Raw genomic sequence first — 131108 nt, 5'->3', positions numbered from 1 at the left:
TAGCTGGATCCGTAGATATACCATTTTTATCAATAAAGTGACCCAGATACTCTACCCGTGATGCTGCAAAAGAACATTTACTCTTCTTAGCGTACAGTTTCTGACTCCTCATTGTTTCCAGAACACATTTCAGATGTTGGAGGTGGGCTTCTTCAGAGTCACTATAGACGAGAATATCATAAAAAAAAATCAACACAAACTTCCTCAAGAATTCCCTTAATGTTTCATTCATTAGCCCCTGAAAAGTAGCTGGTGAGTTTGTTAAACCAAAGGGCTTCACCTGATACTCATAATGACCACTATGAGTTTAGAAAGCGGTTTTATGAATATCCTCCACTGCCATCCTCACTTGATGATATACCCTGCTCTTAAGTCCAATTTCGAAAAAATCACTGCGCCACCCAACTCATCCATTAAATCCTCTATCAGGGGAATAGGAAAACCGTCTTTAATAGTGATATTGTTTAACCCTCTGTAGTCGACACAGAGACGCCAAGTACCATCCTTCTTCTTAACCAATATCACTGGAGAAGCAAAGGGACTAGAACTTGGCTGCACAAGACCTTCAGCTAGCATATCCTTTACCAACTTTTTGATGGCATCTTTCTATTCAACTGCGTATCTATAAGGTCTCATGTTTACTGGGTTTGCTCCCTCCATCAGTTGAATTTTATGGTCATGATGTTTGCGGAAAGGAGGCAGTCCCTGTGGTTCTGCAAACACATCAACAAACTCCTCCAATAACATAGAGGTTGATGTTAACTTTGTTGTTTGTGTCTCTTCTGTTGTTATAGCAGATAATAAGCACTCCTCTTCTTCTTCTATTTTCTGAGTAACACACAACATAGACAACTGAATATCTTCCCATTTTAGTTTATTCAGCTTTTCCATTTTAACAGAACGGACTGACTCTGGCTGCACCCCATGAATTTTCACCTTCTTCTTTTCCCAGAGAAACTTCATTGTTAACAGTGTAAAATCCCATGTGATAGGTCCCAGCGGTTTAAGCCATTGTATCCCTAATACTGCATCAATGCCCTTCAGTGGTATGACCATGAAATCTGCAACAAACTTAGTACCATGAATCTCCCATCCAAACCTTGCAATCTTAGCCAACACCTGAAGGTTGTAACCATCTGCTACTCTCACTTTAGCATTATTGCTTGGCAACAAGGAACAACCCAATCTTTTGCAGTGTGAGGATCCATAAAGTTATGCATGGAACCCGAATCCACTAACATAAAGAATGATTTCTTATTGTGAGTTCCCTTAACCCGCATTGTGTTATAAGTAGAAATCCCCTCTATTGCATGAGCTGAGAAGTGAGCAACTTCTCCCTCAGGCTCCTCTTAACCCTCTTCTGCATCCAAGAAAACCTCTTCCATCCCTTCATCCACGTCCTGAATAAACAACTGAGCTTTCTTGTGGGTTTTGTAGTGCTCAGGGGTATACTTCTCATCATAGAAGTAGCATAAGCCCTTAGCCCTCCTTGAACTCATCTCCTCTGTCGACAAGAAACGTCGTGGCTGAACTTGGTCACGAGTCTTCTCTTGGAAGGCGGTTTTAGTAACCTGTTGCTCTGTGTTCTTCTTGAAGGGCACATGACCTTTATTTGTTGACCTGTTTGCCACCCAAGAATTGCCAGAACTTTTGTGTGGGTGTGCTGTTTCATAGAGCTTCCCCAACATCAAGCATTGCCTTATAGATTGTGGTTCAAACATCCTTATATGCATCTGAGTGTCAAGGCGCAAACCAACCAAATAAGCGCTTACTAAATAAGTTTCTGGAAGCCTTACTCGAGTTCTGATTGCTTCAAACTTTGCATGATACTCCACAATGCCCTCCGTCTCCTGTAACTTCTTTAACTCTGAGATCGGATCCTCACAAACCTCTTCAAACCTCTCCTTCACTCGCGATCTGTATGTAGGCCAATCTAACACGTTCTCTTCATCTGCTAACATGTTTTGATGCCATTGAGCAGCCAACCCATCTAAGTGAATAGACACCGTTGAACTTTTTGAATCATCGGGTGTGTGATCCACTTTAAAGAACTGCTCCACCTTGAATAACCAGTCCTGCACTCTATCACCACAAAACCTAGAGAAATCCAACTTACCCAGTCTCCTCACCGTATTATAATGAGAAGCGTTACCAGATCGACGTCCGGTTTCAAAATCTGACGCTGAAGCAGAAGAGAAACGCGGTGTCTGCTGATGCTCCGGTGGGTATGACTGTTTCGATGCAGAGAGCATATTGATCTCTTCAAACATCTCGGATATGCCTCTCAATCTTCGCGTTCTGAGCATCGAGCTTATTTTCAATCTTCTCAAAGCGCGATTCCGTCGTTTCCTCCGTTACGGGTGCTTTCTCATCCCTCGCCGCGGCGATCTCCTGAGCGTGAGTTGCTACCACCATTTCCGAGGATTGTCTTAGCTCTGATACCTTTGATAATGATAAATTACGATCTGTTCATCAACCACTATAATCACAAAACAATCGATCAAATACTCAAAACTTCTGATTAATGAGCAAGATAACAACGAGATCCAATGTTCATAAAACAGGGGAATCTCCAGATTCACCTTGCAAGAACAACGTCCTTCACAGAGGGTGAATCAAAGGTTCTAGAGAGTTCTAGAGAATTCTGGAAAGAGGAAAAAATAAGACTTCAACAATTATTCGATAACAGAAAAGTATGAGAGTCGTCATCTTCTTTTAAACGCCAGCATTCTCGTGTTTTAATCTTGACCGTTCCTTTAACTTTGCATCACAACCGTCCACGCGTCACTTCTTCTTCTTATCCTCTTTCTATATCAGGTTTCATCTTTCAACCCTAGTTTTTTTTTTAATTCTTCTCCTCCGCTGTAAAAGTGTAAATCCTACAGTGAGAACAAGCTTGCTTACAACACAAGCCAACCATGTCCCAAGGCAATAAACGATGTTCAAGACTACGATGAAGTTGGTGATGATGATGATTGTAATGATGATATAATGATAGTGTAGATGATATCAAGACTACGCACTACAAGAAAACACAGCAACTCCTGACAGTATTTCCGACAGACAACAATCCGTCGGGAAATACCGACGGATTACCGACGAATTATTGACAGAATTCAAGCCATCGATACTCGTCTTTAATCCGTCAGTAATTTCTGACGGCATTACATCGGTCGGTAATTTGTAACGAGAACCCGACGGAGTCTTGACGGAATATATCCGTTAGTAATATCTGTCGGAAATCTGTCAGTTTATTGTTACCGTTGACAAAACCGTTTGAATTTTTTAATTTCTAACAGAATACCAACGGCGTTTTGACGGAATATATCCGTTACCTATATCCGTCGGGAAGCCGTCGATTATTTGTTACCATTAAAGTAGCCGTTAAAGTAGCCGTTTGAATTTTTTGTTTGTGACGGATATCCGACGGATGTCGTTAGAATTGTTTTATAAATATGCGTACCCACTCATTCTCAACAACACACTCATTCTAACACCTTTCTTCCATTCTCTAAAAGAAAATAACGGAAAAAAAAGATATGTCTTATTTTAGATCGTGGATGGATGAACCAATGATGGATCCAGAGTCAAACTTATTAAGAGACGAATACGCTCAAGGGATATGTGAGTTCATGGAATTAGCTTGTCAACAACCAGAAGCAAAGAAAACCCGTAAGTTGAAATGCCCATGTTCTCTTTGCGGGAATGCCCATAATATTAGGATTGATTTAGTTTGGAATCACTTGTATTGCAATGGGTTTATGACGAGTTATAAGATTTGGTTTCTTCATGGGGAACGACCGGATTATGCTAGTACTAGCGAACCATATATTGTGGATAGCGTAGAAGAACGTAGAACGGAAGTAGATTTTGGTGTAGGTACTGTTCAGATGGTTAATGATGCCTATAGAGAAAATATGCAGTCGACTGGTGCAGATGAAGATAGAATAGAGGAAACTAACTTAGAAGCCCAAAGGTTTTTCGGAATGTTAGACGCAGCTAAACAACCTCTATACAAAGGCTGTAGAGATGGTCATTCGCCTTTATCATCTGCAAGTAGATTAATGACGATAAAGACAGACTACAATTTGGCTAAGGATTGTGTGGATGCGATAGCAGATTTTGTGAAAGACATTTTGCCTGAAGATAATTTTTCACCAGCTTCATACTACGAGGTTCAGAAACTGGTAGCTGGTCTTGGTTTACCGTATCAGATTATAGATGTGTGTGTCGACAATTGTATGATATACTGGAGAGAAGACGAAAACCGGAGAAGATTTAAATGGTGTCGCAAACCACGATTTCAAGAAACATCTGGCAGAGTTCCAATCCCATATAAGCGAATGTGGTATCTACCAATAACTGATAGGTTGAAGAGATTATACCAATCAGAACGTACGGCTGAGGCAATGAGATGGCATGCAGAGCATAGAAGAGATGGAGAGATCACGCATCCTTCAGATGCAGAAGCATGGAGACATTTTCAGTCAGTGTATCCGGATTTTGCGTACGAGCGACGTAACGTATACTTGGGATTATGTACAGACGGTTTCAACCCATTTGGGAAGCACGGAAGGCAATATTCGTTGTGGCCGGTAATCCTAACACCTTACAATCTGCCACCATCGTTGTGCATGCGCCGAGAGTTTCTATTCCTCTTAATTCTCGTTCCGGGTCCAGAGCATCCAAAGAGATCACTTGATGTCTTCTTACAGCCATTGATCTATGAGTTGAAAATGTTGTGGGAGCACGGTGTTGAAGCATATGATGTATCATATCAACAGAATTTTCAGATGAGTGCCGTACTAATGTGGACCATAAGCGATTTTCCAGCATATGGTATGTTATCTGGGTGGACAACGCATGGAAGATTATCGTGTCCGTATTGTCAAGATAACACAGATGCCTTCCAATTGAAGCACGGACGGAAGACATGTTGGTTTGATTGTCATAGAAGATTCCTACCTCCCGATCACCCTTATCGTCGCACAAGAAATTTGTTCAAGAAGAATAGCTACGTGTTTGATGATCCACCTCCAGATGTAGATAGTGCGAGTATATTGACTCAATTCAGAGATTTTGGAGCAGCGAGGACTCCTGATGTTGGTGGTAATGGGCATGATCCTGTTGATGGTGCTGGTGTAAATCACAATTGGCACAAACAGAGCATTTTTTGGGATTTGCCGTATTGGAAAGATCTTTTGTTGAGACACAATATAGATTTCATGCACACTGAGAAGAACTTCTTTGACAACATTATGAACACCGCTCTAAACGTCCCAGGGAAGACAAAAGACAATTTGAAGTCTAGATTAGACTTGCCAGATATTTGTTCTCGGCGTGAGCTTGAGGTAATGGCGAACGGGAGATGTCCAATTCCTGTCTATCGGTTAAATGCGGCTTCAAAGATGGCATTCTTCGATTGGATTACCCATGAGGTAAAGTTTCCCGATGGTTACGCATCGAATTTGCGTAATTGCGTAGATATTCGAGAAGGGAAGTTTACAGGAATGAAGAGCCATGATTGTCATGTTGTTATGCAGCGACTTCTTCCATTTGCCTTTTATAACTTCTATAAACTAATAATATTTTAATCTACATAAAACTAATATTTTAAAAATTCGATATTTTAAAACTAATATTTTTAAAATTATATATTTTAAAACATCTATAAATTAATAATATTGGGATTAAAATATTTTATTAATTTAGAATGATATTAATTTACTGAAAGTTTTGTTTTGATATTGTAAGAATATTTTTATAAAATTATGATTTAAAACATTTGATCTATATAAAACTAATATTTTTAAAATTATATATAGGTTTAATTGTATCTACTATTTTTAATATATATTAAATTTGCTTAAACATGCAGGAATTGGTGCTTTCTTTCGCGACTTATCAAAAAGACCACTTACGGTTGACGGTATCCGAAATTTGGAACAAAATATACCCATTCTTCTTTGCAATCTTGAGAAGATATTTCCACCGTCTTTTTTTGATGTTATGGAACATCTACCTATTCCTAATTTCATCACCTTAACAACTCAACGATGTAAGCTTTTCATCCATTGAACTATCTATTTCATGTTTACATCAGAATTTTGGATTTGGAATATACAAATTAGGGTTTTCTTAAGCCAGTCGTTGCATATAAATAGTCTTTACTTCGCCACTTGAAACAAATAAGTCTTTCTTCGTCTCTCTGGTCTTGTTTTATAGTTTTAGGTTTTAGCTTGTTTTCCTGAATTCAATTCGTATTTCATCGAGTTCTTAGGTTAGATGGTTAGATACTTAGAATTTTGCGTTGAAATTTGTTAGATTAGTTGTTTGTTATGTTAGATTTCGTGATTGTTAGGTTAGATTAGGTGATTTTTAGATTTTATCAATTTTTGATAATTGGGTTAAAATTAAGAAAATTTCGGACTGAGATGGGAAAAGTGTCTGCAAGTAGATGAAGTGCTAATAGATTGTGTACAGGAGTGACGAAGATCGTGTAAGTTTTCACAGTTTCACTTTATCCAAGTTAGATGAATCATTGTCATTAAGTTTTCAGTGTAAGTTTTCACGGTTTCACTTTATTTTTTAATAAATTGCCTAGATAAAACCAAATTCATACTCATTTTATCAATTTTTGATTCTCCAGTAATAATAGCTGCCACAACTCTAATTTAGATTTGTTTTTGTTTATATTGATTTGTTGAATTTCTGTATATAAAGACTTTTCTATGTCTTTTATCTCGTTTTTGAATTTTAACGAGTTTTTTGTTAAAGGATACGTTTAGGAGATTGTTGTTTAGTTTTTGATTGTATAATTGTTAATTAGAGATTTTTGGAATTATGATTTGTTACTTATATCAACTATTTTGAAGGAACTACGGAGAATTTCAACGTCATACTAACCGTTCCACTCAAAACCGAGTAGAACAAAATAATTCTCGGGCTTCGTCGCACACCCCCTCAACACATGTCTCGGAGTCTCCCACATCTGCTGCATCTCCTATAATGTCCATTGAGGATTTTGTCTCTCAACCCGGACGAGAACGACTCCGCCGTCTCCATCCTCTCTACATCGACAATTCTACATGGTAAGTATAACACATATATTTCATTAGCAATTTTAACTTTTCTTCTCAATTTTTAATGTTGGCTAAAACTTTTGTAGGTTCGAGGAATCGGGAAACGGTATTAGCAAATCTATGTTAAGGATGATGTATGTGTGGATGTCGGATTCACACACTCAAGTATTCTATTAGGTGGGAAAGATTATTCTTGAGGGACAAAAGATGAATATGTTAAAACTTATAAATTGATACGAAAATTGCTATAGTATTTCTCTCTTGAGAGGAAGATCCCCTTTACATGGCCATTGGCCTCTATATTTATACATAAATAAACGACATTAAAATGAGTAATTAAGCACAATTATTTCTTCTTAAATGTGTCCGTTTTGATTCTTCGGCTTTAATGCTCAACGTTTAAATTTGAGTTGACTCTGATCTTCATGGGCCTCGCCTTTTTGGCCCAAGTGTCCCTGAACCGACTTACCCGTGTCTTCTACACCGAACTCGTATCACAGTGCAGTCACTTCGGATTCTCGAAGTGGTGACAACCACTTCGACCGTCCCCTCGGTTCACGGGTCCAATGGGCATCATCCTTTATGGGCCACCCGCTTGACTACGTGGCAATCTTTGGTTGGTCTCGTACTTCTGGTGCGGGATCCGACACCAACAATTAGCCCCCCAAGTTCTTCGAAGTGCTATTCCAATTCGGAGGACTTTAAATGCTCAAGTGGCCAAAGATTGCGCTCGAGAATCTTTCTGATTTCCCGCCGAAAATCTCATCACTCCTTTAATTTCGGCACTAGCCATTTTTAACCGAGTGACATCTGTCATCATTATGACCGTATATTGATTAATTACTATTAAAACGGGAAAAACCTTCCCACTTCCCACATGACTTCCGAGGCGGTTTCATCATTAGCTTGAGGTAACTTCTTTTCACCATTACTCTCTTCTTTTACTTTTGTACTCTAATCAAAACCTCTCTCCTCGTTCTTTCGCCAAAACCCTTCTTCGCCGGATCTTGAATTTTTCTTTCTTCTCAATGACTTCAGATTCCGATAGACCCGAGTCTCCGTCTTTCGATGAGAGGCGTTCTAGCAATGACGAGTGCACCCGCTCTGATGATATTGCCGGTCCGCACTATAGGTCCACTTGTACTCTTCAATCCCTCGAGCGGTTGAAAGAGCTTTGCCGGATTCCGCCGGAAATTATGGCGGAAGCACAAATAGCTTCCCCCACAGAATCCCCAGAGAACCATCGTGATGGTTACTTCTGTGTGTATGAAATTTATTTCAAAGGTTGCGGGCTGACCTTTCCTCTTCCCGAAGCCCTAGTTCTATACCTAGCGGCTCTTGAAATCGCTCTTCCCCAATTAACCCCAAATCTTCTCCGTACTATTCTTGGAATTATAACAATCGCGGCGGAGGCCGGTTACGTTATCGGAGTTGCTGAACTAAATGAGCTTCTGAGCGTGAGAAGTTCATCGAAGAGAACGGGGTATTTCTCAGCGTATCCCAATGCCAACAGGAACATCATTTCACATCTTCCGAACAAGGATGAAAATTGGCATCATCCTTGGTTTCTAATTAAGAAAACTCCCGCTTCGATTGGAAATCTCGCAGATTTCCTCCCTTCGAAGTGGTCTGCGAAACCTGGTAGTGATTAGGTTGCCCGTATCTTTCCCGGTTGTTTCTTTATCTTTATTGACTAACACCGTTGTTTCATTTCGCAGCTTTCATCGCTTCCAACCTCCCATCTGAAGAGTTCATCGAATTCTTCAAAATAATTCTTGAAGGGGAAACCCTTTGGAATTCCTTCACTCTCGAACGATTCCTAGAAGCTAACCACAGACTCAGGATGAGTCCGCCTGGTCATCTTCACCAAATTCCTCCCCCTCCCTCAACTCAGGGAATGTCATCTCGGGCCCTTGTGGCCAAACGTAAGTTGCTTTCCAAGCCGATGGCTGAGGCCTGCGAGGAGAAGAAAAAGTTTCTCGCAACTTCTATAGACAAGAAGGACTACAGCAGGACCTTGCTGGTTGATGATGGCAGCACCGAGGGAGCCCGATCTGTCGCTTCCTTCAGATTAACTCCTCGTCGCGATCGTCGCGACTCACGTTCTCCTCGGAGGGATCGATCTCCTCGCCGTGATTCACCTCGTCCTCCCCGAGATGATTTTAGTAACGAACCAATTAAAAACTTGGTTCGCCGGAAGAGAGACAAGTCCTCTCGCAGCGATTCTTCTCCGCGGAGGGAAAAGTCGAGGGCCCGGACTGACCACTCACCTCGATCATCCCCTCCTCCTGAACCAATGGGTCCTCCACGACCGGTTGATGTGTCTTCCTCCTCCCAACCTGATAGTGGAAAGACTGCCCGGAATGCGTCTCCGAAAAAGGGAAATTCCGAATCTCGAGATACTTCCTCGAGGTTAAAACCTGCTCTTGTCCCTCAAGTCAAATCGCTTTCAGGTTTGGTGATTCATACAGTATTCAACGTTTTGTTTTTATATTTCCATTAGGATTCCGATTTTTACAACTCTTCTTTCTTCGCAGCTATGGAGAAAGAGGGTAGCGTCTTCCGATGCTTCAAGACCCGATCAGGTTCGATCTTGCCAGATTTCGACAAATGGCGCCTTGCGATTCGTGAACGCTATTTGCTTCACGCGCATCACTCATCTCGGGTTAGTTCCGTTTCTCTTTTTTTTTTTTTTGCATTGCCATTCTGCGAATTGACTCACCATCCCTGGTTCATGTATAACGCCAGGCTACTAGCGAATTTAACGACATGATCGAACATTACGAAGGGTTGGTCATTGGTCGGGAGAAGGACATTGACATGTGGAAGAAGAAATTCTCAGCTCTTGAGGCTGACCTCAACTCTTCTGCTGGCTCTAAGCACGATTTGGAGGATAAGGTCGATAGGTTGACGTCGGAGCTGGCGCAGGTAAAGGGGGAACTGCAAGACTATTATGACCGGAATTACAAACTCCAGGACGAACTGTCTGGTGTTCAGGGTAGACTTCATGAATCCGAATCAACCGCCGACACCCTGAACAATCAACTTATCGAGCTTGACGCGAAGTACAAGGCGCTAGCCAAGTTGCGTGATTCTGAGTTGGCAAGGTCGGCATCGAAGGCTAGAAAGGAGGTTAAGGGACGCGGGATGGAATTGATCCAAGGGGCCATTCGCTTCATGCAAACCGAGAAAGCTAGGTCGGACTTAGAGTCTGACATCAAGGAGCACGAAAGCAACCTGATTCTGCTGGATCAAATCCATGAAGCAGATTTCTCCGAGGAGCAAGAAAGGATCGAGCTGTCGACTAACCTTTCTGAAAAACGGAGTCGTTTGGCAGCTCTTCCCACTTCGGCCTTCAACCCGCTTGACTTCGAGGCATTCTTTACTGAATCACCTCCTATAAGTGAATCGGGTTTGGACTGGGCAGGTAACGCTTGGCTCATGTGGCTTACCTTTTTCTTACCTTGTACCCTTGATTGACTGGAATTATTATTTCCAGGCTTAAGTGAGACGGAAGACGTTGTCCCGCCCGCAGCTCCTATGGTACCAGAGGTCACTCCGGAAGTTGGTTGTTCCGCGGAGGGTGGTCAGGGAGCTTCATCCGATCAAGCACCAGTCAAGGAGGTGAATGAAACTTTGGTTGCTGAGCCGGAGTCTAGGGTGGAGATCACTTCGTAGTGGCTGCGTCCACTTTAAATTGGGGATTGTCCCTTTAAGACTTAATTTATTTTTGGCCTAAGGAGGCTTTATTGTTTCTTTTGAACAAGATATTTGCCTGAGGAGGCTTTTAAACCTTTCTAGGTTGTGACCCAAGGGGGTTTGGTTAAAACTATATGCAGGTTTGCAAAGTCCGCTTTTAACCTTTTGTGGCCTTGTGGCAATGCTTTCGAGATTTTTAGGCTGATCAGACCTTTCTCTTTAAAATGCGAGAGCTGAGCTCGGCTTAAAGCGAGTTCCCCACTTCGGGTTTAGTCAACTCGGTAAACTTGTTGGGCCTGGGCCTTAGAAACTTTTGCAGTTAATGCGACGGTTGCTCTTTCCCTTCTTAAAGAAAACGGCTCGTCTTTTAATGCAATAATTGCCTTTTCTCGATTTTCCAAAAATGGTTTAACCCACTCGGAAACGCTACCATTAATGGATTTATGGTTTCAAGACAAACCCTAAATCATTATAAATAAAGGCTTACCTACCTCTAGGCTTTATTAAACATGACTATAGAATCTCACTTGAGAAATATTTTAAGAATGGAAAACAAAGAAGTAGCCCCCATCGATCCCGGCAGCCCACTTTTCTTGTCCGGCGACGGCTTTGAACCGGCCGGCGTTCTCTTCCCTCACGCCGTCTTTCACTTTCCTCCGAAGGAGAAGAAAGAGGCTTGCGATTTTATCGACAAGGTAAATATTAAAGTTTTTGACTTAAAACTTCTTGTTTTGCCTTATTCACTCACTTTTATGCTAGGTCGCCGACAAGCACCGTCGCCTGTGTGAAGAGAGGCAGCGGCTGGGACTCAAAAGGCAGACCCTCGAGGCTCGTATCGCTCGGGTGGAAAGGAAGATACGGGCTTTGGAGAGTGATCCCTTTCAATGGGAGTGGCGGAACTTCGATTCCGTTGCTGAGATCCCGAAGATGCTTCGGATGTATCTCCGTGCTAGAGGAGTCCCGGGTCCCGTGAATGCTCCTGTCTTCGCCGTTCCATCCGACAGTGAAGAGGAAGAGGACTTGGAGGAGGAGGCCAGCAACTGCCGGAAACGCGTTCACGATCGTTCCGAAGTGGATGCCAAAAACAAGGCTTCCACTTCGAAGACTAAACCGGCGATGAAGGAGCCTGTTCCTGAGCCTCTCCCATAAATGTTCTTTTAATTTCTTCACTTTTTTTTTTAAAACTCGTAATGGGCTTCGGCCCTTTTTAATTTTATGGAAATATTTGCTACTTTCCTTTCTTTCCAAATATTCTTGGAGATGCGTCTTTTAATGCAGGATCCATTCGAGGGCATAAATCTCTCCGCGAATCATTCCATTCTTTGGATAGAGTCCGCAGCTTGTTAGGGATATGACTTTTCTATAAATTGTTGTTTCAATTTCCCTTTACTCCTCACCATTCTTTTCATTTTAGCAGGTATGGAGTTCAATCTTCGCTGTTCGGAGTCTATGCCCGACTTCTCCAGAATCGGGATGATGAATGAAGATGTTCCAAATGAGCCAAACAGGCAGCCTCCTCCACTTCGCGGCTTCTTGAGATCTCAGATCCGAGCCCCCTGTGCTTTGATCAGGGATCTCCCAATCAGAGATCAAGGAACGGCGACGGCGTTCATAGAGGCGCTCGAGCTTCAACACCGGAAGCTAACGTCGGAAAAAAGGAGACTTCGGAAGAGGATTAACCGGATGCAACGCAGGCTTACTACAGTGTCAAGAAGTCTTCACATCCTTGAATCTCACCCCGGAGAGTGGATTGAGCTTGGGATTTCTGACTTTGCTCGAATTCCGGACTGCATGATGCCGATCCTCGATCTTGCTGGTCAAGGAGTTGAAGTGTTCTGCTCATCAACAAGATTTCCATAATCTGAAGTGTACGATGAAGGACATTCCGTCTTTTAGATAACGCTCTATTTCCAATCTTTTGTATGTTCGCATAGCCGAACCTTTATTTGCTTCACTTGTTCGCACAATCGAACCTTTTTCCTTTAATAAAGAAATAAAACAAATTTTTATTAATAGCTGAACTCATTTCCGAGCTGCCTACGTACCCATCTCGGGATCAAGCCACACCGTAGTTCATGTACAAAAATAATGCATATAGCTTTAAACATAAAACTTCTTTAAGTTGATCACATTCCAAGGTCGCTTCACTGGATTGTCTTCTAGGTCTTTCAACCTATAAACACCGTTTCGAACCACTTCGGTAATAATGTAAGGTCCTTCCCAATCCAAGTTTTCCGGCACCTTCTTCTTTTTTGTTGTCAAAGACGCGCCGTAACACATAATCTCCCACGAAGAACGGCCTACTTTTAACCTTAGAATTGTAGTACCGGGCTGCTGCCTGTTGGTAATTCTGGATCCGAATTAGAGCTTGATCACGCCTTTCATTTATGGTATCCAGTGAATCATTAAGCATTGCTGAATTTTCTTTCTCATTTAACGGTGCTTCTGTTCGACGAAGTCCGGGCACATTGAGTTCAGCTGGTACTACCGCCTCCATACCATAAACCAAAGAGAATGGAGTTTCTCCTGTAGGTCGCCTAGGGGTTGTACGATAGGCCCACAGGACGGGTTGGAGTTCTTCATACCATCCTCCCTTTAGATGATTTAGGCGCTTCTTGAGGTTGCTTAATATTGTCTTGTTCGCGGCTTCAGCTTGACCGTTTCCTTGCGGATATCGTGGAGTAGAATAACTAACTTTAATTCCCCAGTCCGCACAAAAGGCATCAAACTCGTGTGAAATGAATTGCGGTCCATTATCAGTGACTATTTCGTACGGAACTCCATGTCGACATATAATGTTTTTCCAAATAAAGGTCTTCACCGCCGAATCCTTGATACCAACATACGCTTCAGCTTCAATCCATTTCGAAAAGTAGTCCGTAAGGACTAAAAGGTACTGTACACCTCGAGTTGATTTGTGCAATGGTCCAATGATGTCCATTGACCACCTCATAAACGGGTATGGGGCGGAAATGGAGGAGAATAACTCCGACGGTTGATGGATTAATGGCGCATGGAGTTGGCAGCGCTTGCATCTTTGGGCAAACTTAACACAATCTGTGATCATAGTGGGCCAAAAGTACCCCATTCTTTTAACTTTAAAAGCCATAGCTCTTCCTGATGAATGACTCCCGCATAATCCTTCATGCACCTCGCTCATGACGATTTCGACTTCGGGCCCAAAAATGCATAATAGGTAAGGGTCACTGACACCTCGTCTATATAACGTATCCTTCGACAGACAAAATTTCGCGCTAACGACTTTCATTTTCCTGGCCTGCCATTTATTCTTTGGGAGCTCACCTGTCATGATGTAGTGCTTTATTGGCTCCCTCCAGTCAGCCCCCCAGTCTTTAGCCGGAATTTGGTCAACCCTGTGAAATACTCGTGGCTCTGGCTCGGGATGTTCGTTTGGTTCAAGAACATCCTCCTCAATTAACGGTTCGGTTTCTAATATTGTTTCTGGAATTACACCTTCAACTGAGGCAACGGGTTCCTTGTTAGATGTATTTGATCCCCTTGACTTCCTCCGTTTGTTGGAAGGCGGTTCGATATCTGGTTCGCCGCGGTCGCGTGCCGCTGCTCGAGATCTTGTAATGACGAGAGTTTCTTTGTTGTCTTGAATACTTCGCTCCGAAATGCATTCTACTGGAATAACTCTCTTTAACCCGGGATCTGATGTTGACGCCAATGCGGCAAGTACATCCGCAGTTGTATTCTCTCCCCGAGGTATGCGGATTAATTCGAATTTCGAAAAATTCTTAGATAAATCCTTTACCACTTCGAGGTACGCTTCCATTCTTGAATCTTTGGCTTCATAATCTCCATTAAATTGGTTAACTACTAATTGTGAATCGCAATAAGCCAATATTTCTTTAGCTCCAACTCCTTGTGCTAGTCGAAGTCCGGCAATAAGGGCTTCGTATTCTGCCTCGTTGTTGGAAGCATCGAATAACAATCGGAATGATTGTTCTAGAATTTCTGATGTTGGAGATTCCAACTTGATTCCCACTCCGGATCCTTGCTTTGTTGAAGACCCATCTACGTGTAATTTCCAAGTTTGGTTCTCTGGTTGATCTATCGTTCCAGGTATTGGTAGTTCGGTCAGGAAGTTTGCTAAGACCTGAGCCTTCATACTGATCCGGCTTTTAAACTCTACGTGGTACTCGCTTAATTCCACCGCCCATTTCGCCAAACGTCCGGATTGACTTGGACTATGAATTATTGTTCTGAGTGGTTGGTTAGTTAATACTTCAACCGGATGGGATTGAAAATATGGACGCAGCTTCCGAGCCGAAGTTACCACTGCGAGTGCGAGTTTTTCCATTATTGTGTACCTGGTTTCCGGATCCGTCATTGACTTGCTCACGTAGTAAATTGGCTTCTGCTCTCCACGATCTTCCCGAACCAAGACTCCACTAACCGCGTGGTTTGAAACTGATACGTACAAATAAAGTATTTCGTCCACTTCCGGTTTGGACAGTATAGGCGGAGTGGTTAAGTATGCCTTAAGCTGCCCAAAAGCTTCTTCACACTTCTCATCCCAAAGGAATCCTTTGTTCCCTTTTAGAATTTGGTAGAAAGGCAACGACTTATCTGTTGACCTCGAGATAAAACGATTCAAAGCCGCAATCCGCCCAGTCAATCGTTGTACTTCTTTGAAGTTTCTTGGAGATGGCATGTTTAGAAAGGCGTTAATTTGATTTGGATTAGCTTCAATCCCTCTTTCTGTCACGATATAGCCGAGAAATTCTCCGGATGGGACTCCAAATGTGCACTTCGCCGGGTTCAGCTTCATTTGATATTTATTGAGAATACCAAAACATTCCTCCAAATGTTTAACATGACCTTCTTTCTTCAATGATTTAACCAACATATCATCTATGTAGACTTCCATAGTCTTCCCGAGGTGATTGTGAAACATTTTGTTCACCAATCGTTGGTAAGTTGCTCCTGCATTTTTCAAACCAAAAGGCATTACCTTGTAACAGTAGATACCTCTATCTGTGATAAATGATGTCTTTTCTTGATCTTCAGGGTTCATCGTTATCTGATTATAACCCGAGAAGGCATCCATAAACGTTAACAGCTCATTTCCAGCGGTGGACTCCACAAGTCGATCTATATGCGGCAGCGGGAAACTATCTTTGAGACATGCTTTATTCAGGTCTGTAAAGTCGATGCAAACCCTATCTTTCCCATTCTTTTTCTTGACAACGACAGTGTTTGCTACCCACTCCGGATATTGCACTTCTCTTATGGACCCTATCTTCAAGAGTTTATCCACTTCGTCGTTTACTATTTTTGCCCGCTCCACTCCAAGCTTTCTTCTTTTTTATTTCACCGGTTTGAAGCTTGGATCTACGTTTAGTTCATGACAAATTATACTCGGATTTATGCCCGGCATGTCCGCTGCTGACCATGCAAATGATGCTTTGTTTTTCCTTAAAAGTTTGATCAAAGCTTCTTTTATTTGGCCAGTCAAAGTTGCTCCACTTCTAATTTTCCAGTCCGGCTTGTCTTCTTCCAGTACCACTTCGACTACTACATCCTCTTTCTTCTGCCCACTAGGAAATTTTGTTTTTAGTCCTTCTTTTGCGGGCTTCGTTAATTGCTATTGAATCTTCATACGGTGGCTAGCTAAGTAACAAGTCCGTGAAGCTTCTTGATCTCCCCGAATTGTTTCCACCCCATTTGATGTTGGAAATTTGATACATTGATGGTATGTAGAGGGGACTGCTTTCATCCGATAAATCCAGGGAGTCCCGAGGATGATGTTGTAAGCAGCGGGCTTATCGAAGACAACGAAGTCCACGATCTTCGATACCTTCTTGGCAAGGACCGGTAGCTTGATTGTTCCGAGAGACATGGCTGACTCGCTTATGAATGCAACTAACGGAGATGGGGGTCCTACTATGTCTCCTCGGCTGATTCCCATTTTTTCTAGAGTACTTAAAAAGATTAAGTCGACCGAACTGCCTGTATCTATAAGGATCCTCGATACTTCGAAGTTGGCGACATCAAGGGTAATGACTAGAGCATCGTCATGAGGCCTTTCGAGGTACCGCGTTTCTTCTTCATCGAATGATATTGATGCACCTTGAAAATCGACTTCTTCGCTTAAGCTTGCTTTGAGTAAGACATTTCGTCTATGCTTTTTGATGGAACTTATTGAATCTCCGCAAAATCTGGATCCTCCTAGAATTACATTGATCTTACCCTTCGAACTCCTTGGTTCTTCCTCGTTGGATAACCTTGGTCTTTTGGAATCTTGATCTTTGGAGTTTTCCTTTGCTTCGTGGTATTCCTTCACAAACTCTTTTATATTGAATTTAGGAAGATCGCCACTAGCCCAAAGCTCTGCGAGGTGCTTTTTAAGAACGCTGCAATCCTTGGTTAAATGTCCGGTTACTTTATGAATGTCGCAATATAGACTTTCATCACGGACCCAAGTGTTTGATCTTCCTTTCCCTTGGAATTGCTTTCCGACGGTATTGTTGAAGGGTTGCGACCCAAATTTTCTTGGTCCTTTGCTCTCCCTAGGCTCGAACTTCTTGGTAGGGACGGTGATTGCCGGCTTTTCTTGTTTATTCCGTTTGGCAAAACTTTCTTTTTCGTCTTCTACCTCCATCCAGTTGTTTGCGCGGAAGAGTGCATCCTGAATTGTGTCTGGTTTATGAAGTATTAAGTCTTCTTTAAACCTTGAATCATGTCGCAATCCTTTTCGTAGGGCAGATAAAGCTGATTGCTGTGAGATTCTTGGGAGCTTTGACAGCACTCCTTTGAATTTGGTGATGAAGACTCGAAGTGACTCATTAGATCCTTGCGTTAAGTTCCAAAGATCGGCATCCGAAACGCTTTTATCCATAAGGATAGAGTATTGCTTTAAGAACACGGCTGATAGTTCGTCGAAATTGCTGATCGAACCCGGCTCTAATTGGGTGAACCACATTAGAGCTTGGCCACATAGATTTTCCGAAAACAGCTTGCAATAGCCTGCGTCTTCATCAGCTTCATCCAATTCGACTCTTCCTGCAGCGATCAGAAAGGCTGCGAGATAGCTTTTTGGATCCTCCAATCCGCTGTAAGGGTCCAGTTTGAGTTTCCGGGAATCTTTGATCCTTAAACTCGCGATTCGCGGGATGAAAGGTGTTCGCCTAGTTTCTTCAATGACTCGATTGATGTCCGGCTCTGAACTTGTAGCTTGATGAAATTTTGATTTCATTTCTTTTAATTCCTGGCTAACTTTCCTCATGGTCTCGAACTGGTCGAGGTTCTCCTGCTCGTATTGAGCTGCGAGTTGTTCTTCATCCCCGAGCTGCGTCTCTTCTTCCGACGTCTGAGCTACATTATTAGTAGCACCGGGAGTTGTTTGTCCGCTGGTTTCATTTCGTGCAGCGGAACTTGGCGAGTTGAATATCCCTCTTCGGATTCCCACCGGGTTTCCTGCACTTAAAGAGCGAACACGAGTTTGTATATTATTGACGTTTTGACTAAGAGATACCTGGGATGTTTGCAACGTATCGACGGCCTTTTCCACATCCGAGAACTTTTGTGATATGTCCGACATGGTTTGCTGCATAGCTTTGAGGGTTTCGGCCAATGATGTCTCAGCGGCGTCTCCTCCGGACATTGTTGCTTATCTCGGAAATGTAGAAAAGAAAAAATCTGACCACTCAAGAATCTCTCTGTCCCCACAGACGGCGCCAAAATGTGGATGTCGGATTCACACACTCAAGTATTCTATTAGGTGGGAAAGATTATTCTTGAGGGACAAAAGATGAATATGTAAAAACTTATAAATTGATACGAAAATTGCTATAGTATTTCTCTCTTGAGAGGAAGATCCCCTTTACATGGCCATTGGCCTCTATATTTATACATAAATAAACGACATTAAAATGAGTAATTAAGCACAATTATTTCTTCTTAAATGTGTCCGTTTTGATTCTTCGGCTTTAATGCTCAACGTTTAAATTTGAGTTGACTCTGATCTTCATGGGCCTCGCCTTTTTGGCCCAAGTGTCCCTGAACCGACTTACCCGTGTCTTCTACACCGAACTCGTATCACAGTGCAGTCACTTCGGATTCTCGAAGTGGTGACAACCACTTCGACCGTCCCCTCGGTTCACAGGTCCAATGGGCTTCATCCTTTATGGGCCACCCGCTTGACTACGTGGCAATCTTTGGTTGGTCTCGTACTTCTGGTGCGGGATCCGACACCAACAGTATGGACTCCTCAAAGAACCATATCCAAGATATACGTCGATGCCGCGAGAGGACCGAGACTTGTGGTTCAAACAGTTTGCGGTATATTTTACTTGTTTATTAAAGTTATATTTCCAGAATTTAGTTTCTTTAATTACATATTAATTCATTGAATTTTTTAATCTTGTAGCAAGACTTCAATTGGGAACGAGATTTGACAACGGAGGTCCGTCGAATGTTTGACGTGGAGATGGCAAGGGAATTTTCCCACACGGTAAACCAATGGAAGCAAAAGTGGGTCCTCGGAGAGACTCCGAAGTGTATAAACGAGAAGGTGTATGAAGGGTTGAAAGATCATTGGATACAACCCGTGACAAAAAAGACTTCATCTACCAATTCCAACAATCGGAATAGTAGACGAGGTGGAAAAGGGATCTCAACGCACAACGCCGGGTCAACAAGCTTCTTTACTCGTGGAAAACAACTTGTAAGTTATCACGTTTGGTTTTTGCTTTGTTATCTTTTTAAGAAAATTAAAATTAAACTTTTCTTCTAAAGACTACTAGAGATGGTGTGGCTCCGGATCACTTAACGCTTATGGAGGACACCCACACCAACAAAAAAACCAAAAAAATTTAAGACCAAGTAGCTAAGCAAGTAATCGAAGTTTGCCGGAAAAGGAAAGATGAGTATATCTTATCTCAACCTCCTCTCGATGATGACGGGCAACCCCCAAAAGTCCCTTTGGAATTGATGAACCAAATTGTTCTTGAGGTAATTATGTATTTGATTTACATTATTACATTATTTTTATATTTTCAAAATATTTATTACTAACTAATTGTTCATAATTTTTAGGAAACTCCAAAGACCAAGGGACGTATCTTTGGGTTAGGAAAACTCGGAAAAAGAACTCGTTCACATCCAACATCATCCTATATGTATAATCGCGATCCCGAACTCGAGCGAGCCCTTCAAGAGAAAGACGATCGTATCGAAGTTCTCGAGAAGTTGATGGAAGAAGAGAAACAAGCGAACAAGAAGAGAGACGAGGAGATTGCGAAGAAAGACGCGGAGATGGCAAAGTTCATGCAAGACGTGTTGTCTAGGTTACCACCAAATTCAAGTTCTTAAATCTACCCTTTTATTATTTATGTAATTTTTAGGTTTTATGAACATGTCTTTTATTTGTTTTTAGAAATATTTTGTTTTATTGTGTTTTCGATTTTCAGGTTTAGGAAATCAAAAGTATTTAGCAGCATTTATAATTATGTTTAATTAAACAAAAAAATAAAAATAAATAAAAATAAATTTAAATGTAAAATATTCTACGTCTGTCGGGAATCCGTCAGAAATAACGAAATTTTTAATAGCCATACTTCACGTCAATTCGTCGGAGACTCCGTCGGTAATAGATCCGTCGGAAAAGCCCTCAGGAATAATTCATCGGTTTCATGTCGGAATTCTGTCGGTTATTTGCCGACGACTTTGTGACGGGATTTGCCGACGGGTTACGACCCTTAAAAAGCCGTCGGGAATAAGTCCGTCAGGAAGCCGTCAGAAAATACCGACGAAATACCGACGGATATGTGTTCCCGACGCTTTGAAACCGACGAACTCCACCTCTCTGTAATCCGTCGGGAAGACCTCTTCCCGATGGTTCCCTGACGGATATGGCCGTCAGTTTACGGCTGTTTTCTTGTAGTGTACGATGAAGTTATAAAATTATTTCATTTTTTTAAATAACTAAAAATGCCTGTTATGAAAACTAATCTGTAAAAATCTAATTGAAAAGTTCTGTTTATTGACTACTCTTCTTTACGCTAAGAACTATTCTTATCCAATTGGGGACAGAAGAAACCAAACGGACGACAACTCAAATGACCAAATTGCAGATTCTAGTGATTTTGATATTATAGCAAACAGAACATATATATTATATTCGCAATTAATTAAAAATAACAAAATTAAATTAAAAAATCCTTTTCTGTTTTGTTTATTTAGTTATTTTTTTGTTATAAGATTTTTTTTTAGTTTTGTTGTTTTAATAATTAGATATATATATATATATATATATATATAATAAAAATAATTTTTTGTTATACGTTCTGTTTCCGATAATAATAAAAATGTTATCATAGCTCACCAGTTGAGACTTGAGAGTTTGCTATGAGTACAAAAGGCCAACAAACTTTCGTTGGGCTTAGTGTTTATTTTTTGTTTATTTTTATTTTTTATGAAACATCGTTGTTTTCAAAACGATATCATTTTGGGTCAACGGATATTGCTATCGGAAATTAACCTTGTGATTGTCATGTTAAAGAAAACTTAACGACATGCATGAAATGACCAACTCAACAAAATTTGACCATTTTATCAAAAAGTAAAACAAAACTTTGGGATTAAAATATTTTGAAAGCTCGTCCCAAATTCGCAAGTTCATGGTTTTCTCGATATTTTTCCCATTAATTTATCAATAATTAAGCTGACTAATTTCGTAATATAAGATTTTTAGGTATAATTAATAATATTTCTAAAATAAGTTACAAGTAAGAAATCAACTATCATGTTTAAAACAACCAAAGTAACGAAATGGTAGATTGGTCTAACTTACCGGAGGAGCTCCTCCACTTGATCGTTGCCCGATTTTTCTCCGTTTGTGAAACTCAAATGATTCAGTAGTATCTGCACATCTTGGCGCTCCTCTGTTTCCGGTGTGAACAAGAACAATCCGTTCCCGAGCCGCCCTCTCATCCACTTTAATCCCATCGCCCCTAGCGAGACCATACTACATGACCATGTCTACCGTTGCAACCCCCGCTTGTTCCTCTCACCACGCGCCGCCTTCTTTTGAGTCACTCTTTCCTCCCCTACGAGCAAGGCCTGGCTGATCAAATCCGACATGCACATGTAGACATCGTCATGTAGTAGGGTCTCGGTAGGGGTTATGGGATTGAAGTGGATGAGAAGACGGCTCGGGAAAGGAATGTTCTTGTTCGTTGGAAACAGAGGAACGCCAAGATGGGCAGATGCTACTGAAACGTTTAAGTTCGACGGCGGACGGTGATCAATTGGAGGAGCTCCTCCAGTAAATTAGACCAATCTTCCATTTCTCTCTTTTATCATGTTTTGCTACTTTGGTTGTTTGTGAGTCACATATAATATATATACGACGTTTGTACTTTCAAAAGAAACCTAATAATTTCAAATGGTTGTGTTTGTAACTTTTTAAGAAATAAAAAATATATATAAACAAAATCCACCCATTCCATAAATGAAAATGAATACATTGAATCTAATTGAAATATATCAGTGCTAAATTGCTAAAGAATATTAATTCATATTGTATGCGATTATATACCATAAATGGTTTCATGGTTTATATCATTTGTCGTATAAATGAATTATTTGCATGGACTTGAAATTTGTAGGATTACTACATACTCTCTCCATTTTTAGAAAAAAAAGATTTTGGGTTGACTTCCCTAAACTACACCAAAACTGGACCCCATATAGTGTTTGTACTTACAAATTTAGAGGTTTTAGTCAAATTTTATTTAATTATGTTTCATGGTTCGTTATATTTTCTAAATAAACAAAAACAAAAGCCCAAAATCAACTTTCAAAAAATATTTGTAAACTTTATCAAAGTATTACAAACTTATAAAATATTATCAAAATTAATCAAATCCGATAGTAATTAGGCACAAATTCTGTTTTAACAAATCATGTACATTTTTTGATGTAGGAGTATCAAAATGGGTCAAGATTCATGCATAAACTCAACTCAACTCAACCAATGAAGCATAATGAGTTGAAATTTTTGACTCAAATTAGTTGATGGATCAAATGAGTTATTGGGTCAAATGGGTCGATGGATGAAATGAATTGGTAGTAATGTGTCAATCATTTCAATGGTTTACCCATTTAATCAATCATTTAAAAAAAAAAATTGAATCAAACCAATTCAAATCTCTAAACCAATATTAATTTGAGTCTAACCAAATAACGAAATCGATTGAATATAATCCTTAATTTTCCCGGCAAAAATGTGAATACACAATTTTTCCGCCAAATATATAAATTCATGATTTTTCCACTAAAAACGTAAATCCGCAATTTTTCCGCCAAAAAAAGATTCATAATTTTTAACCAACAACGAGAATGTGAAATTTTCCCGCCAAAAACGTAAATCCGCATTTTTTCTGCCAAAAACGTAAATCCGCATTTTTTCTGCCAAAAACATAAATCCGCAATTTTTCTACCAAAAACGTAAATCCGTAATTTTTATGCGATAAGAGATCCCAAGTTTGACTAAGAAAATAAATGAATTGTAATATGATTGGTTTAATTAGAGTTCTAGAAAATGTTTAGTACCAAAACTGATATATTCATAATTAAATATTAAAATTTCTTCTTAATATTGGTGAAAACTGATATATTCATAATCTATTCTATTAAAATAGCAACACAAAAGTGAAAATGTCCAAAATAAATTTTATATTTACAATGAAATGCCATTACTACAGAGAGGGTATCCAAACAACTAAACACATTTAAAATATTTTAAACATGTTGAGAACTAGCGAGGTAACGACTTCGAATTATGAGAGTGAACAGAGGAGAAAAGAGAGTAAAGAGAAGAGAGCAACTTTATAGAATTCTTATTGTTCTTATTTTTTTCACATACCAATTTCTCTTCTTCATGGGTTCTATTTATAGGCATAGCACCCTTACATGCACGCGAACAAGTGGCGAGTCGTTCTCGACAAATGGCGCACCACACGACACATTGCAAACGGTACTCCGACACATGTTGCGACGGAGACGACACTTGTTGCGACTCGGACGACACTTGTTGCGACTCAGATGACAAGTGTGGAGGAGTTCAACTAGTGGAGAAAGTGTAGAAACAAGTGTTACACATGAAGGATTAGTGTCCATTTTGTAGACTAGTGTTGATGGAGAATCAAACTTGGTTCACAACAAAACATTACTTTTAAAAATAAAAAAAAATTCATATAATATGAGATTGAGTTAAATCCGTAACAGAAAATCTTTATAGAATATTCTGATATTTGATCAGAAAAAGAAACCTAACTAATTTTATTCAACAGAAAATACTACAATGATCTTTTATTTTATAGAGTGGTCTTTAGGCAATTTGACCCAAGTCATTCCACATTATATAATAAGTTGTTGCAACAAAAGCTAGTCAATATCATTACCCCAGTGAGCCAGAACTTTCCAAGTTATTGTATAGGATGTATAGTGACAATAAACAAAGCGAAAAATACACTACGAATAAGAAAGTTTCATGAATCAAATCGAAGACTATTGAAGAAATCCTAAAGTCGAAAATGGGTCTAGATCATAGTATTTCCCATCTTGCTAGACTCATATGGCTTTAGTGAATGGAAAAAAAAAAAAGAAGCTACTATTGCACATAATACTCCAAACCTTCTTTAAATTTAAATTAAATAACTGAAAAGATTTTTTAAAAAACAAAAAGAACCTAATAAATCTCAGATATATCCTAAAAATCACCTAAATCACACAAAATCTTTAAATCCCTAATCCAATACAAAATTAAGTATTGGATTATAAATAAAAACTTTAAAACTACATAATAATGCACCACTTTTTTCATATTGATTGTGTAAATCAAATCAATACTGATAATTAATTATTGGGAAAATTGGAAAAAAAGGATATCTACTTAAAAAATTGTCCATATATCTCATTTTCTTGTAGATTCGTCAAATAGGTTTTTTAAAAATCAAAACCCAACTTTACCCTCATATTCTCTCAAAATTAATTCAAAATTAATTTAAAAAATAAAATTTCCTAATCTATTTACAAAAATTAAATAGAAATCTAAAAGGGATTATGTTGTTCAAATGTTCAATCTTCTTAGATATCAATTTGAGCTTCCGATTTTTTAATTGACCTCTCTCAGGTGCAAGATTAATCTCTTCGACAATGTAAGCTTTCTCATTCTCGTTTTGACATAATAAACAATCAATTATTTTCATCGCTAGTATCTCTAAAGAACATTGGTTTGTGTTGAATCATATAGGTTGACTTGAACATGATAGTATTCCTCATACTCTATGTGAACAACACGTTGCCACATTGAAACCAAAGGGCTACTAAAGAGCTAAGGAGACTAGTAAGTAGGATTAAGCAAGTGTCCCTCTTCTTGTTAAAGTGGTCTCTACTAAATAGAAAAACTCCTTTCACTTTTGTTTTTTTTTTTTTGATTATGATGATGCCTTTTTATTTGATTGATGCTTTGGAACTATTTGTCTTATCAAAAATATATAAAAAAATGTGGTGGTGTCTTCCATGTGCACACACTTGTTTATCCTTTTTTTTTAGTTGAAAGTTAGATGATGATAAGGCACAAAACGTTGAAGAAAAAAGAGAGAATTCGAATGAAAACGCATGGAGTAGCAAAAAATCGAAAGTGGTGGCTTAGCTTAGGGTTTAGAAACGTTTTTGGTTTTAACTTTTTTCTAAAAACGTAGAAAACGATTTCTAAATTATGTAGATCGTAATCTAAACAATTAATATCCATTTAAAACGTAATCTACATTAAATATTTAGTTTCTTTTTCTGAAGATTTACTTTCTATATTTAGAGAATTCTAAAAATTTCAGAAAACAAAATCTATAGTATCGTAGAATTTACATTCTAAAAGAAGATTACAATTTCTGATGATGGTAGAAGATGTAGTAATTAGTAGAACGGCTATTCAAAAAGATTTAGAACATAGAGCAAAGCGTAGAGTACATGTTCTAAATATTTTAGATATATGATTTTTTGACTTCTAAAATTTTTAGAACAGAAAATTAGTCTAAAATATGTAGAACATGTACAAAAATGTAGAATACACACTCTAACTTTCACAGAACTCTAGAAAACGAGTTCTAACAAAATTAGACGAAACTTTATCTATCAAAATATCAACTTTTTTTTTAACCAAATCTCAAAAAGTTGACTTCAGATCACCTCTACTCTTGTATATCTACCTGTTTTTATGATTATTTTTTTTAAAAAAATATTTAAATTAGGGTGTAGGGGTAAAATCGTCCAAACTGACAATCTCACAAAAAAGTGTATATGGACAAATTTTTAAGTAGATATCCTTTATTAATGCTTCAAAAATATTCATACCACAAAGAAAAAAAAGTTTATAAGTACAAACACTACTAGATTTTAACTCGCGGTATACCGCGGGACGATTTGGTTAATTTTAAAATTTAATGATTATATATTATATAAAAGTTTGCAAATTGTATCATTTAATACGATATTTCTATTTTATAATTTATAATTATTAAATAATGGTATACCAAGGAAATTTTTTTATTTTAATCACGATCATTCAATATGTCTAATATTGGAGGTGTTAAAAATAATTAAATAAATATTTAATCTGTATTTAAGAAACGGATTAATGATGTTTAATATTTTTTTGATTCAAACCCGTCCCGTCATATAGCAATATCCTATAATATAATCATCCCGTGTTATTTTAACTATTTATATATGTTCAAATGTTCTTAAAATTTTATACTTTTTATTGATTTTAAATATATAAATTATAATATTTAAAACTTCTTAAAAACTCGTCACGGCATATAACCCCGTCTCACAACATAACCCCTCTCGTGTTATTGTAACTCTTTATATACGTTCAAATGTTAATAATATTATAAAAATTTTATTGATTTTAAATATATGAATTATATTATTTAAAACTTTTTAAATGTCTAAATTAAATATTTAAGGTAAACAATTAAGCAGTTAAACTAAAAACCAAACTAAGCGGTATACAAACTTTTAAATTTAGATGTTTGTTAAGTTAAGCTTCCTATTAATTCAGATTTGAATTTATTTTGATTTTATTTATTATATGATTCTGAATCATTGTCTAAAAATTTTAGCTAATATGGGGTTCATCAATTGGGTAATATATATCCGTTTTTAAAATTTTGAATCATAATACATGCAGGAAAAATAATTGAATTTTTTTTTATACTTTATGTATTATATGATAATTCAAAATATTTAAAATAAAGTTTAAACAAAGATGATAGGAAAATGGTAATTTTAAATCTTAACCAAATCTTCTAAATATCTATACTTTGAAACATGGAATATCCGGTTCATAATTTCTGATATCTTTTGACCCGATCAAAAGAAAATATAGAATATTCGGTGTAAGATTTTGAAGTAAATTTTGTATCGAATCTGGTACCCAAAATTTCGAATAAAATTTAATCCATCCGGTATAAATATACTTCAAAAATACTAGTATAGATATGTGGTTCCTGTTTTGTTTAATTAAAACAGGAATGGAGAGTATTTTGTAATGCTACAAATAGCAAAAACATGCATATATCCCACAGATGATTAACCATAAAACCGTTAATGGTATAAAATCCCATAGAATCTGAATTAATTATTCTTTAGCAATTTAGCACTAATTTTTTTCATTTAGATTCAATGTATTTTTCATTTATGGGAATGAGTAGATTTTGTTTATATATTTTCTTATATTTTTTTAAAAAATTATTAGGTTTCTTTAGAAAGTATATATAATAATATTATGTGACTCACAATTACAAACAACCAAAAGTATCGAAACAGATAGAGAAATGGTTGATTGCGCTTGGTCTAACTTACCGGAGGAGCTCCTCCACTTCATCGCCGACCGATTGTTCTCCGTCGTCGAGCTCAAACGTTTCAGTAGCATCTGCAAATCTTGGCGCTCTTCTGTTTCCGACGTCAGCAGGAGCAATCCTTTCCCGAGCCGCCCTCTAATCCACTTCAATCCCATCCCCCCTAGCGAAACCCTACAAGACGACGATGATTCCGACAACTTCGAGCCCGGCGCATTCCTCTCACGCGCAGCTTTCTTCAGAGTCACTCTCTCCTCCTCCTCCAGCAAGGGCTGGATGATCAAATCCGATGTGGACATCAACTCCGGGAGATTCCGTCTCCTCAACCCTCTCTCACGTTTTCCGTTACGCAACTCTACCGAGAGTATCAATCTTTTGGAGTTCACTGTCTCCGAGATTCGAGAAGCGTACGCGGTTCTTGCAACTCCGGAATTCGAAATTCGAAAACATAACTCCGGAATTCGAAATTCGAAAACATAACTCTTGGAAGATTTGCAACTCCGGAATTCGAAAAAAGTGCTCTTGTCAAAGTTAAGGAAGGAGAAGATCATCATCATGGAGTTCTTGGAATTGGTTGTGAAGGAAATATCAACTATTGGGATGGAAATGTCTTGAAGGAACTCGAACAAATGGGTGATCACTTCTCCGACATTATAGTTCACAAAGGAGTGACTTACGTCTTGGATTCAAGGGGCATTATTTGGTGTATTAATTCCGATCTTGAAATCTCTAGGTACGAAACATCACTCGATGAAAACATAACTAATGGTTGTTGGGGAGACTTGAGATTTGTGGAATGCTGTGAAGAGCTTTACATTGTCGACCGCCTTTCCGAAGAGAGTCCCCGAAAGAGAGGAGCTGTGGACTTATTTCACTACTCAAGAACGGTTGGTTTCAAAGTTTACAAGATGGATGAGGAATTAGCAAAATGGATAGAAGTTACGACGTTGAGAGACAATGCATTTGTGATGGCTACCGATACTTGTTTCTCGGTTTTGGCTCATGAGTTTTACGGATGCCTCCCAAACTCTATTTACTTCACCGAGAATAGATGGCCTATGGTGTTCAGCTCAAAAATGGTAATGGAAGTATTATCACAAGAAAGTCGGAATCTTCGAAGAGTTCTTTCGAAATGTTTTTTCCTAGCTTTCTTTGAATCTTGTTTAGGTCAAAGCTACTTTATTTATAATTAAGAGTACCAATCATCTCTCATAAAAAGCTTACTTTTCACCTCTAATAAAAAGCATATATAGTTTTCATCTTTATTTGTATGTTTATTGTAAGAATAATGAAGCATTTGGTAGTTTATAATAAAGTTTCTGTTTTATGTTATACTAGTATTCCCACCCGTAGTACGGGATAAATAAATTGATTAACACAATATATAATTTATTATGTAGAATAATTTTCCCACACAATTTTTTAAAGCAAAAAATATAACCATCAAAAAATATTTGTTTCCTGAGCAATATTGAAAGTTAATCTGATAAATAAGTTTATATTCTCAAAAGTAAATTTGATAAATAAATACTATACAAAAACACCATTAACCATTTATTTTCTCTCTTCACATAAAGATATCCAAGGAACAAAGTCTGTTACCATTTGAGTATGAGTGTCTTTGAATAGTTCCTGCTTCTACGACCGAAATGTGCATGGCTTTTTATAGATTTCCAGATTTCATGACATAAACAACTTGCAGAGGAAGCATCATCATGGAAGAACTTCTTTCACACTCATGAAATTTTTCGATGGAAATGATTTTTTTTTTTTGGAATGAATGTTAAATTTATTTAACCAAAAACTTTGTTACAATAAATGCATTCTTAAATTGAACGTTGTGCTTTGTCCCAAAAAAAAAAAAAAAAAAAAAATTGAACGTTGTTTTGAAAATTTAGAAAAAATAAGAAAATCTTGCACATTAATTAACTTCTTGAGTTAAACTATATCCTTAATCCATCTTCATATTTGCGGGGATCAAGGAGACGAATGGAGGAGACTTTGTTACATATCCAGAGATCCAGAAATTTGATTAATTGATCTGCAGCACTTGGGGGATCTCCATGTCGGCCCTTGTTCCGTTCCAACCAAATTGAATGGACAGTTGCTTCGAACAAAACAACACTCATTTCATGATTTTCCATTAATTGAAATAAATACAGCAACACATATTCCAATTCTAGAGAGCTTATTTCTCATGCTCGTAACTCTCTCTACCCGAACCAACTAAAACCCTATTGATCAACAATCCATCTTATGATCGACTTCAGCATGACTTCCCGTTGGATATGAAAACAAGTTTGCTTCAACGACGAGTTCAAGAAATGTGTGGGAGAAATCAAGAAACCAGAGATTTACATGAAAATAAGGAGTTACTTAGGGTTTTGTTTTTTGTTTAACATTTACTTAGAGGGTTGGCTTTATGAACAAGGAAATCGGGGTTGTTTCTGATAATCAAAGCAAGATCGATGACGTTCTATAGCTGATTTGAGCTGTAGACATTTTTAAGGAAGACTTTCAAGATGTTGAACATCATCTAGTTGCTCTTTAAGCATGTAAAAAAACGTCTAGACTTAAACCATATGATTTTTAACGTTAACTAACTTAAACATTAAAGAGAGACCCCCAATAGATAGAGATAAAAGTTAAAAGCTAAATCTTAGCCTTAGTTAATTTAGATATATAAAAAGCTATATTTGATACTCACACAACTCGGAAACATTTTATAGTTTTGAATAATTTGATTTTCTTTCCTCTTCCAAATCACATGTTTTGAACTAATGATTCTTAAATGTACATATAGCTAAATTTTATGTTAATGAACATGGAATTTATTCAAAGTATTTTAAATAATTTTACATCACTAATGAAAAATAATAATATCAAATATGATGTATTCAAAGGTTAACCATTATTTAGGCAAACAAAACTCTTTAAAAGATTTTAAGAGACTTTTAGATACAACCACTTTTTAGTTTTACTCAGTTTGGAAAAGTACCGTATATGTATAATTTTTAGACAATGTACCGTACATTGTTTACGGTACATTATGTATGTATGTTGTCATACATTCTTTCGTTTGCTACAATAAAACCATAGTTTTTGGTTTTTATAGCTTCGGCTTTTGCTACAAACATATATAGTTTGTAGCAATTGTTTATAACAATTAACTGTGCAAGTAGATACAAACTAGTCACGGAGAAATTAAAAAAAAAATAAGACATCGTACAAACTTATAGTAAATAATGACTACGTAAATATAAATATTTCTTCTAGCACATTACTACTCCCTCTTTTCCTTATTAATGTATTTTCTAGAAAACCAATTTGTTGCAAAAAAAATACATTTTAAGGTTCTATTCATTTTTTATTAGTTACTAATGATTAAATGTAGATTTCAAGATAAATAGTTGAGTACTATTGGTTAAAAGTTCTGAAAAACTTTTAATCACAAAAAATGATGTATTTATTATCAATTTTTTTTTGAACAAACTATCAATTTTTATTATGTTTTCTTAACATGAGGGAAAAACCTAGAAAAGATGTTCATAAGGAATAGCGGAAGTACTAGATAGTAAAAAGTTATTTGTATCAAAATTTTCCTCAAAACATATCTCGTAACAAATATGTTATAATGAGTTGCTTATATTTCTCACAAATTAGGCTATAGGAACAATATTCATTTTAATGATTTTTTTTCTTTTTGTTACTAGTTTTTATTGTAGCAAAAGATAAAAAGTGTGACAAATGTTGTTGTAACAAAAAATGGTTACAAAATATTTTTCGCAACATTAAACTTTTGACTCTAAACATTGTGAAATGTCAAGTCTGCAGTTTGTACTAGTTTCCAATCAAACTTATTGATACAGAATTTTGTTGGCAAACTTAGATTTTAATAAACAATTTATGTGTCAATGTTTGTAGCAAGATATTTCAATCAAGTAAGAGACCTCAAGGAAAATGTTCATTTAATTCCTCAAGTATTTTAATTGACAGATTATTCTTCAACTATCGTGTGCGCATATTAATTCCCCAAGTTTACGTTGATTACGCAATTTGAACTTTACAAAAGTTAGCGTTAAAATTTTTAAAAAGTATAAGTTAACGTTGACTAACTTTTTTAAACTCAATTTTGCGTAATCGACGCAATTTTGACGAATCAATTTGCAAACGTGAAAGTTGAGAAATTAAATGAGTATTTTCTGAGAGACCTCATAGTTAGTTAATCCTAACCATATGTGTGCACTTTAAAATCAGCATATGTGATTTAAGTTATCCTTATTTTAGTACTAAATGTTTTTTATTTATTTTGTGGAGACATAGAGATGGAATTGAGCATTACATGCTATGTGTATTGAGAGAGATCCGACGTAGACGTGACAGGACTTATGTAGATGGATAGGCATAGTCAATTGATGAAGAAATTCAAAGACAGGCCGAAGCCATCTCTCAAGACTCTGATGGCAAAACCAATGAATGCTCAAGGTTACACGGCTTGATGAGGACTAAAGATACTTAAAGGTATCAGTTTCTTTTCTTCCTTAGACTTTATGTTATATGGTTTGTATAAACTGTAACGTTCCAACCGCCACTTTTAATAGGTGCTACGTTCTCTCTCTGCATGTGGGTCCGCCCGAGTCCGACGGCTGGTCCGCTACGTCAGGGAGGATTTAAAGACTTGTTTACGAACCCTACAAATCACCACATAATACTTTCACGTGTTGTGACCTCACTTACACTGTTTCGACAATCACTTTCCGAAACGTCATCTATCCTGAAATTACTCCAGCACAAGCACGCTTAACCGTGGACTTCTCTCTGGATGTTTGATTGAAAATATAAGTGCACTTTAGTTATCTCCGTAACCAAATCATTTCTTTTAAAATTCTCTATATGCACCACCATATTTCTTGAAACTAGGGTATTACATAATTGTTCAAGGGTTCTGTTTTTTTGTGTACTTTGGAATGAATTTAGGTAGATACTTATACTTATAATGGAATGAACTTAGGTAGATAATTAGTATGAGAATCGTTTCTTTTTAAAATTTGAAACTTTTTGGCCCTAGATTATATTTCAATAAGTTAAGTTTATGAATACATATTGTAATTAAATAAAAATTTATGAAAATGTATTATAACTTGTCTTTTTTTTTGCAGTACGTATCAGCTAAGAAAGAAAAGCTCTGCTGGTGAAATAGCCAGAATTTCCTTAGAACGACAAGTCTTTACCTTATAGCAGCAAGTGACTACTTTAGTCGGGTACATGAAACAGTATATGCCGGAAGGAACAACTGCCAACTTCCGCTCTGCTTAGTCCAGACAAAGCACATGAGTTTATGTAACTACGCTGACAATTCAACCAAAGCTGAAGCTGGTACATGGTAATCCATCAGAACCGGTGACTGAAATCACGTCCATCATTCTAAAACCAAACCAAGTATCCAATGAGAACAACTAGCTAGGAAGATTACAACGATGATAAGGACCATACAAACAAACTTGCAGGAAAATGATATTTGTGACAAATATAAGTATATAGCTACAAATATGTTTTATAACTATGCAAACAGAAAAACTTAGTACCTTATCGATTTGGCAAAGTAGGTTCTGAAATGACATAATACCTCTAATGAGTTATACGATTTTCATGTACATACATGGTATATATATTATGTAGACGTACACCATATAACCTAAACATAGAAATATATTTTAATACATGTGGTGACATGGTGTACTAGTGCACGTACATACATGTGGACGTTACTTTGACATATGGTGCATGTACATACATGTTAAATTTAAACATAAACTATGACTAAGTTTGTGTAAGACTACATTAGTATGACATGTACGTATATGGAAGATATTGGTTTTAAAAATTAGTTTCGGATTTTTTCAATGTTTTTGACGAAATGGGGAAAACAGCTTAAGCTTGTTCGCCAAACTGAGTAACTAAAACTACAAAATGCTCTTCTCTTTCAAATGAGGAAAAATGTTTCTCCATGCAGTTATGCTATTTCCTATGTCAGCACAAAATTTCTCAGACCCTAGATTTTTGTTTCTAAATAACCCTTTGCTTTATCTTTCGGTTTGCGCACGGTAGAGCAGAGGAAAATGGAGGGAGCTGCTGCAACTCAAGTTAGATTTTACGATTGACAATGAGTCAATGACAATGGTTGTTCCACATTCTATATATGTTACTCCAGTGAGCAAGAACTTTGCAAGTTATTGTATAGTGACAATAAGCAAAGAGATATATACACATCATGAATAAGAAAGTTTCATGAATCAGATGAGTCTAAGATGAGTCTAGATCATATTATTTTCCATCTTCCTGGACTCAGATGGCTCTTATGAATGGAGAACAAAAAGCTGCTATGACATATAATACTCCAAAACTTTCTTAAATTTTAACCAAACCACTAATGAGATTTAAAATAAAAAATTACAAAAAACCTAAGAAATCTCTGAAATGTCCTAATAATCACCTAAATGGCTAAATCACACAAAAATCTTTAAATCCTAATCCAATATAACCCATAAATCAAGTCAATACTGCTAATAAATTATTTATTAATAATTCAAAATATTCATACTACAACAAAGTTTGTAAGTACATACACTGTTTTGGTGTAGTTTAGGGAAGTCAACCCAAAATCTTATATATATAAATGGAGAGAGTATTTAGTCATGCTACAAATTTCAGGTCAATGAACCATAAAAACCATTAATAGTATAGAATCGAATAGAATATGACTGAATATTCTTTAGCAATTTAGCACCAATAATTTGCATTTAGTTTCATTGTATTCATTTTCATTTATGGGAATGATTGAATTTTGTTTTATATTTTATTATTTCTTTAAAAGTTAAAAACACAACCATTTGGAGCCTAAAATGTTAGGAGTTTTAGGTTTCTGTTGAACGTACAAACGTAGTATATATATATTATGTGACTCACAAGTCATAAACAACCAAAGTAGCGAAACAGATAAAGAGAGAAATGGTAGATTGGTCTAACTTACCGGAGGAGCTCCTCCCCTTGATCGCCGCCCGATTGTTCTCGGTGGTCGAACTCAAACGATTCAGTAGTATCTGTAAATCTTGGCAATACTCTGTTTCGGGCGTGAACAAGAACTATCCTTTCCCGCGCCGGCCTATCATCCACTTTAATCCCATCGCCCCTAGCGAGACCATACTGCACAACCATGTCTACCGCTGCGACCCCGGCGCATTCCTCTCACGCGCCGCCTTCTTCCGAGTCACTCTTTCCTCCTCTCCGAGTAAGGGCTGGATGATCAAATCCGATGTGGACATCAACTCCGGCAGATTCCGTCTCCTCAACCCTCTCTCACGTTTTCCATTGCGCCATTCTTCCGAGGGCCTCGATCTTTTGGAGTTCACTGTCTCCGAGATTCGAGAAGCCTACGCGGTTCTTCAAGATGCTAAGGGAAGAATAACAACTCCCGGATTCCAAAAAAGTGTTCTTGTCAAAGTCAAGGAAGGAGAAGATCATCATCATGGAGTTCTCGGAATCGGTAGGGAAGGACATATCAACTACTGGGATGGAAATGTCTTGAAGGAACTCAAAGCAATGGGTGATCACTTCTCCGACATTATAGTTCACAAAGGAGTAACTTACGTCTTGGATTCAAAGGGCATTGTTTGGTGTATTAATTCAGATCTTGAAATCTCTAGGTACGTAGCTTCACTTAATGAAAACATAACTATTAATGGCTGTTGGGTACACTTGAGATTTGTGGAATGTTGTGGAGAGCTTTACGCTGTCGAACGCATCCCCAAAGAGAATCCCCGGAAGAGAAAATGGAATTTATTTCACTATTCTAAAACGGCCGGTTTCAAGGTTTACAAGATGGATGAGGAATTAGGAAAATGGATAGAAGTGAAGACCCTGAGAGACAATGCATTTGTGATGGCTACCGATACTTGTTTCTCGGTTTTGGCTCATGAGTTTTACGGATGCCTCCCAAACTCTATTTACTTCATTGAGGATTTACGGCCTAAGGTGTTCCAGCTAGACAATGGTAATGGAAGTAGTATCACCAGCAAGTCGGAATCTTCCGAGATTTCTTTCCAAATGTTTTTTCCTAGCTTTCTTTGAATCTTGTTTAGGTAAAAGCTACTTTCTTTATAATTAAGAGTACCAATCATCTCTAATAAAAAGCTTACTTTTCATCTTTATAAACAAAGCAATGCAACATGTTTATCTTAAGCACATACTTCTGCCATAGCTTCACATATAATACTTCACCATTCGAGTCTGAGTGTCCTTGAAAGAGTGCCTGGTTACACAACGGAAATGTGGAAGAACTTCTTTCACACACACGATATTTTTCGATGGAAATCAATAAACAAAACAAATTCATTTCATGATTTTCCATTAATCGAAATAAATAAAGCAACACATACTTCCAATTCTAGAGAGCTTGTAACTCTCTATACCCAAACCAACTAAACCCCTACAGATCAACATTAATACATCTTTATTGACTTCTTTGAGACTTCCCTTTGGATGTGATCATGTGAACAAGTTTGCTTCAGGGACGATTTTAAAAAACCAAGAAACCAGAGATTTACATGAAAAATAATTTGGTTGCTTCCTCTCAGCTGATAAAACAAAGCAAGGTCAACGACGTTTTATATAGCTGATTTGGGCTGTGCCATACATCTAATGCTCTTGAAGCGGTAAAACGTCTAGAGTCTAGACTTAAACCATAGATATAATTCTTAACATTAACTAACTTAATCATTAACGAGAGATCCCCAATTAATCGATATAAAAGCTCAAAGCTAATTAAATGTTTTAACTTAATTAACTAAGATATAAAAAGCTAAAGTCAATATTTAACAACATACTAAACATCACACTTTTTTTATACTCACAACTCGGAACATTTTGGAGTTTAAAAGAGTTTGATTTTTTTTTTTCCAAATCACATGTTATGAACTAGTGATTTCCAAATTTTTATTATTGAACATCGAATTTACTCAAAGTAATATACAATAATTTAAATCACCAATAATTTATAAGATAAATATCATAGAAGTTAAAAATTATGGATCACAAAACTCACAATTAAGACATACAACTAATACAGGGGTGAAAGTTTCATGGGAAGATATTTGTCGACTTAAAACAGAGGGAGGGTTGGGATTGCGACGGTTGAAAGATGTCTCGCGGGTCTTTGCTTATCGGTTGATCTGGAAATTATTCACGCTTTCGGGCTTCTTATGGGTTGCTTGGACAAAGCATAATCTGATGCGGAAAGCTTTCTTTTGGACGGCTCCTTCCACTACTTTGGGTTCTTGGATTTGGCGTAAGCTTTTACAACTAAGAGAAGAAATCAAGCCATTCATTCGGGTTTCAATCCGCAGTGGCAGCTCCACATCGTTTTGGTATGACAGTTGGTTACCCGCAGGACGGATACTAGATATAACAGGTCCATCGGGGCCGAGAAGTCTTGGAATACCATTACAAGCATCAGTTCGAGAGGCTTTTGGTCCGTGCGGCTGGAGACTACGTCGGACAAGGCTCTCACATTTGGCACCATTATTAGACCAGATCAGAGCTCATCCCCCGCCTACTTCCACTGGCCAAGATGAGTTTCTCTGGCGACATGGTCCCGATGACTATCAAATGCATTTTCGACAACCAGCACTTGGGAACAGATTCGAGCAGTCTCTCCTCCGTTAGCTTGGAGTAACGTGGTTTGGTTTGGACAGGGTATCCCTCGTTGCAGCTTCATCACATGGCTAGCGGTTCGCAACCATCTCTCCACAGGTGTCCGCATGCGGAGTTGGGGAGCAATCCAGCCATGTGTTTTATGTGGTGAACCGGATGAATCTCGTGATCATCTATTCTTTGCCTGTCTGTTTTCGTTCAACGTATGGTCAGCTCTAACGGGTCCCCTTTTACATCACCGAGAGGATCCAGATTGGGAGGTGACGTTGACACAAGTGGTGAGAGGAACAAGAAATCATTTACATGATAATGATATTCTCCTCCGTCTATGTTTTCAGACTACAGTCTACCTAATCTGGAAAGAAAGAAATATGCGGATACATCAAAGCGGGTTCTCCTCCATACTTCAGATTACTAAGCGAGCGGAGAAGTTAATCCGGAACCGGATCACCTCTCTGGACTACATGACCCGACCAAAGCTCCGAGTTCTCCTTCAACACTGGTTTGCTGTCACGGCTCAAGCAACGAGTACATGAAGCGGAAGCCACGGTTGCTCTTTTATTATTACGTATTTGTCATGGAAGTCTAATCTTCTGTTTGTTATCTCTTAAAACTCATTGTACATAGTTCCTCATTTGATTAATTAATTACACATTCAATCAAAATAATAATAATAATAATAATATATAATTGTTTCTCATTAAAAATGTGATAAAAAAAAAAATTGATATTTTTGGATCGACAAGGTTCAATCCATAAACAATTCTTACTACGCGGGGTAACGCGACTTAGTAAAATGGAACTCCAGTAGAAAAAATAGAGTCAAATGGATTTAACCACTTGACTAAAGACACATCCCGAAAAGAAAAGAAAAAAACCGCTTTTGAGTGTTTATTACTCAATTTGGCAAAGTCATAACAAGTGCCTACTCCGATCCATTTGGCAAAGTAGGTTATGAAATTACCAAATACCTTTGATGAAATATAGGATTTACATGTACGTACATGGTACTACATAGTCTCACATACGTGTTAAATTATAACGTTAACATAGCGCGTCTTTGCCAAACTGACTAACTAAAACTCAAAATAGCTATTCTAAATCAATATCTCTAAAAAAAATAACACCTCGCTATTGGGGATCTTTTTCTCTATCTGCATTTCCATCACAAGGATCTTCTCATCCCAATGAAGACAAATATTTCTCCATGCTACGTCTTATTTCATCACAAGGATCTTCTCATCCCAATTGGTTTTTGCTATTGACAATGGCAATGGCTATTCCACAATATATATTAAGTTGTCAATATCGTTACTCCAACCATCCAGAACTTTCCAAGTTACTGTAAAGAGATATATACACCAATGAGTAAGAAAGTTTCATGAATCAAATAAAAAATATTGAAGACATCCTTTAGTCGAAGATGGACCTAGATCCTGTTATTTCCATTCTCCCATCTCTCTGGTCTCATGCGGCTTGAGTGATTTGAGAACAAAAAGCTATGTTAACTTATCGCAAATAATACTCCAAAAGAAATTTTTTTCTTTTTATAAAGAAAACCTAATAAATTAATCTCTTAAATATCTTAATAATTTCACCTAAGGCCTAAGCCCATAAAATCTTAATTAAAATCCCTTATCAATAGTAAATCAAGTCAATTCTGGTAAGAAATTATTTATACTGCAAATGATATGGAATCCATTAATGGTATAAAATCGAATACAATATGGAATGAATGGAACGTAATCCTTACTATTCTCCATCAATTTAGCAGTAATATTTGGCATTTATAGTTTCCATTCATTCATTTTCATTTTAGGGAATGAATGAAATTTGTTTATATATTTTTCATTTCTTTAAAAATTAAAACGTTTAAACACAACCATTTGGAGCCATAAGTCTTGTGATTCGAAATCTTATTAGGGTTTTTTTTTGAAACTCCAAACGTTTCCAATATATATTATGTGACTCACACAAACAACCAAAGAAGCCAAAACAGAGATAAATGGTTGATTGTGAATGGTCTAACTTACCGGAGGAGCTCCTCCGCTTGATCGCCATCCGGTTATTCTCCGTCGTCGAACTCAAACGTTTCCGAAGCATCTGCACATCTTGGCGCTCATCCATTTCCGGCGCCGACAAAAATAATCCTTTCCCTAGCCGCGGTTACATCCACTTCGATCCTTGCTTGAACACTGAAGGTAGTAGCAATCAATTCTACAACAGTTTCTGCCTCGTGATCCTCTCACGCGCCGCGTTCTTCCGCGTCACTCCCTCCTCCTCCTCAAACAAGGGATGGCTGATAAAATCCGACACAATAATTAACTCCGGGAAATTCCGTTTCCTCGACCCTTTCTCACACCTCTCTTTGCCACATTCTTGCGAGAGCCTCGATCTATTGGAGTTCACTGTCTCGGAAATTCAAGAACCTTATGCGGTTCTTGAAAAATCCAGGGGAAGGACAGCTCGCGAATTCAAGAAAGTTGTTCTTGTCAAAGTCAAGGAAAGAGAGCATAAGATTCTTGGAATCAGCTGCGACAAGAATATCAAGTTCTGGACTGGAAAAGATTGGAGTAGACTCAAAGAGGCTGATCATCAATTCTCTGATATTAGAATCCACCACGGAAGAACTTACGCCTTGGATTTAAAAGGCGTTGTTTGTTTGATTAATTCCGCTCTTAAAATTGTCGAATTCGGACCTTTATTCGATGAAACCATCACAAATGGCTGTTTATAGAGAAGAGCTTAGTGGAATGTTGTGGAGAGCTTTACATTATTGAGCGCCTCTTTGAAGAGAATTCCCGAAAGCGAAAAGCTGATTCCTCGAATGATAATGGAAAGAGGAATACGGTCGGTTTCAAGGTTTACAAGATGGATGAAGAATTAGCGAAATGGAAAGATGTTAAGTCATTGGGAGACAATGCGTTTGTGATGGCTACCGATACTTGTTTCCCGGTTTTGGCTCATGAGTTTTACGGATGCCTTCAAAACTCTATTTACTTCACCGACAATGAGGAAAAAGTGGAAAAAGTGATTAAGGTTTTCAAGCTAGACAATGGTAATGGTAGTATTGAGACAATGTCAGAACCTTGCCAGAGTTGTTTCCAAATGTTTGTTCCTCGGTTTCTCTGAATCTTGTTTAGGTCAAAGCTACTTTATATTTTTTTCTATTAAGAGTACCAATCAGTCATTCTTTAATAACAACCTTAATTTTCATCTTTATTTTCAATATAGACAGTGATTTCTTTTGTTTTTACCTTCGAACTTAATCTATGACATGTTTAAATTTTGAAGAAACTTACCTTTTGTCCATTTAGGATTTTTTTAAGTACATTTGAGCAGGCTATATGTAAGTCTCGTTGATTCTTTTGTATGATAACATCATAAATGGGTGTGTAGCGACTCTCGCGAACCTCGCGAGGATGAAAAAGAAGAGCCAACATATTATTGCCTCTGAACTTGATCTATGACATGTTTTCATTTCCTCCATTGAGGACTAAATTTCTTTTAATGACAGGGCCGGCTCGACACTTTTATGGGCCCTAGGGCAAAAATAAATTTAGGTCTTAAATTTTTTTTATTAATGCTTTTTTGCTATAAAAATTTTTTGTATGATATTTTTATTAAAAAATTAATTATTAAAACAAAAAAAATAAATAACAAAAGTTATGGACCCTTCTAAATTTTATTTTTATCTTGTAATCTAAATTTTTAATACTTTTATTTAACTATTTTTAAAAATAGGACTTTTAGTTATTGAAAAAACGGGATTGGGCCTTTGGCCGTCGCACCGCCCGCCCCCTACTTGAGCCGGCACTCTGTCTTTGTCATGTACGTTTTCTAGATTTCATCTGTGCAAGTTCCTGCTATGAGGTCCTAACAGAGACTTACTCAGAAAGTGGTATATAGAATGCAAATTATGTATCAGTTTTGAATCAAATTAGTATGTGTTTATATGGCTACATTAGTGTCAGATTAAGTTCAAGTTGTTGGGCTCGTTCTTCAAGTTTGGTTCTCTTTCAAAACATGGTTCGGACACTGAAGAATATAAAGAGTATGAAGAAAAGAAAAGAGCAAGCATAAAACCAAATACTTCATTCAATCTTCTTTTTACATATTTGAGTAGAAAGAAATAACCACCAATTTAAGACAGAGGAGGACCTAAAAAGCAAATTAAAACTAGACACAAACGTAAAAAATTAAAAACCAAACTCTAAAAAAAATGAGAACTAAGAAGCGTTTAAGAGGGAATCAACCTTCAAGTTGGCCGCGGTGGACAAGAACTTCATGCAAATAGGAGGCTTAACACCAGCCAAGGCAAGTATAGAGCTTGGTAACGTCCAAATACCTTCACCGCAGATCAAACCTGAAGCAACGGCCGAAGAGTATGCATCAGCCTTTGGTTTATTCAGCTTCCTCCAGATGAACAATATGAGACTTCCCACACACATATCTATTGTGAAGTAACCTCCGATATAGAAAGGTATAGCCATAGCCATCGGGAGGGGGATAAACCGAGCCCACCTTGGCCCCACGGCATCCCTTACACCGTTTACAATCACTGCTGCTGCGAAGAATATATAGCAGAGCATGAGGCAGTGTTTGGGCAAAGCAGAGAATCCTTCTACTCCGAGTATGGACATGTTTCTGTAGACTAAGGCGTATGGAGCGGGATAGGCGGTCCCGGTTTGGCCAAAGTCGGGGAAGGCCTTGTAGAATAGCCAGAAGACGCAAGGAGAGATCACACAGCCCATGGCAGTTCCAATTGCTTGGCTTAGGAACATTGATCTCGGTGAGGCTAATGTCATGTAACCTGTTTTGAAATCTTGCATAAGATCAGAAGCTGTTGAGACAATGTTCATCATGACACCACAAGCTGCAAGTCCAGCTAAGACGCCTCCGTTAGCTGCACCAGCCCAGGCTCCGATGGTGAAAATAGCGAGTTTTCCATAAGTGGAAGCTAAGGACCAGTCAGTTAGTCCGCAACCGTAGGCATTGCAAAAGGCTAAGACAGGGGCGATTATGTACATGGTCAAAATGTGGTACCATTTGAGCTGATGGAAGATGTGTGGAACTGTGATGATTGAGACTATAGCCATGACTACGTAACCGGTTACAGCGAACCATGATGGGATTCTGTCTTTGAGGAAAAGCTCTGTTCTTCTTTTGTCGTCGTAAGAAATGGTTACAGTGGCTGGTGATGAACGGTCGTTGACAGGAAGAACATCTTTGTTCTTGAATTGCTTGTATAGACCGAAGACAGTGCGGCCTAAGACTTTGATGAAGTTGTAAAGACCATCACCGAGGATCATAGCTATGGCTATAAACACCTGAGAGCATCAAAAACAATTCAAGATTGTAAATCTCTTATCAAATGAAATAAAGGAAGGAAGAGATGCATAGAGATAGAGAGACAGTACCTTATAGCCTTGAAGACCATGGAGACTGCTTGATTCAAGATCAGCAGAATACCATTTGCCTTTTTGGGCACCAATGAGAGGCCACATAATACCCCATGAGAGAATTGATCCAATGAGAAGAGATACATTGATAAGATACGGGCAAATCATTCCAACACCAACATATGTAGCAGAGAAATCAAAGTAGAACTTGTTTTCATAGGCTTTGAGACCAAATGTAGGGAAGTTAGCGAAACCACAATCGTCACCAGAAGTAAAGAACCATTGAAAGAAACCCCACAAGAAACTGAATGAAAAGAACTTCCCCAATGCTCTGACTTGCTTCCTGTGAAATTATTGAGAAGAAAAGGGATCAGTAATCCGAAAAGACACAAGAAAGATTCAGGGCATGATGAAAGATTCTTACTTTGCGAGTTTGGCACCTTGAGGTGTGTGGAAGCTGTTAATGAGATGGGCAGTAGCAGTACCACTAGGATATGTCAATTTGAAGTCCACAATCATGATCTTTCGAAGAGGAACGACAGAGAAAAGACCAAGAAAGCTAACAACAAAGAGAAATCCAATCATCCAACCCAAATGAGGATTCTTTATGTTCATCGGAGTATTGGCTTCCGCAGATTGTTTAGCAACAATATCACTCATTCCAAACAGATAACTACCAAACCCACCTGTTCAAATTCAAACACAATCATTAAGCCAACCAAACTGGATCTTCATCAAATTTACACATATCATTAACATATTGGAAACAAATTGAATTCATATACTAAAACTAGTTATGGTTATGCAACACAAAACATTATTAAGCTAGGTATTGAATATTGGGAACATGTTAGATATGAATTGATTCCTTTAATTTAAATTAAAAACAAAACCAAAAATCTAATCATAACAAAAAAAAAAAAAAAAAATTAGGTCATGTGCCAGTTCTAGGTTCCCATTTGACACACATGGTGGGCATAACAAGTCAACTCTTATTAAATAATTTAAAGTCAGATCTCTAAGTGAACGAATCACGTGAGAGAGTCAAAAATAGTGGTTTCCTTGATAATGTAATCTCCATGCATTAAGTATTTTGTGTTCACATGAGTGGTGGGTGACGTCTGTATCAGTTTCGAAAACAGGTCAAATATTAATTTCCAAGCAAGACAATAAGTTTATTTAAAGTTACGAAAAATAGCCATTATTCTCTAAAAATATTGTGATTTCTCACTTTATTTATTATCAAAAGAATTACCAAACCCTATCCATGCAAGTTGAAAGTCAAAAGATAGTGGAATTAATTATTTATTTTATATATATGTAAATCTCTAAACTTATAAACTAATTTTAGTTTACTATAAATAAAAAAATTAAACTTCCTAGTTAAGTGCCGTAATCCTATGCTAAAACATCATTGACTTGACCTAAATACGAATCTCACGCGTCATTGACTTGCCGTGAAAATATGAGTTCTTATGATATATCACAAAAAAAGTCATACACATTGCTCTCGGAGAATCTCACGTCACTAATCAACTTGATTTTGATATTTTTTATTCATATCATCTATTCAAAAATACTAGGAAAATATAAAGCCCATACGCTTATTTTTTTAATTAAAATATAAAAAAATATCATATGATTTTTGTTTCAGGTTTTAATGTTTAACTATTACCTATATATCCTTTGTTTTACATTTACTTTTGTCTAATATAAATTTAGTTTCTTAGTCTAATTAAAATGTTTGCAAGATCTAAAGTTAAAATTTAGTTTCTTAGTCTAATTAATATATATATATATATATTATGTTAATTCTATGCATAATTCAACCTAATAATTTTTTTTAACATCTGTTACCTATATACCCTTTTTTTGTTTTTACATTTTTTCGTCTAATTAAAATTTAGTTTTATTTGCCGAGGATAAAAAGCTGGAAAAACAAAACAAAATGCATAAAATTAAGTAAAATAAAAAAAAAGTTAGCAAAATTAGATAATTTTATGCAATTTCTAGTATTGGATAATTATGTTATTATATCATTAATTATATGCATATATCAACCTAATATTTAATTATATGAATCTTATACAGGATAATTACATGAATATTATAAATATAACAACGTAATAACTTATAAGATAGTTCTGTTAATTCTCTGCATATAACCAATCTAACGATAGCAACAACCAACCTAATCTGACCCGTGATAATCATTAGATTAAATCTATTAATTTTGTTTAATCACAAACCGTTAAAAAGAATATACTAGTACTAGATTACAAAATATATTTTATTTATTTGTTATAAAGCGATAAACTCAAAATATATACTCTGTCCTTTTCCATAGAAAGCTCCCAGCAAAAAGTTTTAGCCGTAAATGGAAACAAAATTAAAGACGGCGTCTAATTCCATCTACGCTTTCACATCAATTAAAAAAACTTCAAAATTATTTTTTTTTTGTTAAAGGTATTAAAAAAAAAAATATTCACTGATTCATCAATACACAAAAAAAAATCAATTTCACTGATTCATCAATGGATTTGAGAAAAAAAAAAACGTACCGCTAAAAGCGATGCCGGAGGAAGCGACGACACAAGTCTGAATAACGGTGTTTTCTTGACGAGTAAACGGTTGTTTAAGAAAACCAGCTTTATTAAGAATCTTAGTCCAAGTTTTAACGAAGAAGAAACCAAGTAAACCGGCGGAGATATTAAGCGACGGAATAATCCCAGTCGTTAGATTCAGTTTCATCACCACAAACGTGAACAGAATCGCGAGTATAAAACTCACGATTAGAGCTCTAAACGTGAGCTGTTTTTGCCACGGCGGTGGGATTTCGTGACTCGCTTCGAAGATTCTCTCGACGGAGATTTCTTCTTCTTCTTCGTTGGATTTAGATCCATTGTTGTTGTTGTTGAGATCGTCGTCTTTTTTGGATCGTTGTTCCACTTCCATGGCTTGGTGATTGAATGAATCAGATCTGAATTGTGTGACGAGAGAGAGAGATTTTATAGAGGAGAGAATCTGAAGAGAAGAAATCGGCGAGAGAAGAGGAATAAAAAGCTGGCGATTTTCTTATAACTGAATGATTCTATTCTTGTTACTATATTTATAAGTGGAAAAATGTCATTTAATCCCCCAACTTTCAAAAAGTGGCCATTTGAGACATCAACTTCATATGTGGCCATTTAAAACATGAATTAAACGTTGACTAACGTTTGATACATGAAAATTCGTTGACCAGGCCAAAATAAACATGCCGTTATCAGTCGCTAACGGAACCTCTAACGGCCGTTATCACCCCTAACGACTCTGTTAGTCAACTTTCAAATTGTGGCCATTTTAAATATCAACTTCATATGTGGCCATTTAAAACATGAACTAAAAGTTGACTAACGTTTGACACATGAAAATTCGTTGACCAGGCCAAAATAGACATGCTGTCATCAGTCGCTAAAAGAACCTATAACATCCGTTAACGGCTCTGTTAGTATGCCCGAAACGATTTTGTTTTGTGGATAATCGAGAAGGAAATCGGGATTTTTTCCAAATGAAAACCCCAAATCCTCAAATCTATTTCTACAATAGTCCAAGCAAGACGAACAATCCTATTATCTCCATCTCTTTCAACTGCAGCTAGAAAGTGACCTTTTATTTCCTAATTCGGAAAAGCTTCATTTAGCCCTATGATGGGTCTACAAGTTTGCTTCCATGATTTTTTTAAGATTAAAAACAGATATATAAACGAAAAACCTATGTTTGCTTTCAATTACTGGCTCTGTGATTGTCTCTATATCAAACTATGTTCTTGGATTCAGCTTTAAAACAAACTTTTTGATTTGGAGATTTCATTTGGGAAAAATCATGATTTCTTCTCGAGTATCCTCAAAACGACGTCGTTTTGGGTATGCTAACAGAGTCGTTAACTAGTAATAACGGATGTTATAGGTTATTTTAACGACTAATGACGTTATGTCTATTTTGGCCTGGTCAACGAATTCTCATGTCTCAAATGTTAGTCAACGTTTAGTTTATGTTTTAAATGGCCACGTATGAAGTTGATGTTTAAAATGACCACAATTTGAAAGTTGACTAACAGAGTCGTTAGGGGTGATAACGGCCGTTAGAGGTTCCGTTAGCGACTGATAACGACATGTCTATTTTGGCCTGGTCAACGAATTTTCATGTCTCAAACGTTAGTCAACGTTTAGTTCATGTTTTAAATGGCCACATATGAAGTTGATGTCTCAAATGGCCACTTTTTGAAAGTTGGGGGATTAAATGACATTTTTCCCTATTTATAAGTCAAATGTGTGTGTGTGTGTTTTTTTTTTGTTTATTAATTAATCTACGTGAAGATTCCCAAGGGTGGGCTTAGGAACCTCTTTCTCATTTAGAGGGTTTCAAACCTTCGGAGAAAGATTAAGATTACCGGAAAATTTCCTTTTTTTGCCGGATTTGAGAAGATTTGTTGCTGTTTTTGCTGAGATTTCTGGCAATTCCTTAAGAATTATAGAAAGTTCTTAACCTAATTCTACAATCACCAAGGCGCCGCCGGTTGTTTCGTCCTCAGTTTCATCAAGTTTGAAGGTTCTGGTCTTGAAATCGTTTGTTTCGAAGTGAAGGTGATGGAATACGCACTGGACAAAGCTTTGCAGGAGATGTCGCTTGAAGATGATAAACCTATTGTGCTTAAAGACCTACCTAAGTACAGTTCTGTTGAGAGGAATGCTTGTAGTATCATAGGCAAACTTCTGTGCCCGGAAAACCAGAAGATGACGGGTATGATTCATGAGATGCCTCGTTTATGGAGAGTCTACAACAGAGCACGAGGAATAGCTCTACCAGAGGATAAATTTCAATTTATTTTTGACTCGGAATCGGATTTGTTAACAGTACTAGATGCTGGAGCCTGGACTTTCAATGATTGGAGCATGACTCTAGAACGCTGGATGGAGAATCCTCCTGAAGATTATCTGAAAGTTCTCCCGATTTGGATACGACTTCGTCATATCCCGATTAACTACAATACCGCTGACACGATTCGTGAGATTGCAGATCACTTTGGACAAGTAACTCATGTTGCTTTTGATCCCTTGAAACCGCAGAGTCGGGGTTTTGTGCGAGTTCGTGTGCTTTTTGATGTTAACAAGCCTTTAAAAAACTCAAGGGAAGTGGAATTACCAACAGGTGAAGTGGTAACTATAGGAATTGAATATGAGAGGATACGTAAAAGATGTTACCAATGTCTCCGCCTAACTCATGATAAGGAACGATACCCTTTTAATCCTTCAAACCGGCAAGCAATTGCTACGGGAAGGATTAAACCAGCTGGCGTCATTCCAACTCGGCTGATTCCCAAAATAAGTAAAGATGATCCTCTGTTTGGTGTACTTACAGATGATGATGTTGGCATTGATACAATCTCTGGTAAACCGAAGATCGCAAAGGCTGTTCTCGATGAAATGCGACAATATTTGTCTGTTGAGGATCCTCAAGAAAGAAAAGTAAGAGTAGTTCGAGTTCGCAAATCAGTGTGGGATTTGGAAAAGGATTTGCAGGGACAAAAAACTTTGCTGCGGCTTGAAGCTCCTCCACTCTTTACAACAGATGTGGATAAAGGGCGAGGATTGGTTTTTGATTTTGAAAAAGTACCAATGGTTCCAACTACCAAGGAGAATATGACAACATCGGAGCCCATTGCAAGACAAGGAAGTGTGGATGTCGGATTCATACACTCAAGTATTTTTATTAATAGGAAAGATGATTCTTGAGGGACAAAAAATAAGAACGTAAAAGGCTTATGAATTGCTACAAAAATTGCTATTGTATTTCTTCCTCAAGAGGGAGATCCCTTTACATGGCCATTGGCCTTTATATTTATACATAGAGAAACGACATTAAAATGAATAATTAAGTACAATTATTCCTTCTTAAATGTGTCCGTTTTGATTCTTCGACTTTAATGCTCAACGTTTGAATTTGAGTTGACTCTGATCTTCATGGGCCTCGCCTTTTTGGCCCAAGTGTCCTTGAACCGACTTACCCGTGTCTTCTACACTGAACTCGTGTCACAGTGCAGTCACTTCGGATTCTCGAAGTGGTGACAACCACTTCGACCGTTCCTTCGGCTCATGGGTTCAATGGGCTTTATCCTTTATGGGCCATTATCTTGACTACGTGGCAATCTTTGGTTGGTCTCGGACTTCTGGTGCGGGATCCGACACCAACAATTAGCCCCCCAAGTTCTTCGAAGTGTCATTCCAATTCGGAGGACTTTAAATGCTTTAAATGACCAAAGATTGCGCTCGAGAATCTTTCTGATTTCCCGCCGAAAATCACATCACTCCTTTAATTTCGGCACTAGCCATTTTTACCCGATTGACATCTGTCATCATTATGACCGTATATTAATTAATTACTATTAAAACGGGAAAAAACCTTCCCACTTCCCACACAACTTCCAAGGCGGTTTCATCATTAGTTTGTGTGAGGTAACTTCTTTTCACCATTACTTCCTTCTTTTACTTTTGTGCTTTAATCAAAACTTCTCTCTACTTTTCTTCACCGAACCTCTCTTCGCCGGATCTTGAATTTTTCATTTTTATCCGATGACTTCTGATTCTGAAAGACCTGAATCTCCGTCTTACGACGAGAGGCGTTCTAGTAATGACGAATGCACTCGTCCTAACGATATCGCCGGTCCTCATTACAAATCCACTTGTACTCTTCAATCCCTTGAGCGATTAAAGGGGCTTTGTCAAATTCCTCCTGGAATTATAGCGGAGGCGCAAATAGCCGATCCTACGGAATCCCCGGAGAACCACCGTGTCGGCTACTTTTGTGTTTACGAAATTTACTTCAAGGGCTGCGGATTGACCTTCCCCCTTCCCGAAGCCCTAGTTCGATTCTTGGCGGCTCTCGAGATTGCTTTACCTCAATTAACCCCCAATCTCCTCCGAACCATCCTCGGGATTATAACCGTTGCGGCGGAGGCTGGCTACGTCATTGGAGTCCCTGAGCTGAATGAACTTCTAAGTGTGAGAAGTTCGTCAAAGAAAACAGGATACTTCTCGGCATACCCAAATGCCAATAGAAACGTCATCTCGCACCTCCCGAACAAGGATGAAAACTGGCACCATCCTTGGTTTCTGATTAAGAAAACTCCTGCTTCGATTGGGAATCTTTCCGATGTACTCCCATCGAAGTGGTCTACGAAACCTGGTAGAGACTAGGTCGTATATTCCTTTCCTGTTCATTATTATTTCTTTACTGACCAAATTCGTTGTTTCATTTCGCAGCTCTCATCGCTTCAACTCTCCCGACCGAAGAATTTGTCAAGTTCTTCAAAACAATCCTTGAAGGGGAAACCCTTTGGAATTCTTTCACCCTCGATCGGTTTGTTGAGGCCAACCGAAAACTCAGGATGAGTCCTCCCAATCTACTTCATCGTCTTCCGCCTCCTCCCTCAACTCAGGGAATGTCAGCTCGGGCCCTTACTGCCCAGCGTAAGAAACTCTCCAAGCCGATAGCAGAGGCTTGTGATGAAAACAAGGCGTTCCTTGCGGCCGCCATTGACAAAAAAGATTACAGCAGGACCCTGCTGGTTGATGATAACAGCTCCGAGGGAGCCAGATCCGTTGCTGCTTATAGGTTAACACCTTGTCGCGAACGCCGTGACGAACGTTCTCCTCGGAGAGAGCGGTCTCCTCGTCGTGATTCTCCTCGTCCTTCCCGAGACGATTTCAGCAGTGAACCACTTAAGAATTTGGTTCGTAGGAAGAGGGACAAGTCATCCCGTAGTGACTCGTCTCCGCGAAGGGAGAAATCAAGGGCCCGGACTGACCGTTCACCTCGATCATCTCCTCCTACTGAACCAATGGGTCCTCCCCGTCCTGTTGACATGTCTTCTTCTTCTCAGCCCGACAGCGAAAAGACTGCTCGGAGCGCATCTCCTAAAAAGGGAGATTCTGAATCTCGAGATGCTTCCTCGAGGTTAAAGCCCGTTCTTGTCCCTCAAGTCAAATCGCTTTCAGGTTTGGTGATTTACACATACTCTAGAGTTTTTGTTTCTATTAAGATTCCGATTTTTACAACTCTTCCTTCTTCGCAGCTATGGGGAAAGAAGGCAGCGTCTTCCGATGCTTCAAGACCCGATCGGGTTCGATCTTGCCAGACTTCGACAAATGGCGCCCTGCGATTCGTGAACGCTATTTGCTTCACGCGCATCACTCATCTCGGGTTAGTTCCGTTTTTTGTTTTTTTTTTATTGCGTTGCCATTCTGCGAACTAACTCGCCATCCCGGGTTTATGTATAATGCCAGGCTCATAGCGAACTTAACGACATGATCGAACATTACGAAGGGCTGGTCATTGGACGGGAGAAGGAGATTGACATGTGGAAGAAGAAACTCTCTGCCCTTGAGGCTGAACTCAGTTCTTCTGCCGGCTCCAAGCACGATCTGGAGGACAAGGTCGACAGTTTAACATCCGAGCTTGCGCATATAAAGGGGGAGCTGCAAGACCAGTACGATCGGAACTACAAACTCCAGGATGAACTTTTTGGTGTTCAGGGTAGACTTCATGAATCCGAATCAACCGCCGATACCCTGAACAACCAACTTATCGAGCTTGACACGAAGTACAAGGCGCTGGCCAAGTTGCGTGATTTCGAGTTGGCAAGGTCGGCATCGAAGGCAAGAAAGGAGGTTAAGGGACGCGGGATGGAGTTGATCCAAGGGGCCATCCGCTTCATACAAACCGAGAAGGCTAGGTCAGACTTGGAATCAGACATCAAGGAGCATGAGAGCAACCTGATTCTGTTAGATCAAATCCATGAAGCAGATTTCTCCGAGGAGCAAGAAAGGACCGAACTGTCAACTAATCTTTCTGAAAAACGGAGTCGCTTGGCAGCTCTTCCCACTTCGACCTTCAACCCGCTTGACTTTGAGGAATTCTTTACTGAATCACCTCCTATAAGTGAATCGGGTTTAGACTGGGCAGGTAACGCTTGGCTCCTGACGCTTACCTTTTCTTACCTTGTACCTTTGATTGACTGGAATTATTATTTCTAGGCTCAAGTGAGACGGAAGACGTTGTCCCGCCCGTAGATCCTATGGTACCGGAGGTCACTCCGGAGGTTGGTTGTACCGCGGAGGGTGGTCAGGGAGCTTCATCTGATCAAGCGCCAATTAAAGAGGCAGTCGAAACTTTGACAGCTGAGCCGGAGTCCGAGGTGGAGGTCAATCCGTAGTGGCTGTGTCCACTTTAAACTGGGGATTGTCCCATTTAGTTTAAACTTAATTTCAAACTTATTTTTTGGCCTAAGGAGGCTTTATCATTTTTTTTGAACAAGATTTTTGCCTGAGGAGGCTTTTAAACCTTTCTAGGTTACGACCCAAGGGGGTTTGGTTAAAATTATATGCGGGTTTGCAAAGTCCGCTTTTAACCTTTTGTGGCCTTGTGGTTATGCTTTCGAGATTTTTAGGCTGATCAGACCTTTCTCTTTAGAATGCGAGAGCTGAGCTCGGCTTAAAGCGAGTTCCCCACTTCGGGTTTAGTCAACTCGATAAATTTATTGAGCTTGGGCCTTAGAAACTTTTGTAGTTAATGCGATGGTTGCTCTTTCCCTTCTTATAAGTAAGGAAAACGGCTCGTCTTTAATGCAATAACTGCCTTTTCTCGATTTTCCAAAAATGGTTTAAACCACTCGGACACTCTACCATTATTGGATTTATGGTTCCAAGACAAACTCTAAATCATTATAAATAAAGGCTTACCTACCTCCAAGCTTTATTTAACTACGTTTTTTTTTAGAGTCTTACTTGAGTAATATTGCGAGAATGGAAAACGAAAAAGTAGCCCCCGTTGATCCCGGCAGCCCACTCTTCTTGTCTGGCGACGGCTTTGAACCGGCCGGCGTTCTTTTCCCTCACGCCGTCTTTCACTTTCCTTCAAAGGAGAAGAAAGAGGCTTGCGATTTTATTGACAAGGTAAATATTTAAAGTTTTTGATTTAAAACCTTTTTGTTTCATCTTATTCACTCATCTTTATGCTAGGTCGCCGACAAGCACCGTCGCTTGTGTGAAGAGAGGCAGCGTCTGGGCCTCAAAAGGCAAACACTCGAGGCTCGCATTGCTCGGGTGGAGAGGAAGATACGAGCCTTGGAAAGTGATCCCTTTCAATGGGAATGGCGGAACTTTGACTCTGTCGCTGAGATCCCGAAGATGCTTCGGATGTATCTCCGCGCTAAAGGAGTCCCGGGTCCCGTGAACGCCCCCGTCTGCGCCGTTCCATCTGACAGCGAAGAAGAAGACGAAGAGGAGGCCAGCACCTGTCGGAAACGCGTTCGGGATCATCCCGAAGTGGATGCCAAGAACAAGGCGTCCACTTCGAAGACTAAACCGGCGATGAAGGAGCCTGTTCCTGAGCCTCTTCCATAAATGTTCTTTATCTTCTTCCCTTATTTTAAACTCGTAATGGGCTTCAGCCCCTTTTTATTTATGGAAACATTTGCAACTTTCCTTTCTTTTCAAATATTCTCGGAGATGCGTCTTTTAATGCAGGATCTGTTCGAGGGCATAAATCTCTCCGCGAATCACTCCATTCTTAGGATAGAATCCGTAGCTTGCTAGGGATATGACGAACCTATAAATTATAGTCTCAATTTCCCTTTACTCCTCACCATTCTTTTCATTTTAGTAGGTATGGAGTTCAATCTTCGCTGTTCAGAATCTATGCCCGACTTCTCCAGAATCGGAATGATAAACGAAAATGTTCCAAATGAGCCAAGCAGGCGGCCTCCTCCACTTCGCGACTTCTTGAGATCTCAAATCCGAGCCCCATGTGCTTTGATCAGGGATCTCCCAATCAGAGACCAAGGAACAGCGACGGCGTTCATAGAGGCACTCGAGCTTCAACATCGGAAGCTTATGTTGGAAAAGAGGAGACTCCGGAAGAGGATTAACCGGATGCAACGCAGGCTTACTACGGTGTCAAGAGATCTTCACATCCTTGAATCTCACCCCGGAGAGTGGATTGAGCTTGGAATCTCTGACTTTGCTCGAATTCCGGACTGCATGATGCCAATCCTCGATCTTGCTGGTCAAGGAGTTGAAGTGTTCTGCTCGTCAACAAGATTTTCATAGTCCAAAGTGTACGATGAGGGACATTCCGTCTTTTGAATAAACGTTCTATTTCCAATTTCTTGTATGTTCGCTTAGCCGAACCTTCTATTTGCTTCACTTGTTCGCACAGTCGAACCTTTTTCCTTTAATAAAGAAATAAAACAAATTTTTATTAATAGCTGAACTCGTTTCCGAGCTGCCTACGTACCCATTTCGGGATCAAGCCACACCGTAGTTCATGTACAAAAACAATGCATGTAGCTTTAAACATAAAATTTCTTTAGGTTGATCACATTCCAAGGTCGCTTGACCGGATTGTCTTCTAAGTCTTTCAACCTATAAACACCGTTCCGAACCACTTCGGTAATAATGTAAGGTCCTTCCCAATTAATACCGAGTTTACCGGCACCTTCTTCTTTTTTGTTGTCAAAGACGCGCCTTAATATATAATCTCCCACGAAGAAAGGCCTACTTTTAACCTTAGAATTGTAATACCGGGCTGCTGCCTGCTGGTAATTCTGGATCCGAATTAGAGCTTGATCACGCCTTTCATTTATGGTATCGAGTGAATCATTAAGCATTGCTGAATTTTCCTCCTTATTTAACGGTGCTTCTGTTCGGCGAAGTCCGGGCACATTGAGTTCAGCTGGTACTACCGCCTCCATGCCATAAACCAAAGAGAATGGAGTTTCTCCTGTAGATCGCCTAGGGGTTGTACGATAGGCCCACAGGACGGGTTGGAGTTCTTCATACCATCCTCCCTTTAGATGACTTAAGCGTTTCTTGAGATTGCTTAATATTGTCTTGTTCGCGGCTTCAGCTTGACCGTTTCCTTGCGGATATCGTGGAGTAGAATAACTAACTTTGATTCCCCAGTCCGCATAAAAGGCATCAAACTCGTGTGAAATGAATTGTGGTCCATTATCAGTGACTATTTCGTATGGAACTCCATGTCGACATATAATGTTTTTCCAAATAAAGGTCTTCACCGCCGAATCCTTGATACCAACATACGCCTCAGCTTCAATCCATTTTGAAAAGTAGTCCGTAAGGACTAAAAGGTACTGTACACCTCGAGTTGATTTGTGCAATGGTCCAATGATGTCCATTGACCACCTCATAAACGGGTATGGGGCGGAAATGGAGGAGAATAATTCCGACGGTTGATGGATCAATGGTGCATGGAGTTGGCAGCGCTTGCATCTTTGGGCGAACTTAACACAATCTGTGATCATAGTGGGCCAATAATACCCCATTCTTTTAACTTTAAAAGCCATAGCTCTTCCTGATGAATGACTCCCACATAATCCTTCATGCACTTCGCTCATGACGATTTCGACTTCGGGCCCAAAAATGCATAATAGGTAAGGGTCACTGACACCTCGTCTATATAACGCATCCTTTGACAGACAAAATTTCGCGCTAACGATTTTCATTTTCCTGGCCTGCCATTTATTCTTTGGGAGCTCACCTGTCATGATGTAGTGCTTTATTGGCTCCCTCCAGTCAGCCCCCCAGTCTTTAGCCGGAATTTGGTCAACTTTGTGAAATATTCGTGGCTCTGGCTCGGGATGCTCGTTTGGTTCAAGAACATCCTCCTCGATTAACGGCTCGGTTTCTAACATTGTTTCTGGAATCACCTCTTCAGCTAAGACAACGGGTTCCTTGTTAGATGTATTCGATCCCTTTGACTTCCTTCGTTTGTTGGGTGGCGTTTCAATATCTGGTTCGCCACGGTCGCGTGCCGCTGCTCGAGACCTTGTAACGACGAGGGTTTCTTTGCTGTCTTGAATGCTTCGCTCCGAAATGCATTCCACTGGAATAACTCTCTTTAACTCAGGATCTGATGTTGACGCCAATGCGGCAAGTGCATCCGCAGTTGTATTCTCTCCCCGAGGTATGCGGATTAATTTGAATTTCGAGAAATTTTTAGATAAATCCTTCACCACTTCGAGGTATGCTTCCATTCTTGAATCTTTGGCTTCATAGTCTCCATTAAATTGGTTAACTACTAATTGCGAATCGCAATAAGCCAATATTTCCTTAGCTCCAACTCCTTGTGCTAATCGAAGTCCGGCAATCAGGGCTTCGTATTCTGCCTCGTTGTTGGAGGCATTGAATAACAACCGGAATGATTGTTCTAGAATTTCTGATGTTGGAGATTCCAACTTGATTCCCACTCCGGATCCTTGCTTTGTTGAAGACCCGTCTACGTGTAATTTCCAAGTTTGGTTCTCCGGTTGCTCTATCGTTCCAGGTACTGGTAACTCGGTTAAGAAATCTGCTAAAACCTGAGCTTTCATACTGATCCGGCTTTTGAATTCTATATCGTACTCGCTTAACTCCACCGCCCATTTCGCCAAACGTCCGGACAGACTTGGACTATGAAGTATTGTTCGGAGTGGTTGGTTGGTTAATACTTCTACCGGATGGGATTGAAAATATGGGCGCAGCTTCCGAGCCAAAGTTACCACCGCGAGTGCAAGTTTTTCCATCATTGTGTATCTTGTTTCCGGATCCGTCATTGACTTGCTTACGTAGTAAATTGGTTTCTGCTCCCCACGGTCTTCCCGAACCAAGACTCCACTAACCGCGTGACTTGAAACCGACACGTACAAATAAAGTTTTTCATCCACTTCTGGTTTGGACAGTATAGGTGGAGTGGATAAGTATGCCTTAAGCTGCCCAAAAGCTTCTTCGCACTTCTCCTCCCAAAGGAATCCTTTGTTCCCTTTTAGAATTTGGTAGAAAGGTAACGATTTATCTGTTGATCTCGAGATAAAACGATTCAAAGCTGCAATCCGCCCAGTCAACCGTTGTACTTCTTTGAAGTTTCTTGGAGATGGCATGTTTAGAAAGGCGTTAATTTGATTTGGATTGGCTTCAATCCCTCTTTCTGTCACGATATAGCCAAGAAATTCCCCGGATGGGACTCCAAATGTGCATTTCGCCGGGTTCAGCTTCATTTGATACTTATTGAGAATATCAAAGCATTCCTCTAAATGCTTAACGTGATCCTCTTTTTTTAACGATTTAACCAACATATCATCTATGTAGACTTCCATTGTTTTCCCGAGATGATTATGGAACATCTTGTTAACCAACCGATGATATGTTGCTCCTGCATTTTTCAAACCAAAAGGCATTACCTTGTAACAATAGATACCTCTATCAGTGATAAACGACGTTTTTTCTTGGTCTTCGGGGTTCATCATTATTTGATTATAACCCGAGAAGGCATCCATGAATGTTAACAGCTCGTTCCCAGCGGTGGACTCTACAAGTCGATCTATATGTGGGAGCGGGAAACTATCTTTGGGACATGCTTTATTGAGGTCTGTGAAGTCGATGCAAACCCTATCCTTCCCATTCTTTTTCTTGACAACGACAGTGTTTGCTACCCATTCCGGATATTGCACTTCTCTTATGGACCCTATCTTCAAAAGTTTATCCACTTCGTCATTTACTATTTTCGCTCGCTCCACTCCAAGCTTTCTTCTTTTTTGTTTCACCGGTTTGAAGCTTGGATCCACGTTTAGTTCATGACAAATTATACTTGGATTTATGCCAGTCATGTCCGCTGCTGACCATGCAAACGATGTTTTGTTTTTCCTTAAGAGTTCGATCAAAGCTTCTTTTATTTGGCCAGTCAAAGTTGCCCCAATTCGAATTTTCCGGTCCGGCTTGTCTTCTTCCAACACCACTTCGATTACTATATCATCTTTCTTTTGCCCGCTAGGAAATTTTGTTCTTAGTCCTTCTTTTGCGGGCTTCGTTAATTGCTATTGAATCTTCATACGGTGGCTAGCTAGATAACACGTCCGTGAAGCTTCTTGGTCTCCCCGAATTGTTTCTACTCCTCTTGACGTTGGAAATTTGATACATTGATGATATGTAGAGGGGACTGCTTTCATTTGATAAATCCAGGGAGTACCGAGGATGATGTTGTAAGCTGCGGGCTTATCGAAGACAACGAAGTCCACGATCTTCGATACTTTTTTGGCAAGGACCGGTAGCTTGATTGTCCCGAGAGACATGGCTGATTCACTTGTGAATGCAACTAATGGAGACGGAGGCCCCACTATATCCGCCCGACTAATTCCCATTCTTTCTAGAGTACTTAAAAAGTTCAAATCGACCGAACTGCCTGTATCTATAAGGATCCTTGATACTTCGAAGTTGGCAACGTCAAGGGTAATGACTAGAGCATCATCATGAGGTCTTTCGAGGTATCGCGTTTCTTCCTCATTAAATGATATTGATGCACCTTGAAAATCGACTTCTTCGCTTAAGCTTGCTTTGAGCAGGATATTTCGTCTATGTTTCTTGATGGAACTTATCGAATCTCCGCAAAATTTGGAACCTCCTAGAATAACATTGATCTTACCCTTAGAATTCCTTGGTTCTTCTTCGTTGGTTAACCTTGGTCTTTTAGAATTTTGATCTTCGGAACTTCCCTTTGCTTCGTGGTATTCCTTCACAAAATCTTTTATATCGAATTTGGAAAGATCTCCACTAGCCAAAGCTCTGCGAGGTGCCTTTTAAGAACGCTGCAATCCTTGGTTAAATGTCCGGTTACTTTATGAATGTCGCAATATAGACTTTCATCACGGACCTAAGTGTTTGATCTTCCTTTCCCTTGGAATTGCTTTCCGACGGTACTGTTGAAGGGTTGCGACCCAAATTTCCTTGGTCCTTTGCTCTCCCTAGGCTCGAACTTCTTGGTAGGGACGGTGATTGCTGGCTTTTCTTGTTTATTTCTTTTGGCAAAACTTTCTTTTTCGTCCTCTACCTCCATCCAGTTGTTCGCGCGAAAGAGTGCATCCTGAATTATGTCTGGTTTATGAAGTATTAAGTCTTCTTTAAACCTTGAATCATGTCGCAATCCTTTTCGTAGGGCAGATAAAGCTGATTGCTGCGAGATTCTTGGGAGCTTTGACAGCACTCCTTTGAATTTGGTGATGAAAACTCGAAGTGACTCATTAGATCCTTGCGATAAGTTCCAAAGATCGGCATCCGAAACGCTTTTATCCATAAGGATGGAGTATTGCTTTAAGAATACGGCTGATAGTTCGTCGAAATTGCTGATCGAACCCGGCTCTAATTGGGTGAATCACATTAGAGCTTGGCCACATAGATTCTCCGAAAAAAGCTTGCAGTAGCCTGCGTCCTCATCAGCTTCATCCAATTCGACTCTTCCAGCAGCGATCAGAAAAGCTGCGAGATAGCTTTTTGGATCCTCCAATCCGCTGTAAGGGTCCAACTTGAGTTTCCTGGAATCTTTGATCCTCAAACTTGCAATTCGCGAGATGAAAGGTGTTCGCCTAGCTTCTTCAATGACTCGATTGATGTTTGGCTCCGAACTTGTAGCTTGATGAAATTTTGATTTCATTTCTTTTAATTCCTGGCTAACCTTCCTCATGGTCTCGAACTGGTCGAGGTTCTCCTGCTCGTATTGAGCTGCAAGTTGTTCTTCATCTCCGAGCTGTGTCTCTTCTTCCAACGTCTGAACTACATTATTAGTAGCACCGGGAGTTGTTTGTCCGCTGGTTTCATTTCGTGCAGCGGAACTTGGCGAGTTGAATATCCCTCTTCGGATTCCCACAAGGTTTCCTGCACTTAAAGAGCGAACACGAGTTTGTATAGTATTGACGTTTTGACTAAGAGATACCTGGGATGTTTGCAACGTATCGACGGCCTTTTCCACATCCGAGAACTTTTGTGATATGTCCGACATGGTTTGCTGCATAGCTTTGAGGGTTTCAGCCAATGATGTCTCAACGGTGTCTCCTCCGGACATTGTTGCTTATCTCGGAAGTGTAATAAAGAAAAATCTGACCACTCAAGAATCCTATTTCCCCACAGACGGCGCCAAAATGTGGATGTCGGATTCACACACTCAAGTATTTTTATTAATAGGAAAGATGATTCTTGAGGGACAAAAAATAAGAACGTAAAAGGCTTATGAATTGCTACAAAAATTGCTATTGTATTTCTTCCTCAAGAGGGAGATCCCTTTACATGGCCATTGGCCTTTATATTTATACATAGAGAAACGACATTAAAATGAATAATTAAGTACAATTATTCCTTCTTAAATGTGTCCGTTTTGATTCTTCGACTTTAATGCTCAACGTTTGAATTTGAGTTGACTCTTGTCTTCATGGGCCTCGCCTTTTTGGCCCAAGTGTCCTTGAACCGACTTACCCGTGTCTTCTACACCCAACTCGTGTCACAGTGCAGTCACTTTGGATTCTCGAAGTGGTGACAACCACATCGACCGTTCCTTCGGCTCATGGGTTCAATGGGCTTTATCCTTTATGGGCCATTATCTTGACTACGTGGCAATCTTTGGTTGGTCTCGGACTTCTGGTGCGGGATCTGACACCAACAGGAAGGAAGTGGCAGGTCAAGTCTGTTACAACATCATCGGCTTCTTATGTACTGCAACAGAGCAAACAAGTATTTCTACGGGGTCTAAGGCGGTTTTTGTAACTGGTCCATCCGGAAATACACTGGAAGCTCGAAAGAAACGTAATAGGCCTAATCAGTGGAGAAGGAAGAAACAGACCATGTTGAAAGAAGTTTCAGCTACTAGCTCACCAATGATTGAAAAAACAGGAGAAGAAGGGATCTTAATGAAGCGCAAGGCTCCTGAGGCAGTGATAGTTGAGGATGAAGTAGTATCTAAAGTTGCTAAACGCGATGAAGGAAAGGCGGTTCCGAATGAGGAACTGCCGAATCAATTATGAGCTTTATGAGCTAGAACTGTCAAGGATTGGGGGGCACTTTGACAGTTCCTACTTTGAGGGAAATGAGGCGTGAGCATTTCCCGGATTTTTTGTTCCTCATGGAGACGAAAAACTCCAGTAATCACGTGTCGAAAGTTCAGAGATGGATGGGATATGATCACTCACATATCATCGATCCAGTTGGCCTAAGTGGAGGTTTAGCATTATTTTGGAAGAATTCTTATGAAGTAGAGGTGATCAATTCGGATCATAGGGTTATAGATGTGAAGGTGAAACTTGGATCTTTATCATTCTTTATTTCATGTGTGTATGGAGATCCAGCGTCTCATCTACGACAGGCAGTATGGGACAAACTCACTGATATTGGTACTATTCGCAATGAACCATGGTTAGTCTTGGGAGATCTTAATGAGATCATGGATAATACAGAGAAGCTTGGTGGACCGGCACGGGCAGAATACACTTTCTTTCCTTTTAGGAATATGATAAGTCATTGTCGTCTACGGGAGGTCCCAAGCATTGGAAACAGTTTCTCCTGGGCTGGTGATCGTCATAATCAATGGTTTCAAATTTTTCCACGAGTCCAAGCAGAGTATCTTGAACGTATAGGTTCTGACCACGGACCACTGTTCTTACGGTTTGTGAATGAAAACATGACTAGATCTGGGCGTTTTATGTTTGATAAACGTTGGATTTCAAAGCCAGAAGTCGCTGGAATCATCAAAGAAAGCTGTTGTAAAGGAGAAGCGGAAGGTTACAAAGCAATTCTCCAAAGAATTTCTGACTGTCGTAAATCAATTTCCCTTTGGAAAAGAATTTCTAATCAGAATTCTAAAGAGAAAATTAATCAGCTACGCCAGAGACTTGAAGATGAGGGCGTTAAGACACAGCCAAACCGTAACCTACTGAAATCTTTAAAGTGGGAACTGGCTGGAGCGTATCGTGCAGAAGAATTGTATTGGAAACAAAAGAGTCGCGAACGATGGTTAAAGGAAGGAGACAGAAATACGAAATTCTTTCATGGAAGTGTGCAAAGGAGACGAGCACAAAATCGTATATTGTCTCTCTTTGATAAGAATGAAGTGGAGCAATTTTCTGAGGGTTCCAAAGGAGAGATAGCTGTTGAATATTTCCGGAAACTATTCTCCAGTTCCAAGCCGGATAACATAACAGAAGCTCTTGAAGGTATGTCACCACGAGTTTCAACAAACATGAATGTAGAGCTTACTCGACCAGTTACAGCTGAGGAAGTCAAGATTGCAGCCTTTAGTATACGTGGAGATAGCACTCCGGGAGCGGACGGGATGTCTGGTCTTTTTTTATCAAGCTTATTGGGATATTGTTGGACCACAGGTTGTTACAGAGGTTCAACAGTTTTTTCAGTCTGGTTCTCTTCCACATGAATGGAATTTTACACAGCTTTGTTTAATCCCGAAAAAGCCAAATCCATCAAGAATGACAGACTTACGCCCTATTAGTCTCTGCTCAGTCATCTACAAGATTGTTTCTAAGATTATGTGTAATCGTTTGAAGACTTTTCTTCCAGCAATAGTTTCAGACACGCAAGGTGCTTTTGTGTCGGGTAGACTAATTTCTGATAATATTCTCTTGGCACATGAAATGGTACATGCATTATGCACAAATTCCAATTGTGATGAAGATTTCATGGCCATTAAAACCGACATGTCTAAAGCGTATGATCGAGTTGAATGGAACTTCCTAGAAGAATTACTAATCCGCTTGGGTTTCGACATTCGTTGGGTTCAATGGATTATGAGTTGTGTAAGATCGGTCTCTTATTCTGTACTTATCAATGAATCATCTTATGGATATATTAAACCTGAGAGAGGACTTCGATAGGGTGATCCACTTTCGCCCTTTCTCTTTATTCTTTGTGCTGAAGCTCTAGTTCACATAATGAATAAAGCTGAACAAGAAGGCCGATTGACGGGACTGAGGTTAACTCCATCGTGTCCATCGATCCAGCACTTATTATTCGCTGATGATAGTTTGTTTATTTGTCAAGCTACTTTCAAAGAATGCACGGAATTCTTGACATGCCTGCGTGTATATGGGAGGGCTTCGGGACAAGAAATCAACTTTCAAAAATCGGCGATCACTTTTGGCAAGAAGTTAGACCCGTACATGAAGCGCTTGTTGGGTTTATTTACAGGGATTGAACAAGAAGGTGGGTTAGGCAAGTACCTTGGGCTTCCAGAATTTTTTAGCGGATCCAAGAGAGAGCTTTTGGGTTTTATTACAGACCGACTAAAATCAAGACTTAGTGGTTGGTATGAGAAGACTCTATCCTTAGGCGGCAAAGAGGTCCTCATTAAATCTGTGGCGTTAGCTCTACCGGTTTATGCAATGTCGTGCTTCCGTTTGACAAAGTATCAATGCCAAAAGATTACAAGCGAAATGGCAAATTTTGGGTGGAATGAACGCGAAGAGAAGCAGAAGATGCACTGGGTTTCATGGGAAAAGATTTGTAAATCTAAGGCGCAAGGAGGACTTGGTTTTCGAGACATAGGACGGTTTAATCAAGCCCTACTCGCCAAACAAGCTTGGCGATTATTAGATGTACCTAACTCCTTGCTGGCCCGTGTCTTTAAAGCGAGGTATTATCCTAAGAAAACTCTTCTTGAGGCTACAGCGGGCTATAGGCCTTCATATGCATGGAAAAGCATCATTTTTGGGAAAGATTTACTTGAACGAGGGCTCATGAAAGCTATAGGAAATGGACAGACTACACACATTTGGATTGACAAATGGATCTTTGATGGCATCCCGAGACGTCCAATGAATAAAGAATCTCTAATGGATATAAGTCTAAAGGTAAGCTCATTGATAACAGTAGATGGTGAATGGAATTCTCAACTCTTAAATGAGTTTTTTCCACCCTGTGATGTTATTAAAATTCGGTCCTTTCCTCCGGAACCAAGCTTGGAGGATCGATATATATGGGCTTATACGAAAGATGGCCAATATTCAGTTAAAAGTGGTAATTGGCTTTTAAATAAGGCTGGAAGTATACAGGAGATTATCACCGACGATACACGTGCTTTAAACAAGATTAAGGAACATATTTGGACTCTAAAGACAGCCCCCAAAATACAAATGTTCATTTGGCGAGTTCTGTCTGGAGCAATTGCAGTTGCTGATTGTATGAGACGTCATGGTCTACTGATCAACCCGATGTGCCAAATTTGTCAAAGTCAGGAGGAAACGATCTCGCATGTCTTGTTTGGGTGTACCCTTGCAGCTTCGGTGTGGCATATTTCAGCCTTGCCACTTCCGGCTAATGGATTTACAGCCTCGATTGATGAGAATATCAATTATGTGATCAATTTAATGGCAAACACATCCTTACCTGCCAATATGCGGGATGCAATCCCTTGGCTCTTATGGGGTCTATGGAAAGTACGAAACTCGACTATTTTTGCAGGACAGGCTAGTAACCCGAACATTCTCATTGCGTCGGCTTTAGAGGAGGCAGAGGAATGGATTCAACAAAGTTTGATTATTTCCCAAGAGACGAAAGTGTGGAACAGACAGACGATACGGGTAGAAAATTTTTGGTTCAAACCAGCTTGGGGAGGCCTTAAGTGTAATGTACATGCGTCTTGGGTAAAGGAATCTCTACATTGTGGCGGGGCTTGGTTGCTACGGAATCATATGGGATATGCTGTACTACATGCCCGAGACGCATTCCTGCCCATGATCAATCGCGTGGCTGCAGAGTTGTTTTGTATATTGTGGTGTCTTCAAAGTCTCCATAGTGTGCGGATTCATTCTTGTGAAATATGGTCGGATTGCAGCGTAGCGGTACGAGCTTTGGAACAGCCAGCAAACTGGCCAAAATATCGATCTCTTCTTAACAAAATTGCTCAAGTGATACAGGTGATGCGGGATGTGAAATTTAAAATCTCTTCACCGACAGCCAATACTTTGGCTAGGGATATTGCTTGTAGTGTTACACGAGAAGGTCGGTTCAATTCTTACTTAGCTTCCGGAGGACCAGTTTGGTTACAGTCGCGCATAGAGGCAGAACGCAGACATGGTTGAAGTGGTTGAAGTCGGAGGCGAGTCTTTTTCACGTTGTTGGTGTTGATCTTTATGGCTCTGTTTTTTTGTTTATTGCTCTGTTTTCTCTGTTTATTTGAACTGCTTTGACTTTTTTCTTCATTTTATTATCCTAATACAAGACGTTAAAAAAAAAAAAAATTAATCTACGTGTACGTGGACTATGGTGTGGTGTGTGTACACACAGTGTAAATCCGATTTTTTTTTTTAGAGTTAATTAAATTGATACATAAATGGATTTTGGAGTTTAATTTATGACATGTTTACGTGTTAAACGGGCCAATTATGATGGATCGCTAGAAATCATTAAATTTTCTTATAAATTTTTTTTTTTTTAAGAAATTACAAATATTAAAATGAAAATACACGTAAATATATAGGTTATGTTTAAGGTTGAGGTTCGAATGTTTGTTTGAAAATTTGATTTCAAAACAATATCGTTTTAAGTTTTAAAGGCATATCAAAAACATATAGTCGTTTATATAGTGAGTTGTTCTGCAAATTACTTTTAATTTCGGAGGACTAACCAACATTTTTTACTCCCTCTGTTTCACAAAGAGTGTCGTTTTGAGATTTTAATCTCGTTTCACAAAGAGTATCGTTTTGTGTTTTCAATGCAGTTTTAAAGACTAACGTAGCCTCGAGTGCAATACATCGGGTATGCCATTGCCCTTGATAGAGGACCTCCAACCAACTCTTCAAACCATGTTGGATAGTGTTCCTGCCTACTTGCGGCTGATTTGATCTGCAAAACATACAAGCAAATGTACGATTTTAATAAATAGTAACCATGTCAATTCTTTTTTTTATCCTTACTATTTCAGCTTATTAATTAGAGAGAGGGTATTATTTGTGTGAAATTTGTATTAATAAGGGGTAAAAATGAAATTTGTTTACTTTTCTTAATTTGTGTGAAAAAAGCTAGAATGACACTCTTTTTGAAACAAAGGGAGTATAAGTTAAGGATAAAATTACAAAAATATCACTTTTGCATAAAATAATATATTATGTGTTTTTCTTTTTAGAATATTATATGAGTGTGAAAATATATATTATCATTACTAATTCAGTAATTTTTTTAAGTATGAAAAATGTAAGATATTATTGAGCATAATGGTTACATACTACATAAACTAATACGAAATCATATGCACATTTACTCAAAGATACATTTGTTATCTAAGTTTTGCATTTTTTTTTGGGAGACTCACAAAAATGCTCATTTTTCAATACCCCTTTTCAAAAATGCCCTCTTTGGCTGTCTATTTTTAAAAATACCCCTTTTATGTACAAAATGACTAAATTACTTTTTTTTTTAATAAAAGATATCACAAATAGATAAGGAAATATAACAAAATTAGGTCCACAAAATACAAAATATTTTTTGGCGGGAAAAGTGATCCTGCAATTTTTCTCGCCAAAACACTTGTAAAAACTTGTAAAACCTTTAAAATACCTTGTAAAATTTACCGTAAAATTTTTTCCCGCCAAAATTTTTTTTTGCGGGAAAAGTGATTCCGCAATTTTTTTGGCGGGAAAAATTTACAAGGTATTTTAAAGGTTTTTTTACAGGGTATTTATAAGGTTTTACAATGTATTTTAAAAGGTTTTACAACGTATTTATAAGGTATTTATAAGATATTATAAGATTTTACAAGCTATTTTATAAGGTTTTACAAGTTATAAGGTTTTACAAGTTATAAATACCTTATAAAACCTTATAAGTACCTTGTAAAACCTTTTAAAATACATTGTAAAACCTTACAAAACACTTGTAAATACTCCGTAAAACCTTTAAAATACCTTGTAAATTTTTACCGCCAAAAATTTTCCCGCCAAAAAAATTTCGCCAAAAAAAATTGCGAAATCACTTTTCCCGCAAAAAAAATTTTTTGGCGGGAAAATTTTTTGTCGGGTAAAATTTTTACGGGAAAATTTTACAAGGTATTTTAAAGGTTTTTACAAGTGTTTTGGCGGGAAAATTGCGGGATCACTTTTCCCGCCAAAAAATATTTTGTATTTTGGGGACCTAATTTTGTTTCAAATAAGGGTAAAATGGTCATTAAAAATTAAAAGAGGGCAAACTTAAAAATAGACTCTCAAATGAGGCATTTTTGAAAAGGGGTATTGAAAAAGGGGCATTTTTAACAATTTCTTTTTATTTTTTTTTTTGGTGAGATCTAAGTTTTGCATTTACTCATTCCAAGATATTAAAATTATCAGATTTATTTTCTTTCTTTTGAATAGATTATACAATATAGAATCACCAAATACTATATGGAAAACAAAGAAGAAAATAGCAAAACAATTTAAAGTAGTGGAAATAGAAAACATGTCTGAATAAATCCGGTGATTATATTGCATGTTATGAAAGATCCATTGTTCTTGATGCATGACCATATACGAAATATATCTATGATCTCACTTGAACTCTAGCTTCTCTCTTATTCTTTTTTCATTTCTCTTTCCATATCTTCAAAACCATATCGCCTTCTTTTCCCTTTTTTTTTTTTTTGTCAACAGCTTAAATAAAATGGATGCTCAAAAGAGCCATTCATGTGGAATGTTGTTTACATAAGTGATATGATGCGGTTCGGTACGAATTTTTCGTGCCAAATTATCCGCTTTTACATTTGCGCTACGCGGAATTAAAGATAAAGAAAAATTAGAGAATTCTTCCTTGTCACTCTTCAAATCTTCCAAATACACTGAGAAGGCCGGCCATTCGGTTGGGGAAGACACCATCTTCACCAAATCTGAACAGTCTGTAAAGAAAGCTACATCTTGGTTGTCAGCACCAATCATACACTTCATCGCCCTAAATTTCAGGATGGGAATACAAAATCTTTAAGTTTAATGTTAATTATCATTGAAAGAGAGAGAGAGAGAGAAACTCAATAAGTTATCAAGAAAAAATGAATCCTTTATATACTCCCATTTAAAAAAACAGTTGTCTTATTGTTTACATTTTTTGTTTAATAAGAAAAGAAAAGAATACACTATATGTGTATAACATTTTTAGATTATTTTTCTATTTATAATTAGTAAATTGTTAACAGAATATGTTGCGTGTTAATTTTTTTTGTAAATCAATAAAGATTGAAGTATTTGATTTATTATCTTCTAACCAAATCCATTCTTTTCCCTCAAGAACTTATTGATTTTCTCTCTTTCTATAGAAATTGACAATAAATTTATTGTATCTCCCACATACATATTATAGATTGAACGGAGAAGAAGAAATCATATGGTATTGAAGAAAGGGAAAGAAGAGTGAGAAATAAATACGAGGAAAAACTAAAGTTCGAGTGAATCAAGAGATACATTTGGTACCTGGTCTGCCACAAGAACAATTTTGATATTTTATAAAATACAGTATGATCACCAACCTGATTCAGATAGGTTTTGTTGCTCCATGTTTTAAATGCGTTTTGCTGTTTTCTTTATGTTTGTTTAGTTAAAATAATACTCTGGAAAAAAAATAGAAATAATTTTAATAGCGGAGATTTTAAAAGATAGGGTGATTCCCATCTTGAAATTTTAGTTTTATCACGATAAATTTAAAATAGACTGAGAGAATTGAAGTTCACGATCAAGGAATAAACATGAGCTGGTTTTTGCCACGATGAATGAACCTCATGGCTCGCCTCGAAGATCCATCCCTTGTCGTGGCATTGAGATCATCGTCTTTTTCCTACATCGCTCCATAACCACTGCTAAATTGGATCTAAGCTAGCTCTTTGTTTCCTAGAGAAGAGAAATTTATTTTAAATAAAGAAAAAATCTGAACAAAATCAATAAAAATTGAAATATTCAAAAGTATCATGTTGTGATTCTATTATATGGGAGAGAGAGAACGAATCTGTTTCACATTATATACTACATAGATTTTTCATTTAGATTCTCTAACAATAGTAATCTACACGTAATAGGTAAAAAATCTTGGCTAATAATATTGACTAATAATATAAAATGTGAAAGTTTCACCAAAAAACATATAATAAAGTATAATTGGAAACATATTTACACTCTCTCACTCACAAAATAAATATGTTTCATATAATATATTTATTATATGTAATTTAGTCAAACTTTCACATTTTATATTTATTAGTCAATATTATTAGCCAAAATTTTTTACCTATTACGTGTAGATTATTTTAGTATACAATGTGAAACAGATTCTCTCTCTCACATACAATAGAATCACAACAAAAAACTTTTAAATATTCCGATTTTTATTGATTTTGTTCAGATTTTCTTTTTATTTAAAATAAACATCTCTTCTCGCGAAAATAGATCTAGATTTATGGATCAATCCATTTTGTTAACTTTATGGATTTCGAAATCGGGTCAATTCTGACGGATCGTAGATTGCATTGAATGTTTCATATATATATATATTTTGCTCAAAAATTGTATTTCAGCTAAAAAAATTGTGAATATTTGATGGCACATACACAATTCTTTTTGTTCAAAAATTGTAGCTGAAATGAGAATAAAATAAAAGTTTATGAAATTTAATCGAACATTTGAAAACTATGAAATCGAATGAACATACATATTGTGAATATTTGATCGAGTTTGAGATCTCCTCGTCCATATAATCATTATCTCTCACAACATTTAATGAAACATAAACATCTGGTTTGAGATATTTTTTTTTTAAATATGTGTTTGCAATGAAAATTGAAATAAGAAATGTTGAGATTTATTCAAATATTTGGGTAACTCTCATGCAGTCTAATGAACATACCTTTTGTAAATTCTTAGCAGGATTTTTGATCTCATATTTGAAGTAGTCAAATCTCACAGAATATAATCTGCACATGAATGTTTGTTCTAAATTTCTGTGAGCAAGTGAAAAGGAACAGAACATGGGATTTATTCTTTTTTTTTTTTTGTCATCCGAAATTAATTAATGCTCAAAAGAGCTATTCCTGAGAAATTAATTTTCAAATGTTTTCACATATTTGAAAACATTGACATGAAAATGAATGAGCATACCTTTTTGCTAAATGTTTAAGAGAATTCGATATCTTATGTGATACAATCCAAATCTCACACAAAATGTTTTATAGAAATTTATCGCCTTATTACAAGAAGAAAATTTGTTCAAAGGCGGCGGCTGAAATGAAAATGAAATAAGAGACTTTAGATTTCGAAAAATTTATATAGAGTTAAGTTTAACCTAGATGACTAACAAATTAAAACGCACTGAATAACGTCGTATAGACTATTCGATGTATTGAAGCTAATAACAGGCTCAACCGTTATTAAAACACTAGGCTTTGTAATGTTCTATAAAAGCTCAAATTTTATAGGAATATTATATTAATTCTACGATTTTATTAAAATTTGGGCTCTTAAGTACGGTAATTTTGCAAACAAATTATGGACCATATGTATTTGTACGTTAGGCACATTCGATGGTTAAAAGGCCCATAAACATATTATGTTCTATTTTGTAATAAAAACAAATTGGGTTTTTTTTATACATGTGATGGGATAAAACCTTTTGAGCATCCTAAACCCAAATTTCACATTGCTCAATTAGTATTTAACCTTGAACTAGGATTTAACCCGTGGTACACCACGGGGCAAATGTTTTATTCATATATATAATAAATATTAAATTTTATGGTTTTTAATTTAGTATTAAAGTTATATAATTTTATATTAATGTTGTAACTAAAAAAAATTAGTGATGATAAAATAATAAAGTATAGATATAACCCATGTTATATTAATCGAAACCCGTCCCGCTATATAACTCGTCTCATGATATTTTAATTAATAATGTTTTATAAATTTAAAATATATCAATAATAATATTTCAAAAATAATAATTGTTTTTTGACTTTAATGTGATGACATTCTTTGTAAATTCTTACTTTACTAACACAAAAGTACTTTAAAAAAGGTACTTCAAATTTTTTAGTATATATAAATTTATTGTTTTGGGTAAAAAATATTATAAATAAATATTTAGTTTAATCATAACTTGGGATTGATATACTTGTGTTTTTGACTAACTGTTTTTTCTTTTAATATAGCCTATATTTGGGCATTTTTGTTAACATTATTTGAATTAGCAATATCAACGTAATACATGTACAATTTATTCTTACCAGAAAAAGAACAAAATTTAATAAAAAACAGAAAAGAAAGTTTTAGGGAGTGATAATTATTTTGTACAATTGCAAATTGGAAAAAAGTATATAGAAAAACAAAATTAGAACGCCGGAATAAAAAAATCAGAAAAGAAAGTTTTAGGGAGTGATAATTATTTTGTACAATTGCAAATTAGAAAAAAGTATATAGAAAAACAAAATTAGAACGCCGGAATTAAAAAATCAGAAAAGAAAGTTTTAGGGAGTGTTTTTTTTTTTTTTAAATTGTGATGGATGGCTTGTACATATGAACTACTACTATAAGAGGAAGATCATACTCTCCAAAAAGTGATTCAAAATAAAATAAAATCAATTTCGATCTTCTCAAGAAGAGTGATATTATATTGAACAAACATGATTGGCAAAAAACATAATCAAACATATGAAAAAATAAAAAATAAAACATAAAACTAAAACAAATTTTTTTTTTAATGAAGAATTAGGAAAAATTTAAATGATTTTTGTAATTTTTTTCTTTTAGTTTCCTAAATTTTAGTAACAAAATCGATTAATATTTAGATTTGAGAAATTTTTTGTTAAAACATTAAATGCCAATGGCATTGTATTGTAAATAAGTTCCAAGTCCAGGATTTATTTGTTAAAAGTGATTCAAAAATGTATATATATATAGATGCATCATTAACTTGCTTAGAATAACTAAAATCTTATGAATTGTAACTTCTAAAAATTTGATTATATGTGAGGTGGGTTCCGACTATTCACATAATACAAAAAATATTTGTGGTATTAGAACTTGTATAACTTCGACAAAATCCATATCAATTAACAATTAACCACACCAAAAAATTAGGTAAATAGAGAAATAAATCTATTGTTTGCTAATGTGAGGAATAATGAAATCTGGACTTAATGCATTTTAGATAATCCTTTGTAATGCCTGTAGTTGAGGATTTAAATTTCTAATAAACTAGTAAAGGATTTAAATTGGCAAAATAAAATAGTTGAGGATTTAAATCAAATAAATTTTTCTATCCCTTTTATAACAAAAAGATACAAAAGGACCTATATGATCAAATACAAAAATAAAGGGGTTATTTCATAATAACATGAAACTTAAAAAAATCTTCTTAATCTTCTTCGTTCACCGAATCTTCTTGGGTTAGGTTTGTCTTCAAAATCAGCAGAAGAAGAAGAAGTCAAAGACGATAACAATGGCGTCATCATCATCACCATCCTCTTACCTCCGATTTGCGATCGCCGTCATAACTTTTCTCTCAATCACCACCATCTCCGTCGCACGTCCTTGCAAAACCTTCCTCATCTCCTCATATTCCCTCTCAATAACCCCAGAAAACCCTAACCTCGAATCCGATTTCACCTCCACTCGATTCGTCACCGTTTTCACAATCCGTCGTCTCAATCCTCACCACATCGTTCCTTTCTTCGTCAATCGTCGTCACGAGAAGCCACAGATCCAATCGGATCGTTCCCTCCCTTTGATCTCTGAGAATATCAATTCGTTTAGAGATCGAACGAGAGATATTCTCAGCGTCGTCGTCGCTCTGTTGTTCGGTGTTGGTTGTGGTGCTTTAACAGCTGCTACTATGTATCTTGTTTGGGCTCTTGTTGTGAATCGTCAGAGCTTTGATTTTGATGAAGAAGATGATTATGAGAATGATGAATCTGATGCTGCTAGCTTGAAGAAATTGGGTTATGTTAAGATTCCAGCTCCAGCTCCAGCTCCGGTGAAGGAATCTGCTTGATTTGAGGTTGTGAATTCAGATTCTGCTTAATCATCTCATCATGATTTACGTTGTTATATGTTGTCTATGTTGCATCTATCTGATGGATTTATCTAAACCTAATATACTTAAGTATCATTGCTTTATGAGTTGTAGTGGATGTTTGTTATATAAGTGTGATTATGAATGTTCGTTTATATATGTTTATGGATGTATTCACTATTGTTGACACCAATGTGACTAGTTTAGGAGCTTAATGGTTTCATCGTAGATGGGCTGACATCGAGAAGCTGTCTTTTTTGGCTTGGGATGTGTGTGTATGGTTCTCATTGGCCCATATTGTGGTTTAATAGCTTTCAAGGATTGTAAACTCTAGGCAGTGTCTAGTTTCTGTTTCATTAATAGAATACTAGCTAGTGTGGCTAGACCCTTTAAGTAGGTCGCAGAATATACTCGTTGACTCCCAATCTGTGGTTTGAACAGCTAAATGGTTTTCATCATAGACGGAATCAAGGTCGATAAGCGGTCTTTCTGATTTGCGAGAAGCTAAACTTGGTTGCAGGATTGTGTGGTTTAATAGCTTTCAAGCATTGTAAACTCCAGGCAGTGTCTAGTTTTTGTTCCGTTTCTTGTTATCTTTCGAACTAGCTAGTAGCGAGACCGTTAAAGTAGGTCGCAGGTTATGTGGATGATTCTCGTTGATCATGATCTCTGGTATGCATAGCTTTCAAGCATGGGAGTGTCTAGTTTCTATTGCTTATGGTCATCTTTGTGTATGAATATAGCTTAAAGCTTGATGTTTAAAAATGCAGAGGAACAATGAGGTTCCTTATTTTTCTTTCTGGATCGATCTTTTGAACTTTTGGTTCTTCGTTTTGCTATAGTCTAGCAGTGATTTACCTAGTATCAATCATTTTTTATCTTCTGTTTGTTTCTTCTAGTCTCTTTCTGTATATAAATTTAATTTGAGGTTGTTTCATGTAGGCCTGGGCAAAATACCCGGAACCGAATACCCGAACCGAAAAACCCGAACAATACCCGAACCGAACCCGAACCCGATTTTTAAAAATACCCGAATGGGTCCTAACCTCCTACCCGAAAAAAACCCGAACCGAACCCGAACCGAATCCAATACCCGAATGTACCCGAATACAAATATACACCTAAAAATATTAGTTATATTTATATTTATAATACCCGAAATACCTAAAATTACAATCATAAATCCGAATATATTAGGTATTTTAGATATTTTTGGTTATATTTGGGTAAAGAGTAACCAATGTATTTTCGAGAAATCGGGTATTTCGGTTAGATTTGGGTATATATGAGTTAAAAACCCGGACCCGACCCGAACCCGAAAATATTTCGGGTATTTTTGGTTATTTTCGGATATTTTGCTTTTTTTATTAAAATACCCAAACCGACCCGAACCCGAACCTAACCCGAACCGAATTTTTAGAATACCCGAATGGGTCTTGACCCCCTACCCGAATAGATCCGATACCCGAAAAAAAAGAATCGAACCCGAACGGGTACCCGAATGCCCAGGCCTAGTTTCATGTATCCAGTCCCTAATTATTGTCTTGTTATAGAATCTTTAGATGTCTCAAAGCCGGTCTTGTTTTTCTCTATGTCAACACAAAAGGTTCAAGATTTTGCTTTCAACATATACTCTTTTCTTATGTTTTCATAAAAGCTATTGACATCATTTGATTATGTGAACAAAGTTAGATTCACTTATTAGTCCCCTATCAATTCGTCAGAATGTGTTGTGTGGAACCATAGCTTAATCTATAAACTAATGGGCATTATCACATACTAAAAGAAGAGTAATGATGACAATATGAGTTAAACATTAGCTAAACAAGGATGTTATGTTTAAGACAGTGCTCAGTACAGGGCCTGGAAGATTCTAACACCCAACTTGCGAAATGATACATTCATACAAATCGTCCAACTTTGAGAGAAGTAGACGAAACATGAGGAAGAGATAATTTGCAGTGCCTAGAAATGGGACAGGTTCTGTGGGAAGAATCCGTTGCTGCCTTCGCCAGGCTCACCCTTTTTCTGCACATCTTCCGGCGATAGTATCTTTATGTACGAAACGCTATTAACAAATGACCTGCAAATTTCACCAAATCAGTCAGTTTTTTTTTTGGAAATTCCAAGACTGGAGCCGGGTGAAAAGAGAAGAGTGTAGAGGGGACCTATTGACCACAATTATGGTGTCAGAGTCAGTACTTTACCAAGTCACCTCCTTATCTTCTTCACCTCCCTCTAATATTATTGTTTCCTTATTACATCTATTCACTACGATTTAACCCGCAGTACATCGCGGGCGAAATTGTATTTTATGTATTTTAAATTCATAAATTAAAAAAAATTATTTCTCATTAATTTATTTTATATTATAATTAATATAGTTAAAACCCTTGTTCAAAAAATCGCTAGGCGTTAGTCGGGCGCTCGAGCCGGGCCTAGCGATTAATCGGTTAATCGGGGATTACACGGAAATTAATCGGGGATTAGTTTTAGGGCATTTATCTGAATGTGTGTATATATAAAATTTATTTGTTTAGATATCATTGAAAGTTGGTTTGGTGTAGTGGTTACGGCATATATTCTGTACTTATATTCCCGAGTTTGAGTCCCCATATCTCATTTTAATTCCCGTTTTGACTTATTCTTTAATGAAGGGTAAAATAGACATTAGACAATCATCTTCTTCACATAAGGTTGACGAGTTTCAAACCCTAATAATGGTGGCTGCTCGTTTTTCATATATTAAACATCATTTTTAACTTGTTTTTGTTCAATTTTTTTGTACAAATATGATAGATCTGACATATATAATAAAATCTTTAACCATAAACTACAAAAATTTTGATTTTTCCGATTAACTACCCGATTTAGACAAATCCCGGCGGCCACCGTTCGCCGACCGCTTAATCGCCGCTTAGGCGGCCGCGGAGGCCGCGTTTTCGAACGGGGGTTAAAACATATACATATTGTTTTTGAGTTGTTGTATTTGTTACCTAAATGTGTTAATTTGTATTGATGTACTTAGAAGATTTGTAGGTGTAGAAGTGATATAATGTTGCATTGACAAGCATTTATAATCATAGACTATTATAATAATTTAATATTATTTTGTATCTAAAAAATTTACTCCGGTATATTGCGGGTCAATTTTTTAAACTAAAAACTTGAAATTTTAGGTTATATTTGTTTTGTTAATATTGTTTGGTTTGTTTACTGTTTAAGATTATACAACTATATTTTTATTTTTAATTCTAGGATTTTACCCGAGCTAAATTGTCATGTATTAATATCGATCCAAACTCGTCCCACTATATAACTTCGTCCCTTGAAATTAAACAGTATTTTGTTAATTTTCTTTTTAATAATATTATTATTTAAAAGACATATAATTCGCGTCAATTTAAAAGTTTGATTTAAATGGTTCCGATAATATATGTATATTAATTCTTATAGAGTTCAAATATTATTAATATTATAAACTTTTTATAGAACTTAAATATTATAAATACTTTAAACTTTTTATAAAGTATAAATATTTATAATGTTTAAACTTCTTAAAAAGTTTTATAAAGTACAAATATTTAAAATGTTTGAAACTTCATAGAATTTTTAGTTTTATAAATATGTAAAACATTTTATAAAGTTTAACTTTAGAAAAAGTTTAAATAATTCTAATATTTAACTTTTAATAAAGTTTAAATATTTATAATATTTTGAAATTTTTTAAAAGTTTCAGTTCTTTCAAATAAAGAACCAGAGTAAACCGGATAACAATTTTGATTGGGGACGCCTTATAAATCAAGCTTCCCGCTCATCCATATTCAGAATCATTTTGGTCCTTTTTATAGTATGACTATGAACCATTGCCCAATTTTTTAAGCAATGTGGGACATTGTACACTTATGTTTTGTTTATCGATTGAGTGATATATGTCCGTTTTAAAAAATTTGAATCACATCATATGCAGAAAAATCTATTATTTTATTAATTATATGTATTTTATAAATTAAATATAAGATCATGTAAAAGTGAGACGACAAAAAAAAAAAAAAAATCATGTAAAAATGAAAGAAGAAACATGTATTAATGTTTAAATTAGGTAGAGAGGTTTTAGGAAATTTGTAATTATTCAACTTTAGAAACAAAATCAATTTGTTACCATCTTTGGAAGCCACAGTTTCTAAAAAATAATTTCGAAAACAATTTGTAATATTAATTAATAGATAAACATTTATGGCAATGAGATTCTCTTGTAAATAAGTGTCAATTCCAGGATTTATCTCATATTTGTACTTCAAAAATGTATATATAGATAATTTGTTAGTTGTTTGGCCCATTAAACCCATTTACATATCTTGTTTGCATGTAGAGTCAAAACATGTGGTTCTATTAGTTTGCGTAAAAAAACAGAAAGAAGTTTATGTTGATTTTGATGAAAGCAAATTGTTTAACACTAGAGAAAACTTGTATTGATTAATAGAGAGACGAAAGGAGACGTAGAAGTAGTGTTTTCCCTATATTAGTGGGATTGTATCCCCAATCACACAATTTTTTTTAGTGTTGATGTAGTTTATTTTTTTGTGTAAATAAGTCTCAAATGTCTCTGTATCCTAGTCACACGAAGAACTAAATTTAGGGGTCATCTAACTCCACTTGAATTTATCTTGTTAGTAATCTGAATTAGGTTCGATTCGTTTGCAATTCGCCTTAGTTTGATATTTGATATGTGTTAAGTGATTATTTTAACATATTTCATAGGTCTTTCTAATGTATACTAGGTAAGAGTCCCCGGTGCCACCGCGGGGAAGGTATTTAGGATTTGATTATTAATATTGTGTGTGTTTTATTGTGTATATGAAAATGTGTATGTGAAGTGTTGAATTCGATATTGTTATGAATAAGGCCCAATCTGAAACCCAACTGTTGACATATTATTTATGGAATTGGGCTTAGAGCCGTGAAATTCATAGCACCGCCATTTAATATGTGTCGGTTCAACAACAGGAAAAAAAAAAAGAAAACGAAAAAGAAAAAATCTTCAATCTTCTTCTGCAGTGAAATCAAAATTACCCAGAGACCCATCAATTGAGAGATTGCATCTCCGATTTCTGTCTTAGCAAGCAAATTTAATAGAATTAAAATCGAAGAGGTAAGAAAAAATTATGTTTTTCATCTATAAGATCTATATAACTTGCAATCGATTCGAATTCAGAACTTACAAATTAATAATACATCTTCGAAATTAAGTTGTTATAGTAGGTGAAATAGGTTTTATTATACAGGAAGCTTGGGTTGTAGTTTGTGCTGATTGTTGTACTGTCAAATAGTGAACTTATAAATGGCGATAAGGTCAAACGAAATTCGTATATAATTCCTCAATCTATCGGTTTAGTTAGTTTTCATTGATGAGTATCAGTGCCTTGATATTAAGTTTAACAGGTGATGTATCTGAATATGAGATAGACGAATTTTATGCATTTATTTGAATCTCTGTTGGGAAAGTATTGTTAGCAAATTTGGTTTAGTTTGGATGGTATTGTAATATGAACAGGTAAATACATGCTTTAAAGAAATTTATTTGATTAAAGGAAGAGCATAAGGTAAGACTTAGTAGTAAAGTTGAATTGAATTGAATTATTACATAGTAGTAATAAGAATTTTATGTTTAGAAAACATGCTGACTAAGCAATTGAAGATAGAAATAAGCAAAGGAGGAGAACTAAATTTTTAAGTAAACGACAATGGCAGTAATAGCATATTAGTGAATCATGTGTTATTATTCTAACAAACCACGTGCTTCACAAACTTCTTTGTAGGTTGGATAGACGACACCGTTAAACGTCCGGAGATCTTCATCGCATTTGGGACCTCGTATAAAACGAAAAAGTAGTTTCAAATCTGCGTTTGCATCCATTGAAGGGGAAAGATACCTGGTGCGCCCATTTTGAAATGATCTTCTCCTGTGTTGAAACTTTTTCTCCTGTTTATTCCAAGTGAAAAAGTAGGAATTTCATCAAATGTTAAGCATCTTGCCTGAGAGTTGTAAAGATTAAGATTAAACCAAGCTAATAACATAGGATATCCACTTTTTTTTCGAGTCTGTGGTAGGAGCCATAGGTTTCAATATATGTTTGAAATTTTGTTTATGAGTGTGTTATGTTGCTGTGTGTGTATATATAGAGACGGAAGACTAAACAATTAGGTTTTTGATAATTAGCACAATTGTTCAGCAAGTTGACTAATATTAATAGATTTGTTCGTTGTTATTTTTGAAAAGATAATATCTTAGATATTACAATAATTAGGAAAACTAAATCTTTCATTATAGTATAGGAATGTTAATATTATATATCAGGAAACAGTAATATGTTTGATCTTGACAATATATTTTACTAACTATATATAAAGTATTCTTGTTATTTGATTCTTGGAATATCTGTTTCGGTTTGGGAGAATAAAATATATGGAAGTTTAAATTTATTCGTATATTGATTAGTGTTTTTTAAAATCAATCAATGATTTAATAAAAGTGATTTATTAAATAGTTTTGCAAGAAATATATAAACAGTAGTCATTTAAATTGGTTTGTGAACTTATAGAAGTTGTTAAGCTGTTTACAGAAATTTGTAAAAGGCAAAATGCAACTTGCTGAACTTTGCTAGATGTTGTTTCTTGATAGTGGCATGAATCAAAGTACCCTACAAAAGTTGAATATTATAATATGGTTAAAGTATGAAATCGTAGATGCAAACATAATATTATAATAACGCAAGAGTTTAAGAAAAAGGATGTCTTACTTCTAGATCTGCCAAAATCATCTCAACAGTCTCGCCAGTGTAACTTGTATACTGGATCCAACAGTAAACGATTTTGACTTGAATTCGCCAGGTTGTTTTGAAAGATCTGATACCATTGAGATTTGTGAAAACGTTATTAAGAGCCATTTGGGAGAAAGAGTTTGTTTGATGGAAGTAAAGTAAAATGGTAATGATTTGTGTTTATACGGATGGTTGGATCATATATTTATACTGGTAACACATTTATTAACAAAAGTAGGGTTTATGCAAAGTTTATTCGGCAAAGTATATTCAACAGCGAGAATCGAGGATTTTTTTTTATTAGAGAACAATTAAAAAAAAGAAGTAAGATCTCAACAAAATATATGATAAAGGTTTGATATATACTCCAATTTTATATTATAGAGATTTTTTTCGATTCTAATTCAAAATAAAGTAAGTAAGATCGTTTGGGCGATAAATTAGGTATTCTTGCACAAAAGAAAGGTAATTAAGATCTCAACGATGTTTTTTGCATAATCTTATTTCCAAAGCCGTTTGTATATTGTTGATGGGAACTAAACTAAGATTTAAACTTGACCTAGAAGAATATACCAAGGGAGTGATTTAAGCTTAAGATATTTGCCACATAAGCCGATTTATAATATGAACGCAATTCTCGTTTTTGTTAGGTAATTAATGCTCCTTTTTCGTAATTAATGCTTAATGGTCATTAATTTCAGAGTTTAATATTTTGTAATTATGTCTCAAAGATCAAAATAATATCTTTCCGGGTCAATTGCTCTATTTTTTTTGTTATTAATCCGATCCAAGTACTTTTGTACTTCTCTTTTAATAGTATAGAGATTATTGAGTCTTTTTTTCTCTATGTGTTTTAGTGTTTTTAGGTTCTAGACCTGCTGGAATCAAAGTAAGTATTTTGGGAGAGAAATAATGCAAAATGCATCAATCGGAGAAAAGAGGAGTTTCTGGATGATTATAGATGCAGAGCTGTAGAGAAGCGTCAGAAGTTTGGCTTCCGATGAAGGACTTCCCATCGATAGATCTTCCTCATTTTTGGACACAAGATAGATACGGATGTTAGCTTTCATCTTCTAGTGGAAAGAAGGAAATCCAACAGTGCGATCAGGCGTTGTAAACGACCCCAATTACAAACCCTATGACGCTTTGGCAGGTACGGTTCCTTGTTAATGAATGAATAGATATTGCTTTTAGTGCTTTTCTTGGGCGAAAAGACTCTAAGACATTATGAACTTTTCTTAGGTTTTTAAGAGAATGGCCAAATTGAAGGTTTAGGGTTTGATAAGTTTGATACAAGACTAATTTTTTTGATTAAAAAACTATCTCAAAAGAAATTTTAAACTTCTGAAAAGAAATTTTTTTAATACATATATATATAGAAGACTAATATATATATATATATATATATATATATATATATATATCATTTCTTTTTTAGTATTTTAGTTAATTCTGATAATTAAAAAAAAAAACAAAATTGGATCCTCCACCGAACATATGATGATACTAGAAATTAACCCGCAGGGTAAAATTGTATTTTATGTATTTTATATAATAATTTATAATTTATTGAATTTTGAAATTCACAATTTAAAAAAATTATTACTCATTTGTTTATTTTATATTATAATTAATATAGTTGAAATATATAAGTATTGATTTTGAGTTGTTGTATTTGTTACCTAAATGTGTTAAGTTGTATTGATGTACTTAGAAGATTTGTAGGTGTAGAAATGTAATGTTAATATTGTCAAGCATTTATAATCATGAACTATTATAATAATTTGATATTATTTTGTATCTAAAAAATTTACTCCGGTACATTGCGGGTCTATTTTTTAAAACTAAAAACTTTTAATTTTGTGTTATATTTGTTTTGTTAATATTGTTTGGTTTGTTTAGTGTTTAAAATTATATAATTATATTTTTATTTTAATTCTAAGATTTCAGCCGTAGTATACCATCCCGTATTTATATCGACTCAAACCCGTCCCGCCATATAACCATGTCCCGTGAAATTAAACAGCATTTTGTTATTTTTTTTCGTCGATTGAGTAATTTGAATCACATCATATGTAGAAAAAAATATATATTATTTTATCAATTATATGTATTTTATATAAATTCAAAATAAATTAAATATAAGATCATATAAAAATGAAAGAAGAATCATATATTAATGTTTAAATTAGGTAGAGAAGTTTTAAGAAATTAGCAATTAATCAAATTTAGAAACAAAATCAGTTTGTTACCATCTTTGGAAACCATGTTTTTTAAAATATTTTTAAAAATAATTTATAATATTAATTAATAGATAAACATTTATGACAATGATATTCTCTTGTAAATAATTGGCAACTTCAGGAATTATTTCATATTTATAATTCAAAAATGTATATATAGATGAAGAATTTGCATATCACCATAAGTTTGTTCATTAGTTAATGTTTGTTGAAAACAGTCGATTAGCAACAAATATCACTAAACTAAAACTCAGTAAAATATTTGTACATAAAGAAAATTTGTATCAAATAGATTCAATAGAAACCACTACTGTTTATTTAGTTTAGTCATATCCTAATTTATAACATCATAGTTGTTTGAAGAGATTCTTTTGGTAACCTAACAAAACCATCAAACATGCAAATAGCCGTTGAAACTCTAAAACCTTATTAAAAGAATTTTGCTTTGAAAAAGGGAAAAAGGTTCATATATAAGTACGACATTGACTGCAGTGTATAACGGCTCCAATTTCAAAATTACTATCTTTAGTAAAATAAATTAATTTCAATTTGAACTCAATCTTCTTCAAAGCTTACAATCTCACCCCACGTTTCATAATTTCAGAAAGTAAAGGGCCCATTTCGAATATTTTCTGATAAGGACTTATGTCTGTCACAAATCGCATTACCAAACAAAAAAGTAATATTCTCAAAAAATTTGAAGTTTTGAATCTTTTTGTCTTTTTACACAAAAACATTCCCCTAAAATCTCTCTTGTTCTTGACTCACTTCTACTTCAAATTCTCTCTGTTCTTCAAAATTCCCTAGCACAAAATGGGTTGCTGTCTCAGCAAGAAACCTTCTCCTTCTCCTCTTCCCTCTAATGGTACCTCTTGTACTGTTAAACCCTCAGATCCCATTAAACCAGTGATTAAGCTTTTGGAGGAAGAAACAGAACCAAAATCTGAGAAACTGATTCAAGAAGAAGAAGTCTTGGTGATAAAACACAGAATAAGCCATGAAGAGAGTTCCAAGAAGACTGAATCAGATAAAGATTCTCCGGTGGCTGAGAAACCGAATTCTACACCGGTCGTGAGAATCTCGAGCTGTACTAAAGAAGAAGTTGATGCTATATTGATACAATGTGGGAAGCTAAGTAGAAGCAACTCTGCTGCTAAAACAAGAAGATACTCTGGTTCAAAGAGAAGTTTTGATTTTGACCAGAACGAGAGAATTCGCGGCGGCGATACGGAGGAGGAGAGAGACGGAATGGAGCGGAATCGTCACCGTGGAGTAGAGAGAGTGAATGGTTCGCCTCGTGAACGGAGAAGACGAACTCCGAGCAGAGAAAGAGAACGATCGGGAAGCAAAGAAAGAGGAAATGGCGGTGGCGGTGGTGGTGGTAGTAGGCGAGTGAGTAGATCTCCGGCGAAACGATCAGAGGTTCCAAACGCTAATTCGTGTGGTAGTTCGGTAAATTCTAGTAATAGTAGACCGGGAAAGTTTGTTACGATTCCGGCGAGGGATAAGAGTAACAAAGTAGAGCCGTTGGTAAAACGAATTACGGTTAAGAGAAACATCGGAGACGCTTGTAGAATTGCAGCGTCTCCGAGATCGAAGTCTCCGGCAAGAGCGGGGAATAATGTTCCGTCGCTAAGCCGGAGTAATTCAAGAAAGGCGGAGCAATCACCGTATAGAAGGAATCCATTAGGAGAGATTGATCAAAACTCGTCGAAAGCTGGATCTTGTAACACCAAGAAGATGATAGAATCTGTGAAACCTAATTCAAGAACAAGTAGAGCTCCAAGCCCAAGTCGTGCCGCGGTTGTAGAACTTACAAAACCTCCTCAAGTTGTATTAAGCAGAAGCAGATCGTTAAGGAAATCGCGAGATTTCGATTTGGTATCAAACGAAGATAACAATTACACTGCATTGTTGTTGAAAGACATTCAGAATTTTCATGGGAAGAGTATCGATGATAACGCGATTTCGCTGCCTTTATGTGTTACTAAAGCTTGTTCCATTGTTGAAGCAGTAGCTGATCTCAACTCTATGACCAACAACACTTGTTTGAGCTCTGATTCGAGCCGGTTTAGATTCACATCGACCGCAAAGAAAGCGGATCTTATGGAACCGAGTTTTGAGAAGTATGTGACTGTGAAGAGAGGTGGTTCGTTGGATGAATCATCTGGTAGCAACAATCTTACGTGACTAGAGTTTCACTTTTAGCAATAACACAAACTCGTGTTGTTGCGGTTTAATAAGGAGTAACTGTTGTTTTGTTTGTCTATTATAGACATTTATAGTTGTTTCGTATGTTTGGTTTATTTTGTAATCAATTTCAATGAATCTTCTTCTCTTCTTCACTTGGGCATAAAACCTGAAATCTAAAAACTGAACCGGAATTGGAACGAAACATCCGGTTATGAAACCAAATCGAGTAGGTATAAAACCTGAACGGATTCTAAATATTTTTACCCGAATTATCGGCAGCGCCCAATATATTTGGGAGACTTAGGGCAACAAATTTTTTTGGCCTTATTATTCTATATAAAAAGAAAATTTAGTTATTTTTTCAAAAATTTGTAGATTTTTTATAGTGAAAATTGTTATTTTAAAAATTTTGGGCGTTTTTATATTTTTCTTATAAAAATTAGGCCTTTTGAAATATAATTCTCATATTAATGATATTTTTTAAAAATATTTGGCCCTTTTTATATGTAAATTTTAAAAAAAAAAACCTTCGGGCCGTCGCACCTCCGCCCCACCCCTTTGAGCCGGGGCTGATTATTGGAACCAAAACGAAAACCGAATAGTATACATGAAAATCAGAAATAAAAGTATAGATCTGAAAATATTAGTTGTATTTAGTTATTATTTTATACCTAAAAGTTTCAAATAACAAAATAATGAACTGTAGTTATATTTGTCAAAATTATACCATCTATATATACATTTTTGAAGTACAAATATGAAATAAATCCTGGAGTTTCACCTTATTTACGAGTCCATGTCATTGGCATTTATCATTTAGTTTTACAAAATTTAAATAAAAGATATTAACCAAATGATATCTTGCCTAATTTGTTTCTAAAAATCTCTACACAATCTTTCTATATATCTTAAAAAAAAATTATGTGAATTTTACTCCACAAAATATGCATAAAACCGATTTATAGCAAATATTTATATTAACATTTTGCATAACAATAAAACTACTAATTTATAATAATCAAAATATTCACATAGAAAAATCATATAATTTATATGATAAATTTAAAATATATATTAGTAGTATAAATTTAAAATCATTCAAGGAACGGTATACCACGGTGAGATCCTAAAATTATTGGATTTTATAACAATAATAATTTATTTTTTTGGATTTTATAACACTAATAATTTAGCTAACGGGATAATATAGACGGGTTTATATGGGATGACGGGTTTGGGTCGATATTAATAAAGAACGGTATATCACGGATGAAATCCTAAAATTAACAATCAAAATAAAGTTATACAACCTTAAACACAAAACAAAACATACAATATTAACAAAACAAATACAACTTAAAATTTAAAAAATTTAGTTATAAAAAAATCGACCCACGGTATACCGCGGAGTAAAATATTCAAAATTTTAAAATTGACCATACATCGTTACTTAAAAAATGTATGTTTTCGTATCTATACTTCAAAAATTGAAACCTAAACAATAGTAATCATACACTAAATAATACATAGATAGATATCTACATTTATCTACATTTAAAAATACAAACTAATATGATATATCTTCAGTTAATCTTTTAAAAAATAACATTACATTTTTTAAAAAAATATAGCTCCACGGTGTACTGCGGATTAAATTCTAGTTTTTTTCAAAATTAAACATATTTTTAGTTTTTCTTTTCCCCAAAAAACCGAACCGAATCCAAACCGAATAGTCATAAAACATCTATGAATACTAAACTTTCTTATCCGAATCCGAAAACCCCGAACGGAATCCGATCCGAAACTCGAACGCACAAGCCTACTTGGTGGGTTAAACGGTTCGGTTCGGTTCGGTTCAGGTCAAATATTTCATAATTTTCGGTTTGGGGAAAAATTGATGAATTAAACCGGAAAATGTCGGTTTGGGTTTGAGTATTTCTTTTAGCAATTTCTTTCAACCTACACATCTAAGCAAAACGACACGCCGGAGAGTTTTCGGAGGACAGTGAGGAAAAGGTTTTTAGGGTTTTTACCAATCAGAATCTCCGTCAAGGAACGAGTTTTAGATTCGAAAGCAACAAAGGTTTGAGCTTTTTCTCTCTTTCGTCTTCCTCATACGTTTCTTCTGAATACCCTTGAAACCCTCCGATGTGAAATTCATAGAAACCAGAATCAATTTTACATTTGGTTCTTTTCTGATGTGAAATTATGTTTTGTTTCTTCTAATTCTGGGTTTATGTAAGGTTTGGTGAAATCTCTCGTCGAGAGAGATACAAAATCTGTTGATTTTTTGTTGTCATCAATAATGCCCACCAAGTGTTCGATGAAATTCCTAGTCTAATATTTTTTTAGTAATTTCAGGTCATATAGTTCTCTGGACTGTTTACATGGCAACAAATACTGGACTTGAGGATCTTGTCAATCGTAAGTTAGTCTTTTTTGTCATTAAGCAAGATTCAGAATTGATTTGTTAATGTTCTGGCACATGAATTGTCTAAAAATCTTATCTTTTGATTGGGGTTACAGAGATTATTTCGGTGATTACAAATGATGGACGCAACATTGTGGTATGTTATACTCTCTATTTGGTTGAGAACTCCTTATGTTAAAGAATGTATATTAGTAAACATTGTCGATTTGTTTATATTTTTTCAGGGAGTTCTAAAAGGTTTTGACCAAGCTACAAATATAATCCTTGATGAATCTCATGAACGCGTGTTTTCCACTAAGGTTAGCTTCTGATTTTTGTTTTTAAGTAATTTATCTGAACTTTTCGATGTTACCAAATTGAATGGGTGCAAAGACATTTTTGTTCAAGTAAATTAGCCAGTGTATGACCTGAAAACCTTGTTAGTTTGTATCCATGAATGGCTATGATGTAGTAGAGTTCTCAATGTCTCCATATTTTGTGTGTAGTGATCGCTTAAAACGAGAAAAATAGATGTACTAGCTCAGTAGGATGCTATTTTAACTTTGGTTTATTGTCAAAGCTTCTTTCATCGTCTGGTGTTGGCCATTTAATTGGTAGTACATTCTTGCTAGTAATGTACATTGCTTGATTTAGTTGTGTAGTGCCATCTTTTCAATAGAACATTGAGGAACAAACATATTCAGATATTTAAGATAGGCCTTGTCTCTACTTTGTTTGGTGAGAGAATAGTGAATAAAGAAATAATTGGCCTCTGAATGGAAGTATCTAAATCAGATAGTGTGGATACCATTACATATATGACGATGGAGCTTACACAGTAACAGATTTAGTGTTGGTATTCTTCAAATGTTATAACTGAATGAAAAATATTGTGAGTTCACTTGTCAAAAGCTTTAGCTAGTGCTAGGTGAGTCAAATGTATATTGGCAGTGTGTATACATGATCACCTTTTGTTTTCACAAGAAGCTTAAAGGTTTGATTCATGTCTGTTTTCTTGTTTGCGCTAAGAGTATGTCAGGTCATGTTGATACTTCATTAGACCAATGTTATTGGAGGTTTTTGGTGTGAAGGCAGCAGAATTCTGTTAAAATGATGGATATTGGAATTAAGATTGAGACCTCTTACTGTCTTCATCTTTTCAGGAAGGAGTACAACAACATGTGTTGGGTTTGTACATTATCAGAGGCGACAACATGTAAATCTTATCCTCCAGCATCAGTGATTTTCTAACACTGCAATTGTTTTGTTTTTTTTTTGTTTTATTAAAAGTTTTGTGTCATCTTTCATCAGAGGTGTTATCGGGGAGCTGGACGAGGAGCTTGATGCTGGTCTGGATTTGTCAAAGCTGAGAGCTCATCCGTTGAAACCTGTCGTTCATTGATTGAAAATAGTTATGGTGAGAAAGCCTAATTCTCATTCAAAGCCTTAAAAACAAAGAAAAATTTCATTGTAAACAATTTGGATAGTTTGTTTTGATGTCTGGAGTTGTCTTGTTTGTGTATCCTAAGGACAAAAGCTATATGATATTTTTGTCTTAACGTTTTTGGTCTGAAAGATTCCGTAGGCCGTAGACTAGAACGATTAAATTAAGCCCCGCTCCAAGATGTCGAACTACGGGAACTTAAATCATATAATCTTTTGGATGGACCTAGGTATACCACTAGACCACAAGTTCTTTGATTAGAAAACATATACCAAAATTTTATATAATTCAAATTGCAAAAGAAAAAAAATACGAGGAATTAGTTTCTGGTATCTTACAGATTACAATGTTGTTGCAATTTCATCTAGAAGGATAATATACATCATCCAATCTATCAACATCAACAAGTGGCCGTATTTTAAACTTGGAAGCATCATACATGTTCTACAAACAACATTATAGATATTAACTTAAGATTTCTATAAATGTGTTTCTTTTTATTTAATCTAATAATATTAACAATCTTAACCCTTGTTAAAAAAAACGCTAGACGCTAATCGAACGATGAAGGCGAGCCTAGCGCCTATCAAGAAAATCAAAAGTTATACGGAATTAATCGGAGACTAGTTTTATGACTATTTAATGTTTTAAAAACAACAATCCTTTATAATTAAGAAATTTATATAATATTGTTTTTAAAATTACATTAAACACATGAAAACATAAGTTATTGTCGCAATACACTTTAAAACACACACATCGCATTAAGAACATCAAATCCAAACGCACAAAACAACTTGGTCAAACATTAATAGTTATTACACCGCATAAAAGGAAAGCAACTTAATCCGATCCACCATAAATCGTCGCCTAAACGGTGAGTAAGCGGTCCCGATATTGGATACAGCGTTCTACCACACTCATAGGAGTCAATTCTTCTTCTCCCCTGCACAAGTTACCCTTGAGATACAAGAATCCTGTATGCTCACCGATGCCACTTTTAATGATAGCTTTGCGTTCAACATGCTCGCCAATACCACCAGTGGCCAATCCTTTAAAAGCTATGTAGAGGATTGAATTTTTGGCCTTTAGAGGCTCCTCCTCAGTAGTTTCTATTGCCACTTTCACAATCTTCAACTTGGAGAGATCCTTCTGCAACAGCAACAGCAACAGTTTTGAAACAAAAACCACATGTAACACTCAGTGGTATGTGCATTGATATGCAAAAAAAAACAAAATCCAGTAGACCTACATCTGAAATCGACATATGAGTTTTACAAACCGCAAGCTCCAGGTACAAATGAATCCAGTGTGTGTACAGCAACTCTGATCCCTCCGCCTGCATGTAAAAAAATAACTACATATATCAAATTTCTTTCGCTAAAAAAAAACTGATGATGTGTGGAAACAGTTCTTACCAAGTAAAACCGTTGGCTACCATCGAAAGCATCTACGGGCCAATCAGGCAATCTACCATCCACCACACAATCGTTGTGAGATGAGAAGGGCGCCGTGGTGGTGGTCTCTCCTATGCAACATTATTCAATCAGTACTCTACTCAACTTGAATATAAAACAATTCAGCCACTCTTAATTAGTTACCTTTAACTCTAGCAATAGAACACGTCAAATCCAAAAGACGAGCGCGCTTTTCATCAACTTGAACCTGAAAGGTTTGCATCGGACTGCGGGCAACTGTATCGCGTGCAGCCAAAGTTATCCAGTAAGAAGAAGCACCAATGCACCGCTTGTTGAATTTGATTAGACAATCGAGCTCGAAGTTTGTCCCCTGCAAAAAACAAATTTGACTGTGGTATGGTAACAAATATATATACAGACCCAGGAGACTAGTTTATACCTCCTTCATATTGTAACGATGAAGACCCAATCTAGCATAACGGTTGACCAAGGGACGATCAGGATACCCAAAGGATAGACAGTTGAAGGTTATCAATCCATTCATTTCCATACATGGTGGTGCTCTGACACCCTCGATGTCGAAACACTATCAACCAAAAATTCACAAACATCGATCATACTTTACATAGATCCAAGTAATCTCCACCAAATTGACAATCATCGATCAAAGTCTAAACACAAAAATAATTAAGGAGATTAAAGGATTTACATACATCGGATTCATAGACTTGGCGCCAGTAACTTTCAACCCGACGGGCATACTCCTCGTCGTTAGGTTCTTCAAACCTAGACGTCGACATATTATCTTCCTCTTCGGTGTAGTGTGGATGCTTCTTTTTCTTCTCTGTATAACCTAGGCACGTGCCCTATACACAATTTGATAATTTTAAACTTTGTTATATACTTTGTAGTAGAGATGGAATAATTGGTGTATCCACATATATCTATTTATACTAAATCAACAGTTTTTTTAATAAAAACTGCAATATTTTCTATCTGACACGTGACAAAACTCTCAAATTTTGCTCTTTCACTTTCGTAATCTAATTCTTTTACTTTTGAGAAAAATTAACAAAAAACAAAATCTTACCACTTTCTTAGCAACCACTCCTCCCCACGATTTCAAAATTATCACCTTTCCAAACTCTCTCCCACTTTAATTGAAGAAACCACCGTAATGAAAACAAAAATAAAAACAATAAAACCATACAGTATTTTTAATAACATTCTGTTTTAAATCTAATTGAAAAAAAAAATTACGATATGATTTTCTTCGTAATCCACTATCTCTAACACAACTTTCTACTTTCATCTACTCACTTTCTTCAAATCTATACTATATAAAAGTCGAAGCCATAAGCTCCTTAGGCCGTCCACCTAGGATTTTAAACGACCAATCGCAGTTAGACACTTCATCGGTTAACATTTTTACACAGCACGTTAGTTAACATTTTTAAATTCTAATATTTTCTATACATAAATTAATAAAAAGGAAAATAAAAACAAAATATAGAAAGAAGAAAAATGTGCATTTTTGAAATAACAAACTATAGAAATAAGAAAAATGTAAAGTATATATTCCAATATTATTATGCAGCGAATATATTTTTATTTGAAAAATTTTTAATTAAAAAATATAAAATTACATAAGGTAACTATGACGGTTCACCCTAGACATTAAACTATAAATATTGAACCTTGACAACACAATTAGTATTCAGTTTCAAAAGAATTTACTATTATGCGGCTTTGATTTTTTTTTCGTGCTACATACTTTTTGATTTATTTCTCTATTCTATACTATATAAATGTCGAGGCCATAAGCTCTTTAGGCCGTCCATCTAGGATTTTAAACGACCAATCGCAGTTAGACACTTCATCGGTTAACATTTTTACACAGCACGTTAATTAACATTTTTAAATTCTAATATTTTCTATTCTTAAATTAATAAAAAGGAAAAGAAAAACAATATATAGAAAGAAAAAAATGTGCATTTTTGAAATAACAAAATATAGAAATAAGAAAAATGTAAAGTATATATTTCAATATTGTTATGCAGCGAATATATTTTTATTTGAAAAATTTCTAATTAAAAATTATAAAATTAGATAAGGTAACTATGACGGTTCACCCTAGACATTAAACTATAAATATTGAACCTCGACAACACAATTAGTATTCAGTTTCAAAAGAATTTACTACTTTGATTTTTTTTTTGTGCTACATACTTTTTGATTTATTTCTCTATTCTATACTATATAAATGTCGAGGCCATAAGCTCCGTAGGCCGTCCACCTAGGATTTTAAACGACCAATCGCAATTAGACACTCCATCAGTTAACATTTTTACACAGCACGTTAATTAACATTTTTAAATTCTAATATTTTCTATACTTAAATATTAATAAAAAGGAAAAGAAAAATAATATATTGAAAGAAGAAAAATGTGCATTTTTGAAATAACAAAATATAGAAAAAAGAAAAATGTAAGTATATATTTTAATATTATTATGCAGCGAATATATTTTTATTTTATAATTTTCTAATTAAAAAATATAAAATCACATAAGGTAATTATGACGTTTATCCTAGACATTAAACATAAATATTGAACTTCGACAACACAATTAGGATTCAGTTTCAAAAGAATTTATTATTATGCGGCTTTGATTTTTTTTCGTGCTACATACTTTTTCATTTATTTCTCTATGAACTATAAACAAATATTGTTTAGTTTTGGTGATTTTAGACTGTTTGATTTGTATTTCTGGTTACAAGGTATTATTGATCCTAAAATTTATGTAGCTTTCAAATTATTTCCTTGTTTGGATAATGTTAATTTTTTAATGTTAAATATATGCATGAAAAGTGGTTCGCATGTAGAAAGCAAAGAAATCAAATTAAAAAAAGGGAAAAGAATTATAAATTGAAGAAGAAGAACAAGAGAAGTAATAATCGTATTTAAAAAAAAAATTATTATATATCGGGTTCTATATATTATAATCGTTTGATTAATTTGACTTCTATGTTTTTGAATTATCTTTTTAACCATGCAAGGCTTCTTCAGAAACCAAAGTTTGGCGTGTTTGTTTGCCAACTCTAACCGATTACGATGACAGTTATATTAAAGATAGCACGTGACTGTATCTTTTTTTTTGGTAATTGTCCGTATTATTTTTGAGTATCTTTTTATCATCAATAAGAGGACAAGTATGAAAGAGAAGATTTAAATATTATGAATTTTATAATGTGCATTTTTGAAACAACAAAATATAGAAATAAGAAAAATGTAAAGTATATATTTCAATATTATTATGCAGCGAATATATTTTTATTCGAAAATTTTTTAATTAAAAAATATAAAATTACATAAGGTAACTATGACGATTCACCCTAGACATTAAACTATAAATATTGAACCTTGACAACACAATTAGTATTCAGTTTCAAAAGAATTTACTATTATGCGGTTTTGATTTTTTTTTTGTGCTACATACTTTTTGATTTATTTCTCTATTCTATACTATATAAATGTCGAGGCCATAAGCTCTTTAGGCCGTCCATCTAGGATTTTAAATGACCAATCGCAGTTAGACACTTCATCGGTTAACATTTTTACACAGCACGTTAATTATCATCAATAAGAGGACAAGTATGAAAGAGAAGATTTAAATATTATTATTTTATATTGTTATTCAATTTAAGATTTATCAAAACTCTATCAAAGCTTGATGTTATTTGTGTTATGTATTTGTAAATACTAAATAGTAATCTAAAAGCTTCATAAATTTGGAGTTTTTAGAGACCATGATTTTATAAATTTGAAGCTCTAAAAGCTATGAAGATTTCATAGCTTAAGTCGAAACCACTAGCTTCTATACTACATAAAAGTCGAAGTTATAAGCTTCTCAAACTGTCCACAAAATTTTAAAAGACTAATCACGATTAGTCATCTCGGTAATTAGCAATTTTAGATTCTAATAATTTTCTATATTAAGATACTTATAAAAAGTAAAAAACAATATATATATATATATATGAAACAAGAAAAATGTAAACTTAACAAAAAACATATGGGCAAACAAAAAATGTATAAGTTTGTTATTAGAATATATAAAATAATATCAATAGAAAATTAAGATACTTCTAAAAAAGTAAAAAAAAAAAAAAAAAAAAACTATCTATGGAAACGAGAAAAATATAAGCTTAAAAAATATATGCAAAAAAGATAAATGTAAAATTTTGTTATTAGAATATATAAAATAATATCATTTTTAGTCTCACCAAATTTGCCAATATCCCTTCTTAATCACAATTAAGGGTCGGCATTTTAGTTTGATGTCGAGTTAAATTTGATTCGGTTATTTCGATTTTAATAAAACATCAAGTCTCTAATCAAACTCATTTTGGTACATTTTAATTCGGATTGGATTAATTTGGTTTGGCTTGATTCGGTTTTTTATTTAAAATAAATTATTTATAAAATTGAAAGTATGGCAATAAATTGAAGCAAGAAAAATAGAAAATATATAGTTGGGATAAATAAATAAAAATTTTGAATAGAATAATCAATCAAGAGGTATGTGAAAAAAAGGTATACAATATATATATATATATATATATATATATATATATATATATATATATATATATATATATATGTAACATGTGTAAGTTTATTCATTTGTTTATTTTTATTTAAATTTTGATTGGTAATTTTTCATGTTCAAGTTTGATGTTCGGATATTAGATAATTTTTATCACGAAAATTTTGAAGTTTTTTTATATACTTGAGTAAAATTTGACACATCATATTTGTAATATGTTTAATACCAACTTTGATCCTATAGGCTTTTCTTTTATTAAAATTTTTTTTAACCAACATAATGATACTAAAAATATAAATAAAGCAACATTTATGCTATAAAGAGTTTTAAAAATGAAACATTGTTGTAATTAATTGATTACTAAGCCCAAAAATATATTAAAACAATCAATAAAAGTAAACCCCGCGTAGCGGGGGTTATAACCTAGTATTAAAGTAAAAAATATTTAGATATATGATGGAAATTGGCATATGCCTTGTACCTGCATAGCAGGGCCATAATACTAGTATCCTCTACTAATTTTTTAGTCAATTGGCTATTATTTTCTTTCATTTTACTGATTTCAAGTAATAAATGTTTTCTATTTATATTAATCTATTTTCTTCTTTTACTTTTTTTGATTATTTAAAGGAATTATGTTTATATAGAGTACTATAGTCAATGGTTGATTAACACATCAAATGAATTTGCTTCATTTACATGTCTTTTAATAAATGAATATAATATTTTAGATTAAAAACTTATACGTTAAATATATTGTGTCCCATATTAAGGGGGTGTTATTGGTTTTTGATTTAAATAGAGTTTTAGTGACTTTAAATGTTCTGTAGAATCTATTGTTATTCAATCAAGATTTTCTAAAAGTTTGTTAAAGCTTGGTGTTATTAATTTAAGATTTGTATAAAATAATCTAAAATCTTCATAAATTTAGAGTTATTAGATTCATACTTTTATAAAGTCATTAAAAGTTTTGTGTTATACAATTAAAACAAAAGAATCTATGATTGTTAATGAATTAAATTATTATATTATTTATATATAATTTTTTACACTTTTCTTCACAAAATAAAGTAATGAAAAATATCATCAAAATAAAGAGATTGTTTGGGAAACTTTACAAGATTATGAAAAAACTAATCAACAAGATTATAAAAAACTCTCTAACAAAATAGTATTGAATCTTTAATATATTTACTTCCATTTATTTTATTAAAGTCATCAAAATTCTTTGTAAATTATGAACCAATAACATCCCTTAAATATGTTTCTAGATCAGCATATGTATATAATGTATGTGTCCTTATATTCATTTTAAGGGCTTATGGGCCTTAGACCATCACCAATAGTAAGAATCCATTTTTTTTTTTTAGTTAAATTTTTGATTTTCCATTGTTAAAGAAGCCATGAGGAGGAATTTTGTTTTTTGAAAAGAGTCGAGCTAAACCATTTGACCACATGAAGACCGCTTCTCAAAAGTGTTTGGCTCCAAATAAATTTATTGTTATAAGAGAAAGCATATGAGTTGGGGATAGATGTAACACATAAAAGTGATCATACCAGTTTGACACGATCCATGTCGTTTATCACACCTTCAAGATGCGCAATGGAAAAAAAAAAAAAAGTCAAAGATCAAAATAACACGCATTTGCACAAGTCTTAGTTTCAGTTTACATACATTGGCAATCTGCTGCAGAAGAAATTACCAGATTTAGAGTTACTTCTAAAAGCACCAGAGTATCGATATCAGAAAGAGATGGGAAGAACATACATTGTTGATCTTATTGCTCTAACTCCGGCAATCAAATCAATACCTTAAAAAAACACGACCAGTCAATTCGGAATCAACCTTGTAAGCAAATTCAACCTCAAAATATTAAGGGAGATGGATCATTCAAATTCTAACCCGAGGCTCAAATGTCACAAAAATACCCAATCCACTATCAATCATAGGTTGAACATGCTTATCATATTGTTTAACAGCTATCGATTAAGATTTGAAATCTTTAACGAACCAACTCTGATAGCGATTCCACAAAGAAACAAGCGCAAAGAAAGATCCACAACATATGAGGAGTATATATACCATACGCAAAATGTGCATAAACGGAATTTTCAACGCGGCCGCTAAGCATATCAGCTTCTTTGAATGGACCTTCTTGAGTCAATAACCTCAATGATTCCACGTATCTTGCAGTCGGATTTCCTTCCTCGACGCACTTTAATAAAAACGACTTATAACTCGAATCAACATTTTCAAGCCCACCATTGAGAATGAATTCATCAATATCGACATTGTACAAAACCTCACCTTGTAATATACATCAGTGAAAAACCAATCCTTGTCGGTGTCAAATTTCTTATAATCTTCATACCACTTTTTCACAAACCACGGATCAATAAATGTTAAATCCTATCACTCAGATAAGGAGATGGGGTTTGCATGGACCTTCTCCTAAGAAAATGCATGATTGGCCACATATGCTGAAAAAACCAATAATTTATGATTTAAATCACGCTGCAAAGAGGAACAGAGCATAGACTAAATATACAGTAAAACCTCTATAAATTAATACTCTATAAATTAATAACCTCTCTAAATTAATAAATTCTTCCGGTCCCGAGTTGGGACCAGTGTAAAATATGACATAAATCGATAAATTAATAAGATAATATTTTTTTTGAAAATCTCATATAAACATATGGTCACATCGATATCATAAATTAATAATTGTATAAACTTATCAATATATATATGATATAAATTTATATATGTCATATTTGAATTACTATGATATATATTTAAAATATTCTATGTAAAAAATTTAATAAAATATGACTCTATTATTCGAAAAAAGTTTGTGTTGTTTTTTTAAACTTAATAATTGCTTCTCTACTTGTAATTAGTTTTTAAAAGATATTACTTATAAAGAAAAAAATTATTTTTAGATAGAAATGTTATTAAAAAATTATAAAATTAGTAAAATCTTTCTATAGATTAATAATTATTAATTTATCGATAAATTAATACCTCTCTAAATTAATAAAATTTGCTAGTCCCAACATTATTAATTTATAGACTCCTTATGGAGAGATGATAATGGTGGGATAGTTCGCCCAAGAAGGGTCATGTGGTTTAGTTTTTTTTAAGTTTTAATAAATAACGGGAGACATTTGTTTCCCGTTCACTTACCAAAAAAAAAAAAACATTATTAATTTATAGAAGTTTTACTGTAATCTATAGAAATATACTTACCTTGTCCATCAACCAGCCGTACTTTTGGTTCTTTTTTGGCCACATCTCCTTTGGAGTCATAATCCGAAAGTAGAAATTAGCAGATGAGTTGCTGAATTCTAGTGCACACCAAAATTACATTAATACAGAGTATAATGACAATCTTGATTGGAAATTATTCTTTGTCTCATATACTTACAAGTCATGGTTAATGAAATCTTTTAAGTTCTTCACCTTTACTTCACTGACCTTTTCAAAAGGATCATAACACCACTCAAGACACGCTTCACATAAGAACTACCAATGAAGGGATGTATCTGAAATGGCGCAAGGTTTCTACTTCTAACATTCCTTTCGAATATGTCATCTCTATTACAGAACGCTAATAACTGATCTAGAACAACAGTAGTAGCCTCGTTCCGTGCTCTCTCTCCGATTGAGGTCACTGCACCGAAGCCAAATCACACTCCCATTCAGACCTCAAGCCATGAGCCGTCTCCTCCAAGATCATCATGCCAGAGTCCTCAACTAGCAAATCCGCCGAGAAAGCACCTCACCTAGCCGGAGTTGAAGCCACAGAACCGCATCAGCTAGCGAAACCACCACGCCACCTCGCTGCCAGAGAAAGAGGAGACTCCTACCACCGTCATTTAAGATCAAATTTAACCTAAGAAAAATAAGAAGAAGATCTGAGATCTTCATATACATTCAGGGCTGGATTGGTTTATATAAATTAGCAGGTGTGGGGGTGCATATTACATAAATTTGAAAAAGCGAGTGCTTGCACTTTCACACCATTATCATTTGATTTATATTATTTGTAAAACGGTTGGAAATGGGTGCATTTACGGAAGTTTTTTATTAGTTGACAGCGGCCGGTTGTGTGGTTGCGATTTAACATAAAATCTACCATTATAATATTTTTTTAACTAAAGCATAGAATAGTAAAATTACTTAGCTTAAGAGGTCTCAAATATTTATATACAAAACGTCTTTTTACTGTTACAAATATAAAATTTTGATATGATAATATTTGACATACAGTAAGAAAGTAAACATTTTTAGTCTTTTTGGAATTTTTGCAGATTTTTATTACTATTAAAGACTTTTTATTAAAAACTTTAATATCTTCTGCGACTGCCCATCGCTGCAAACACTGGCAGGAATGGACTTTTGCTTTAGAAAGATTCCAAGCGACATGAAGTGGTTGAAACAGTTTACGTGTATAAAATTCTAATAACACTACTAGCCATCATTGTCTAAAACGTTGTGGTTATGGTTAATAGTGAGAGAACCAATAACTTCTTAATTTTGTTAGTAGACTATTGTTTGTACCTAAGTTGTAACAATAAATCTAAAAGGAATTTTGGGGTGAACACTTTCTTTCCTTGAATACTCGAGAACAAGGTCGTTCTCAGGACGAACAGAGGTTTGTTTATTTTATAGTTGGCCTCGTAAAAAGTTATCTACGTACCCTTTGAAAGGATCAAGCCGTTTATGTAGGTGAAAGCTAAATGATAAGTATTACGGAGTTAAGCGCTTTGGAGCTAGGCGGTTAAGTGACGAGCAGGACAGTCAGGCGAGGAGCCAAGTTGTCTAGCAGGGAGATGTACGAGCCAGTAAATTGAGATAGGCAAGCTTTATTGAGCTAAGTGAGCTTCGTTAATATCGCGAGCTAGGCGAACGTTGTTGAGGAAGGCGTCTGTTGTTGAGATAGGCGAGCTTTGTTGAGACGGTTTCGACAAGATGATTCCATTCGATGCAATGGATCTGTTGGCGAGACAGGATCAATGATAAGGCTTCGTTCGGCGAGATGGCTCTGCTGGGCGAGATGGATCAGTTGGGCGAGGTGACTCAGTTGAACGAGATGACTGAGTTAGGCATTGGAGTCTTATCTCGTCACGATGAGAGTATTGGCTCGTCATGGCGAGGGATTATTGTTCGGCGGGTCATAGAGTGTCGTTCGGGCAGGTCGATTGGGGTAGGCATGACCAAAAGCTAACCGTAACCGTATTTCGGACCGTAACCGGACCGTTTCTCAACCGTAACCGGACCGTAACCGGATCGTAACCGTATAAAACGGTTAAAAACCATAACCATTAACCGTCAAAACAGATTAGTTACGGTTAAAAAATATACTAACCGTAACCGTCAATTAACCGTAAACGTGTCAAAACCGTTAGTTAACCTTACGGTTAACCGCACTATTAACCGCATAGTTAAAACTTTAAAAATACGATTGTAGCTGCGGATGTTGCAAAAACAAATTTTGAATGTTCAGATAAAGATTTTCAAAAAAAGTAAATGATACCGCACATTAAAAAATCTACGTTAGGAAAAATGGTTTGTTTCTCAAACAAATATGTTCTAATGCTATATTGCTAAAAATAAAGAAAATTTGGTTTATAACATACTTTTTTATTCTATTCAAAGTAGTTTAATAAGTTAGATAACTCGTAAGATTTTACCTTCGATATTAACCGTATCGTAATCATCAAATAACCATAACCGTATATAACCGTAACCGTAACCGTATTTAACCGTAACTGTTTTAACCGTATATATAATGGTTAAGGTTACGGTTAAAGAAAATTTATAACCGTAACCGGCGGTTAATCGACCGTAACCGTAATAACCGTAACCGTGGTCATGCCTAGATCTGGGGCTCAAGGAGTGTCATTCGGCGTTTCAAAGAGTGTCGTTCGGTGGGTCAAAGAGTGTCGTTCGGCGGGTCAAGGATTATTTTTTGGTGTGTTAAGGAGTGTTGTTCGGTGGGTGGATCGGCAAGTTAAAGAGTGTCGTTCGGTGTGTCAAGGAGTATCGTTCGGCGGGTCGATTGACAGGTCAAAGAGTGTCATTCGGCAGGTTGATAGGCGGGTTAAAGAGTGTCGTTCGGCATGGCAAGGAGAGTCGTTCCGCAGGTCAATCCTCCACTGATCGTGAGTAAATGGGTTTTTCCCAATTGAAGAATTTGCATATCACCATATAGTTTGTTCATCTACTTAACATTTTTGAAGTACATATTTGCTCAACATAATCGGGTCGGATTTTAATTGATTTTGGATTCGGATTGTTCTAAAATTGAGTCAATCGGATCTTCAATTTTGCTAATCAAATAGTTTCCAATTTTAATGCTACAAATTTTATTGCATTTAATTAACATTTGTTTCCTAAATAAAATGGACTATATAAATTCGATATTCAATGATTAAACGAATTGTAAATGTCTTATAACTAAACGATTTTATCCTTATTTGATTAAGCATCTATATAGCATATTCTTTGTTTGTGAAGATTTAAAGATTTTCAAAAGATATCTAATACTTGCTCATTAATATTTTGAATATTCTCTAACCTAAAACCCTACAAACTTATCAAAACACTATATATACTCTATCATTTCTCCAATAAATCTCAAAATCATTTGGAGTGCTCATCCATGATCAGGTAATTGTTAGCCTTTAAATGTTGAGTACCTTCTTTTAAAATTTCAAAGTGTTTGAGATAAATAAAGACAAGAACTTTGTTTATGTACAAACAAAGAATAGCGCACTGAGAACGCTCTTCATAATCAACAAGGAAAGAGTAATCCAACATCAACAATCTTGGTATTGACCGAAGCAATTATTTTTTGTAACAAAACTTTACATAATAAAACAAAATAAAATCCAGTTCTTTGAATAGAAAATAAACCTTTATTATTTACCAAATTTATTATACATTCAAATTGCAATTATAAAAAAAGAAAACGAGAAACTAGTTTCTGGTCGCTCACAAATCACAATGTTGTTGCAATTTCATCTAGAAGGATAAATATCCATCATCAAATCTATCAACATCAACAAATGGCCGTATTTTAAACTTAGAAGCATCATACATTTTCTATAAGACAACAATATAGATATTAACTTAAGATGTCATTCTCCCATAGTCCCATCATACAAGTCGTTGTTTTTGGTAATAACTCGTCAAAAGAAAAAACTTATGATTTTCGTTGGAGTCTTGGGTCTTCTTTTACTATTCCAATGTAGTGTTTTTCATATTAAAGTGTTATCAGAAGGTTTTGATTTTTTTTTTTTTTTTTTTTTTGGTATGATGATTTTTAATTCCTAAATGATAATAAAGATTCTGACAAAACATAGGTGCAATCTTGTTGGTTTTTAAATGAAGAACAAAAGAATAGTGTTCTAGAAATTTTCGTTGATAACGATTGATACTAAACAGAAACACTCAAAATAAATTAATAATCGTTGGGGCCTGAGGGATATCGAATGGAATTTTATTTGCAATAAAATTAATAAAACAAAAACAAAATTCAGTGGCATGTTAAAAAAAATAAAAAAATTAAATAAACATGACGAAATGCATGAGAACACTACTGCATAAGTCTTAAGGGATTAGGTCAACAAAAGTAGATCTTCATCAAATGTATTTTGACTTTCTAATGTATCTACGAATCAAACTATATACATCTAATTATTAAAAAACGCTATTTTCTCAAAGACAATTTGATGGTTAAATATGTGAAATTTTATTTTGTAGATTTAAGTAACAATCAAATATGAAAAAAAAAATATTCGAGAAATTAGAGAGTAAAAGTTAACATGAAAGAGCAAAAGAGTAAAGAGAAATTATATGAAATAAGAAGAAAGAAATAGCAATTGGAAAATATCTCAAGTGGATTTTCTATCTATATTGCAAGTTCACATACATGAATTACATAAAAATCTTTGATACCTACCTACTAATGAATTTTTTTATTTGATTGGGTTCAAATTCAATTTCCGTAAAAGACCGCTACCTAAACACACAAGCAAATTCACATTACACGTGTGACATGTTGTATGGAAACGAATGTACTCGTTTTTCATTATCTATATTCCTCAAATAATTAAACAAAATAGGTTATATATAATAAGTCTCTACACGTTGAAAAGTTCTTCCTTATTGACTTTAAAAACTCCACAAGGTCCCTACTTATATTAATTTCCCAAGCGCCTAAGTAAGATCTACAAACAAAGCTTCTTCTTTTTTGGTGTCATCAAGATTCTCCAAAAATGTCCCAACACCAAAAAATCTATCCAGTCCACGATCCTGAAGCCCCAACGGCACGTCCAACGGCTCCTTTGTTTCCTCGTGGTTCCTCAAGATCAGAACATGGAGACCCATCCAAAGTCCCTTTGAACCAACGGCCACAACGGTTCGTACCGTTGGCTCCTCCAAAGAAGAGAAGAAGTTGTTGTTGCAGATGCGTGTGTTACACGTTCTGCTTCCTCTTGCTTCTTGTTGTTGCAGTAGGCGCGACGATTGGTATACTCTACCTTGTCTTTAAACCGAAGTTACCGGATTACTCTATTGACCGGTTACAGCTAACCCGGTTTGCATTGAACCAAGACTCGAGTTTGACTACGGCTTTTAATGTGACTATAACCGCTAAGAATCCGAACGAGAAGATTGGAATTTACTATGAAGATGGGAGCAAGATTACTGTGTGGTACCTGGAAAATCAACTAAGCAATGGTACGTCACTTTTGGTTTACTCCGATTTGCTTTCTATTGGTTTCTAAAACGTAGGAATGTGTCAAAATCTTAATACAACCCGGTTTTTTTGGTTGATTCCGGTTCTTTTCCTTTGGTTTGGTTCCTCCTATAGGAAGGCTTTAAAACACTATTCAAGGATTTTCGGTTTATGAATAATAATATCCAAAATAAATTTTATATATTATGGATGGTTTGGTTCAGATTTGGTTTCATTTTAGATTAGGATATTAGTCAAATATTTTTTTTCTTAGTATAGTACTAGATAGTTTTTTTTTTTGCTGGCTTTCATATTCAATATTATTTCGGATTGAAAAGAGTTAATTCATTTAAATCATATAAATATTATTGTTTTTTCAAATCACTTATTTTGGGTAGAGTTGGATCATACCGATTTATCCGGATTGAACACCCCAAATTAAACAAATTTTTTTATGTTGTCTGGTTTCTTGTTTGATTATAATTGGTTTACAGCATACCAAACCGGGTCTTCTTATAGATTAAACTTCACTGAACTTTTTTGATTTTTTTTGAATAGGGTCGTTGCCAAAATTTTACCAAGGCCATGAAAATACGACAGTGATATATGTAGAAATGACTGGTCAAACACAAAATGCATTGGGTTTAAGGACGACATTAGAAGAGCAACAACAAAGAACCGGCAATATACCATTGAGAATTAGAGTTAACCAACCGGTTCGGGTTAAATTCGGGAAGCTGAAGCTCTTCGAGGTGAGATTCTTGGTCAGATGTGGTGTATTTGTTGATAGTTTGGCTACAAATAATGTTATTAAGATTCAAAGTAGTAGTTGCAAATTTCGACTTAGGTTATAAATCCGTTTTTTTATTTATAAATTAATATCGAGATAAGAGGGAATTTTGTCAGATATAGTCACATTGTTCTCCTCTAAACTACATTATTGTGTCTCATACCTTTGTTGTATAATAAAATTACTGATTTTTGTTACAAATAAAGTTGCTTCGTAGATGTTGATATATTTACTTTGATTCCTTATTATTGTGGAGTTGGACTCGGATTTTATACCAATCATCCAGAATTTTATACCATGGTCCATCTTGATAGTTTCAATCATTTCATTATTCATAAATAACATGTAACTACAATACTTCATTCATTATTCAATCCATCCACATAAGTCGCTAGGCGATAGCCTTTTGTTTTGTATTTCATTGATTTTTTTTTAGCACTGTTTGGTGTGAAATACTTGTTCTAAATTTCAATATGCAGCAAAAAATGTGGAAATCCCATTAATACAAACTACATAAAGCAGTTAAATAAACAAACAGAACATGTCAAAGCCAAGAGAAGAAATGTGTCTTTGATTTACAAAGTTTATTTAGTAGATACCAAGTCTTGAAAGAAACAAGTCGAAACAAAATTCCAATAGGATAACAAAAACCTTTTTCAGACGAAGAACAAATGGTTCTCAATATCTGTGTGCTGCTTGAATATAGCTTCATACACCACAGACATAGACGAGTCTATATGTAGATTCTAATTTAGGTGTTCTGCTTAGATATGTATTATAAATAAATAATTGATCTAAACACATACTCGCTCAGAGATGTTAGATTCTTCTACTATTATTCTATCGTCTGTTTAGGATATAATTAAATTTAATATATCATCTATTTTTAATGATGATTTGACTAATAATATTCTTTTACGTTGTTGGTCTAACGTGTATCTATTTATATATAGATGTAATAAACAATCCGTTTCCATCTTAACGGTTTTTTTTTAATATGTCGCAAATTCAAAATTAATTTTGTGTAACTTCTAATTTCTCTATAAATATATATATATATATATATATATATATATATATATATATATATATATCATATCACATAAAACATATAAAACAAAAATGTGGATAATTTCCAACTTCCAAATATTCATCATATCTCTCAATATAGATCTCATAAATATGATTACATTATTGACAAAAATGATTAAAACAATAAATCATATATACTTGGGGAAATATTTCATATTTAATAGAGAAATGAAGATATTTAGAATGTTAACAATCCGTCTAAATCTTAACGGTTTTTACTATTATTTACATTATGGTTCACAATGTCTGTGTGCAGGTTGAAAATAGCTTCTTCCACCACAGACGTACACGAGTATATATGTAGACTCTAATTTATGTGTTCTGCTTAGATATGCATTATAAATAAATAATTGATCTAAACACATACGGGCTCAGAGATGTTAGATTTTTCTACTCTTATTCCATCATCTGTTTAGAATATAACTAAATTTAATATATCATCTATTCTTATGGACAATTTGACTAATAATATTCTTTTACATTGTTCGTCTAGCGTGTATCTATTTATATATAGATGTTCTAAACAATCCATCTACATCTTAACGGTTTTTCTAATATGTCACAAATTCAAAATTAATTTTTGTATAACTTCTAAATATATATCATATCACGTAAAACATATAAAACAAAAATATGGATAATTTCCAACTTCCAAATATTCATCATATATATATATATATATATATATATATATATATATATATATATCTATATAGATCTCATAAATATGATTACATTATTGACAAAAATGATTAAAACTGTAAATCATATATACTTGGGGATAGATTTCATATTTAATAGAGAAAGGAAAATATTTAGAATGTTAACAATCCGTCTAAATCTTAACGGTTTTTTCTAATATGTCGCAAATTTAAAATTAATTTTTGTATAACTTCTAGTTTCTATTTATATATCTATACTATTAATTGAGAATCATTAGATATTAAATAACCTTATAAAAAGTAAAATATTACATAAGATGCCATTGGTTTTTAGTATTTTAAATAAATTCATTAAGGGAACAATAGTAATCACAAAATCAATATATTTAAAAAATATTAAAAATATTAAAATTCTTTTAAGTAATTATTAGTTTCCAAAAAATTAAATTCACTTTCTCTCTCTTATTAATTATGGACGAAAATTTGAAATTAATTTCTGAAAATTTGAAATTAATTTCTAAGCATTTATTAACCACTGAGAATTGAAAAACTAAGAATTGATATCCAACTAAGATTTTATCTAAACCAATCTCAATAGACTATTCTATATCAAAAATAAAAATAAAAATAATATCATTTTTAATTCAAAATTAAAACCACTATCGTTTAAAAAGTTTTATCAATGGAGGATTTTAAGATTGAATTTGAAATTTCATAAAAATAAATAAATACAATATTTCAGATTCAGTTTTGTTATAATATTCTCACAAATTTTGAAATATAAAACGAATTTTTATTTCACAATTTCTTAAAAACGATATTAGATATTAACAAATATTTATATTTACCATGAAATAAACTCAAATAATGATAAATTTAAAGTAATTATCATTATGGCCTTCGTTTAGAGTAAGTTTCGGAAATATCTAAACAATAAATTGTACATATTAAATTTCGAAATATTTTGTATTTTATTTTTTCCTTTTCAACTGGATCTTCCTTAAATAAATCCATAATATATTGCACACAGTTTCGAAATAATGTGAACTAATTATATATTTCGCATTCAAAACAAATTATGCAGAAATAGCATATCCCTTTTATAGATGTATCTCAAAATTTTATTTTAGTCAAAAAATCGAATTAACTATGAGTAAACAATGAAAAGAAAAATATGCAAAATTTAGCTAAGGAAATAAACATTTTGTAACTTTAACAACATACATATTAATCCGTAAAACTCACAGTAGATATTGTATGGTATTTAAAGGTAAGCAAACAAGAATTTGGAATATGTTTTCAATGGAAGGAAATGGGAATAGGAATTACGAGACAGGATGGGAGGGGAACATAAATTAAAAGTCAAAATAAATACTCAACTTGTATGCGTTCGGGTTATGAGCACTATATAAAATAAATTTGTTTACAAACATAACCATGTACGTTTTCAGCTACACATATTCTATTTATGACAGATACGGGACTGTAATATTTTATTTCACGTATACATGACAGGTTATGGGATGAAGAATTTATGACAGATACAGGACGGGATAGGTTTCCCGTTCTAAAATAGTTACGCCTAGCTAATATACATGAAATAACCCAAACAAAAACCGAATCCATATCCTAATTAACATTTGTAATCAAACTGTTAGAAATGTTTTGATTAGTTTAGAAAATAAAAATGTAACATCACTTAACTTTTGCAACTAAATTAGTCCTGATATTAAAATATAATTATGCATTAACACAACTGAATTTCGTTCATTACTCTAACTTTATCATATCTATATTATTACGAAGTTCACTAACACAACAAAATATTTTATATTTTAAAATCTATATTAAAATCTATATAAAAATTTCTAGAAAAATATCTTTGCACGTACGTGTGGATCCAGATCTAATAGACTAAAATAATCTATATAGAATTAAAATTTGTTAGAAATTCTTTTAAAATATGAAACTCCGCACGTACGTGCGGGTAAGAATCTAGTATCATATCACATGAAACGTATATAAAAAAATATGGATAATTTCCATCATCCAAATATTTATCATATCTCTCTATACAGATCTCATAAATATGTTTACATTATTGACAAAAATGATTAAAACTGTAAATCATATATACTCAGGGATATATTTCATATTTAATAGAGAAAAGAAGATATTTTGAAATGTTAACAATCCGACTAAATCTTAACGGATTTTTCTAATCTGTCGCAATTCAAAATTAATTTTTGTATAACTTCAGATTTTTAAATATATATATATATATATATATATATCCTTATATAATAAATCACAAGTCACTTTAAAAAAAACTGTAACCCTCTCCATCTGCCATATGGCTTAAATCTCAATTTTTGCTCTTTCAATTTATTTTTCGACAAAAAAAATAAATCAATTCAACTGTTTTTACTCACGATCACAAAATAAATTTTTGCTCTGCAACGCACAGGCCTTAATACTAGTATCACATAAAACATATAAAACAAATATGTGGATAATTTCTAACTTCCAAATATTCATTATATCCTCTATATAGATCTCATAAACATAATTACATTATTGACAAAAATGATTAAAACTGTAAATCATATATACTTGGTGACAGATTTCATATTTAATAGAGAAATGAAGATATATAGAATGTTAACAATCCGTCCAAATCTTAACGGTTTTTTCTTTGATTTACATTATGGTTCTCAATGTATGTGTGAAGCTTGAAGATACCTTCATCCACCATAGACATAGAAGAGTATATATGTAGACTCTAATTTAGGCGTTCTGCTTAGATATGCATTATAAATAAATAATTAATCTAAACACATATTAGCTCAGAGATGTTAGATTCTTCTACTCTTATTTCAATGTCTGTTTAGGATATAATTAAATTTAATATATCATCTATTCTTATGGGTGATTTGACTAATTGTTTGGCTGTCGTTGTTTGTGTGGTTGTTTTTAGAGTTTTTTGATGTTCGAGTGTACTTTTCGGAGAGACTGGGTCACTCCCAAGGACCAAACAGTTGCCTGACGAGGTAACCGGAATCGCCCGTCGGGAAAGGCCCATGTGATACATCGTTTATAGATTTTGTGGCTGTAAATGGACTTTTCACTTGTTCGATGGGAAGGATTGTTCAAATGGCCATAGGATTTGTTGTGTTGTTATTTGTTGTTTATTGCTTGTTTGTTAGGTTGCATGTTAGAATGATTGTTTTCCATTGTTTCGTCAATGGTTTTGCCTGTTGTTTATTTATCTATTTTCTGTTGGGGACATAGGGTGTTTAATTTCCGAGTTAAGGCGCCGAACTAACTGAGTATTTAGTACTCATGATGCCACTATTTTATTGTAGAACCTTAGTGGGAAAAGTTTTAGAGGAAGCATGGATGATAGGAACCCGGTGTAGATTTTATTGCCTTTGTAAAGTTGGATTTGTAGTGTAGTTTATTTGTTTTGAGCTTCACGCTTGGCGCCATAAACGTTTATTTGTATTTTGAGATTTTGAAGTTAATAAAAATGAGTTTTTCTTAAAGCCTTGTGTGCTTCTTGATATTAGGTTCTGTCCAAACTAACATAACTCATGATCGCGGTACGAGTTGCAAAGCCTTAGACCGTGGTCGAGAGGACATACTCGCATATGGACCGACTAAAGTAGCTGGATTTGTTCTAGCAGCCTCGGTTAAATTATCTACGAGTATCAAACCGTGGTGATTCTGGACCGTCTGGATTTCTAGAAAGGTTTAGGATCGCTACAGTTATAGCCAAACATTTAGTCGCCCCCAATGGCTAAGATTTAACAGCCACCATTTATTTTGGTGACTAAAACTGTCGCCACCTAGCAACCATAATTTGGTTGCTGGGTTAGTAGCTAATTGCTACCAAAGAAATAGTTGCCAATCAGTGTTTACATTAGATACTATGGGGTTAATTGGTGGCACGCTGTAGGGATTGTGACTTTATTACACAGCCTTAATAGTCTATTTTCATCGAATCATGTTTTTATTACTTTTTGTTTACACAGCTTTAACAGTCTATTTTTATCATTCGGTTGCTGGTTGAGTAGCTAAATTCCACCGAATAAATTGTTGCCAATCATTGACTACTTAGCAACTGAAACGTGACGTTGCGAGACTGTAGCTAATCAGCTACGGTAAGGAACCAACGGCGACCGAATTTCAATTAGCTACCATCGATACCCGACCAAAAATTTTGATGGCTAACTCAACCGATTTGGTGGATTAGTGACGTGATAATAGTGGCTGTTTGGCCTGTTTCTTGTTTAGAATTACTTTATAAACCTTATAAAACTTTATCAAATTTTTAGATGTAGTGAGAAGCATTTTTGAAGATTTGTCATATGAAGAGAGTATTTTTTTAAAAGAACACTAGGATCGGACCCGCGGTCCACCGCGGGAGAATATTGGTTTACATACATTGATTTTAATATTGTGCGTGTTTTTAGTCCAATCGTGTAATGTACTTATAAATATTCAGAATAACAAATTGTAGAGAAAATGTTAAATTGTTTTTTTTTTTGACGGCTGTTAAATTTTTTATAATTAAACCCATCATATTAATTATGATTTACAAAATGAAATTTTTTGTTTTAGAAATCTAAAATTAGACGATTCATGACAATTAGAGCAGTCAAAATAGGTCAAAAACCACGGGTCGAGCCCAAATCATCTCACTATAGGGAAGATTTGGGAAAATTTATTAAACCCGCAAATAAGCGGGCCACATAGATTGATTTGCAGTGGGTCATAGGTTTTAATCGGTTTTCGTCCGTAGGTTGGCAGATAAGCCCGCATGTTAGTATTTATTGATAAAAATATAATTTATTCAACATGTGGTAATTTAAAAAACTTTTAGTAAATGAAATTATAATATTTATAAATATAATGATATATAAAATTGTTTCTCTCATTTTTATTTATTTATTTTAGTAGTATTTTAAATTTTGGTTACTTTAAAATTATTTAAACAAAATCCACGGATAACCCCACAAATCAGCATACATTCGCGGGACGGGTTTGTGTTTCAAATATGCTACCCGCGGGTCATGCGGACCGACTAACTATATGTCAAAATATATTTTACCTATCGCAAAACGGGCTTAACGGGACGAATCAACTCGCTTTGCTAGTTCTTATGGGAATATTATTTAGTCATAAAACAAAATGGAGTTTGGACGTAAGAATAATAGAATCTGCATCTTATTTGTTAGATAAGAGATTGAAAGGTGAAATATAATGATTAAAAATTAATTAATATTTTCATGATTCACAAAATTTAATAAATATTTATCATCTTGTTGAATAAAATCTAAAAATCATATTCAAGAAATCTTTAGAATTTGTAAATTAAACTTCTTTGGTAAGCTATAAGTATGAAAATACCATAATTTCGATTTAATCTAATTAAATTAAAATTAGTTACATGGATTTCATATCTATTTAATTTACATGGCCAAAATAAAAATATCTATTTAATTTATAAAATAGATGGGTTAGTTGTGATAAATTTTATACAAATCTTTAGAAGCAAGTAAGATATCTTTCAATTAATGATAATTGGCTAAAATAAGCAAAATTAATGACAAAAACGTGGATTGTTATGGAATTAGTTCCTAATATATATGAACAAATATATTATACGTAATTAATGTATAGTATTGTTCGGAATATGCTTTTATAATTACTTACCATAAGTACAATCAGATTTTATTTGATTTCCATAAACATTTTATTTTAGTTCGATTTTTCATTATTAATTCGAATTTATATTCCAAAAAATTTCAAAGATCCGATTTCAGAATTTCGAGTCAATTTTCTGATTTTGACCCGACCCATTTTCATTTGTACTTCTCTTTTAATAGTATAGAGATATGAAAAAGCGTATTTTTTAAAATGCTTTAAAAAATTCATGTATTTTTATTGCAAAGTAAAACAAATTGGCGTATTTTTGGGAACTTTTCCAAATTAAAAGGCAAATAAGTTTATCCATTTTATCAAATCTCACACGTCATTTTTTACCCTCATTTGATACCCCCACTACAAAATAATAGTAAAAGACAAAAAAAAAAAAAAAACTATCTACATATACATTTTTACAGGGTTTTTTTTGGCACTAATTCATTTGGATCCGGGTTTTACCCGGGTTTAATTCTGTTCGGATCCTGGATAAGATAATTAAGAAAATATTTTTAAATAAAAACGACATTAATTAGCAATAAATTCGTTTTTCATATTTAATATCATAAAAAATCTCTTTTGGTAATATTTTCTGATTTGATTTTTTAAAGGAAAACGACATTAATTAATAATAAATTCGTTTTTCATATTTAATATCACAAAGAATCTATTTTGGTAATATTTTCTGATTTAGGCTATCAAATAACAATAAAATCGAAATCAAATCTAAATTTTTAATGATTATCATACATAAATTCGAGATAATATATATAATGGAAACTAATCTCAACAGATTAAATTTCTAATAGAAGATATATTAACAAAACGAAATCTTTCCTATTATTCTGGAAACTAATCCCGATTACATCATTCATTACCTAAATTCGTTTTATTTTTCCTTTATGGTTTTAAAAGATATGTGGTATATATTATTTGTTGCTATAATCTCGATTTTTTTTTTTTTTTTTTGACACCACCTATAATCTCGATTATGCTCCTATAATCTTGATTTTATATTCTCCAATTTATGTATTCAAATCTAACTAATTCCAACTAATTAATACTAAATATTTTTTTTCCTTACCTAAGATCTAATTTAGTTATGATTTTATTAAATTTCATTTACTATTTACTATAACTTTCTCTCCTAATATTCGAGTAATCGTGTATAAAGAGAAAACAATTAATACTCTAATCATAGCATATTCCTATAGTCAGTGTTTTTACGCCCGACCCGGACCGCCCGGTCCGACCGGTTAACCCACGACCCGGATACATTTCCGGTTTGGGTTTAGTGCTAATACCCGGCAATTTCAAAACCGGAAAAACCCACAAAAACCCGCCATTAACCCGCGACCCAGTGAACCGGTTGAACCGGCTGGGTATGGGTTTTAAAAATATCATTTGATTTTGGAATAAAATTTAGAGTTTTAGACTCTATTCAATTATTTTTAGAACTCTTTTGTAGTTCTTAGACTCATTTGATATTTTAGATTTTGCTGAAACATGACAGTTCCGTCTAAAAAGAATGAATGAAATGGTGAAAAAAATAACGGATATTAGTTGTTTTTAATTCGCGATGTTTTATTAGTTTATTTCTGTTATTGGCGATTCCTACTATTTTAATATTTGTTACGATTTTAGACTTTTAGTTGGATTTAAAATTTTAATTTGAATTAGTTTATTATTATTGTTAGACTTCATATTTTGTAAATATAGTATGAATATTTTTATTTTTATATTTATAAAAACTAAATATTCTCTATGAATATTAAATATATTAATTAAATTTTAATCAATTGACCCGTGATCGAACCCGGTTGACCCAGTGACCCGATGACCCAGAAGGTAGTCCAGTTCACCATCCGGGTCGGGTTTAAAAACACTGCCTATAGTATAAACGATTACATATCTTTTATTCCAATTTTTAAATGGTATCAAATCTTTTTTGCTTGGCCATCAAAATACGCTTACATCTAACTTCGTCGAGTATAAATACTTTGCACATATTGATAGCCTAGAGACATTAGTAGCGATGGCAGCAATGACTCTAGAGTCATTTCTTGGAGTTTATACATGGTCTCTTTGGACGAGAAACCTTGCATTGGTTCATCGAGTTATGAAAGTGAGGCCAACAGTAACTCTCATGGTGACCTTTTCTTTGAATATCTTGAAGCTGCTATGCCATTTGGTCGTGAACCATTGACCGACAAGGTAAGTTTATTATCTCTGCTTATACATGTAACAAAAGTAGTATGACTTCTATAAACATGTTATACACACATAGTGTTCAATTTTGTAGCCAGTGAAAATGTTATGCTCTGTCTCATAATAATGTTTAACCTTAATATTGCAGATCTAAACCCGTCGTCGCAATTTCCAGCACTATGAACATAAAGAAGCTGTGATATTTCGCCTTCGAGTTGGGTCTCTGTTGATACACTTTCACGAATTTATTTTTCCAGATCTTTCTGTCTAAATTTTTTTTCTTCTCACAATATTGAAGGTACCTAATATACCAAATACCATTAGGTCAATCGTTACAAAACCTCGATGCTTGCTTTTTACCATTCCACTCTTTATCAACACGCTGCGAGGTAAGCCATCTCTGCATATATGAAACGTAGTCTAAACATGGGCTTATTATAAAACATCACTATTCAACTCTTACATTATTGGTAAAAGGTACAAGCAATGAGGAAGGTCAAAGCTCAAGCAAATCAGTTATACCGTCGAAGCTTCCACTTCCCACTTTCGGTCTCGCATGCTACAAGTTTAAATTGTCGGTATGGAGCCCAGAGAGTGACATGGACGAGAACCAGAGAGTCGGGACGCTGTTACGAACGGCTGAAGAGTGGCTCAAGCCGTTGAATTAGGTAACTCTATCAGACTTTAGATACTTTATATCGAATAGTGGTTCGGTGCGGAGATGATAATATTTAGAGTCATTTCTAAACTCTAAACAAGGAGAGTGATAGAAAAAGTGAATGTCTTTGAGCTACTTTTGTTTGTTTTTTGGAAGGGAAATGCGAATCTGTATAGTTAGCTTTTTTTTTTTTTTTTTTGTAAACCAAGAATCTGTATAGTAAGCTATCACTTATTTAGAGAGTACATGTCGGATTAGAGCAAAGAATGGACCTGAACGGAGTCAGCGCTAATGATTTCGCCATTGAGACGCAGAATATCGCGGATTAGGCTAATTTCCTTATTCTTCGGAGTTCGAGGGCAAGTCCGCGATATTCTGCGCCGACTTCAAGATAAATGGAAATCTTCCGAGAATATCGCTAGAGAGGCGGTTCATCATCTCTATATAAAGAGACTCAAGGCTCTCACTTTTGGGGGGGGGGGGGGGGAAGATCGCTCTAGAATTTACACTACACAAAGCTCTTAGAGCACAAACACCTTTTTTTCTTTTACGATCAAACTCTGGTACGATCAAAACTACTCTTTTCATCAATAAGATCAAGAACACCACCTTTGGTTACAATTGTTTTTGTTGTTCTTTGAGAATTCACGTTTATCGTATCCCTAAAATAAAACCCTAGACAAATCTTGATTGTGTTATGTTCGCCCTACTTAAATCTAATCGCTAACAATTTCTTCTAAATCTACCACCACATACGTCCAAAAGACGCTCAAACGTGCTAGTTGAGTAAACCGTTACTCTGCCTCATTATGACAGAGTTAAAAAATAACTCTGTCATAAGGATTAACTCTGTCATGTTACGACAGACTTATTTCGCAAAATCTGTCAAGTAACTCTATATCCCTCATTAAGTCTGCTGCCACTACATGTTACTCTTCCGCATAACTCAATTTTTTTTAACTCTGCCACCACATACGTTAAATCTGTCACGGTGCTATTTTAGTAAACGTAAAGTCATCATAATCTGTCATGTAACTCTGGTTTTTTTTCAACTCTGCCACTACTGTAATTAACTCAATCAAATAACTCTATCGCCTTATTACTCTATCACATAACTTATTCAACCTAATAACTCTAACGTGATAATCTACCAAAACCTATTACCTCTATCGTCACTACAACGATAGACTTTTGATGTGGAGGGAAATTTTCCCTCTTAAAACTCACTTTCTCTCTCTGACGTAGCAGCATCTTTTAATGGCAGTTTTGTAATAACTTTTTTTCTACAACAATAATTCAAGGGTTATTTGGCCATTAATGATCAACAAAAAGTACAAGCTATATAAGTAATTAACACACTTTTATGTGTTATTTGAGTAACTCACCCATTATTGTTTGTAGATTATAACTATAGAGTGTGTTAGATCGCTTTGATGCCAAGCTTTCTGTGAGAAAGTAACGTCAGTCCTTGATCCATTTAGATCTTTTAACTAAATACTACGTGAGTACCCGCTCTACGAGCGGGCTTTTGCTTAATATTTTTTTTCTTAATTTAATGTTGAATATTTTTGTTGTTCGTTTTGTTGATCAATTTTGTGTTTATATATAGTGTTATAGTCTTATAGATATTTACTTTTTATATATTGTATTTCCTCTTTTACAATTGATATATCTAATTACAAATTTTAAACCTATGTCTACTGTAATAATTAGGGATGGATGGCAGAATAACTTTATCCAAAAAAGAAAACACAAATATAAGTAAATGGTTTACTCCGGGTATCCTTTAATAATTTTATATTTTTTTTTTCTTTTTGCTTAATTCAATGTTAAATTTGTATTTGTAATGTATTATAGGTTTTAAGTAAAAGATAAATTGATGCCTACCAACTATTTTTAGGAGTGAACCAATTTGTTAAAAAAGCTAGTCCATGTGGTATTCAATTGGGCCGAAATACAGCCATGACTTCCAACCTATGTGCGAGTTTGATCCAAGTGGGAAGTTAAACGTCGTTAATGCAAGTCAGGAAATCAAACTGGAGCCGTGGTCTCTTTTTCTCTGTCTCCATATGCGTAACTATTGGGATAAACCGGGAATCGGTTTAGCTGGTTAAGTTAAATTGAGATTGTAAATATCTGTTGGTACAATTATTCAAATTGTATATAGTTTCATGTTGATGAATAATTGTACCAACAGATATTTACAATCTCAATTAATTAAATATAAGTAGATAACTTTGTTTACAGACAGCTTCGTGACTCATCCCCATTTCCACAGTCCAGAGGAGCCAGTAAACCACAAGATCTCAGTCTATCTCTGGTATAAAGTCTTCCTCTTATTATAGTCACCCAAGAGTCTTTTACAATCATTTTGTCACTTGGAGAGATAAAGAGTATACATTTATATATATTAATAAGAATCCTAGATTCAATTGCTTGTAACTAAATGCAATTAAAATAAAGGAGTCCAACGTTTCATAGAAAAGAAAGAAGTTGTCTACGTACCTTCACTGCTCATTGTCCTCATTCTTTCTTGCATGTCAGCATATGATAACGTTTGAAGTTATGCTAACGCCTGTAGGCACGTTCTCATCAATCTACGGTCCATGCCCAAATTACGAACAATGAAAAGCTAAAAGTTCAAAACGTTTATGTTACTTTCTTGCACATTTCGCGTAGTATTAGATTAGGAGGAGAAAATAAGGGATGAGAAAATATGGAGTCCATGTTGTTTAGGTGCTCAGCTCTGAAATTTTATCGAAAAAGTCAAATAAAATCACAGAGTTACTCACCTTGATGGTTGGAGCTGGTCGTGGTGCTTTCTTTGGAACAAAATTCTTAATACTTACACTGCCAAAATAAAGGATTTGGTTAGATTAATATGCACCAAACCTTGCGACCCTATAAATTGCAATAAGAGACGGGAAAAAAAGAAACACTATCTAAAACAAAAGTCAAAGCAAGAGACATTTGCATGATTCTCAACTTATTAAGACGAGACCTTGAAATCTTAGAAACCACCTATGGGAAACTAAAGTAAGTTATGTGTACAAGAAGATGAAACCTTAGCATTACGTTGTAATTAGACTCCTTGTGAGTTTGAAATATCTTCTCGTTAAATACCATCTGCCATAGAAAATATGTAAACTTGTAATATGGTTTTTGGAACCCAAAATAAAGAGAAAGTTATAAAGTAGACTGATAAAAAGGTTTTTTTTTTTTATTCAATATGCTATGAAGAAGCTTCGAGTTTTTTCGTACAACATAGATACTTGGAATTCCGTTTTTAACTTTTCTCAAGTGTTCTAGAAGAGATTAGATTTTAACGATCTTGTATTTATGGAGGAACTGCTTGTGATACATGTCATCATAAACTTCATCGTACGCGAAATTAGAAGGGTCCTACTCCAAGGTTTTCTTCATTCAAACCACAAAATCTAGGCACACAAATTACTTACTTATCAAACGGGCAAAATTGAAGACGAAGACAGAAAAAAACTGAGTGAGAACGATTGGGCTAACATACACTCCTTAAGGGCTTGATTTTGTAGTTACTAATTTACTATACTTCGACAATCTTTGAGGGTGTTGCAACAACAAAATTTTGCTTCTCCTAGTTCTTGGATCAAAACTAATATAATGTATCCTCTTTTTTGAAATTTGATCCCAATTTAAGGCGAGACCACTCAAATCTAATTGGTAAAAGTGGGGAAATGCAATCGCTTGCCTTGGATGTGATGAAGAACAATCGGGAGAAGAAGGATACGAAGCTGATTTTGATGAGGTAATTAACGATGACTTTTGAAACATCATCATCATTAAACAATGGTCAGATGCTTATGTGATTTACCTGAATCGATTCGCGATTGTTTCTCCGGTTTAATCGATTCCGAAGCTGTTGAAATCTGGAGCCGGATTTGATGATTAATTCGAAATCGCCGGGTGGTCAGATGCTTATGTGACTCCATCTTACATGAAAAACGGCTAGGTTTGATTTTATTGAGAATGCTAAGTTTTGTTTTTCTTTTCTTGAATTTTGCTTCACTTGTTTATCGGCGTCTGGTGGTTATAATTGCAGCTAACTAGAGGTAACATACTGTAAGACGAAAAGGGTGAAGAAGAAGATGAAGCGAATAATTTTTCTCGACGATTTATTGAAAGACACGTGGCATTCTCTCCCATGTTGACGTGTCGTAAAACTGGAGAAAGTAAGCCAACTTTCATAGTATAGATAATCTCTCTTCTGACCTTTTGGTATTTAATTTCTTAACTTAGTGTCGACCACATATACATTGGCAATTGTTCTTTTCTCCCCGATAATGATAAATGATATATGATATATCCATTAATGTCTCTCAAAAATGTTTACATGATATTTAATTTACAATCCTATAGGTCTTGAGATTGTTAGGTCCCAACATGTTTTTGCATGTTGGGTACACTACAAGAAAAATAGATATTAATAACATCAAAAAAACGCTATTTGTAGATACCATAGCGTTTTAGAAAACGCTATGTCATCGCCCGCGATAATAGATCCATCACTTTCTATAGCAGTTTTTGGCATTGCTATTGTATCTTCATTTATTATAGCACTTTTCCAATGCAAACATATATTTTATAATAGCAATTGTATTTTGCTATTAATTGTTTTATTTATAATATTAATATTATACAATTTATTCTAGTAATTTATATTTTCTATAATATTTGAATTTTATTAATTATTTCTTATTATATTAAATTAAATTATAATTATTGATTTTCTGGATACATTGATATACTAAAAATAATATATTATATTTTATTATTATTTATATGAAACAATTATTAAAAGAAAAATCTACATTGAAAAATAAAAATACAATAATTAAAAAATAAAAAAATACAGTCTCAAAATCACAAAGCAATGTCGTCTTCTTCCCCATCATAAAAGCTGCAAAATCATTCTTTTGCACCTTCACCAATCTGTAAGGTTACAGGTCCATGCTTATCTCTTGTTGAATAGAAGATTTTCCCATCTTGTTCAGGAGTTCCCAGCCATCTCCGGCTTTGAGGAACAGGAGGAGCCAACTCGATCACCTCGCCTTCTTCCTCCTCCAATTCGATCAGATCTTCAAAAGAGAAACCCAGCAGAAGAATGCATTAGATTGATGAAAACAAGAGGAAACAGATTATAGGTGTCAAAATCAACCGATGAAAACAAATTGAAAACAGCTACGTACTAATAAACAGGTCTCGGATTTCGAAATCAAGACTCCCCCAAATAGCCGAGATCTCGTGGGTTGAAGCCTAGATCCCCATTAAAAGCTCTCGTGGAGTCGTGGGTTGAAGCTTGAAACTAATTTGATAATCGATCTAGAGGAAGAAGGGGATGAAAGAGACGACGACTGAGGAGATGAGAGGACGGAAGGATTAAAAAAAGGGTTAAATTTGGGTCCGTTAGATTCATTGTAATCAACGGTTAATATTAGAAAGAACCTGATCCCTACTTTAACGGCTTAGCCAATGAGATAATAAAAAAATGTTAAAATTTGTATCCCTTGGATTCACTATAATCAATGGTCTATATTAAAAACAGTGTGATCCTTGTCTTCATGAGCTAGCGAATGACAGCTTTTTCAATTTGCATTTTGAACGTTTAGCATTTTCTTGTTATTTTTTTCACTTTAAATTAGTAGATTAGTTTTGCAATATGTTGTAAATTAATGAAAATAAATTATATATCCTAAAACTATTTTCAAATTATTTACGACATATATATCACTTGTAATCAACTTCATTTGCAAAATAGTTATTTTTTAGGTTTATAGTTTTTGCTTTAATTTTTTATGTTTTAGTATTAGAAATCATAATTTAGGGTTTGGGATTTTAGTCTTCAGATTTGAGATTTTGAATTAGAAAATGATTAAAAAACAAATTCAAAATTTGCAATAAGTGTTGGTTTTAGAGTTTATTATAAGTGTTTAGGTTTTAAAGTTTAGGATTTACAAAATAATTATGCTTGAAATTTTTTGGCATACTGTTTGATATTAATTTTCATAATTTACAATTAAAAACTTACTGTTTATGATTTAAGGTTAGAATATTTAGGGTTTAGGACTTTAGGGTTAGAAGTTTAGGGTTTAGGATTTGTGTTTGGTATTTAGATTTTAGGATTAAGAAAACATTATTATGTACACTTTCTATTTTCTTCATTGAGAATTAGCAAAAATATTTTATAAGTGTGAATTTATACACCTTAAATTAATTATTTATAAATCCAGAAAAATTTATTATGATTTATTGTTAATAGAATTAGATACCCTAAACCCCAAACCCTATCTATACCCTAAATTCTAAATCAAAAACTCATTAAATTTCCTTATTATTTTGTGTTTTGTAGTAGTTTAATTATTTTTTAATTCTATTTTATGTTCTTAGTAAGAAACAAAAATTTTGTTGTATTTTTTTTCTTCATTGTTACATATCTAAACTTGACTATTTTACAAAGACAAAACACAAAACAATTGTAAGAACATATATATCAAAATAAAATAAAAAAATTAAAGAAGACAACAAATTGTAAATGATGATTATTTACAACAAATCCTGAAAGTTTCACCCATAGGAAATTAGGAATAGATATGTCAAGAGCGATAAGAATTGTGGCAGTGTAAAGCTGAGGCTTTGCTAAATAAGTTTCACAAAAGAGTTTAAGTTCCCAAGCCAACTCAATAAGAGGTTTCAAGCAATCTTGTGTATAATTGTGATCTGTAAACGGCTCGAGCTTTCTTGATTTGTTGAAGTCGTCTGAACCATGTGAGCTCCAACGAGTAGATTGTTCCTATGAGCTTCTTCCACACAAAGATTATACTGTTCCATCACACGACCATACCGAATACACACGTAACTCGAACCAGCCACCACCAAAACCCTTCACCTCAATGACATTAATAGTTCTTTCCAAAAACTTGTGACTGATTCTATTAAGCCAATATTTACCACAGCCCAACCACCGGTTATACAATTTCCCAAACCTTAAAATCAAAATCTCACATACCTATTACTTTAGTTCTACTTTGTGTGAAATCAACTGCCATAACAGTCAAATAGATATCAATTAGAGATCGATTACTTAGCAAAAAAACCTTTGAATCGAAATTCAAAACTGAAACTCTTCCTTTGAGTGAAAGTTCACCGAGCTCTTCCTGCAAAATAGAAAAAGAAGATAACTGATGGATTAATACCCAATTATGCAGATTAAAACCTTAAATATGTGCAAATGACGAAAACCCAAAAGCAATTTCACCTTATATGTAAAATTCGATCAAAACAATTCGATTTACACCGATGAATACGAAGAGGGAACGAGACTGAGAGTGGGAGAATGAGACAGAGACCGAAGAACAACACAGAGATTGAGAGGGAAAAACAACGGCAATTGATAGAGGAGACTGAGATTGATAGATTGAAACAGAGATTGAGGATTTAGAGTGAGAGTAAGAGCAGGGAATGAAATCAATACAACGATGGAAGATGTATAAAGTATAATCAGAGAGAACGAGACAGAGATGGAGCCATGGAGGATCGACACGGCGAGACAGAGAATATGCGGCTGGGTGAGAGAAATGGGATGGGTTTACCGTTTACCTTACTTTAATTTTGATCAAACTAAGGGGGTGTTATTGGTTTGTGATTTAAATAGAGTTTTAATGACTTTAATAATTGTGTAGAATCTGTTGTTATTCAATCAAGATTTTGTTTTGTTAAACTCTCTTAAAGTTTGGTGTTATTAGTTTGTGATTTGTAAAAAGTCATTTAAAATCTTAATGAATATTGTGTTATTGGATTAAGAGTTTTATAAAGTCATTAAAAGTTTTGTGTTATTCAACTAAAACAAAACAATCTATGACAATCTATGATTGTTAATGAATTCAATTATTGTGTTATTGGTTTATGATTTTAAACACTTTTCTTTACAAAATAAAGTCATGGAAAGTATGCTGAAATATTGAGATTGTTTGGGAGACTCTACAAGATTATAGAAAAACTAATCAACAAGACTATAGAAAACTCTCTAACAATTCTTCTAAATCATTCACTTATTCACTTTCTATGATTTTATTAAAGTCATCAAAACTCTATTTAAATCACAAACCAATAACACCCCCTAAAAATCAAAAATTGGGTTTTTTTTTTACTTAGGCGCGACGACGAAATTTATTCGCGGTTACTAATATTATAACGTTTAAAACTTTTATCTGCTATTAAAGAACGATGGATACCCAAAAGATTAAGCGCGTGTCAAATTATTTTTGCCGCTTAACATAGTATAGCGTTTGAAGTTTTATAAACGCTATGAAATAATTAGGCAGATATAAACCATAGCAAAACTTCAGAAACCGCTATTTTTAAGTGCTATCAATACTCGTGTTTCTTGTAGTGATTTTATATTTTTGCTTGCACCTTGCAGCCAAAGTTTTTACTTACATGTAATATATTATATACCTATGGTTTGAAGATGGTCAATGAAGACAGGAACCACAATACTTCGAAACTTTGTACTCATGTTTCCAAGTGGATGTGAGGTTCAATTCTTAGAAGACACTGAAGTGGATAACTCGGCTGGTCCAAATCCGGATTAATTGTTGCGATGGGTGAAAACCATCTTGTTCTTGTACGAGGCAGTGGTTTGGATTTATATTTCTGTTAAATAAATAAAGTAAGAAAGGTAAAATAAGACGACGAGTGTGCAAGATGTCTTCCTTTTCACCATTGGAATTACAAGATGGTAACATGTTGTCGTTGTTGTAATTCACATATATATAGATAGGCCATGCTCTTTTCCGAGTCGCTGTGACTCATTTGAGGGATGGCAAATATCAGTCTTTCTTCTTCATAATTTTTCTTTTCTGTAAGCAATATTAAAACCAGCGACTCCGACGAGATAATTTTTAAAGGTTGCTGGCGTTATCGGAATCACTATAAAAAACAGCGACATATTAGACCATCTACATTGCAGGACCAAACACATGATCTAAGCCTTTTTTTAAACCAAAATAATGGGCTTATGGGCTTAAGATCAGCCTGCCCGCTCTCATCCTGGATCAGTTCTTCTTTGTGTTGCGGGGTGACATGGCGAGATGGCATTGGTTGGGAGAAAAGGACAGGAGACACAATTTTCATTTCACCCAAAATCGAAAACGACCTAGGGTTTTTTGGCTGAAGCGGCGATTTTCGCGACCCCCATCTTCTCCGACAAAATGTGAGTTTTCCAGCCATAAAATCGATATCTTTTTGTTTCACTCCCTTTCTGTTATAGAAATCTATCTGTAGACTGTATTTGTAATGTATCTTCTTCGCGATTTGATAGGGCTGGAGAAATCGATCTCCAGAAATCGTTGTCTGCTTGGTGGTTGTACAAATCCGTTCTATAACCGGCGAAATACACAAGGTCAGTCTACTTTTGGTATCCTCTGTCTTTTGGTCTCCTCTGTCTGGTGTCTTTTATGGTCTCCTTTTAGTCTACTTTTGTTTTCATCGATTTCGTTGATTAGAAGAACTATAGGTTGTACAATCGGTTGTGTGTTCTGATTAAGCGATTTAGTTAACAAGAAAACTAGGTTTACAAAGTGTGAATCTTGATGATATACTTGGTTTTCATACAGAATAAATGGCGTATTTGTTAATGCATTTGGTATATTTAAAGTGAGTTCACTTGTTTGTATGAACTGCAAAACGATTTGAAACACCAATTTTTGTAACTGTTGTCTAAATTTATATGTCTCTGTTGATTTAAAACAAAACAAGTAGATATGAAACCATTAAGAAAATACATGTTGAATGACCTTTGTTTACTTCTGATTTGATTGAAGTAGGTAAGGGTTATTGTGAATTAAAAGAGTTGAACAACACCAAACTGTAAATTAAATGATCTTCTTAACTACTTTATATTACACTTGAGACAAATAACAAATCTCTCATACCTTCTCTTCGCTTTTATCATCTACCTCTTTTGCTTCTTTCTTAACCAATATTCGTGAACTCTCAATTAATCTCTCTACCTCAGCTTCTTCCTTTTTTAAATCTCATTTCTATGGATCCAAATAATACTCCTAATAGTCAGTCTCAACCCTACTTTAGTCTCTTAAACTTCCCATACGACGGCTATGCTCCCAATGTAAACATTGGTTCCTCTCAAATCCCTTCTTTTAGTTCACAAACTAGTTCACAGCCCACTCAACCTCCTACTCAACCAGAAGAGACAGCAGAACAGCGTAGGGAGAGAAGGATTTGGTCCACAAAAGATGACTTAGTCTTGATAAGCGGGTGGTTAAACACCTCTAAAGATGCAATAGTTGGGAATGATCAAAGGTCAGGCTCCTTTTGGAAGCGCATATCTGAGTACTATGGATCAAGTACTCATGGACTTGGAGGTGCTGAGCCAAGACTCCCTGACCATTGTAGACAAAGGTGGCAAAAAGTCAGCAGGCATGTTAGTAAGTTTTGTGGTGCTTATGCAGAGTCTCTAGCAGAGAAAGCTAGTGGCATGAATGATTTGGATATTCTGCAGAATGCTCACCAAATCTACACTAAGATTTACAAGAAGAAGTTTGCTTTGGAGTATGCTTGGAATGTTCTTCGCTATGAACAGAAATGGCTAAACCTGGAGGCTATGAACCCCACTCCTAATAAGTCAACCAGCTCGAACAAACGCAAAGCAAATGATGCTGCACCATCTTCAGGCTCTGTAGTAGGTGAGCACGAGAGTAGGCCTCCTGGCATAAAGGCAATGAAAAAATTAAGAAAGACCAAAGGTAAAGAGAAGGCCTCAGCATCGGCTGCACCATCTGCTGCATCTGCTACACCATCTGCTGAGTTTAGTAAAATGTTTGAGCTAAAACAGAAGGATGTGGAGGGAATGAAAGAACTCCAAAAGCTGTCCATTCTTGACAGTCTAATTGCCAAGAAAGAAAATCTGGATGAAGAAGACAAAATTGTAAAGAAGAAGCTAGTTGCTGAACTTTTTTAACTTAGAATAAACACTAGATGATTTGTCTGTTTGTCTTATGTTTGTTTTAACTATGTTTGTCTTTTGTTTTTAATGTGCTTATGAATCAGATATGTAACATTGTTCAACTTGTTCTCTTATGTTTTTAATGAATCGGTTATGTTTGTTTCCTAAATCCTGATTGCTTTGGTTTTGTATTCTGATTATCTGTCTTCCGTTTCTGATTGCATTCTTCATTCTGATTGCTTTCTGTTTTTTGGTTTCAGGTTGAATAAGACATGGGACTTGATGATATCTATGACTATGGGATAAACAGTCCATTAGACTACAGTTCTGAAGAGGAGGAAGATAGCAGTTACTATCCTCTGCAACCTCAGACTGTGAAGAGGAGTCTGTGGAGCTGTGATGCTGAACCAACAAAACCTGATTATGAGACAGAACTGATGAAGTTCAAGGACCACCAAAACCATTCAGATCAGAGGTTGGTGAAACTGGAGAACTGGAGAGGCTTGTTAGTGAGTTAGGTGAGAAGAAACCATTGTTCAACTTGGCCCCTGAATTGGTAGTTGCTGTTTGTTTCAGTATGAGTGTTTTGGTAGTGGCACTCATCATGTTTATTAAGTAAATTAGTGCAGCATATAATGTATGATTGTAGGCACAGTTTTAAAGCCAGACTCACGTGCATTTGTTTTGTATGTTTTAGAAAACAAAATTTGACAAGAGTCACAGGCTTTTGTTTGTAAGAAAGACCAAAGTTCACATGTGTTTGTCTTGATGTATCAACTTGACGTTCTTTGACAAAAAAAAAAAATCAACTTGACGTTATGGATGCATCAAATACCTTTTCCCACACAAACTTGCAACTCTCTATAAATATTTCAAACGAGCAGAAGATTGTATTTCATCAAACAAACCAAGAAAACATTTCCTTCTCTCCCAACGAACATACAATTCTCTTCTCTTTCTATCTACAAATTCCAAGTTTAATCTCTTCCAAATTTTTATGGCTTCTTCTTCCAATAATTTTCACTACCATTATGATCCAAATAATGATAGTTTTAACCAATTTTTTCAAGCTCAATTTCATAATCAATTTCATGCTGCTGAAGAGGAAATTCCGGCGGAAGAGGAAATTCAGGCCGAGAGGAAGAAACGTACATATATCGATAGAAAACGGGAAGAAGGTCATGAACGTTTGTGGAACGATTATTTTAGTGATAATCCGACTTATTTGGATAGGCAATTTCGCAGACGGTTTCGAATGAACAAGTCATTGTTCTTGCGTATTGTGAATCGTCTTAGTGAAAAGCTTCCATATTTTCAACCAAAAAAGGATGCAAGGTTCCGAAATGGTGTATCACCGCTAGTACAATGTACTGCAGCAATTCGGCTATTAGCATATGGGACTGGGTCGGACTCGGTTGACGAATATTTACGTATTGGTGAATCGACTGCTCGTGAATGTTTGGAACATTTCGTCGTTGGAATAGTGGACTTGTTTGGCACTGAATACCTACGGCGACCCACACAAGAGGATCTCCGAAGGCTACTCTTTTATGGAGAAAAGCGGGGTTTTCCCGGGATGGTTGGCAGCATCGACTGTATGCATTGGAAGTGGAAGAATTGCCCAACTGCTTGGAAAGGAATTTATTCACGAGGCACCAGTAAACCAACAATTGTTTTGGAGGCGGTAGCTTCACAAGATCTCTGGATATGGCACGCATTTTTTGGAGCGCCAGGTACTAGTAACGATTTAAATGTTCTTGATCAATCTCCAGTTTTTAATGACATTATTTACGGTCGAGCTCCCGAAGTGACGTACAATGTCAACGGAAGGGAGTATAATTTGGCTTACTATCTGACGGATGGCATTTACCCCGAATGGGCGACATTTGTTAAATCCATCCCAAAACCACAACACCCGGAACATAGTTTGTTTGCTGAACGTCAAGAAGGTGCACGAAAAGATGTTGAGCGTGCATTTGGAGTCCTGCAATCTAGATTCGCCATGATTAAAAATCCATCTCTTTTATGGTCGAAAGGTAAAATAGCATATATTATGAGAGCTTGTCTCATACTCCATAATATGATTGTCGAAGATGAGCGAGATTCATACACTCTCTATGACGAAAATGAATTCCAACAAGAAGATGAAACCGAAATACCTCGGGATCTTACGTTTTCAGTAAATATGGCTACAAATCTTGAAGGTTTAGGTGATGGGCATACAAGAATTCGTGATAGAGAAGCACATCACCAATTAAAAGAGGATTTGATTCAACATATTTGGAATAAATTTGGACAATAAACTATGTATTAATTAGATAAAATGTTTTTGTGCTTTTATTAAGTAATATGTTTGTTTGTTTATTGTTATTTATATTTTTAATGTTTTTTTTTCATAAATATTTAGTATTGTATTTTCACTTTTATTTTCACTTTTAAATGTTTTAATAATTGTAAAATCTTAATTTAATTTAGATTATTATATTATTAAATCTTAAGATCTTACACATGTTCTCCCACTAATCAACTTCTAAACAAAAGATCTAAATACATGATCTTACATTATTTTAACATTATATTCTCTCTAAGAACACCCTCACATGATCCCCCATTGATGATGCCCTTAGTGGTCCTTAAAGCACTGATGACTGTTTCGTAACAACACCAGCGACAATTATATGTCAAAAGTGGTCTGGAAAGCATGTTATTTTTAAGTCGCTCGAATGAATCAATGCGATTCGGAAAAGAACAGGCCATTGTTATTGCCCGAGTTAATATTCCTAGTGGAACCCAATCATACTGCCGGGTTTGTGTTGTGTTTCTAAACACTGCAAAAACCCAATAAAAATGGAAAAGTATCAAAAAATCATGAGCTTTCGAATTTTGTTAAAAAAGCGCCAAATGTTTTTTGGACGCTTTAAATCACCAACTTTTGTTGATTTTTATTTATTTTAAGGGTTGCCGTATTATTACGATCTGTACTATTTCCATTCTCACGATTTCGACCAATACTTTTCGACCCTTCATAAATAGACATAAACTATATTTATTCTTTACAAAACGACCTGAACTTTTTTTCGGTCCAAATGTCTACACCTCCAATCGAAATAGATAATTCCGATTCTAAACCCGATTAAACCGTTAAATCGCAATTAATTACTGTTTCGCGTTTGACTAGATCCGACTGTTTTTTTTTGACCCGATAAACCCAGCTTAAAAAACGAAGTCGTTTGTTTTGGTGACAGAATTAAATTGCATCTAGGGTTCTTCATATTTGGGGAAAAATCGATAGACGAGTGAATTTGGGTGCTAGGGTTTCGGGAAATTTGGGGAAAACAGATTTTGAGTGATTTTCATATTTAGCAAACGACGTCGTTTTTAAGCTGGGTTTATCGAGTCAAAGAAAAAACAGTCGGATCTGGTCAAACGCGAAATAGTAATCGCGATTTAATGGTTTAATCGGGTTTAAAATCGGGATTATCTATTTCGATTGGAGGTGTAGACATTTAGACCGAAAAAAAGTTCAGGTCGTTTTGTAAAGAATAAATATAGTTTATGTCTATTTATGAAGGGTCGAAAAGTATAGGTCGAAATCGGGAGAATGAAAATAGTACATGTCGTAATAATGCGGCAACCCATTAAAATAATTAAAATAATCATAAACTTTTGCTGACTGAGCCAATTTAGACACGTTTGAAATGTTTTAACGGAACATATTAACAGACTAAATCTCCGATAATAATCAACTAGGTGATTGCCCGCGCGCATGCGCGGGAAGAATGCTGCATAAATGGTAAAATCATGTGAAATAAGGGATTGTTTAGGTGATACTTGGTAGTGTAAGAAAAATATGGTAAATTGTTTAGGATTTAGTGTGATAAAATTATGGAAAATGATGAAATTTAAAAAATTCAATAATATTATAAATGCTAAAAAATAATAATAAATCATCTTTTAAAATCATTCACCAACAAAATAAGAAATCAACGAACATCATCACTCCATGGCATTCTCCTTCCGTGTTATGATCGGTACTTGGTCATTTTCAGGATTCCTAACATCCGATTAAGAACACCATAAACAGTGAATGTCCAGTCGCCAACTTTAGAGTTTTGATTGTAAACGGAAAAAAAAATACTTACCAACAAAGCATCTCGTCGGTAATACTGAGATCCGGATTCAACATAATCCTCGTACTTCCGGTAACATTGGTACATCTCCACCTATGTTCCTGTGATAGCTCTAATTTCACAAACTTGATAATACATATCACTGTGTTACGTGAACGTTGCTTCCATAAGTCATAGAACTCGACTGCAAGGTCACATGTTAAACGACATTCTAGATGGATACACTTAATTTTAAGATTTGAAGAAGTCATAAGACATTATATTCTGGTTTAAATCTTTAAAAGAATAGTTACTTACTCAGTATCACGTAAACCAAAGCACAGCTCAAAATATCCTCCTTGAGAATGTTCCATGGAAGGAACAAAAACCAACTCTCTCACGTTGAGAATTTTGCCAATAACATATATGAAACACACACATGAATAATACAGTCAGAACATGAATCGCAAATAAACTCCAAAAGCACAAATAAATTCATAAATTAGGCTTACCAACGCAAATATTCGGGTTAACAATACCACTCAATATACTCACAAACTCAGTTAGATTGAAATAGGTTCTACTGGAGCACATATTAATACTTTGCACTAAAGTGTCCGAACGAAACACAATCTTGAATCTATGCGGTACTGGTCTCAAGATGCTGTTAACCCGGGATACATCAAAAAATTTAATGCTCACCCACTCATCGATTATCAATCTTGAAAAATAATTATCAATTAATTCATCACGAACAACGGCTTAAATTTGGGTGAACTGCAAATGAAATGTTAAAGAAAAAAACAATTCAATTTAATATCGAAAACATGTATAGAAGGTAAGTTATTAAAATACTAACATGCTCGTCACCCAAAATCATATTGAGCTCTCTACCCGAGCCACGCGAAACAGACCAACAATTCAAATCTTCACCAAAACAGACCACTCACCCATGTTAGGGTTAAGAGACGCAATATGAAAATAACCACCATCACATGAATCAGAGGTAAAAGGTATCATTGTAGAACCCATATCAAAAGATTACTCGGCTAAACAATCCAATGAGGTATAAACGCGCGATACGTATATGTAGACCTAACGATTATTTGGAAAGAACATAACAATGGAAAATATATATTAAAAACTAAATCAGAAAATTAACAAAAACGAATATTGATTAAACGATATAGAATTTATCCATAAGATTAATAAATTAAGTTTAGAAAAAAAAAAACTAAATCTCAACAGTTAAACTGAAATATATACTAACGAAATTTAAGGATAAAAATATATCACTCTATTATCAACACCATAGTAATAATATATACAAATGGTGTAAGTTATCGTGCATAAACGGTAAAATCATGAGAGATAAAAGAATATTATAAATGGTAAGAAAATAAGATGCCAATCATAAAAAAAAAAAACAAAAAACAAAAATTTCAAGACAATAAGAAAACAACGAACGTCATCATTTTATAGCATTCTCTTTGCATGTGACGATAGGTACTTCGTCGTTTTCAGGATTCCTGACACCCGGTTTATAACATCAGAATCAGTTAACGTTCCGTCGAAAATTTTAGAGTTTTGATTGTGGACGACAAAAAAAATAAAAAAGTAATTACCAACAAAGCATCTCAATGGTAATACTGAGATCCGGATTCAACATAATTATCAAAAACTCATCAATCAACAAATGATTTCTACATTTATCAAAAGCTCTTTCATTAGACTCCAGAAAATCGTTATTTTACTCATGTTTTTTTGTTATCTTTGTTATAGCCAAACTCATCTTCAGTAAATGATTTATACGTTTATCAAGAACTCTTTCATCAGACTTCAGAAAACCATCAACTTTGCTCCTTTTGTTTTTTTTTTCTAATTATAGTTATAGCCAAAATCATAAATCAGAAAGTGATTATTACGTTTAATAACAATTCTTTCATATGGCTCCAAGAAACCGTCAATTTTGCTCACTTTTTTGTTATCATGGTTATAGCCAAACACATAAATCAACAAATAATTTCTACATTTATCAAGAAATCTTTCATTAGGTTATAGAAAAGTATCTATTTTGTTCTTTTTTATTGTTACAATTGTTATAGCCAGAAGAAAACCGTCAATTTTTTTTTTTTGTTATCATGGCTATTGCCACAAACTCATCAATTAGCAAATGATTTCTCTGCGAATCAATAACTTTAACATCAGGCTGCAAAAAATCTTCTATTTTGATCATTTTTCGTTATAAAAGTCATACTAAAACTTTTTAATCAGCAAATTATTTTTACGTTTACCAAAAGCTCTTTCATTAGACTGCAGAAAACCGTCA

The 131108-nt window shown here is 35.1% G+C and overlaps 12 protein-coding genes, 5 long non-coding RNA genes and 1 pseudogene across 22 annotated transcripts; 11 read left to right on the top strand and 7 right to left on the bottom strand.

Annotated features, from left to right (window-relative positions):
• Nucleotides 1-2: 2 nt before the first annotated feature.
• Nucleotides 3-2909, bottom strand: LOC110230700. The gene is made up of 2 exons (XM_021034251.1): nt 2583-2909; nt 3-2479 (listed from the first exon to the last, which is right to left on the bottom strand). The coding sequence occupies exon 2, from the start codon at nt 2304-2306 to the stop codon at nt 1350-1352; it is 957 nt and encodes a 318-aa protein (XP_020889910.1). The 5' UTR covers nt 2307-2479; nt 2583-2909; the 3' UTR covers nt 3-1349.
• A 24687-nt stretch (nt 2910-27596) lies between these two features.
• LOC110231087 (uncharacterized protein At1g65760-like) lies at nt 27597-29050 on the top strand. Its single transcript, XM_021035896.1, is given in 3 exon segments — nt 27597-28111; nt 28165-28744; nt 28747-29050. Coding segments are annotated over 3 exon segments (1125 nt in total). The 5' UTR covers nt 27597-27655; the 3' UTR covers nt 28836-29050.
• A 5590-nt stretch (nt 29051-34640) lies between these two features.
• On the top strand, nt 34641-35896 carry LOC110231140 (probable F-box protein At1g65740). The gene has a single exon (XM_021036111.1). The coding sequence runs from the start codon at nt 34688-34690 to the stop codon at nt 35804-35806; it is 1119 nt and encodes a 372-aa protein (XP_020891770.1). The 5' UTR covers nt 34641-34687; the 3' UTR covers nt 35807-35896.
• Nucleotides 35897-39385: 3489 nt separating this feature from the next.
• On the top strand, nt 39386-40587 carry LOC110230628 (uncharacterized protein At1g65760-like). Its single transcript, XM_021034022.1, is given in 2 exon segments — nt 39386-40119; nt 40122-40587. Coding segments are annotated over 2 exon segments (1125 nt in total). The 5' UTR covers nt 39386-39392; the 3' UTR covers nt 40520-40587.
• Nucleotides 40588-41456: 869 nt separating this feature from the next.
• Nucleotides 41457-45879, bottom strand: LOC9324510 (probable metal-nicotianamine transporter YSL7). The gene is made up of 4 exons (XM_021035812.1): nt 45351-45879; nt 43214-43475; nt 42808-43132; nt 41457-42717 (listed from the first exon to the last, which is right to left on the bottom strand). Exons 1-4 carry the CDS (start codon nt 45742-45744, stop codon nt 41617-41619), a joined length of 2082 nt encoding a protein of 693 aa, XP_020891471.1. The 5' UTR covers nt 45745-45879; the 3' UTR covers nt 41457-41616.
• A 3521-nt stretch (nt 45880-49400) lies between these two features.
• Nucleotides 49401-52042, top strand: LOC110230751 (meiosis-specific protein ASY2-like). Its single transcript, XM_021034494.1, has 5 exons — nt 49401-50013; nt 50091-50825; nt 50903-51030; nt 51114-51790; nt 51847-52042. Exons 1-5 carry the CDS (start codon nt 49401-49403, stop codon nt 52040-52042), a joined length of 2349 nt encoding a protein of 782 aa, XP_020890153.1.
• Nucleotides 52043-72034: 19992 nt separating this feature from the next.
• Nucleotides 72035-72855, top strand: LOC9324509. The gene has a single exon (XM_021035729.1). The coding sequence runs from the start codon at nt 72096-72098 to the stop codon at nt 72645-72647; it is 552 nt and encodes a 183-aa protein (XP_020891388.1). The 5' UTR covers nt 72035-72095; the 3' UTR covers nt 72648-72855.
• Nucleotides 72856-74415: 1560 nt separating this feature from the next.
• On the bottom strand, nt 74416-74902 carry LOC110224189. The gene is made up of 2 exons (XR_002328907.1): nt 74837-74902; nt 74416-74751 (listed from the first exon to the last, which is right to left on the bottom strand). It is a non-coding gene; the product is annotated as an uncharacterized LOC110224189 (long non-coding RNA).
• Nucleotides 74903-82341: 7439 nt separating this feature from the next.
• LOC110230646 (uncharacterized protein At1g65710) lies at nt 82342-84077 on the top strand. Its single transcript, XM_021034113.1, has one exon. It carries the CDS (start codon nt 82546-82548, stop codon nt 83920-83922), a length of 1377 nt encoding a protein of 458 aa, XP_020889772.1. The 5' UTR covers nt 82342-82545; the 3' UTR covers nt 83923-84077.
• Nucleotides 84078-85878: 1801 nt separating this feature from the next.
• LOC9323027 (sm-like protein LSM8) lies at nt 85879-87898 on the top strand. 3 transcript variants are annotated; one of them, XM_021034033.1, is made up of 8 exons: nt 85879-86008; nt 86287-86349; nt 86452-86492; nt 86581-86655; nt 86998-87084; nt 87365-87418; nt 87499-87551; nt 87647-87898. In XM_021034033.1, exons 2-8 carry the CDS (start codon nt 86313-86315, stop codon nt 87735-87737), a joined length of 438 nt encoding a protein of 145 aa, XP_020889692.1. In that variant the 5' UTR covers nt 85879-86008; nt 86287-86312; the 3' UTR covers nt 87738-87898. The 3 variants fall into 3 exon arrangements, with proteins under 3 accessions (XP_020889692.1, XP_020889690.1, XP_020889691.1); XM_021034031.1 differs by lacking the exons at nt 86998-87084; nt 87365-87418 and having other exon boundaries at nt 85883-86008; XM_021034032.1 differs by lacking the exons at nt 86998-87084; nt 87365-87418 and having other exon boundaries at nt 85883-86008; nt 86278-86349.
• Nucleotides 87899-88462: 564 nt separating this feature from the next.
• LOC9323026 (UPF0725 protein At1g02770) lies at nt 88463-90106 on the bottom strand. 2 transcript variants are annotated; one of them, XM_002886915.2, is made up of 6 exons: nt 89911-90106; nt 89637-89783; nt 89381-89567; nt 89198-89307; nt 89032-89118; nt 88467-88931 (listed from the first exon to the last, which is right to left on the bottom strand). In XM_002886915.2, exons 1-6 carry the CDS (start codon nt 89995-89997, stop codon nt 88650-88652), a joined length of 900 nt encoding a protein of 299 aa, XP_002886961.1. In that variant the 5' UTR covers nt 89998-90106; the 3' UTR covers nt 88467-88649. The 2 variants fall into 2 exon arrangements, with proteins under 2 accessions (XP_020891469.1, XP_002886961.1); XM_021035810.1 differs by lacking the exon at nt 89032-89118 and having other exon boundaries at nt 88463-88931.
• An 11707-nt stretch (nt 90107-101813) lies between these two features.
• LOC9324506 (NDR1/HIN1-like protein 6) lies at nt 101814-103593 on the top strand. The gene is made up of 2 exons (XM_002888397.2): nt 101814-102557; nt 103114-103593. Exons 1-2 carry the CDS (start codon nt 102095-102097, stop codon nt 103407-103409), a joined length of 759 nt encoding a protein of 252 aa, XP_002888443.1. The 5' UTR covers nt 101814-102094; the 3' UTR covers nt 103410-103593.
• A 4213-nt stretch (nt 103594-107806) lies between these two features.
• On the top strand, nt 107807-113832 carry LOC9324505 (annotated as a pseudogene).
• Nucleotides 113833-115987: 2155 nt separating this feature from the next.
• Nucleotides 115988-117610, bottom strand: LOC110230680. Of its 3 annotated transcripts, none has more exons than XR_002333814.1 (4): nt 117522-117610; nt 116736-116797; nt 116464-116521; nt 115988-116303 (listed from the first exon to the last, which is right to left on the bottom strand). It is a non-coding gene; the product is annotated as an uncharacterized LOC110230680 (long non-coding RNA). The 3 variants fall into 3 exon arrangements; XR_002333816.1 differs by having other exon boundaries at nt 116464-116508; XR_002333815.1 differs by having other exon boundaries at nt 116747-116797.
• On the top strand, nt 117466-118020 carry LOC110230681. Its single transcript, XR_002333817.1, has 2 exons — nt 117466-117659; nt 117750-118020. It is a non-coding gene; the product is annotated as an uncharacterized LOC110230681 (long non-coding RNA).
• A 478-nt stretch (nt 118021-118498) lies between these two features.
• Nucleotides 118499-119309, bottom strand: LOC110230643. The gene is made up of 2 exons (XR_002333775.1): nt 118897-119309; nt 118499-118785 (listed from the first exon to the last, which is right to left on the bottom strand). It is a non-coding gene; the product is annotated as an uncharacterized LOC110230643 (long non-coding RNA).
• An 829-nt stretch (nt 119310-120138) lies between these two features.
• Nucleotides 120139-121324, bottom strand: LOC110230615. The gene is made up of 2 exons (XR_002333731.1): nt 120963-121324; nt 120139-120861 (listed from the first exon to the last, which is right to left on the bottom strand). It is a non-coding gene; the product is annotated as an uncharacterized LOC110230615 (long non-coding RNA).
• Nucleotides 121325-123974: 2650 nt separating this feature from the next.
• Nucleotides 123975-124799, top strand: LOC9324504. Its single transcript, XM_002888395.2, has 2 exons — nt 123975-124148; nt 124227-124799. The coding sequence occupies exon 2, from the start codon at nt 124329-124331 to the stop codon at nt 124683-124685; it is 357 nt and encodes a 118-aa protein (XP_002888441.1). The 5' UTR covers nt 123975-124148; nt 124227-124328; the 3' UTR covers nt 124686-124799.
• Nucleotides 124800-131108: the final 6309 nt, after the last annotated feature.

This window comes from Arabidopsis lyrata (assembly GCF_000004255.2).
Source record: "Arabidopsis lyrata subsp. lyrata unplaced genomic scaffold ARALYscaffold_2, whole genome shotgun sequence".
NCBI lineage: Eukaryota > Viridiplantae > Streptophyta > Magnoliopsida > Brassicales > Brassicaceae > Arabidopsis > Arabidopsis lyrata.
This window is presented reverse-complemented; position numbering and strand designations above follow the sequence as displayed.

What these genes read in the sequence shown, in the direction of transcription:
- LOC110230700 (XM_021034251.1), bottom strand. Translation starts at nt 2,306, where the DNA reads ATGCTCAGAACGCGAAGATTGAGAGGCATATCCGAGATGTTTGAAGAG.
- LOC110231140 (XM_021036111.1), top strand. Translation starts at nt 34,688, where the DNA reads ATGGTAGATTGGTCTAACTTACCGGAGGAGCTCCTCCCCTTGATCGCC.
- LOC9324510 (XM_021035812.1), bottom strand. Translation starts at nt 45,744, where the DNA reads ATGGAAGTGGAACAACGATCCAAAAAAGACGACGATCTCAACAACAAC. An exon ending in CTCCGGCATCGCTTTTAGCG is followed by an intron (nt 43,476 to 45,350) that starts GTACGTTTTTTT and finishes GAATTTGAACAG; the next exon opens with GTGGGTTTGGTAGTTATCTG. An exon ending in CAAGGTGCCAAACTCGCAAA is followed by an intron (nt 43,133 to 43,213) that starts GTAAGAATCTTT and finishes ATAATTTCACAG; the next exon opens with GAAGCAAGTCAGAGCATTGG.
- LOC110230751 (XM_021034494.1), top strand. Translation starts at nt 49,401, where the DNA reads ATGACTTCTGATTCTGAAAGACCTGAATCTCCGTCTTACGACGAGAGG. An exon ending in TCAAGTCAAATCGCTTTCAG is followed by an intron (nt 50,826 to 50,902) that starts GTTTGGTGATTT and finishes CCTTCTTCGCAG; the next exon opens with CTATGGGGAAAGAAGGCAGC. An exon ending in ACGCGCATCACTCATCTCGG is followed by an intron (nt 51,031 to 51,113) that starts GTTAGTTCCGTT and finishes GTATAATGCCAG; the next exon opens with GCTCATAGCGAACTTAACGA.
- LOC9324509 (XM_021035729.1), top strand. Translation starts at nt 72,096, where the DNA reads ATGGCGTCATCATCATCACCATCCTCTTACCTCCGATTTGCGATCGCC.
- LOC110230646 (XM_021034113.1), top strand. Translation starts at nt 82,546, where the DNA reads ATGGGTTGCTGTCTCAGCAAGAAACCTTCTCCTTCTCCTCTTCCCTCT.
- LOC9323027 (XM_021034033.1), top strand. Translation starts at nt 86,313, where the DNA reads ATGGCAACAAATACTGGACTTGAGGATCTTGTCAATC. An exon ending in ATGATGGACGCAACATTGTG is followed by an intron (nt 86,493 to 86,580) that starts GTATGTTATACT and finishes ATATTTTTTCAG; the next exon opens with GGAGTTCTAAAAGGTTTTGA. An exon ending in ATTATCAGAGGCGACAACAT is followed by an intron (nt 87,552 to 87,646) that starts GTAAATCTTATC and finishes ATCTTTCATCAG; the next exon opens with AGGTGTTATCGGGGAGCTGG.
- LOC9323026 (XM_002886915.2), bottom strand. Translation starts at nt 89,997, where the DNA reads ATGTCGACGTCTAGGTTTGAAGAACCTAACGACGAGGAGTATGCCCGT. An exon ending in TTCTATTGCTAGAGTTAAAG is followed by an intron (nt 89,308 to 89,380) that starts GTAACTAATTAA and finishes AATGTTGCATAG; the next exon opens with GAGAGACCACCACCACGGCG. An exon ending in GTAGCCAACGGTTTTACTTG is followed by an intron (nt 89,119 to 89,197) that starts GTAAGAACTGTT and finishes TTTTACATGCAG; the next exon opens with GCGGAGGGATCAGAGTTGCT.
- LOC9324506 (XM_002888397.2), top strand. Translation starts at nt 102,095, where the DNA reads ATGTCCCAACACCAAAAAATCTATCCAGTCCACGATCCTGAAGCCCCA. An exon ending in GGAAAATCAACTAAGCAATG is followed by an intron (nt 102,558 to 103,113) that starts GTACGTCACTTT and finishes TTTTTTGAATAG; the next exon opens with GGTCGTTGCCAAAATTTTAC.
- LOC9324504 (XM_002888395.2), top strand. Translation starts at nt 124,329, where the DNA reads ATGAACCCCACTCCTAATAAGTCAACCAGCTCGAACAAACGCAAAGCA.